Source organism: Chiloscyllium plagiosum, unplaced genomic scaffold (assembly GCF_037043375.1).
Source record: "Chiloscyllium plagiosum isolate Xiang-an unplaced genomic scaffold, Cpla_swu_hap1 HiC_scaffold_40, whole genome shotgun sequence".
NCBI classification, from domain to species: Eukaryota; Metazoa; Chordata; class Chondrichthyes; order Orectolobiformes; family Hemiscylliidae; genus Chiloscyllium; species Chiloscyllium plagiosum.
Genome location: NW_028270178.1, coordinates 12,204 through 156,382, shown reverse-complemented (window position 1 = coordinate 156,382; position 144,179 = coordinate 12,204). Strand labels below are relative to the sequence as shown.

Below are 144,179 nucleotides of genomic sequence, written 5' to 3'. Positions count from 1 at the left end.
CACACGTCCCTGAGAGGGTGTGTGTGCGAGTGTAAAGGGGCACACGTCCCTGAGAGGGTGTGTGTGCGAGTGTAAAGGGGTACACGTTTCTGAGAGGGTGTGTGTGCGAGTGTAAAGGGGTACACGTTTCTGAGAGGGTGTGTGTTTGAGTGTAAAGGGGCACACGTCCCTGAGAGGGTGTGTGTGTGAGATTGTAAAGGGGCACACGTCCCTGAGAGGGTGTGTGTGTGAGTGTAAAGGGGCACACGTCCCTGAGAGGGTGTGTGTGTGAGTGTAAAGGGGCACACGTCCCTGAGAGGGTGTGTGTGGGAGTGTAAAGGGGCACACGTCCCTGAGAGGGTGTGTGCGGGAGTGTAAAGGGGCACACGTCCCTGAGAGGGTGTGTGCGAGAGTGTAAAGGGGCACACGTCCCTGAGAGGGTGTGTGCGAGAGTGTAAAGGGGCACACGGCCCTGAGAGGGTGTGTGTGGGAGTGTAAAGGAGCACACGTCCCTGAGAGGGTGTGTGTGCGAGTGTAAAGGGGCACACATCCCTGAGAGGGTGTGCGTGGGAGTGTAAAGGGGCACACGTCCCTGAGAGGGTGTGTGTGGGAGTGTAAAGGGGCACACGTACCTGAGAGGGTGTGTGTGGGAGTGTAAAGGGGCACACGTCCCTGAGAGGGTGTGTGTGGGAGTGTAAAGGGGCACACGTCCCTGAGAGGGTGTGTGTGGGAGTGTAAAGGGGCACACGTCCCTGAGAGGGTGTGTGTGGGAGTGTAAAGGGGCACACGTCTGTGAGAGGGTGTGTGTGGGAGTGTAAAGGGGCACACGTCTGTGAGAGGGTGTGTGTGAGAGTGTAAAGGGGCACACGTCCCTGAGAGGGCGTGTGTGTGAGTGTAAAGGGGTACACTTCCCTGAGAGGGTGTGTGTGGGAGTGTAAAGGGGCACACGTCCCTGAGAGGGTGTGTGTGAGTGTAAAGGGGCACACGTCCCTGAGAGGGTGTGTGTGAGAGTGTAAAGGGGCACACGTCCCTGAGAGGGTGTGTGCGGGAGTGTAAAGGGGCACACGTCCCTGAGAGGGTGTGTGTGGGATGTAAAGGGGCACAATTCCCTGAGAGGGTATGTGTGCGAGTGTAAAGGGGCACACTTCCCTGAGAGGGTGTGTGTGGGAGTGTAAAGGGGCACACGTCCCTGAGAGGGTGTGTGTGGGAGTGTAAAGGGGCACACGTCCCTGAGAGGGTGCGTGTGTGAGTGTAAAGGGGCACACGTCCCTGAGAGGGTGTGTGTGTGAGTGTAAAGGGGCACACGTCCCTGAGAGGGTGTGTGTGGGAGTGTAAAGGGGCACACGTCCCTGAGAGGGTGTGTGTGGGAGTGTAAAGGGGCACACGTCCCTGAGAGGGTGTGTGTGTGAGTGTAAAGGGGCACACGTCCCTGAGAGGGTGTGTGTGGGAGTGTAAAGGGGCACACGTCCCTGAGAGGGTGTGTGTGCGAGTGTAAAGGGGCACACGTCCCTGAGAGGGTGTGTGTGGGAGTGTAAAGGGGCACACGTCCCTGAGAGGGTGTGTGTGTGAGTGTAAAGGGGCACACGTCCCTGAGAGGGTGTGTGTGCGAGTGTAAAGGGGCACACGTCCCTGAGAGGGTGTGTGTGCGAGTGTAAAGGGGCACACGTCTCTGAGAGGGTGTGTGTTTGAGTGTAAAGGGGCACACGTCCCTGAGAGGGTGTGTGTGGGAGTGTAAAGGGGCACACGTCCGTGAGAGGGTGTGTGTGTGAGTGTAAAGGGGCACACGCCCGTGAGAGGGTGTGTGTGTGAGTGTAAAGGGGCACACGCCCGTGAGAGGGTGTGTGTGTGAGTGTAAAGGGGCACACGTCCGTGAGAGGGTGTGTGTGTGAGTGTAAAGGGGCACACGTCCCTGAGAGGGTGCGTGTGTGAGTGTAAAGGGGCACACGTCCGTGAGAGGGTGTGTGTGTGAGTGTAAAGGGGCACACGACCGTGAGAGGGTGTGTGTGCGAGTGTAAAGGGGCACACGTCCGTGAGAGGGTGTGTGTGGGATGTAAAGGGGCACACGTCCCTGAGAGGGTGTGTGTGGGAGTGTAAAGGGGCACACGTCCCTGAGAGGGTGTGTGTGGGCTGTAAAGGGGCACACGTCTGTGAGAGGGTGTGTGTGCGAGTGTAAAGGGGCACACGTCCCTGAGAGGGTGTGTGTGCGAGGGTAAAGGGGCACACGTCCCTGAGAGGGTGTGTGTGGGAGTGTAGAGGGGCACACGTCCCTGAGAGGGTGTGTGTGTGAGTGTAAAGGGGCACACGTCCCTGAGAGGGTGTGTGTGTGAGTGTAAAGGGGCACACGTCCGTGAGAGGGTGTGTGTGTGAGTGTAAAGGGGCACACGTCCGTGAGAGGGTGTGTGTGTGAGTGTAAAGGGGCACACGTCCGTGAGAGGGTGTGTGTGCGAGTGTAAAGGGGCACACGTCTGTGAGAGGGTGTGTGTGGAAGTGTAAAGGGGCACACGTCCCTGAGAGGGTGTGTGTGGGAGTGTAAAGGGGCACACGTCCGTGAGAGGGTGTGTGTGTGAGTGTAAAGGGGCACACGTCCCTGAGAGGGTGTGTGTGTGAGTGTAAAGGGGCACACGTCCCTGAGAGGGTGTGTGTGGGAGTGTAAAGGGGCACACGTCCGTGAGAGGGTGTGTGTGGGATGTAAAGGGGCACACGTCCCTGAGAGGGTGTGTGTGGGAGTGTAAAGGGGCACACGTCCCTGAGAGGGTGTGTGTGGGCTGTAAAGGGGCACACGTCTGTGAGAGGGTGTGTGTGCGAGTGTAAAGGGGCACACGTCCCTGAGAGGGTGTGTGTGCGAGGGTAAAGGGGCACACGTCCCTGAGAGGGTGTGTGTGGGAGTGTAGAGGGGCACACGTCCCTGAGAGGGTGTGTGTGTGAGTGTAAAGGGGCACACGTCTCTGAGAGGGTGTGTGTGCGAGTGTAAAGGGGCACACGTCCGTGAGAGGGTGTGTGTGGGATGTAAAGGGGCACACGTCCCTGAGAGGGTGTGTGTGTGAGTGTAAAGGGGCACACGTCCCTGAGAGGGTGTGTGTGGGATGTAAAGGGGCACACGTCCCTGAGAGGGTGTGTGTGTGAGTGTAAAGGGGCACACGTCCGTGAGAGGGTGTGTGTGTGAGTGTAAAGGGGCACACGTCCCTGAGAGGGTGTGTGTGTGAGATTGTAAAGGGGCACACGTCCCTGAGAGGGTGTGTGTGTGAGTGTAAAGGGGCACACGTCCCTGAGAGGGTGTGTGTGTGAGTGTAAAGGGGCACACGTCCCTGAGAGGGTGTGTGTGGGAGTGTAAAGGGGCACACGTCCCTGAGAGGGTGTGTGCGGGAGTGTAAAGGGGCACACGTCCCTGAGAGGGTGTGTGCGAGAGTGTAAAGGGGCACACGTCCCTGAGAGGGTGTGTGCGAGAGTGTAAATGGGCACACGGCCCTGAGAGGGTGTGTGTGGGAGTGTAAAGGGGCACACGTCCCTGAGAGGGTGTGTGTGCGAGTGTAAAGGGGCACACATCCCTGAGAGGGTGTGCGTGGGAGTGTAAAGGGGCACACGTCCCTGAGAGGGTGTGTGTGGGAGTGTAAAGGGGCACACGTACCTGAGAGGGTGTGTGTGGGAGTGTAAAGGGGCACACGTCCCTGAGAGGGTGTGTGTGGGAGTGTAAAGGGGCACACGTCCCTGAGAGGGTGTGTGTGGGAGTGTAAAGGGGCACACGTCCCTGAGAGGGTGTGTGTGGGAGTGTAAAGGGGCACACGTCTGTGAGAGGGTGTGTGTGGGAGTGTAAAGGGGCACACGTCTGTGAGAGGGTGTGTGTGAGAGTGTAAAGGGGCACACGTCCCTGAGAGGGCGTGTGTGTGAGTGTAAAGGGGTACACTTCCCTGAGAGGGTGTGTGTGGGAGTGTAAAGGGGCACACGTCCCTGAGAGGGTGTGTGTGAGTGTAAAGGGGCACACGTCCCTGAGAGGGTGTGTGTGAGAGTGTAAAGGGGCACACGTCCCTGAGAGGGTGTGTGCGGGAGTGTAAAGGGGCACACGTCCCTGAGAGGGTGTGTGTGGGATGTAAAGGGGCACAATTCCCTGAGAGGGTATGTGTGCGAGTGTAAAGGGGCACACTTCCCTGAGAGGGTGTGTGTGGGAGTGTAAAGGGGCACACGTCCCTGAGAGGGTGTGTGTGGGAGTGTAAAGGGGCACACGTCCCTGAGAGGGTGCATGTGTGAGTGTAAAGGGGCACACGTCCCTGAGAGGGTGTGTGTGGGAGTGTAAAGGGGCACACGTCCCTGAGAGGGTGTGTGTGGGAGTGTAAAGGGGCACACGTCCCTGAGAGGGTGTGTGTGTGAGTGTAAAGGGGCACACGTCCCTGAGAGGGTGTGTGTGGGAGTGTAAAGGGGCACACGTCCCTGAGAGGGTGTGTGTGTGAGTGTAAAGGGGCACACGTCCCTGAGAGGGTGTGTGTGGGAGTGTAAAGGGGCACAATTCCCTGAGAGGGTATGTGTGCGAGTGTAAAGGGGCACACGTCCGTGAGAGGGTGTGTGTGTGAGTGTAAAGGGGCACACGTCCCTGAGAGGGTGCGTGTGTGAGTGTAAAGGGGCACACGTCCCTGAGAGGGTGTGTGTGTGGGATGTAAAGGGGCACAATTCCCTGAGAGGGTATGTGTGCGAGTGTAAAGGGGCACACTTCCCTGAGAGGGTGTGTGTGGGAGTGTAAAGGGGCACACGTCCCTGAGAGGGTGTGTGTGGGAGTGTAAAGGGGCACACGTCCCTGAGAGGGTGCATGTGTGAGTGTAAAGGGGCACACGTCCCTGAGAGGGTGTGTGTGGGAGTGTAAAGGGGCACACGTCCCTGAGAGGGTGTGTGTGGGAGTGTAAAGGGGCACACGTCCCTGAGAGGGTGTGTGTGTGAGTGTAAAGGGGCACACGTCCCTGAGAGGGTGTGTGTGGGAGTGTAAAGGGGCACACGTCCCTGAGAGGGTGTGTGTGTGAGTGTAAAGGGGCACACGTCCCTGAGAGGGTGTGTGTGGGAGTGTAAAGGGGCACACGTCCCTGAGAGGGTGTGTGTGTGAGTGTAAAGGGGCACACGCCCGTGAGAGGGTGTGTGTGTGAGTGTAAAGGGGCACACGTCCGTGAGAGGGTGTGTGTGTGAGTGTAAAGGGGCACACGTCCCTGAGAGGGTGCGTGTGTGAGTGTAAAGGGGCACACGTCCGTGAGAGGGTGTGTGTGTGAGTGTAAAGGGGCACACGACCGTGAGAGGGTGTGTGTGCGAGTGTGAAGGGGCACACGTCCGTGAGAGGGTGTGTGTGTGAGTGTAAAGGGGCACACGTCCGTGAGAGGGTGTGTGTGTGAGTGTAAAGGGGCACACGTCCGTGAGAGGGTGTGTGTGTGAGTGTAAAGGGGCACACGTCCGTGAGAGGGTGTGTGTGCGAGTGTAAAGGGGCACACGTCTGTGAGAGGGTGTGTGTGGAAGTGTAAAGGGGCACACGTCCCTGAGAGGGTGTGTGTGGGAGTGTAAAGGGGCACACGTCCGTGAGAGGGTGTGTGTGTGAGTGTAAAGGGGCACACGTCCCTGAGAGGGTGTGTGTGTGAGTGTAAAGGGGCACACGTCCCTGAGAGGGTGTGTGTGGGAGTGTAAAGGGGCACACGTCCGTGAGAGGGTGTGTGTGGGATGTAAAGGGGCACACGTCCCTGAGAGGGTGTGTGTGGGAGTGTAAAGGGGCACACGTCCCTGAGAGGGTGTGTGTGGGCTGTAAAGGGGCACACGTCTGTGAGAGGGTGTGTGTGCGAGTGTAAAGGGGCACACGTCTCTGAGAGGGTGTGTGTGCGAGGGTAAAGCGGCACACGTCCCTGAGAGGGTGTGTGTGGGAGTGTAGAGGGGCACACGTCCCTGAGAGGGTGTGTGTGTGAGTGTAAAGGGGCACACGTCCCTGAGAGGGTGTGTGTGCGAGTGTAAAGGGGCACACGTCCGTGAGAGGGTGTGTGTGGGATGTAAAGGGGCACACGTCCCTGAGAGGGTGTGTGTGTGAGTGTAAAGGGGCACACGTCCCTGAGAGGGTGTGTGTGGGATGTAAAGGGGCACACGTCCCTGAGAGGGTGTGTGTGTGAGTGTAAAGGGGCACACGTCCGTGAGAGGGTGTGTGTGTGAGTGTAAAGGGGCACACGTCCGTGAGAGGGTGTGTGTGTGAGTGTAAAGGGGCACACGTCCCTGAGAGGGTGTGTGTGGGAGTGTAAAGGGGCACACGTCCGTGAGAGGGTGTGTGTGGGATGTAAAGGGGCACACGTCCCTGAGAGGGTGTGTGTGTGAGTGTAAAGGGGCACACGTCCTTGAGAGGGTGTGTGTGTGAGTGTAAAGGGGCACACGTCCCTGAGAGGGTGTGTGTGTGAGTGTAAAGGGGCACACGTCCCTGAGAGGGTGTGTGTGGGAGTGTAAAGGGGCACACGTCCGTGAGAGGGTGTGTGTGGGATGTAAAGGGGCACACGTCCCTGAGAGGGTGTGTGTGGGAGTGTAAAGGGGCACACGTCCCTGAGAGGGTGTGTGTGCGAGTGTAAAGGGGCACACGTCTGTGAGAGGGTGTGTGTGGGATGTAAAGGGGCACACGTCCCTGAGAGGGTGTGTGTGTGAGTGTAAAGGGGCACACGTCCCTCAGAGGGTGTGTGTGTGAGTGTAAAGGTGCACATGTCCCTGAGAGGGTGTGCGTGTGAGTGTAAAGGGGCACACGTCCCTGAGAGGGTGTGTGTGCGAGTGTAAAGGGGCACACGTCCCTGAGAGGGTGTGTGTGGGAGTGTAAAGGGGCACACGTCCCTGAGAGGGTGTGTGTGGGAGTGTAAAGGGGCACACGTCCCTGAGAGGGTGTGTGTGGGAGTGTAAAGGGGCACACGTCCCTGAGAGGGTGTGTGTGGGAGTGTAAAGGGGCACACGTCCGTGAGAGGGTGTGTGTGCGAGTGTAAAGGGGCACATGTCTGTGAGAGGGTGTGTGTGGGAGTGTAAAGGGGCACACGTCCCTGAGAGGGTGTGTGTGTGAGTGTAAAGGGGCACACGTCCCTGAGAGGGTGTGTGTGGGAGTGTAAAGGGGCACACGTCCCTGAGAGGGTGCGTGTGTGAGTGTAAAGGGGCACACGTCCCTGAGAGGGTGTGTGTGCGAGTGTAAAGTGGCACACGTCCGTGAGAGGTTGCGTGTGTGAGTGTAAAGGGGCACACTTCCCTGAGAGGGTGTGTGTGGGATGTAAAGGGGCACACTTCCCTGAGAGGGTGTGTGTGTGAGTGTAAAGGGGCACACATCCCTGAGAGGGTGTGTGTGGGATGTAAAGGGGCACACTTCCCTGAGAGGGTATGTGTGCGAGTGTAAAGGGGCACACTTCCCTGAGAGGGTGTGTGTGGGAGTGTAAAGGGGCACACGTCCCTGAGAGGGTGTGTGTGGGAGTGTAACGGGGCACACTTCCCTGAGAGGGTGTGTGTGTGAGTGTAAAGGGGCACACGTCCGTGAGAGGGTGCGTGTGTGAGTGTAAAGGGGCACACTTCCCTGAGAGGGTGTGTGTGGGATGTAAAGGGGCACACTTCCCTGAGAGGGTGTGTGTGTGAGTGTAAAGGGGCACACATCCCTGAGAGGGTGTGTGTGGGATGTAAAGGGGCACACTTCCCTGAGAGGGTATGTGTGCGAGTGTAAAGGGGCACACTTCCCTGAGAGGGTGTGTGTGGGAGTGTAAAGGGGCACACGTCCCTGAGAGGGTGTGTGTGAGAGCGTAAAGGGGCACACGTCCCTGAGAGGGTGTGTGTGTGAGTGTAAAGGGGCACACGTCCCTGAGTGGGTGTGTGTGGGAGTGTAAAGGGGCACACGTCCCTGAGAGGGTGTGTGTGGGAGTGTAAAGGGGCACACGTCCCTGAGAGGGTGTGTGTGGGAGTGTAAAGGGGCACACATCCCTGAGAGGGTGCGTGTGTGAGTGTAAAGGGGCATACGTCCGTGAGAGGTTGTGCGTGGGAGTGTAAAGGGGCACACGTCTGTGAGAGGGTGTGTGTGCGAGTGTAAAGGGGCACACATCCCTGAGAGGGTGTGTGTGTGAGTGTAAAGGGGCACACGTCCGTGAGAGGGTGCGTGTGTGAGTGTAAAGGGGCACACTTCCCTGAGAGGGTGTGTGTGGGATGTAAAGGGGCACACTTCCCTGAGAGGGTGTGTGTGTGAGTGTAAAGGGGCACACATCCCTGAGAGGGTGTGTGTGGGATGTAAAGGGGCACACTTCCCTGAGAGGGTATGTGTGCGAGTGTAAAGGGGCACACTTCCCTGAGAGGGTGTGTGTGGGAGTGTAAAGGGGCACACGTCCCTGAGAGGGTGTGTGTGCGAGTGTAACGGGGCACACTTCCCTGAGAGGGTGTGTGTGGGAGTGTAAAGGGGCACACGTCCCTGAGAGGGTGTGTGTGTGAGTGTAAAGGGGCACATGTCCCTGAGAGGGTGTGTGTGGGAGTGTAAAGGGGCACACGTCCCTGAGAGGGTGTGTGTGCGAGTGTAAAGGGGCACACTTCCCTGAGAGGGTGTGTGTGGGAGTGTAAAGGGGCACACGTCCCTGAGAGGTTGTGCGTGGGAGTGTAAAGGGGCACACGTCTGTGAGAGGGTGTGTGTGCGAGTGTAAAGGGGTACACATCCCTGAGAGGGTGTGTGTGTGAGTGTAAAGGGGCACACGTCCGTGAGAGGGTGCGTGTGTGAGTGTAAAGGGGCACACTTCCCTGAGAGGGTGTGTGTGGGATGTAAAGGGGCACACTTCCCTGAGAGGGTGTGTGTGTGAGTGTAAAGGGGCACACATCCCTGAGAGGGTGTGTGTGGGATGTAAAGGGGCACACTTCCCTGAGAGGGTATGTGTGCGAGTGTAAAGGGGCACACTTCCCTGAGAGGGTGTGTGTGTGAGTGTAAAGGGGCACACGTCCCTGAGAGGGTGTGTGTGTGAGTGTAAAGGGGCACACGTCCCTGAGAGGGTGCGTGTGTGAGTGTAAAGGGGCACACGTCCCTGAGAGGGTGTGTGTGGGAGTGTAAAGGGGCACACGTCCCTGAGAGGGTGCGTGTGTGAGTGTAAAGGGGCACACGTCCCTGAGAGGGTGCGTGTGTGAGTGTAAAGGGGCACACGTCCCTGAGAGGGTGTGTGTGGGAGTGTAAAGGGGCACACGTCCCTGAGAGGGTATGTGTGCGAGTGTAAAGGGGCACACGTCCCTGAGAGGGTGCGTGTGTGAGTGTAAAGGGGCACACGTCCCTGAGAGGGTGCGTGTGTGAGTGTAAAGGGGCACACGTCCCTGAGAGGGTGTGTGTGTGAGTGTAAAGGGGCACACGTCCCTGAGAGGGTGTGTGTGGGAGTGTAAAGGGGCACACGTCCCTGAGAGGGTGTGTGTGCGAGTGTAAAAGGGCACACGTCCCTGAGAGGGTGTGTGTGCGTGTGTAAAGGGGCACACGTCCCTGAGAGGGTGTGTGTGTGAGTGTAAAGGGGCACACGTCCGTGAGAGGGTGTGTGTATGAGTGTAAAGGGGCACACGCCCCTGAGAGGGTGTGTGTGCGAGTGTAAAGGGGCACACGTCCGTGAGAGGGTGTGTGTGCGTGTGTAAAGGGGCACACGTCTGTGAGAGGGTGTGTGTGTGAGTGTAAAGGGGCACACGTCCCTGAGAGGGTGTGTGTATGAGTGTAAAGGGGCACACGTCCCTGAGAGGGTGTGTGTGGGAGTGTAAAGGGGCACACGTCCCTGAGAGGGTGTGTGTGGGAGTGTAAAGGGGCACACGTCCCTGAGAGGGTGTGTGTGTGAGTGTAAAGGGGCACACGTCCCTGAGAGGGTGTGTGTGCGAGTGTAAAGGGGCACACGTCTCTGAGAGGGTGTGTGTTTGAGTGTAAAGGGGCACACGTCCCTGAGAGGGTGTGTGTGTGATTGTAAAGGGGCACACGTCCCTGAGAGGGTGTGTGTGTGAGTGTAAAGGGGCACACGTCCCTGAGAGGGTGTGTGTGTGAGTGTAAAGGGGCACACGTCCCTGAGAGGGTGTGTGTGGGAGTGTAAAGGGGCACACGTCCCTGAGAGGGTGTGTGCGGGAGTGTAAAGGGGCACACGTCCCTGAGAGGGTGTGTGTGAGAGTGTAAAGGGGCACACGGCCCTGAGAGGGTGTGTGTGGGAGTGTAAAGGGGCACACGTCCCTGAGAGGGTGTGTGTGCGAGTGTAAAGGGGCACACATTCCTGAGAGGGTGTGCGTGGGAGTGTAAAGGGGCACACGTCCCTGAGAGGGTGTGTGTGGGAGTGTAAAGGGGCACACGTCCCTGAGACGGTGTGTGTGGGTGTGTAAAGGGGCACACGTCCCTGAGAGGGTGTGTGTGGGAGTGTAAAGGGGCACACGTCCCTGAGAGGGTGTGTGTGTGAGTGTAAAGGGGCACACGTCCCTGAGAGGGTGTGTGTGGGAGTGTAAAGGGGCACACGTCTGTGAGAGGGTGTGTGTGGGAGTGTAAAGGGGCACACGTCTGTGAGAGGGTGTGTGTGAGAGTGTAAAGTGGCACACGTCCCTGAGAGGGCGTGTGTGTGAGTGTAAAGGGGCACACGTCCCTGAGAGGGTGTGTGTGCGAGTGTAAAGGGGCACACGTCTGTGAGAGGGTGTGTGTGGGAGTGTAAAGGGGCACACGTCCCTGAGAGGGTGTGTGTGGGAGTGTAAAGGGGCACACGTCACTGAGAGGGTGTGTGTGGGAGTGTAAAGGGTCACACGTCCCTGAGAGGGTGTGTGTGGGAGTGTAAAGGGGCACACGTCCCTGAGAGGGTGTGTGTGCGAGTGTACAGGGGCACACGTCTGTGAGAGGGTGTGTGTGAGTGTAAAGGGGCACACGTCCCTGAGAGGGTGTGTGTGCGAGTGTAAAGGGGCACACGTCTGTGAGAGGGTGTGTGTGAGTGTAAAGGGGCACACGTCCCTGAGAGGGTGTGTGTGTGAGTGTAAAGGGGCACACGTCCCTGAGAGGGTGTGTGTGAGAGTGTAAAGGGGCACACGTCCCTGAGAGGGTGTGTGTGCGAGTGTAAAGGGGCACACGTCTGTGAGAGGGTGTGTGTGGGATGTAAAGGGGCACACGTCCCTGAGAGGGTGTGTGTGTGAGTGTAAAGGGGCACACGTCCCTCAGAGGGTGTGTGTGTGAGTGTAAAGGGGCACACGTCCCTGAGAGGGTGTGTGTGGGAGTGTAAAGGGGCACATGTCCCTGAGAGGGTGTATGTGGGAGTGTAAAGGGGCACACGTCTGTGAGAGGGTGTGTGTGGGAGTGTAACGGGGCACACGTCCCTGAGAGGGTGTGTGTGTGAGTGTAAAGGGGCACACGTCCCTGAGAGGGTGTGTGTGGGAGTGTAAAGGGGCACACGTCCCTGAGAGGGTGTGTGTGGGAGTGTAAAGGGGCACACGTCCCTGAGAGGGTGTGTGTGGGAGTGTAAAGGGGCACACGTCCCTGAGAGGGTGTGTGTGGGAGTGTAACGGGGCACACGTCCCTGAGAGGGTGTGTGTGTGAGTGTAAAGGGGCACACGTCCCTGAGAGGGTGTGTGTGGGATGTAAAGGGGCACACGTCCCTGAGAGGGTGTGTGTGGGAGTGTAAAGGGGCACACGTCCCTGAGAGGGTGTGTGTGGGAGTGTAAAGGGGCACACGTCTGTGAGAGGGTGTGTGTGGGAGTGTAAAGGGGCACACGTCTGTGAGAGGGTGTGTGTGAGAGTGTAAAGTGGCACACGTCCCTGAGAGGGCGTGTGTGTGAGTGTAAAGGGGCACACGTCCCTGAGAGGGTGTGTGTGCGAGTGTAAAGGGGCACACGTCTGTGAGAGGGTGTGTGTGGGAGTGTAAAGGGGCACACGTCCCTGAGAGGGTGTGTGTGGGAGTGTAAAGGGGCACACGTCACTGAGAGGGTGTGTGTGGGAGTGTAAAGGGTCACACGTCCCTGAGAGGGTGTGTGTGGGAGTGTAAAGGGGCACACGTCCCTGAGAGGGTGTGTGTGCGAGTGTACAGGGGCACACGTCTGTGAGAGGGTGTGTGTGAGTGTAAAGGGGCACACGTCCCTGAGAGGGTGTGTGTGCGAGTGTAAAGGGGCACACGTCTGTGAGAGGGTGTGTGTGAGTGTAAAGGGGCACACGTCCCTGAGAGGGTGTGTGTGTGAGTGTAAAGGGGCACACGTCCCTGAGAGGGTGTGTGTGAGAGTGTAAAGGGGCACACGTCCCTGAGAGGGTGTGTGTGCGAGTGTAAAGGGGCACACGTCTGTGAGAGGGTGTGTGTGGGATGTAAAGGGGCACACGTCCCTGAGAGAGTGTGTGTGTGAGTGTAAAGGGGCACACGTCCCTCAGAGGGTGTGTGTGTGAGTGTAAAGGGGCACACGTCCCTGAGAGGGTGTGTGTGGGAGTGTAAAGGGGCACATGTCCCTGAGAGGGTGTATGTGGGAGTGTAAAGGGGCACACGTCTGTGAGAGGGTGTGTGTGGGAGTGTAACGGGGCACACGTCCCTGAGAGGGTGTGTGTGTGAGTGTAAAGGGGCACACGTCCCTGAGAGGGTGTGTGTGGGAGTGTAAAGGGGCACACGTCCCTGAGAGGGTGTGTGTGGGAGTGTAAAGGGGCACACGTCCCTGAGAGGGTGTGTGTGGGAGTGTAAAGGGGCACACGTCCCTGAGAGGGTGTGTGTGGGAGTGTAACGGGGCACACGTCCCTGAGAGGGTGTGTGTGTGAGTGTAAAGGGGCACACGTCCCTGAGAGGGTGTGTGTGGGATGTAAAGGGGCACACGTCCCTGAGAGGGTGTGTGTGGGAGTGTAAAGGGGCACATGTCCCTGAGAGGGTGTATGTGGGAGTGTAAAGGGGCACACGTCTGTGAGAGGGTGTGTGTGGGAGTGTAACGGGGCACACGTCCCTGAGAGGGTGTGTGTGTGAGTGTAAAGGGGCACACGTCCCTGAGAGGGTGTGTGTGGGAGTGTAAAGGGGCACACGTCCCTGAGAGGGTGTGTGTGGGAGTGTAAAGGGGCACACGTCCCTGAGAGGGTGTGTGTGGGAGTGTAAAGGGGCACACGTCCCTGAGAGGGTGTGTGTGGGAGTGTAACGGGGCACACGTCCCTGAGAGGGTGTGTGTGTGAGTGTAAAGGGGCACACGTCCCTGAGAGGGTGTGTGTGGGAGTGTAAAGGGGCACACGTCCCTGAGAGGGTGTGTGTGGGAGTGTAAAGGGGCACACGTCCCTGAGAGGGTGTGTGTGGGAGTGTAAAGGGGCACACGTCCCTGAGAGGGTGTGTGTGGGAGTGTAAAGGGGCACACGTCCCTGAGAGGGTGTGTGTGCGAGTGTAAAGGGGCCCATGTCCCTGAGAGGGTGTGTGTGGGAGTGTAAAGGGGAACACGTCCCTGAGAGGGTGTGTGTGGGAGTGTAACGGGGCACACGTCCCTGAGAGGGTGTGTGTGCGAGTGTAAAGGGGCACACGGCCCTGAGAGGGTGTGTGTGTGAGTGTAAAGGGGCACACGTCCCTGAGAGGGTGCGTGTGTGAGTGTAAAGGGGCACACGTCCCTGAGAGGGTGTGTGTGGGAGTGTAAAGGGCCAACGTCCCTGAGAGGGTGTGTGTGAGAGTGTAAAGGGGCACACGTCCCTGAGAGGGTGTGTGTGGGAGTGTAAAGGGGCACACGTCCCTGAGAGGGTGTGTGTGTGAGTGTAAAGGGGCACACGTCCCTGAGAGGGTGTGTGTGGGAGTGTAAAGGGGCACATGTCCCTGAGAGGGTGTGTGTGGGAGTGTAAAGGGGCACATGTCCCTGAGAGGGTGTGTGTGTGAGTGTAAAGGGGCACACGTCCCTGAGAGGGTGTGTGTGGGAGTGTAAAGGGGCACACGTCCCTGAGAGGGTGTGTGTGGGAGTGTAAAGGGGCACATGTCCCTGAGAGGGTGTGTGTGGGAGTGTAAAGGGGCACACGTCCCTGAGAGGGTGTGTGTGGGAGTGTAAAGGGGCACACGTCCCTGAGAGGGTGTGTGTGCGAGTGTAAAGGGGCACACGTCCCTGAGAGGGTGTGTGTGCGAGTGTAAAGGGGCACAAGTCCCTGAGAGGGTGTGTCTGGGAGTGTAAAGGGGCACACATCCCTGAGAGGGTGTGTGTGCGAGTGTAAAGGGGCACACGTCCCTGAGAGGGTGTGTGTGGGAGTGTAAAGGGGCACACGTCCCTGAGAGGGTGTGTGTGTGAGTGTAAAGGGGCACACGTCCCTGAGAGGGTGTGTGTGGGAGTGTAAAGGGGCACACGTCCCTGAGAGGGTGTGTGTGGGAGTGTAAAGGGGCACACGTCCCTGAGAGGGTGTGTGTTTGAGTGTAAAGGGGCACACGTCCCTGAGAGGGTGTGTGGGAGTGTAAAAGGGGCACACGTCCCTGAGAGGGTGTGTGTGCGAGTGTAAAGGGGCACACGTCCCTGAGAGGGTGTGTGTGGGAGTGTGAAGGGGCACACGTCCCTGAGAGGGTGTGTGTGTGAGTGTAAAGGGGCACACGTCCCTGAGGGGGTGTGTGTGAGTGTAAAGGGGCACAAGTCCCTGAGAGGGTGTGTGTGGGAGTGTAAAGGGGCACACGTCACTGAGAGGGTGTGTGTGTGAGTGTAAAGGGGCACACGTCCCTGAGAGGGTGTGCGTGGGAGTGTAAAGGGGCACACGTCCCTGAGAGTGTGTGTGTGCGAGTGTAAAGGGGCACACGTCCCTGAGAGGGTGTGTGTGCGAGTGTAAAGGGGCACACGTCCCTGAGAGGGTGTGTGTGCGAGTGTAAAGGGGCACACGTCCCTGAGAGGGTGTGTGTGCGAGTGTAAAGGGGCACACGTCCCTGAGAGGGTGTGTGTGGGAGTGTAAAGGGGCACACGTCCTGAGAGGGTGTGTGTGCGAGTGTAAAGGGGCACACGTCCCTGAGAGGGTGTGTGTGGGATGTAAAGGGGCACACGTCCCTGAGAGGGTGTGTGTGAGAGCGTAAAGGGGCACACGTCCCTGAGAGGGTGTGTGTGGGAGTGTAAAGGGGCACACGTCCCTGAGAGGGTGTGTGTGTGAGTGTAAAGGGGCACACGTCCGTGAGAGGGTGTGTGTGGGAGTGTAAAGGGGCACACGTCCGTGAGAGGGGGCGTGTGTGAGTGTAAAGGGGCACACGTCCCTGAGAGGGTGTGTGTGGGAGTGTAAAGGGGCACACGTCCCTGAGAGGGTGTGTGTGGGAGTGTAAAGGGGCACATGTCTGTGAGAGGGTGTGTGTGTGAGTGTAAAGGGGCACACGTCTCTGAGAGGGTGTGTGTGCGAGTGTAAAGGGGCACATGTCTGTGAGAGGGTGTGTGTGCGAGTGTAAAGGGGCACACGTCCCTGAGAGGGTGTGTGTGTGAGTGTAAAGGGGCACACGTCCCTGAGAGGGTGTGTGTGCGAGTGTAAAGGGGCACACGTCCCTGAGAGGGTGTGTGTGTGAGTGTAAAGTGGCACACGTCCCTGAGAGGGTGTGTGTGAGTGTAAAGGGGCACACGTCCCTGAGAGGGTGTGTGTGCGAGTGTAAAGGGGCACACGTCCCTGAGAGGGTGTGTGTGCGAGTGTAAAGGGGCACACGTCTGTGAGAGGGTGTGTGTGGGAGTGTAAAGGGGCACACGTCCCTGAGAGGGTGCGTGTGTGTGTAAAGGGGCACACGTCCGTGAGAGGGTGTGTGTGTGAGTGTAAAGGGGCACACGTCCCTGAGTGGGTGTGTGTGAGTGTAAAGGGGCACACGTCCCTGAGAGGGTGTGTGTGCGAGTGTAAAGGGGCACACGTCCCTGAGAGGGTGTGTGTGGGAGTGTAAAGGGGCACACGTCCCTGAGAGGGTGTGTGTGCGAGTGTAAAGGGGCACACGTCCCTGAGAGGGTGTGTGTGGGAGTGTAAAGGGGCACACGTCCCTGAGAGGGTGTGTGTGAGTGTAAAGGGGCACACGTCCGTGAGAGGGTGTGTGTGGGAGTGTAAAGGGGCACACGTCCCTGAGAGGGTGTGTGTGGGAGTGTAAAGGGGCACACGTCCCTGAGAGGGTGTGTGTGCGAGTGTAAAGGGGCACACGTCCCTGAGAGGGTGTGTGTGTGAGTGTAAAGGGGCACACGTCCCTGAGAGGGTGTGTGTGGGTGTGTAAAGGGGCACACGTCCCTGAGAGGGTGTGTGTGAGAGTGTAACGGGGCACACGTCCCTGAGAGGGTGTGTGTGCGAGTGTAAAGGGGCACACGTCCCTGAGAGGGTGTGTGTGCGAGTGTAAAGGGGCACACGTCTGTGAGAGGGTGTGTGTGCGAGTGTAAAGGGGCACACGTCTGTGAGAGGGTGTGTGTGCGAGTGTAAAGGGGCACACGTCTGTGAGAGGGTGTGTGTGGGAGTGTAAAGGGGCACACGTCTGTGAGAGGGTGTGTGTGGGAGTGTAAAGGGGCACACGTCCCTGAGAGGGTGTGTGTGTGAGTGTAAAGGGGCACACGTCTGTGAGAGGGTGTGTGTGCGAGTGTAAAGGGGCACACGTCCCTGAGAGGGTGTGTGTGTGAGTGTAAAGGGGCACACGTCTGTGAGAGGGTGTGTGTGTGAGTGTAAAGGGGCACACGTCTGTGAGAGGGTGTGTGTGGGAGTGTAAAGGGGCACACGTCCCTGAGAGGGTGTGTGTGCGAGTGTAACGGGGCACACGTCCCTGAGAGGGTGCGTGTGCGAGTGTAAAGGGGCACACGTCCCTGAGAGGGTGTGTGTGGGAGTGTAAAGGGGCACACGTCTGTGAGAGGGTGTGTGTGGGAGTGTAAAGGGGCACACGTCTGTGAGAGGGTGTGTGTGGGAGTGTAAAGGGGCACACGTCCCTGAGAGGGTGTGTGTGTGAGTGTAAAGGGGCACACGTCTGTGAGAGGGTGTGTGTGCGAGTGTAAAGGGGCACACGTCCCTGAGAGGGTGTGTGTGTGAGTGTAAAGGGGCACACGTCTGTGAGAGGGTGTGTGTGCGAGTGTAAAGGGGCACACGTCTGTGAGAGGGTGTGTGTGGGAGTGTAAAGGGGCACACGTCCCTGAGAGGGTGTGTGTGCGAGTGTAAAGGGGCACACGTCTGTGAGAGGGTGTGTGTGCGAGTGTAACGGGGCACACGTCCCTGAGAGGGTGCGTGTGCGAGTGTAAAGGGGCACACGTCCCTGAGAGGGTGTGTGTGGGAGTGTAAAGGGGCACACGTCCCTGAGAGGGTGTGTGTGTGAGTGTAAAGGGGCACATGTCTGTGAGAGGGTGTGTGTGGGAGTGTAAAGGGGCACACGTCCCTGAGAGGGTGTGTGTGTGAGTGTAAAGGGGCACATGTCTGTGAGAGGGTGTGTGTGTGAGTGTAAAGGGGCACACGTCCCTGAGAGGGTGTGTGTGAGTGTAAAGGGGCACACGTCCCTGAGAGGGTGTGTGTGCGAGTGTAAAGGGGCACACGTCCCTGAGAGGGTGCGTGTGTGCGAGTGTAAAGGGGCACACGTCTCTGAGAGGGTGTGTGTGGGAGTGTAAAGGGGCACACGTCCCTCAGAGGGTGTGTGTGGGAGTGTAAAGGGGCACACGTCCCTGAGAGGGTGTGTGTGGGAGTGTAAAGGGGCACACGTCCCTGAGAGGGTGTGTGTGCGAGTGTAAAGGGGCACACGTCCCTGAGTAGGTGTGTGTGGGAGTGTAAAGGGGTATACGTCCCTGAGAGGGTGCGTGTGCGAGTGTAAAGGGGCACACGTCCCTGAGAGGGTGTGTGTGCGAGTGTAAACGGGCACACTTCCCTGAGAGGGTGTGTGTGCGAGTGTAAAGGGGCACATGTCTGTGAGAGGGTGTGTGTGTGTGTGTGTGTAAAGGGGCACACGTCCGTGAGATGGTGTATGTGCGAGTGTAAAGGGGCACACGTCCGTGAGAGTGTGTGTGTGCGAGTGGAAAGGGGCACACGTCCGTGAGAGGGTGTGTGTGCGAGTGTAAAGGGGCACATGTCCGTGAGAGGGTGTGTGTGCGAGTGTAAAGGGGCACACGTCCCTGAGAGGGTGCGTGTGTGCGAGTGTAAAGGGGCACACGTCTCTGAGAGGGTGTGTGTGCGAGTGTAACGGGGCACACGTCCCTGAGAGGGTGTGTGTGGGAGTGTAAAGGGGCACACGTCCCTGAGAGGGTGTGTGTGTGAGTGTAAAGGGGCACACGTCCCTGAGAGGGTGTGTGTGTGAGTGTAAAGGGGCACATGTCTGTGAGAGGGTGTGTGTGTGAGTGTAAAGGGGCACACGTCTCTGAGAGGGTGAGTGTGCGAGTGTAAAGGGGCACACGTCCCTGAGAGGGTGTGTGTGTGAGTGTAAAGGGGCACACGTCCCTGAGAGGGTGTGTGTGGGATGTAAAGGGACACACATCCCTGAGAGGGTGTGTGTGGGAGTGTAAAGGGGCACACGTCCCTGAGAGGGTGTGTGTGTGAGTGTAAAGGGGCACACGTCCCTGAGAGGGTGTGTGTGTGAGTGTAAAGGGGCACACGTCCCTGAGAGGGTGTGTGTGTGTGTAAAGGGGCACACGTCCCTGAGAGGGTGTGTGTGCGAGTGTAAAGGGGCACACGTCTGTGAGAGGGTGTGTGTGTGAGTGTAAAGGGGCACACGTCCCTGAGAGGGTGTGTGTGCGAGTGTAAAGGGGCACACGTCTGTGAGAGGGTGTGTGTGGGAGTGTAAAGGGGCACACGTCCCTGAGAGGGTGTGTGTGGGAGTGTAAAGGGGCACACGTCCCTGAGAGGGTGTGTGTGCGAGTGTAAAGGGGCACACGTCCCTGAGAGGGTGTGTGTGCGAGTGTAAAGGGGCACACATCCCTGAGAGGGTGTGTGTGGGAGTGTAAAGGGGCACACGTCACTGAGAGGGTGTGTGTGGGTGTGTAAAGGGGCACACGTCCCTGAGAGGGTGTGTGTGCGAGTGTAAGGGGGCACACGTCCCTGAGAGGATGCGTGTGCGAGCGTAAAGGGACACACGTCCCTGAGAGGGTGTGTGTGTGAGTGTAAAGGGGCACACGTCCCTGAGAGGGTGTGTGTGGGAGTGTAAAGGGGCACACGTCCCTGAGAGGGTGTGTGTGTGAGTGTAAAGGGGCACACATCCCTGAGAGGGTGTGTGTGGGAGTGTAAAGGGGCACACGTCCCTGAGAGGGTGTGTGTGTGAGTGTAAAGGGACACACGTCCCTGAGAGGGTGTGTGTGGGAGTGTAAAGGGGCACACGTCCCTGAGAGGGTGTGTGTGTGAGTGTAAAGGGGCACATGTCTGTGAGAGGGTGTGTGTGGGAGTGTAAAGGGGCACACGTCCCTGAGAGGGTGTGTGTGTGAGTGTAAAGGGGCACATGTCTGTGAGAGGGTGTGTGTGTGAGTGTAAAGGGGCACACGTCCCTGAGAGGGTGTGTGTGAGTGTAAAGGGGCACACGTCCCTGAGAGGGTGTGTGTGCGAGTGTAAAGGGGCACACGTCCCTGAGAGGGTGCGTGTGTGCGAGTGTAAAGGGGCACACGTCTCTGAGAGGGTGTGTGTGTGAGTGTAAAGGGGCACACGTCTGTGAGAGGGTGTGTGTGCGAGTGTAAAGGGGCACACGTCCCTGAGAGGGTGTGTGTGTGAGTGTAAAGGGGCACACGTCCCTGAGAGGGTGTGTGTGGGATGTAAAGGGACACACATCCCTGAGAGGGTGTGTGTGGGAGTGTAAAGGGGCACACGTCCCTGAGAGGGTGTGTGTGTGAGTGTAAAGGGGCACACGTCCCTGAGAGGGTGTGTGTGTGAGTGTAAAGGGGCACACGTCCCTGAGAGGGTGTGTGTGTGTGTAAAGGGGCACACGTCCCTGAGAGGGTGTGTGTGCGAGTGTAAAGGGGCACACGTCTGTGAGAGGGTGTGTGTGTGAGTGTAAAGGGGCACACGTCCCTGAGAGGGTGTGTGTGCGAGTGTAAAGGGGCACACGTCTGTGAGAGGGTGTGTGTGGGAGTGTAAAGGGGCACACGTCCCTGAGAGGGTGTGTGTGGGAGTGTAAAGGGGCACACGTCCCTGAGAGGGTGTGTGTGCGAGTGTAAAGGGGCACACGTCCCTGAGAGGGTGTGTGTGCGAGTGTAAAGGGGCACACATCCCTGAGAGGGTGTGTGTGGGAGTGTAAAGGGGCACACGTCACTGAGAGGGTGTGTGTGGGTGTGTAAAGGGGCACACGTCCCTGAGAGGGTGTGTGTGCGAGTGTAAGGGGGCACACGTCCCTGAGAGGATGCGTGTGCGAGCGTAAAGGGACACACGTCCCTGAGAGGGTGTGTGTGTGAGTGTAAAGGGGCACACGTCCCTGAGAGGGTGTGTGTGGGAGTGTAAAGGGGCACACGTCCCTGAGAGGGTGTGTGTGTGAGTGTAAAGGGGCACACATCCCTGAGAGGGTGTGTGTGGGAGTGTAAAGGGGCACACGTCCCTGAGAGGGTGTGTGTGTGAGTGTAAAGGGACACACGTCCCTGAGAGGGTGTGTGTGGGAGTGTAAAGGGGCACACGTCCCTGAGAGGGTGTGTGTGTGAGTGTAAAGGGGCACATGTCTGTGAGAGGGTGTGTGTGGGAGTGTAAAGGGGCACACGTCCCTGAGAGGGTGTGTGTGTGAGTGTAAAGGGGCACATGTCTGTGAGAGGGTGTGTGTGTGAGTGTAAAGGGGCACACGTCCCTGAGAGGGTGTGTGTGAGTGTAAAGGGGCACACGTCCCTGAGAGGGTGTGTGTGCGAGTGTAAAGGGGCACACGTCCCTGAGAGGGTGCGTGTGTGCGAGTGTAAAGGGGCACACGTCTCTGAGAGGGTGTGTGTGTGAGTGTAAAGGGGCACACGTCTGTGAGAGGGTGTGTGTGCGAGTGTAAAGGGGCACACGTCTGTGAGAGGGTGTGTGTGGGAGTGTAAAGGGGCACACGTCCCTGAGAGGGTGTGTGTGCGAGTGTAAAGGGGCACACGTCCCTGAGTAGGTGTGTGTGGGAGTGTAAAGGGGTATACGTCCCTGAGAGGGTGCGTGTGCGAGTGTAAAGGGGTATACGTCCCTGAGAGGGTGCGTGTGCGAGTGTAAAGGGGCACACGTCCCTGAGAGGGTGTGTGTGGGAGTGTAAAGGGGCACACGTCCCTGAGAGGGTGTGTGTGCGAGTGTAAAGGGGCACACGTCTGTGAGAGGGTGTGTGTGCGAGTGTAAACGGGCACACTTCCCTGAGAGGGTGTGTGTGCGAGTGTAAAGGGGCACATGTCTGTGAGAGGGTGTGTGTGTGTGTGTGTGTAAAGGGGCACACGTCCGTGAGATGGTGTATGTGCGAGTGTAAAGGGGCACACGTCCGTGAGAGTGTGTGTGTGCGAGTGGAAAGGGGCACACGTCCGTGAGAGGGTGTGTGTGCGAGTGTAAAGGGGCACATGTCCGTGAGAGGGTGTGTGTGTGAGTGTAAAGGGGCACACGTCTGTGAGAGGGTGTGTGTGCGAGTGTAACGGGGCACACGTCCCTGAGAGGGTGTGTGTGGGAGTGTAAAGGGGCACACGTCCCTGAGAGGGTGTGTGTGTGAGTGTAAAGGGGCACACGTCCCTGAGAGGATGTGTGTGTGAGTGTAAAGGGGCACATGTCTGTGAGAGGGTGTGTGTGTGAGTGTAAAGGGGCACACGTCTCTGAGAGGGTGAGTGTGCGAGTGTAAAGGGGCACACGTCCCTGAGAGGGTGTGTGTGTGAGTGTAAAGGGGCACACGTCCCTGAGAGGGTGTGTGTGGGATGTAAAGGGGCACACATCCCTGAGAGGGTGTGTGTGGGAGTGTAAAGGGGCACACGTCCCTGAGAGGGTGTGTGTGTGAGTGTAAAGGGGCACACGTCCCTGAGAGGGTGTGTGTGTGAGTGTAAAGGGGCACACGTCCCTGAGAGGGTGTGTGTGTGTGTAAAGGGGCACACGTCCCTGAGAGGGTGTGTGTGCGAGTGTAAAGGGGCACACGTCTGTGAGAGGGTGTGTGTGTGAGTGTAAAGGGGCACACGTCCCTGAGAGGGTGTGTGTGCGAGTGTAAAGGGGCACACGTCTGTGAGAGGGTGTGTGTGGGAGTGTAAAGGGGCACACGTCCCTGAGAGGGTGTGTGTGGGAGTGTAAAGGGGCACACGTCCCTGAGAGGGTGTGTGTGCGAGTGTAAAGGGGCACACGTCCCTGAGAGGGTGTGTGTGCGAGTGTAAAGGGGCACACATCCCTGAGAGGGTGTGTGTGGGAGTGTAAAGGGGCACACGTCACTGAGAGGGTGTGTGTGGGTGTGTAAAGGGGCACACGTCCCTGAGAGGGTGTGTGTGCGAGTGTAAGGGGGCACACGTCCCTGAGAGGATGCGTGTGCGAGCGTAAAGGGACACACGTCCCTGAGAGGGTGTGTGTGTGAGTGTAAAGGGGCACACGTCCCTGAGAGGGTGTGTGTGGGAGTGTAAAGGGGCACACGTCCCTGAGAGGGTGTGTGTGTGAGTGTAAAGGGGCACACATCCCTGAGAGGGTGTGTGTGGGAGTGTAAAGGGGCACACGTCCCTGAGAGGGTGTGTGTGTGAGTGTAAAGGGGCACACGTCCCTGAGAGGGTGTGTGTGGGAGTGTAAAGGGGCACACGTCCCTGAGAGGGTGTGTGTGGGAGTGTAAAGGGGCACACGTCCCTGAGAGGGTGTGTGTGGGAGTGTAAAGGGGCACACGTCTGTGAGAGGGTGTGTGTGAGTGTAAAGGGGCACACGTCCGTGAGAGGGTGTGTGTGCGAGTGTAAAGGGGCACACGTCCCTGAGAGAGTGTGTGTGGGAGTGTAAAGGGGCACACGTCCCTGAGAGGGTGTGTGATGGAGTGTAAAGGGGCACACGTCCCTGAGAGGGTGTGTGTGTGAGTGTAAAGGGGCACACGTCTGTGAGAGGGTGTGTGTGTGAGTGTAAAGGGGCACACGTCCCTGAGAGGGTGTGTGTGTGAGTGTAAAGGGGCACACGTCCCTGAGAGGGTGTGTGTGTGAGTGTAAAGGGGCACACGTCCCTGAGAGGGTGTGTGTGGGAGTGTAAAGGGGCACACGTCCCTGAGAGGGTGTGTGTGGGAGTGTAAAGGGGCACACGTCCCTGAGAGGGTGTGTGTGAGAGCGTAAAGGGGCACACGTCCCTGAAAGGGTGTGTGTGTGAGCGTAAAGGGGCACACGTGCCTGAGAGGGTGTGTGTGTGAGTGTAAAGGGGCACACGTCCGTGAGAGGGTGTGTGTGGGAGTGTAAAGGGGCACACGTCCCTGAGAGGGTGTGTGTGGGAGTGTAAAGGGGCACACGTCCCTGAGAGGGTGTGTGTGGGAGTGTAAAGGGGCACACGTCTGTGAGAGGGTGTGTGTGCGAGCGTAAAGGGGCACACGTCCCTGAGAGGGTGTGTGTGCGAGTGTAAAGGGGCACACGTCCCTGAGAGGGTGTGTGTGCGAGTGTAAAGGGGCACATCCCTGAGAGGGTGTGTGTGGGAGTGTAAAGGGACACACGTCACTGAGAGGGTGTGTGTGGGTGTGTAAAGGGGCACACGTCCCTGAGAGGGTGTGTGTGCGAGTGTAAGGGGGCACACGTCCCTGAGAGGATGCGTGTGCGAGTGTAAGGGGGCACACGTCCCTGAGAGGATGCGTGTGCGAGCGTAAAGGGACACACGTCCCTGAGAGGGTGTGTGTGTGAGTGTAAAGGGACACATGTCCCTGAGAGGGTGTGTGTGTGAGTGTAAAGGGGCACACGTCCCTGAGAGGGTGTGTGTGGGAGTGTAAAGGGGCACACGTCCCTGAGAGGGTGTGTGTGTGAGTGTAAAGGGGCACACGTCCCTGAGAGGGTGTGTGTGGGAGTGTAAAGGGGCACACGTCCCTGAGAGGGTGTGTGTGGGAGTGTAAAGGGGCACACGTCCGTGAGAGGGTGTGTGTGAGTGTAAAGGGGCACACGTCCGTGAGAGGGTGTGTGTGTGAGTGTAAAGGGGCACACGTCCGTGAGAGGGTGTGTGTGCGAGTGTAAAGGGGCACACGTCCGTGAGAGGGTGTGTGTGCGAGTGTAAAGGGGCACACGTCCCTGAGAGGGTGTGTGTGGGAGTGTAAAGGGGCACACGTCCCTGAGAGGGTGTGTGTGGGAGTGTAAAGGGGCACACGTCCCTGAGAGGGTGTGTGTGTGAGTGTAAAGGGGCACACGTCCCTGAGAGGGTGTGTGTGTGAGTGTAAAGGGGCACACGTCCCTGAGAGGGTGTGTGTGTGAGTGTAAAGGGGCACACGTCCCTGAGAGGGTGTGTGTGGGAGTGTAAAGGGGCACACGTCCCTGAGAGGGTGTGTGTGGGAGTGTAAAGGGGCACACGTCCCTGAGAGGGTGTGTGTGGGAGTGTAAAGGGGCACACGTCCCTGAGAGGGTGTGTGTGGGAGTGTAAAGGGGCACACGTCCCTGAGAGGGTGTGTGTGAGAGCGTAAAGGGGCACACGTCCCTGAGAGGGTGTGTGTGTGAGTGTAAAGGGGCACACGTCCCTGAGAGGGTGTGTGTGTGAGTGTAAAGGGGCACACGTCCGTGAGAGGGTGTGTGTGGGAGTGTAAAGGGGCACACGTCCCTGAGAGGGTGTGTGTGGGAGTGTAAAGGGGCACACGTCTGTGAGAGGGTGTGTGTGGGAGTGTAAAGGGGCACACGTCTGTGAGAGGGTGTGTGTGCGAGCGTAAAGGGGCACACGTCCCTGAGAGGGTGTGTGTGTGAGCGTAAAGGGGCACACGTCCCTGAGAGGGTGTGTGTGTGAGTGTAAAGGGGCACACGTCCCTGAGAGGGTGTGTGTGGGAGTGTAAAGGGGCACACGTCCCTGAGAGGGTGTGTGTGAGTGTAAAGGGGCACACGTCCCTGAGAGGGTGTGTGTGGGAGTGTAAAGGGGCACACGTCTGTGAGAGGGTGTAGGAGTGTCTGTGTGTGTGTGCGTGTGTGTGTGTGTGTAGTGCGATGGTGGTCACCTGTAATGTGACATGAACCCAAGGTCCCGGTTGAGGCCCTCCCTGTGGGTACCGAACTGAGCTATCAGCCTCTGCTCGGACACTTTGCGTTGTCACCTGTCCTGAGGTCCACCTTGGAGGGTGGTCACCCGAAGGTCTGAGGTCGAATGTCCCGGACCACTGAAGTGTTCCCCAACTGGGGGGGAACCCTCCTGTCTGGTGATTGTCGTGCGGAGCCCATTCATCTGTTGTCGTAACCTCTGCTCGGTCTCACCCATGTACCATGGCTCTCTGTCTCTGTCTCTCTCTCCCTCCCCCTCCCTCCCTCTCTGTGTGTCTCTCTCACTCTGTCTCCCACCCTCTCTCTCCCCCTCCCTCCCACTCTCCCTCTGTCACTCTCTCTCTCTCTCTGTCTCTGAACTGAATTCAACCTGGTCATTCTAAAAGACGGGCGCCTTAACAAACGAGCCAGGGTTTTTGGCAACGTCAGTTACATCGCTCTGTAAACCTTTGCTGTAAATCCTGTGTCCTCCGATCTTATTCCCCACAACCACCTGATTAAGGGGCAGCGCTCCGAAAGCTAGTGCTTCCAACTGAACCCGTCGGACTCTAACCTGGGGTGGTGGGATTCGTAACTTTTCAAGATCAGAGTGTGTTGCTGGAAAAGCACAGCAGGTCAGGCAGCATCCGAGGGGCGGGAGAATCGACATTTCGGGCATGAGCCCTTCTTCAGGAATAGAGGCAGGGAGTCTCCAGGCCGGAGAAATACATGGGATTGGGGGGGGGGAGGGGGAGAAGGGGGCTGAGAGTGAGATAGGTGAATGGGGGTGGGGACGGAGGTGACAGGTCAGAGGGGAGGGTGGGGGAAGGTAGCAAAGGGTACAATGGGTGAGTGGGGGAGGGGATGGAGGTGATAGGTCAGAGGGCAGGATGGGGGAGGGTAGCAGAGAGTACAATGGGGGTGGGGACGGAGGTGACAGGTCAGAGGGCAGGGTGGGGGAGTGTAGCAGAGAGTACAATGGGGGTGGGGACGGAGGTGAGAGGTCAGAGGGCAGGGTGGGGGAGGGTAGCAGAGAGTACAATGGGGGTGGGGACGGAGGTGACAGGTCAGAGGGCAGGGTGGGGGAGGGTAGCAGAGAGTACAATGGGGGTGGGGACGGAGGTGAGAGGTCAGAGGGGAGGGTGGGGTGGATGGGTGGGAAGGGGAGATAGGGTAGGACAGGTCATGGGGACAGTGCTGAGCTGGAAGGTTGGAGCTGGGGTGAGGTGGGGGAAGGAGAAATGAGGAAGCTGTTGAAATCCACATTGATGCCCTGGGGTTGAAGTGTTCCGAGGCGGAAGATGAGGCGTTCTTCCTCCAGGCGTCTGGTGGTGAGGGAGCGGCGGTGAAGGAGGCCCAGGACCTCCATGTCCTCGGCAGAGTGGGAGGGGGGAGTTGAAATGTTGGGCCACGGGGCGATTTGGTTGATTGGTGCGGGTGTCCCGGAGATGTTCCCTAAAGCGCTCTGCTAGGAGGCGCCCAGTCTCCCCAATGTAGAGGAGACCGCATCGGGAGCAATGGATACGATAAATGATATTAGTGGATGTGCAGGTAAAACTTTGATGGATGTGGAAGGCTCCTTTAGGGCCTTGGATGGAGGTGAGGGAGGAGGTGTGGGCGCAGGGTTTGCAGTTCCTGCGGTGGCAGGGGAAGGGAGGGTGGGTCGTAGGGGGGCGTGGACCTGACCAGGTAGTCACGGAGGGAACGGTCTTTCCTGAAAGTGTAGAGGCTTCCTCCACCTCAGTCCAACACCCGCACCTTCAAAGCTGAGAAGTGGCTGTGATGGACAGAGAGTGTGTGAGTGAGACAGAGAGAGCGAGCAAGGCAAGGAATGAGGGAGACAGGGAGGTAGATAGGAAGAGAGAGAGAGAGGGAGGGAGGGAGGGAGATAGAGAGAGAGACACACAGTGACAGAGAGAGACACAGACAGACAGCGAGAGGCAGAGAGAGAGAGAGAGAGAGGGAGACACACACACAGAGACAGATAGCGAGAGGGGGAGAGAGAGATAGAGACAGACAGAGAGAGAGAGAGAGGGAGGGAGACAGATAGAGAGACAGTGAGAGGGAGAGACAGACAGACAGAGAGAGATGGGGAGAGGGAGAGAGCCAATGGGCTGTGCCCCCCCACAGCCCCCCGGAGTGTCCCCAGGATGGTGCAGCTGATCCAGGGAAGATCGAACAGGAAGAAACGAGACAGGTCTCTGTTAATACGATCGCTCTGTACTAGAGACACAGATAACCTTTTACACCCAGAACATTCCTCAGCTCAATATCATACCATTATCACCACAGCATCTCATCCAGCACCCAGGGAGGGGGGGACGGGGGGGGGAGAGAGAGAGAGACAGAGCGAGAGAGGGACAGAGAGACAGAGAGAGAGAGAGACAGACAGAGAGAGAGACAGAGAGAGAGAGAGAGACAGAGAGAGAGACAGAGAGAGACAGAGAGAGAGAGAGAGAGACAGAGAGAGAAGGAGAGAGAGAGAGAGGGAGAGAGAGAGAGGGAGAGAGAGACAGGGAGAGACAGAGAGAGAGAGAGAGGGAGAGAGACAGAGAGAGAGACCGAGAGAGAGACAGAGAGAGAGACAGAGAGGGAGAGAGAGACAGAGCGAGAGAGGGACAGAGAGAGAGAGACAGACAGAGAGAGAGACAGAGAGAGAGACAGAGAGAGAGACAGAGAGAGAGACAGAGAGAGAGAGAGAGAGACAGACAGAGAGAGAGAGAGACAGAGAGAGAGAGAGAGAGACAGAGAGAGAGAGAGACAGAGAGAGAGAGAGACAGAGAGAGAGAGAGACAGAGAGAGAGAGAGAGAGACAGAGAGAGAGGGAGAGAGAGGGAGAGAGAGATAGGGAGAGAGAGGGAGAGGGAGAGAGAGGGAGAGAGAGATAGGGAGAGAGAGGGAGAGAGAGAGAGGGAGAGAGAGACAGAGAGAGAGACAGAGAGAGAGACAGAGAGAGGGACAGAGAGAGAGAGAGACAGAGAGAGAGACAGAGAGAGAGACAGAGAGAGAGAGACAGAGAGAGAGACAGAGAGAGAGACAGAGAGAGGGACAGAGAGAGAGAGAGAGAGAGAGACAGAGAGAGGGACAGAGAGACAGACAGAGAGAGAGAGAGAGAGAGACAGAGAGAGGGAGAGAGAATGTGTGAGGGAGGGAGGGAGGTGCTGTCCTTTTGAAGAGAAATCCCTGGGAAATCGAGAAGCGTTGCCCAGTCAGAATCCTGGAGGGTGACTGGAGAGATGGAGATGGTCAGACCCAGAGCGGGGGGAGCTGGGGAGCTCCGGGAGCAAGTCCTGTGGGCTGCACCGACAGCACAGAGCAGCACTCACTTCTCAAAGTACGGCAGGTAAAAAAACCGATAACCCGCCTTCCCCTTCACAGCACAGTAGATAAAAATCACATGGTACACTGCGGGAGAGAGAGAGAGGGCAGATTAATCAGGGTCAACAGACACGGTGGGGTACATGGGGGGGGGTACACTGTACATGGGGGGATACTGTACACAGGGGTATACTGTACACAGGGGTACACTGTACACGGAGTATACTGTACACGGGGAGTATACTGTACACGGAGTATACTGTACACAGGGAGTATACTGTACACGGGGGTACACTGTACACGGAGTATACTGTACACGGGGAGTATACTGTACACGGGGAGTATACTGTACACAGGGGTATACTGTACACGGGGAGTATACTGTACACGGGGAGTATACTGTACACAGGGGTATACTGTACACGGGGAGTATACTGTACACGGGGGTATACTGTACACGGGGGTACACTGTACACGGGGTATACTGTACACAGGGGTATACGGTACACGGGTACACTGTACACGGGTACACTGTACACGGAGTATACTGTACACGGGGAGTATACTGTACACGGAGTATACTGTACACAGGGACTATACTGTACACGGAGTATACTGTACACGGGGGTATACTGTACACGGGGAGTATACTGTACACGGAGTATACTGTACACTGGGAGTATACTGTACACGGAGTATACTGTACACGAGGGTACACTGTACACGGGGTATACTGTACACGGGGTACACTGTACATGGGGGTATACTGTACACAGGGGTACACTGTACACGGGTACACTGTACACGGAGTATACTGTACACGGGGAGTATACTGTACACGGAGTATACTGTACACGGGGGTACACTGTACACGGGGGTATACTGTACACGGAGTATACTGTACACGGGGGTACACTGTACACGGGGTACACTGTACACAGGGGTACACTGTACACGGGGTACACTATACACGGGGGTACACTGTACACGGAGTATACTGTACACGGGGGTACACGGTACACGGGGTATACTGTACACGGGGTACACTGTACACGGGGGTACACTGTACACGGGGTACACTGTACACGGGGGTACACTGTACACGGGGTATACTGTACACAGGGGTATACTGTACACAGGGGTACACTGTACACGGAGTATACTGTACACGGGGAGTATACTGTACACGGGGAGTATACTGTACACGGAGTATACTGTACACGGGGAGTATACTGTACACGGGGGTATACTGTACACGGGGGTACACTACACGGGGGTATACTGTACACGGAGTATACTGTACACGGGGGTATACTGTACACGGAGTATACTGTACACGGGGTACACTGTACACAGGGGTACACTGTACACGGGGGTATACTGTACACGGGGGTACACTGTACACGGAGTATACTGTACACAGGGGTACACTACACGGGGTACACTGTACACGGGGGTACACTGTACACGGAGTATACTGTACACGGGTATACTGTACACTGGGGTATACTGTACACGGGGGTATACTGTACACGTGGTACACTGTACACAGGGGTATACTGTACACGGGGTATACTGTACACGGGGGTATACTGTACACGGGGTACACTGTACACAGGGGTACACTGTACACGGAGTATACTGTACACAGGGGTACACTGTACATGGGGTACACTGTACACGGAGTACACTGTACACGGAGTATACTGTACACAGGGGTATACTGTACACGGGGGTACACTGTACACAGAGTATACTGTACATGGGGAGTACACTGTACATGGGGGGATACTGTACACGGGTACACTGTACACGGGGGTACACTGTACATGGAGTATACTGTACACTGGTTATACTGTACACAGGGGTATACTGTACACAGGGGTACACTGTACACGGGGTATACTGTACACAGGGGTATACTGTACACGGGGAGTATACTGTACAGGGGGTATACTGTACACAGGGGTATTCTGTACACAGGGGTACACTGTACACGGAGTACACTGTACACAGGGGTATACTGTACACGGGGTATACTGTACACGGAGTATACTGTACACGGGGGTATACTGTACACGGGGTACACTGTACACAGGGGTACACTGTACACGGAGTATACTGTACACAGGGGTACACTGTACATGGGGTACACTGTACACGGAGTACACTGTACACGGAGTATACTGTACACAGGGGTATACTGTACACGGGGGTACACTGTACACAGAGTATACTGTACACGGGGAGTACACTGTACATGGGGGGATACTGTACACAGGGGTACACTGTACACGGGGGTACACTGTACATGGAGTATACTGTACACTGGGTATACTGTACACAGGGGTATACTGTACACAGGGGTATACGGTACACGGGTACACTGTACACGGGTAAACTGTACACGGAGTATACTGTACACGGGGAGTATACTGTACACGGAGTATACTGTACACAGGGACTATACTGTACACGGAGTATACTGTACACGGGGGTATACTGTACACGGGGAGTATACTGTACACGGAGTATACTGTACACTGGGAGTATACTGTACACGGAGTATACTGTACACGAGGGTACACTGTACACGGGGTATACTGTACACGGGGTACACTGTACATGGGGGTATACTGTACACAGGGGTACACTGTACACGGGTACACTGTACACGGAGTATACTGTACACGGGGAGTATACTGTACACGGAGTATACTGTACACGGGGGTACACTGTACACGGGGGTATACTGTACACGGAGTATACTGTACACGGGGGTACACTGTACACGGGGTACACTGTACACAGGGGTACACTGTACACGGGGTACACTATACACGGGGGTACACTGTACACGGAGTATACTGTACACGGGGGTACACGGTACACGGGGTATACTGTACACGGGGTACACTGTACACGGGGGTACACTGTACACGGGGTACACTGTACACGGGGGTACACTGTACACGGGGTATACTGTACACAGGGGTATACTGTACACAGGGGTACACTGTACACGGAGTATACTGTACACGGGGAGTATACTGTACACGGGGAGTATACTGTACACGGAGTATACTGTACACGGGGAGTATACTGTACACGGGGGTATACTGTACACGGGGGTACACTACACGGGGGTATACTGTACACGGAGTATACTGTACACGGGGGTATACTGTACACGGAGTATACTGTACACGGGGTACACTGTACACAGGGGTACACTGTACACGGGGGTACACTGTACACGGAGTATACTGTACACAGGGGTACACTACACGGGGTACACTGTACACGGGGGTACACTGTACACGGAGTATACTGTACACGGGTATACTGTACACTGGGGTATACTGTACACGGGGGTATACTGTACACGTGGTACACTGTACACAGGGGTACACTGTACACGGGGGTACACTGTACACGGAGTACACTGTACACAGGGGTATACTGTACACGGGGTATACTGTACACGGGGGTATACTGTACACGGGGTACACTGTACACAGGGGTACACTGTACACGGAGTATACTGTACACAGGGGTACACTGTACATGGGGTACACTGTACACGGAGTACACTGTACACGGAGTATACTGTACACAGGGGTATACTGTACACGGGGGTACACTGTACACAGAGTATACTGTACATGGGGAGTACACTGTACATGGGGGGATACTGTACACGGGTACACTGTACACGGGGGTACACTGTACATGGAGTATACTGTACACTGGTTATACTGTACACAGGGGTATACTGTACACAGGGGTACACTGTACACGGGGTATACTGTACACAGGGGTATACTGTACACGGGGAGTATACTGTACAGGGGGTATACTGTACACAGGGGTATTCTGTACACAGGGGTACACTGTACACGGAGTACACTGTACACAGGGGTATACTGTACACGGGGTATACTGTACACGGAGTATACTGTACACGGGGGTATACTGTACACGGGGTACACTGTACACAGGGGTACACTGTACACGGAGTATACTGTACACAGGGGTACACTGTACATGGGGTACACTGTACACGGAGTACACTGTACACGGAGTATACTGTACACAGGGGTATACTGTACACGGGGGTACACTGTACACAGAGTATACTGTACACGGGGAGTACACTGTACATGGGGGGATACTGTACACAGGGGTACACTGTACACGGGGGTACACTGTACATGGAGTATACTGTACACTGGGTATACTGTACACAGGGGTATACTGTACACAGGGGTACACTGTACACGGGGTATACTGTACACAGGGGTATACTGTACACGGGGAGTATACTGTACAGGGGGTATACTGTACACAGGGTATACTGTACACGGGGGTATACTGTACACGGGGGTACACTGTACATGGGGGTTTACTGTACACAGGGTATACTGTACACGGGGAGTATACTGTACACAGGGGTATACTGTACAGGGGGTATACTGTACAGGGGGTATTCTGTACACGGTATACTGTACACGGGCATACTGTACACAGGGAGTATACTGTACAGGGGGTATACTGTACACAGGGGTATACTGTACACAGGGGTATTCTGTACACAGGGTATACTGTACACAGGGTATACTGTACACGGGGGTATACTGTACACGGGAGTACACTGTACACGGGGGTACACTGTACACAGGGTATACTGTACACGAGGAGTATACTGTACATGGGGAGTTACTGTACGTGGGGGTATACTGTACACGGGGTATACTGTACACGGGGAGTATACTGTACACGGGGGTATACTGTACACAGGGTATACTGTACACGAGGAGTATACTGTACACGGGTACATTGTACATGGGGGATACTGTACACAGGGTATACTGTACACGGGGAGAATACTGTACACGGGGTATACTGTACACGGGTTATACTGTACACTGGGTATACTGTACACAGGAGTATACTGTACATGGGGGGATACTGTACATGGGGGATACTGTACACAGGGTATACTGTACACGGGGAGTATACTGTACACGGGGGTATACTGTACACGGGGTATACTGTACAGGGGGTATACTGTACACTGGGTATACTGTACACAGGAGTATACTGTACATGGGATACTGTACATGGGGAGATACTGTATACAGGGGTATACTGTACACGGGTACACTGTACATGGGGGATACTGTACACGGGGTATACTGTACACGGGGGTATACTGTACACGGGGAGTATACTGTACACGGGGGTACACTGTACACGGGGGTATACTGTACACGGGGTATACTGTACACGGGGAGTATACTGTACACGGGAGTACACTGTACAGGGGGTATACTGTACACAGGGAGTATACTGTACACGGGTACACTGTACATGGGGGGATACTGTATACAGGGGTATACTGTACACGGGTACACTGTACATGGGGGGGTACTGTACACGGGGTATACTGTACACGGGGAGTATAGTGTACACGGGGGTATACTGTACACAGGGTATACTGTACACGGGGAGTATACTGTACATGGGGGTACACTGTACACGGGGGTTTACTGTACACAGGATATACTATACACGAGGAGTATACTGTACACGGGTACACTGTACATGGGGGATACTGTACACAGGGTATACTGTACACGGGGAGTATACTGTACATGGGGGTATACTGTACACGGGGTATACTGTACAGGGGGTATACTGTACAGTGGGTATACTGACCACAGGAGTATACTGTACATGGGGGGATACTGTACATGGGGGGATACTGTACACGGGGTATACTGTACACGGGGAGTATACTGTACACGGAGGTATACTGTACACAGGGTATACTGTGCACGGGGAGTATACTGTACATGGGGGTACACTGTACACGGGGGTTTACTGTACATAGGGTATACTATACACGAGGTGTATACTGTACACAGGTACACTGTACATGGGGGGATACTGTACACAGGGTATACTGTACACGGGGAGTATACTGTACAGGGGGTATACTGTACACTGGGTATACTGTACACAGGAGTATACTGTACATGGGGGGTTACTGTACATGGGGAGATACTGTACAGGGGGGTACACTGTACACGGGGGTATACTGTACATGGGGATACTGTACACGGGGAGTATACTGTACACGGGGGTACACTGTACACAGGGGTACACTGTACACGGGGAGTATACTGTACACGGGGGTACACTGTACACGGGGGTATACTGTACACGGGGGTACACTGTACACGGGGGGATACTGTACACGGGGTATACTGTACACGGGGAGTATACTGTACACGGGGCATACTGTACACGGGGTACACTGTACATGGGGGGATACTGTATACAGCGGTATACTGTACACGGGGTATACTGTACACGGGAGTATACTGTACACGGGGAGTATACTGCACACGGGGAGTATACTGTACACGGGTACACTGTACATGGGGGGATACTGTACACGGGGGTATACTGTACATGGGGGTATACTGTACACGGGGTACACTGTACACGGCGGTACACTGTACACTGGGTATACTGTACACGGGGTATACTGTACACCGGGAGTAAACTGTACACAGGGGTATACTGTACACAGGAGTACACTGTACACGGGGAGTATACTGTACATGGAGGTATACTGTACATGGGGTATACTGTACATGGGGTATACTGTACACAGGGTATACTGTACACAGGGGTATACTGTACACAGGGTGTATACTGTACACGGGGGTACACTGTACACTGGGGCATACTGTACACGGAGAGTATACTGTACAGGGGGTATACTGTACATGGGGTATACTGTACATGGGGTATACTGTACACAGGGTATACTGTACACAGGGGTATACTGTACACAGGGGGTATACTGTACACGTGGGTATACTGTACACAGGGGTCTACTGTACACGGAGAGTATACTGTACAGGGGGTATACTGTACATGGGGGTCTACTGTGCATGGGGGGTATACTGTACAGGGGGAGTATACTGTACACGGGGAATTTACTGTACACGGGAGTATACTGTACATGGAGAGTATACTGTACATGGGGGTACACTGTACACGGGGTATACTGTACACAGGGAGTATGCTGTACATGGGGAATATACTGTACATAAGAGTACATGGGGGGTATGCTGTAAACAGGGGTATACTATACATAGGGAGTATACTGTACATAGGGAGTATACTGTACATGGGGAGTATACTGTACACGCGATTATACTATACACAGGGGTATACTGTACACGGGGAGTATACTGTACATGGGGAGTATATTGTACACAGGGGTATATTGTACAGGGAGTATACCGTACATGGGTATACTGTACATGGGGGTACACTGTACACAGGGGCATACTGTACAGTATACTCCCTCACTGTACACGGGGGATACTGTACACTGTACATGGTATATACTGTGCACGGGGGTATACTGTACACGGGGAATATACTGTACACAGGGATATACTGTACATGGGGAGTATACTGTACACAGGAGAATACTGTACATGGGAAGTATACTGTACACGGACTATACTGTACACCGGGAGTATACTGTACACAGGGGTGTACTGTACACAGGGGTATACTGTACACGGGGGTATACTGTACATAGTGAGTATACTGTACACAGCGGGTATAATGTACAGGGGAGTATTCTGTACATGGGGAGTATACTGCATATGGGGGTATACTGTACATGGGGAGTATACTGTACATGGGAAGTATACTATACACAGGGGTATACTGTACACGGGAGTATACTGTACATGGGGAGAATACTGTACATGGGGTATACTGTACATGGGTGTATACTGCACATGGGGGTATGCTGTAAACAGGGGTATACTGTACATGGGGGTATACTGTACACAGAGAGTATACTGTACATGGGGTATACTATACACGGGTGTATGCTGTACACGGAGGGTATGCTGTAAACAGGAGTATACTGTACACGGGGGTATACTGTACACGGGGAGTATACTGTACACAGGGGTGTACTGTACACAGAGAGTATACTGTACATGGGGAGTATACTGTACATGGGGAGTATACTGTCCACAGGAGGTATATTGTACACGGGCATATACTCTACATGGGGAGTATACTGTACACGGAGAATATACAGTACACAGAGTTATACTGTACACGGGGTATACTGTACACAGGAAGTATACTGTACATGGGTATACTGTACACGGGGTATATTGTACACGGAGAGTATACTGTACACGGGGTATAATGTACACGGGGGTATAATGTACACGGGGGTATACTGTACACGGGGAGTATACTGTAAATGGGGTTATAGTCTGCCTGGGTATACTGTACACAGGCAATATAGACTATAAGATGTGTATACTGTCGGGGTCTGTAATAGTGTATAGAGTGTGTACACTGTGCTGGGTATACAATATACACTAAAAGGCATGTACAGTGGGAGAGGGGTGTACACTGGGAGTGGGGGGTGTACACTGAGGGAGGGGGTGTACTCTGGCAGAGGGGTGGATACTGGGAGAGGGAGGTGGACACTGGAAAAGGGGAGTGTACGCTGGGAGAGGGGAGTGTACGCTGGGAGAGGGGGGTGTACACTAGGAGAGTTGGTACGCTGGGAGAGGGGGTACACTGGGAGAGAGGGGTACACTGGGAGAGAGGGGTACACTGGGAGAGGGGTGTATACTGGGGAGGGGGTATACACTGGCAGAGAGGTGATAACTGGGAGAGGGAGGTGTACACTGGGAGAGGGGAGTGTACACTGGGAGAGGGTGGTGTACACTGGGAGAGGGGTGTGTACACGGGGAGAGGGGTGTGTACACTGGGAGGGGGTGTACACTGGGAGATATGAATGTACACTGGGAGAGGTGGGTGTACAGTGGGAGAGGGGGTGTACACTGGGAGAGGGGGTGTACACTGGGAGAGAGGGTGTACACTGGGAGTGGGGTGTACACTGGGAGTGAGGTGTACACTGGGAGTGAGGTGTACACTGGGAGAGGGGAGTGTACACTGGGAGAGGGGGGTATACACTGGGAGAGGGGGGTGTACACTGGGAGAGGAGTGTGTACACTGGGAGAGGGGGGTGTACACTGGGAGAGGGGGATGTACACTGGGAGAGGGGGTGTACACTGGGAGAGGGAGTGTACACTGGGAGAGAGGTGTACACTGGGAGTGGGGTGTACACTGGGAGAGGGGAGTGTACACTTTGAGTGGGGTGTACACTGGCAGAGGGGGTGTACACTGGGAGTGGGGTGCACACTGGGAGAGGGGGTGTACACTGGGAGAGAGGTGTACACTATGAGAGGGGGTGTCCACTGGGAGTGGGTTGTACACTGGGAGAGTGGGGTGTACACTGGGAGTGGAGGTGTACACTGGGAGTGGGGTGTACACTGGGAGAGGGGGTGTACACTGGGAGAGGGTGGTGTACACTGGGAGAGGGGTGTGTACACGGGGAGAGGGGTGTGTACACTGGGAGGGGGTGTACACTGGGAGATATGAATGTACACTGGGAGAGGTGGGTGTACAGTGGGAGAGGGGGTGTACACTGGGAGAGGGGGTGTATACTGGGTGAGGGGCATACACTGGGAGAGAGGGTGTACACTGGGAGTGGGGTGTACACTGGGAGTGAGGTGTACACTGGGAGTGAGGTGTACACTGGGAGAGGGGAGTGTACACTGGGAGAGGGGGGTATACACTGGGAGAGGGGGGTTTACACTGGGAGAGGAGTGTGTACATTGGGAGAGGGGTGTGTACACTGGGAGAGAGGGGTGTACACTGAGAGAGGAGTGGGTACACTGGGAGAGGGGGGTGTACACTGGGAGAGGAGTGTGTACACTGGGAGAGGGGCGTGTACACTGGGAGAGGGGGATGTACACTGGGAGAGGGGGTGTACACTGGGAGAGAGGTGGACACTGGGAGAGGGGGTGTACACTGGGAGAGGGTAGTGTACACTGGGAGAGGGGAGTGTACACTGGGAGAGGGGGGTGTACACTGGGAGAGGAGTGTCTACACTGGGAGAGGGGGTGTACACTGGGAGAGGGGGATGTACACTGGGAGAGGGGGTGTACACTGGGAGAGAGGTGGACACTGGGAGAGGGAGTGTACACTGGGACAGAGGTGTACACTGGGAGGGGGGTACACTGGGAGTGGGGTGTACACTGGGAGAGGGGTGTGTACACTGGGAGAGAGGTGTACATTGGGAGGGGGGTGTACACTGGAGTGGGGTGTACACTGGGAGAGGGGGTGTACACTGGGAGAGAGGTGTACACTGGGAGTGGGGTGTACACTGGGAGAGTGGGATGTACTCTGGGAGAGGGGGATGTACTCTGGGAGAGGGCGTGTACACTGGAATGGGGGTTGTATGCTAGGAGAGGAGGTGTACACTGGGAGAGGGGGGTGTATACTGGGTGAGGGGCGTACACTGGGAGAGAGGGGTGCACTGGAAGTGGGGTGTACACTGGGAGTGAGGTATACACTGGGAGAGGGGGGTGTACACTGGGAGAGAGGTGTACACTGGGAGTGGGGTGTACACTGGGAGAGGGGAGTGTACACTTTGAGTGGGGTGTACACTGGGAGAGGGGGTGTACGCTGGGAGTGGGGTGTACACTGGGAGAGGGGATGTACACTCGGAGGGGGGTGTACACTGGGAGAGGGGGTGTACACTGGGAGTGGGGTGTACACTGGGAGAGGGGATGTACACTCGGAGGGGGGTGTACACTGGGAGAGGGGGTGTACACTGGGAGTGGGGTGTACACTGGGAGAGGGGATGTACACTCGGAGGGGGGTGTACACTGGGAGAGGGGGTGTACACTGGGAGTGGGGTGTACACTGGGAGAGGGGATGTACACTCGGAGGGGGGGTGTACACTGGGAGAGGGGGTGTACGCTGGGAGTGGGGTGTACACTGGGAGAGGGGATGTACACTCGGAGGGGGGTGTACACTGGGAGAGGGGGTGTACACTGGGAGTGGGGTGTACACTGGGAGAGGGGGTGTACACTGGGAGAGTGGGATGTACTCTGGGAGAGGGTGATGTACTCTGGGAGAGGGAGTGTACACTGAGATAGGGGGTTGTATGCGGGGAGAGGGCGTGTACACTGAGATAGGGGGTTGTATGCTGGGAGAGGGGGTGTACACTGGGAGAGGGGGTGTACACTGGGAGGGGGTATACACTGGGAGAGGAGGGTGTATGCTGGGAGAGGGGATGTACACTGGGAGGGGGGTGTACGCTGGGAGAGGTGGGTGTACGCTGGTAGAGGGGGGTGTACACTGGGAGAGGGGGTGTACTCTGGGAGAGGGGGGTGTACACTGGGAGAGGGGGGTGTACACTGGGAGAGGGGGGTGTACACTGGGAGAGGGGGGTGTACACTGGGAGAGGGGGTGCAGACTGGGAGAGGGGGTGTACACTGGGAGAGGGGGGTGTACTCTGGGAGAGGGGGGTGTACACTGGGAGAGGTGGGTGTACTCATGGAGAGGGAGGTGTACACTGGGAGAGGGGGGTGTACTCTAGGAGAGGGGGTGTACACTGGGAGAGGGGGGTGGACTCTGGGAGAGGGGTGTGTACTCTGGGACGGGGGTGTACACTGGGAGAGGAGGGTGTACTCTGGGAGAGGGGGGTGTACGCTGGGAGAGGGGTGTACTCTGGGAGAGGGGGGTATACTCTGGGAGAGGAGGGTGTACTCGGGGAGAGGGGGTGTACTCGGGTAGAGGGGGGCGTACACTGTGAGAGGGGGATGTACACTGGGAGGGGGGTGTACGCTGGGAGAGGGGTGTGTACGCTGGGAGAGGGGGCTGTACTCTGGGAGAGGGGGGTGTAGACTGGGAGAGGGGGGTGTACTCTGGGACGGGGGTGTACTCTGGGAGGGGGGGTGTACTCTGGGACGGGGGTGTACTCTGGGAGAGGGGGGTGTACTCTGGGACGGGGTGTGTACTCTAGGAGAGGGGGGTGTACACTGGGAGAGGGGGGGTGTACTCTGGGAGAGGAGGGTGTACACTGGGAGAGGAGGGTATACTCTGGGAGAGCGGGGTGTACACTGGGAGAGGGGGTGTACACTGGGAGAGGGGTGTGTACTCTGGGAGAGGGGGGTGTACACTGGGAGAGGGGTGTGTACTCTGGGAGAGGGGGTGTACACTGGGAGGGGGGTGTACACTGGGAGAGGGGCGTGGACTCTGGGAGAGGGGTGTGTACTCTGGGAGAGGGGGGTGTACACTGGGAGAGGGGTGTGTACTCTGGGACGGGGCGTGTACACTGGGAGAGGGGGGTGTACTCTGGGAGAGGGGGGTGTACGGAGGGAGAGGGGGTGTACTCTGGGAGAGGAGGGTGTACCCGGGGAGAGGGGGGTGTACTCGGGGAGAGGGGGGCCTACTCTGGGAGAGGGGGGGCGTACTCTGGGAGAGGGGAGCGTACACTTGGAGAGGGGGGTGTACACTGGGAGAGGGGTGTGTACGCGGGAGAGGCGGGTGTACTCTGGGAGAGGGGGGTGTACACTGGGAGAGGGGGGTGTACACTGGGAGAGGGGGTGTACTCTGGGAGAGGGGTGTGTACTCTGGGCGAGGGGGGTGTACACTGGGAGAGGGGGGTGTACTCTGGGACGGGGGTGTACTCTGGGAGAGGGGGGTGTACTCTGGGACGGGGTGTGTACTCTAGGAGAGGGGGGTGTACTCTGGGAGAGGGGTGTGTACACTGGGAGAGGGGGGTGTACACTGGGAGAGGCTGTGTACACTGGGAGAGGACGGTGTACGCTGGGAGAGGAGGGTGTACGCTGGGATAGGGGGGTGTACTCTGGGAGAGGGGGATGTACTGTGGGAGAGGGGGGTGTACTCTGGGAGAGGTGGGTGTACGCTGGACAGGGGTGTGTACTCTGGGAGGGGGGTGTACACTGGGAGAGGGGGTGTACACTGGGAGGGTGTATACACTGGGAGAGGAGGGTGTACGCTGGGAGAGGGAGTGTACACTGGGAGGGGGGTGTACGCTGGGAGAGGAGGGTGTACGCTGGGAGAGGAGGGTGTACACTGGGAGATGTGGGTGTACTCTGGGATAGGAGGGTGTAAACTGGGAGAGGTGGGTGTACGCTGGGAAGAGGGGTGCAGACTGGGAGAAGGGGATATACACTGGGAGAGGGGGGTACTCTGGGAGAGGGGGGGTGTACTCTGGGAGAGGGGGGGTGTACACTGGGAGAGGGGGTGTACACTGGGAGGGGGTGGTGTACTCTGGGAGAGGGGCCTGTACACTGGGAGAGGGGTGTGTACTCTGGGAGAGGGGGTTGTAGACTGGGAGAGGGGGGTGGACTCTGGGAGAGGGGGGTGTACACTGGGAGAGGGGGGTGGACTCTGGGAGAGGGGTGTGTACTCTGGGACGGGGGAGTGTACACTGGGAGAGGGGGGTGAACTCTGGGAGAGGGGGGTGTATGCTGGGAGATGGGGTGTACTCTGGGAGAAAGGGGTGTACTCGGGGAGAGGGGGGTGTACCCGGGGAGAGGGGGGCGTACTCTGGGAGGGGGTGCGTACCCTGGGAGAGGGGGGCGTACACTTGCAGAGGGGGTGTACACTGGGAGGGGGGTGTACGCTGGGAGAGGGGTGTGTACGCTGGGAGAGGGGGGTGTACTCTGGGAGAGGGGGGTGTAGACTGGGAGAGGGGGGTGTACTCTGGGAGAGGGGGATGTACACTGGGAGAGGGGGGTGTACTCTGGGACGGGGGTGTACTCTGGGAGAGGGGGGTGTACTCTGGGACGGGGGGAGTACTCTAGGAGAGGGGGGTGTACACTGGGAGAGGGGGGTGTACACTGGGAGAGGCTGTGTATGCTGGGAGAGGGGGGTGTACACTGGGAGAGAGGGGTGTACTCTGGGAGAGGGGGGTGTACACTGGGAGAGGGGGGTGTACTCTGGGAGAGGGGGGTGTACTCTGGGAGGGGGGGTGTACACTGGGAGAGGGGGGGTGTACACTGGGAGAGGGGGGTGTACTCTGGGACGGGGGTGTACTCTGGGAGAGGGGGGTGTACTCTGGGACGGGGTGTGTACTCTGGGAGAGGGGGGTGTACTCTGGGAGAGGGGTGTGTACACTGGGAGAGGGGGGTGTACACTGGGAGAGGCTGTGTACACTGGGAGAGGAGGGTGTACGCTGGGAGAGGAGGGTGTACGCTGGGATAGGGGGGTGTACTCTGGGAGAGGGGGATGTACTGTAGGAGAGAGGGTGTACTCTGGGAGGGGGGGGTGTACTATGGGATAGGGGGGTGTACACTGGGAGAGGGGGTGTACACTGGGAGAGGGGGTTGTACTATGGGATGGGGGGTGTACACTGGGAGGGGGGTGTACGCTGGGAGAGGAGGGTGTACGCTGGGAGAGGGGGGTGTACTCTGGGACGGGGGGTGTACTCTGGGAGAGGGGGGTGTAAGCTTAGACAGGGGTGTGTACTCTGGGAGGGGGGTGTACACTGGGAGAGGGGGTGTACACTGGGAGGGTGTATACGCTGGGAGAGGAGGGTGTACTCTGGGAGAGGGGGTGTACACTGGGAGGGGGGTGAACGCTGGGAGAGGAGGGTGTACGCTGGGAGAGGAGGGTGTACACTGGGAGATGTGGGTGTACGCTGGGAGAGGGGGGTGCAGACTGGGAGAAGGGGATATACACTGGGAGAGGGGGGGTACTCTGGGAGAGGGGGGGTGTACTCTGCGAGAGGGGGGGTGTACACTGGGAGAGGGGGTGTACACTGGGAGGGGGGTGTACTCTGGGAGAGGGGGCTGGACACTGGGAGAGGGGTGTGTACTCTGGGAGAGGGGGTTGTAGACTGGGAGAGGGGTGTGTACTCTGGGAGAGGGGGTGTACACTGGGAGAGGGGGGTGTACACTGGGAGAGGGGGGTGGACTCTGGGAGAGGGGTGTGTACTCTGGGACGGGGGGGGGTGTATGCTGGGAGAGGGGGTGTACTCTGGGAGAAAGGGGTGTACTCGGGGAGAGGGGGGTGTACCCGGGGAGAGGGGGGCGTACTCTGGGAGGGGGGGCGTACCCTGGGAGAGGGGGGCGTACACTGGCAGAGGGGGTGTACACTGGGAGGGGGGTGTACGCTGGGAGAGGGGGGTGTACTCTGGGACGGGGGGTGTACTCTGGGAGGGGGGGTGTACTCTGGGACGGGGGGTGTACTCTAGGTGAGGGGGGTGTACACTGGGAGAGGGGGGTGTGCACTGGGAGAGGCTGTGTACGCTGGGAGAGGGGGGTGTACACTGGGAGAGAGGGGTGTACTCTGGGAGAGGGGGGTGTACACTGGGAGAGGGGGTGTACTCTGGGAGAGGGGGGGTGCACTCGGGGAGAAGGGGTGTATCCGGGGAGAGGGGGGCATACTCTGGGGGGGGGGGGGGGGCGTACCCTGGCAGAGGGGGGCGTACACTGGGACCGGGGGGGGGTGTACTCTGGGAGAGTTGGGTGTACACTGGGAGAGTGGGGTGTACACTGGGAGGGGGGGTGTACACTGGCAGAGGGTGGTGTACTCTGGGACCGGGGGGGGGTGTACTCTGGGACGGGGGGGTGTACACTGGGAGGGGGGGTGTACACTTGGAGAGGGGGGTGTACTCTGGGACGGGGGGGTGTACTCTGGGAGAGGGGGGTGTACTCTGGGACGGGGGGGTGTACTCTGGGACGGGGGTGTACTCTGGGAGATGGGGGTGTACTCTGGGAGAGGGGAGTGTACTCTGGGAGATGGGGGTGTACTCTGGGAGAGGGGAGTGTACTCTGGGAGGGTGGGTGTACGCTGGGAGAGGGGGGTGTACCCGGGGAGAGGGGGGTGTACGCTGGGAGAGGGGGGTGTACCCGGGGAGAGGGGGGTGTACTCTGGGAGAGGGGGGTGTACTCTGGGAGAGCGGAGTGTACTCTGGGAGAGGGGAGTGTACTCTGGGAGAGGGGGGTGTACGCTGGGAGAGGGGGGTGTACTCTGGGAGAGGGGAGTGTACTCTGGGAGAGGGGGGTGTACGCTGGGAGAGGGGGGTGTACCCGGGGAGAGGGGGGTGTACGCTGGGAGAGGGGGGTGTACCCGGGGAGAGGGGGGTGTACTCTGAGAGAGAGGGTGTACTCTGGGAGAGGGGGGTGTACTCTGGGAGAGAGGGTGTACTCTGGGAGAGGGGGGTGTACTCTGGGAGAGGGGGGTGTACGCTGGGAGAGGAGGGTGTACCCGGGGAGAGGTGGGTGTACTCTGGGAGAGGGGGGTGTACTCTGGGACGGGGCGTGTACTCTGGGAGATGGGGGTGTACTCTGGGAGAGGGGAGTGTACTCTGGGAGAGGGGGGTGTACGCTGGGAGAGGGGGGTGTACCCGGGGAGAGGTGGGTGTACTCTGGGATGGGGTGGTGTACTCTGGGAGATGGGAGTGTACTCTGGGAGATGGGGGTGTACTCTGGGACGGGGGGTGTACTCTGGGACGGGGGGTGTACTCTGGGACGGGGGGTGTACTCTGGGAGAGGGGGGTGTACTCTGGGACGGGGGGTGTACTCTGGGAGAGGTGGGTGTACTCTGGGACGGGGGGTGTACTCTGGGACGGGGGGTGTACTCTGGGAGAGGGGGGTGTACGCCGGGAGAGGGGGGTGTACTCTGGGACGGGAGGTGTACTCTGGGACGGGGGGTGTACTCTGGGACGGGGGGTGTACTCTGGGAGGGGGGGTGTACTCTGGGACGGGGGGTGTACTCTAGGTGAGGGGGGTGTACACTGGGAGAGGGGGGTGTGCACTGGGAGAGGCTGTGTACGCTGGGAGAGGGGGGTGTACACTGGGAGAGAGGGGTGTACTCTGGGAGAGGGGGGTGTACACTGGGAGAGGGGGTGTACTCTGGGAGAGGGGGGGTGCACTCGGGGAGAAGGGGTGTATCCGGGGAGAGGGGGGCATACTCTGGGAGGGGGGTGTACTCTGGGAGAGGGGGCTGGACACTGGGAGAGGGGTGTGTACTCTGGGAGAGGGGGTTGTAGACTGGGAGAGGGGTGTGTACTCTGGGAGAGGGGGTGTACACTGGGAGAGGGGGGTGTACACTGGGAGAGGGGGGTGGACTCTGGGAGAGGGGTGTGTACTCTGGGACGGGGGGGGGTGTATGCTGGGAGAGGGGGTGTACTCTGGGAGAAAGGGGTGTACTCGGGGAGAGGGGGGTGTACCCGGGGAGAGGGGGGCGTACTCTGGGAGGGGGGGCGTACCCTGGGAGAGGGGGGCGTACACTGGCAGAGGGGGTGTACACTGGGAGGGGGGTGTACGCTGGGAGAGGGGGGTGTACTCTGGGACGGGGGGTGTACTCTGGGAGGGGGGGTGTACTCTGGGACGGGGGGTGTACTCTAGGTGAGGGGGGTGTACACTGGGAGAGGGGGGTGTGCACTGGGAGAGGCTGTGTACGCTGGGAGAGGGGGGTGTACACTGGGAGAGAGGGGTGTACTCTGGGAGAGGGGGGTGTACACTGGGAGAGGGGGTGTACTCTGGGAGAGGGGGGGTGCACTCGGGGAGAAGGGGTGTATCCGGGGAGAGGGGGGCATACTCTGGGGGGGGGGGGGGGGCGTACCCTGGCAGAGGGGGGCGTACACTGGGACCGGGGGGGGGTGTACTCTGGGAGAGTTGGGTGTACACTGGGAGAGTGGGGTGTACACTGGGAGGGGGGGTGTACACTGGCAGAGGGTGGTGTACTCTGGGACCGGGGGGGGGTGTACTCTGGGACGGGGGGGTGTACACTGGGAGGGGGGGTGTACACTTGGAGAGGGGGGTGTACTCTGGGACGGGGGGGTGTACTCTGGGAGAGGGGGGTGTACTCTGGGACGGGGGGGTGTACTCTGGGACGGGGGTGTACTCTGGGAGATGGGGGTGTACTCTGGGAGAGGGGAGTGTACTCTGGGAGATGGGGGTGTACTCTGGGAGAGGGGAGTGTACTCTGGGAGGGTGGGTGTACGCTGGGAGAGGGGGGTGTACCCGGGGAGAGGGGGGTGTACGCTGGGAGAGGGGGGTGTACCCGGGGAGAGGGGGGTGTACTCTGGGAGAGGGGGGTGTACTCTGGGAGAGCGGAGTGTACTCTGGGAGAGGGGAGTGTACTCTGGGAGAGGGGGGTGTACGCTGGGAGAGGGGGGTGTACTCTGGGAGAGGGGAGTGTACTCTGGGAGAGGGGGGTGTACGCTGGGAGAGGGGGGTGTACCCGGGGAGAGGGGGGTGTACGCTGGGAGAGGGGGGTGTACCCGGGGAGAGGGGGGTGTACTCTGAGAGAGAGGGTGTACTCTGGGAGAGGGGGGTGTACTCTGGGAGAGAGGGTGTACTCTGGGAGAGGGGGGTGTACTCTGGGAGAGGGGGGTGTACGCTGGGAGAGGAGGGTGTACCCGGGGAGAGGTGGGTGTACTCTGGGAGAGGGGGGTGTACTCTGGGACGGGGCGTGTACTCTGGGAGATGGGGGTGTACTCTGGGAGAGGGGAGTGTACTCTGGGAGAGGGGGGTGTACGCTGGGAGAGGGGGGTGTACCCGGGGAGAGGTGGGTGTACTCTGGGATGGGGTGGTGTACTCTGGGAGATGGGAGTGTACTCTGGGAGATGGGGGTGTACTCTGGGACGGGGGGTGTACTCTGGGACGGGGGGTGTACTCTGGGACGGGGGGTGTACTCTGGGAGAGGGGGGTGTACTCTGGGACGGGGGGTGTACTCTGGGAGAGGTGGGTGTACTCTGGGACGGGGGGTGTACTCTGGGACGGGGGGTGTACTCTGGGAGAGGGGGGTGTACGCCGGGAGAGGGGGGTGTACTCTGGGACGGGAGGTGTACTCTGGGACGGGGGGTGTACTCTGGGACGGGGGGTGTACTCTGGGAGGGGGGGTGTACTCTGGGACGGGGGGTGTACTCTAGGTGAGGGGGGTGTACACTGGGAGAGGGGGGTGTGCACTGGGAGAGGCTGTGTACGCTGGGAGAGGGGGGTGTACACTGGGAGAGAGGGGTGTACTCTGGGAGAGGGGGGTGTACACTGGGAGAGGGGGTGTACTCTGGGAGAGGGGGGGTGCACTCGGGGAGAAGGGGTGTATCCGGGGAGAGGGGGGCATACTCTGGGGGGGGGGGGGGCGTACCCTGGCAGAGGGGGGCGTACACTGGGACCGGGGGGGGGGTGTACTCTGGGAGAGTTGGGTGTACACTGGGAGAGTGGGGTGTACACTGGGAGGGGGGGTGTACACTGGCAGAGGGTGGTGTACTCTGGGACCGGGGGGGGGTGTACTCTGGGACGGGGGGGTGTACACTGGGAGGGGGGGTGTACACTTGGAGAGGGGGGTGTACTCTGGGACGGGGGGGTGTACTCTGGGAGAGGGGGGTGTACTCTGGGACGGGGGGGTGTACTCTGGGACGGGGGTGTACTCTGGGAGATGGGGGTGTACTCTGGGAGAGGGGAGTGTACTCTGGGAGATGGGGGTGTACTCTGGGAGAGGGGAGTGTACTCTGGGAGGGTGGGTGTACGCTGGGAGAGGGGGGTGTACCCGGGGAGAGGGGGGTGTACGCTGGGAGAGGGGGGTGTACCCGGGGAGAGGGGGGTGTACTCTGGGAGAGGGGGGTGTACTCTGGGAGAGCGGAGTGTACTCTGGGAGAGGGGAGTGTACTCTGGGAGAGGGGGGTGTACGCTGGGAGAGGGGGGTGTACTCTGGGAGAGGGGAGTGTACTCTGGGAGAGGGGGGTGTACGCTGGGAGAGGGGGGTGTACCCGGGGAGAGGGGGGTGTACGCTGGGAGAGGGGGGTGTACCCGGGGAGAGGGGGGTGTACTCTGAGAGAGAGGGTGTACTCTGGGAGAGGGGGGTGTACTCTGGGAGAGAGGGTGTACTCTGGGAGAGGGGGGTGTACTCTGGGAGAGGGGGGTGTACGCTGGGAGAGGAGGGTGTACCCGGGGAGAGGTGGGTGTACTCTGGGAGAGGGGGGTGTACTCTGGGACGGGGCGTGTACTCTGGGAGATGGGGGTGTACTCTGGGAGAGGGGAGTGTACTCTGGGAGAGGGGGGTGTACGCTGGGAGAGGGGGGTGTACCCGGGGAGAGGTGGGTGTACTCTGGGATGGGGTGGTGTACTCTGGGAGATGGGAGTGTACTCTGGGAGATGGGGGTGTACTCTGGGACGGGGGGTGTACTCTGGGACGGGGGGTGTACTCTGGGACGGGGGGTGTACTCTGGGAGAGGGGGGTGTACTCTGGGACGGGGGGTGTACTCTGGGAGAGGTGGGTGTACTCTGGGACGGGGGGTGTACTCTGGGACGGGGGGTGTACTCTGGGAGAGGGGGGTGTACGCCGGGAGAGGGGGGTGTACTCTGGGACGGGAGGTGTACTCTGGGACGGGGGGTGTACTCTGGGAGAGGGGGGTGTACTCTGGGACGGGGGGTGTACACTGGGAGAGGGGGGTGTTTCTCTGGGACGGGGGGGGGTGTACTCTGGGAGAGGGGGGTGTACGCCGGGAGAGGGGGATGTACTCTGGGACGGGGGGTGTACTCTGGGAGAGGGGGGTGTACTCTGGGACGGGGGGTGTACTCTGGGACGGGGGGTGTACTCTGGGAGAGGGGGGTGTACTCTGGGACGGGGGGTGTACACTGGGAGAGGGGGGTGTACTCTGGGACGGGGGGTGTACTCTGGGAGAGGGGGGTGTACTCTGGGACGGGGGGTGTACTCTGGGACGGGGGGTGTACTCTGGGAGAGGTGGGTGTACTCTGGGACGGGGGGTGTACTCTGGGAGAGGGGGGTGTACGCTGGGAGAGGGGGGTGTACTCTGGGACGGGGGGTGTACTCTGGGACGGGGGGTGTACTCTGGGAGAGGGGGGTGTACTCTGGGACGGGGGGGTGTACTCTGGGACGGGGGGTGTACTCTGGGAGAGGGGGGTGTACTCTGGGACGGGGGGTGTACTCTGGGAGAGGGGGGTGTACTCTGGGACGGGGGGTGTACTCTGGGAGAGGGGGGTGTACTCTGGGACGGGGGGTGTACTCTGGGAGAGGGGGGTGTACTCTGGGACGGGGGGTGTACTCTGGGAGAGGGGGGTGTACTCTGGGAGAGGGGGGTGTACTCTGGGACGGGGGGGTGTACTCTGGGACGGGGGGGGTGTACTCTGGGACGGTGGGTGTACTCTGGGAGAGGGGGGCGTACACTGGCAGAGGGGGTGTACTCTGGGACGGGGGTGTACTCTGGGAGAGGGGGGTGTACTCTGAGAGAGAGGGTGTACTCTGGGAGAGGGGGGTGTACTCTGGGAGAGGGGGGTGTACTCTGGGATGGGGGGGGTGTACTCTGGGACGGGGGGTGTACTCTGGGACGGGGGGTGTACTCTGGGAGAGGTGGGTGTACCCGGGGAGAGGGGGGTGTACTCTGGGACGGGGGGTGTACTCTGGGAGAGGGGGGTGTACTCTGGGAGAGGGGGGTGTACTCTGGGACGGGGGGTGTACACTGGGACGGGGGGTGTACTCTGGGAGAGGTGGGTGTACTCTGGGACGGGGGGTGTACTCTGGGACGGGGGGGTGTACTCTGGGACGGGGGGGGTGTACGCTGGGACGGGGGGTGTACTCTGGGAGAGGTGGGTGTACTCTGGGACGGGTGGGTGTACTCTGGGAGAGGGGGGTGTACACGTCGGATCTGGTCTCAGCGTAGTCACTCACTCACCGCCGGGGATGAGCAACAGGACTCCTGGGATAATCACAATGGTACTGGAGAGGCCTGTAGGGAACGAGGGGGGGGGGAGAGAGAGAGAGAGAGAGAGCTCAGAGACTGGATTCCTCACCATGTCCCATACCCTGGGGGCCAGACGGAGGGAGAGGGAGAGAGACACGGTGGGCGTGAGGGATACAGTGAGGGCGAGGCTGAGGGAGAGTGTGAGAAGTGAGGGTGAGAGAGTGAGGGTGAGGGATTGAGGGTGAGGGGATGATGGTGAGGGCGAGGGGGTGAGGGTGAGGGAGTCAGGGTGAGGGGGTGAGGGTGAGGGGGTGATGGTGAGGGTGAGGGTGAGGGAGTCAGGGTGAGGGTATGAGGGTGAGGGGGTGAAGGTGACGGGGTGAGGCTGAGGGACTGAGGGTGAGGGTGTGAGGGTGAGGGAGTAAGGGGGTGAGGGTGAGGGAGTGAGGGTGAGGGCGTGAGGGTGAGGGGGTGAGGGTGAGGCGGTGACGGTGAGAGGGTGAGGGTGAGGGGTTGAGGGTGAAGGGGTGAGGGTGTGAGGGTGAGGGGGTGAGGGTGAGGGGATGAGGGGGGTGAGGGGGTGAAGGTGAGGGGGTGAGGGTGAGGGGTTGAGGGTGAAGGAGTGAGGATGTGAGGGTGAGGGCGTGAGGGTGAGGGGTTGAGGGTGGGGGGTGAGGGTGAGGGGGTGAGGGGGTGAGGGTGAGGGGGTGAGGGTGAGGGGGTGAGGGAGAAGGGGTGAGGGTGTGAGGGTGAGGGTGAGGGGGTGAGGGTGGGGGGTGAGGGTGAGGGGGTGAGGGGGTGAGGGTGAGGGGGTGAGGGTGAGGGGGTGAGGGGGTGAGGGAGAAGGGGTGAGGGTGTGAGGGTGAGGGTGAGGGGGTGAGGGTGGGGGGTGAGGGTGAGGGGGTGAGGGGGTGAGGGTGTGAGGGTGAGGGTGAGGGGGTGAGGGTGAGGGGGTGAGGGTGAGGGGTTGAGGGTGAAGGAGTGAGGATGTGAGGGTGAGGGCGTGAGGGTGAGGGGTTGAGGGTGGGGGATGAGGAGGTGAGGGTGAGGGGGTGAGGGTGAGGGGGTGAGGTGGTGTGGGTGAGGGTGAGGTGGTGAGGGTGAGGGTGAGGGGGTGAGGTGGTGTGGGTGAGGGTGAGGGGGTGAGGTGGTGTGGGTGAGGGTGAGGGGGTGAGGGTGAGGGGGTGAGGTGGTGAGGGTGAGGGTGAGGGGGTGAGGTGGTGTGGGTGAGGGTGAGGGGGTGAGGGTGAGGGTGAGGGGGTGGGGGTGAGGGGGTGAGGGTGAGGGGGTGAGGGGATGAGGGTGAGGGAGTGGGGGTGAGGGGGTGAGGGTGAGGGGGTGAGGGTGAGGTGGTGAGGGTGAGGGGGTGGGGGTGAGGGGGTGAGGGTGAGGGGGTGAGGGTGAGGGGGTGAGGGTGAGGGGGTGAGGGTGAGGGTGAGGGGGTGAGGGTGAAGGGGTGAGGGTGTGAGGGTGAGGGTGAGGGGGTGAGGGGGTGAGGGTGAGGGGGTGATGGTGAGGGTGAGGGAGTGAGGGTGAGGGAGTCAGGGTGAGGGTATGAGGGTGAGGGGGTGAAGGTGACGGGGTGAGGCTGAGGGACTAAGGGTGAGGGTGTGAGGGTGAGGGAGTAAGGGGGTGAGGGTGAGGGTGAGGCGGTGACGGTGAGAGGGTGAGGGTGAGGGGTTGAGGGTGAAGGGGTGAGGGTGTGAGGGTGAGGGGGTGAGGGTGAGGGGATGAGGGGGATGAGGGGGTGAGGGTGAGGGGGTGAGGGTGAGGGGGTGAGGGTGAGGGGGTGAGGGGGTGAGGGGATGAGGGAGAAGGGGTGAGGGTGTGAGGGTGAGGGTGAGGGGGTGAGGGTGAGGGTGAGGGGGTGAGGGTGAGGGGGTGAGGGTGAGGGGGTGAGGGGGTGAGGGTGAGGGGGTGAGGGAGAGGGGGTGAGGGGTTGAGGGTGGGAGATGAGGGGGTGAGGGTGAGGGGGTGAGGGTGAGGGGGTGAGGGTGAGGGTGAGGGGGTGAGGGTGAGGGTGAGGGGGTGAGGGGGTGAGGGTGAGGGGGTGAGGGTGAAGGAGATGGGGTGAGGGGTTGAGGGTGGGGGATGAGGGGGTGAGGGTGAGGGGGTGAGGGTGAGGGGGGTGAGGGGGTGAGGGTGAGGGGGTGAGGTGGTGAGGGTGAGGGGGTGAGGGTGAGGGTGAGGGGGTGGGGGTGAGGGTGTGAGGGTGAGGGGGTGAGGGGGTGAGGGTGAGGGGGTGGGGGTGACGGGGTGAGGGTGAGGGTGAGGGGGTGAGAGTGAAGGGGTGAGGGTGTGAGGGTGAGGGTGAGGGGGTGAGGGTGAGGGTGAGGGTGAGGGGGTGAGGGTGAAGGGGTGAGGGTGTGAGGGTGAGGGTGAGGGGGTGAGGGTGAGGGGGTGAGGGTGAGGGGGTGAGGGTGAAGGGGTGAGGGTGTGAGGGTGAGGGTGAGGGGGCGAGGGTGAGGGTGAGGGGGTGAGGGTGAGGGGGTGAGGGTGAGGGTGAGGGGGTGAGGGTGAGGGAGTGAGGGTGAGGGTGTGAGGGTGTGAGGGGTAGAGGATGAGGGTGAGGGGGTGAGGGTGAGGGTGAGGGGGTGAGGGGGTGAGGGTGAGGGGGTGAGGGTGAAGGGGTGAGGGTGTGAGGGTGAGGGTGAGGGGGCGAGGGTGAGGGGGTGAGGGTGAGGGGGTGAGGGTGAGGGTGAGGGGGTGAGGGTGAGGGAGTGAGGGTGAGGGTGTGAGGGTGTGAGGGGTAGAGGATGAGGGTGAGGGGGTGAGGGTGAGGGTGAGGGAGTGAGGGTGAGGGTGTGAGGGTGTGAGGGGTAGAGGATGAGGGTGAGGGGGTGAGGGTGAGCGGGTGTGGGGGTGAGGGTGAGGGGGTGAGGGGGTGAAGAGGTGAGGGTGTGAGGGTGAGGGGGTGAGGGGGTGAGGGTGAGGGGGTGAGGGTGAGTGTGAGGGGGTGAGGGGGTGAGGGTGAGGGGGTGAGGGTGAGGGGGTGAGGGTGAGGGGTTGAGGGTGAAGGAGTGAGGATGTGAGGGTGAGGGCGTGAGGGTGAGGGGGAGGGGGTGAGGGTGAGGGTGAGGGGGTGAGGGTGAGGGAGTGAGGGTGAGGGGGTGAGGGTGTGAGGGGGTGAGGATGAGGGTGAGGGGGTGAGGGTGAGGGGGTGAGGGTGAGGGGGTGAGGGTGAGGGGGTGAGGGTGAGGGTGAGGGGGTGAGGGTGAGGGTGAGGGGGTGAGGGTGTGAGGGGGTGAGGATGAGGGTGAGGGGGTGAGGGTGAGGGGGAGGGGGTGAGGGGGTGAGGGGGTGAGGGTGAGGGTGAGGGGGTGAGGGTGAGGGTGAGGGGGGTGACCAGCGGTGAATTGGGGGCTTTGACCCCGCAGGAGCCACCCTCTGGAGGTGCCTGGCGCCAGGGGAGTGGTGGCCGTGCGGCCAGAGGCTGGCTGGAAGGGACAGCAGGGTGAGAAGGGCCGAAGGGGCTCTCCCAGCACCGACATTGGACCGCAGCGTCCCAACGTCTCACCGCGAGGTGGATCACAGGACGGGCCAGGGTCGGGGGGGGGTCGGGGAGTGGTCAGAGAGAGGGGGGGGTCAGGGAACGGGGGGAGGGTCAGGGAGCGGGGGGGGGGGGGTCAGGGAGTGGTCGGGGAGGGGGGGGGTCAGGGAGGGGGGGGGTCAGGGAGCGGGGGGGGGTGGGGAGGGGAGAGGGGGGGGAGGGAAGCGAGTGGGGGGGGGGCGGGGTTCAATGTCTCTGGATCTGCGCGAGGGTCAGCACGGCCAGACCACTCCAGACCCAAACACACCTGAATTCGGGTGGACTTCCAGACCGATTCCAATCACAACGAGAACTGAAACAGAGAGAGAACAATATCAGACACCAGTCAGTGTACAGATATCTCCCTGAGAGAGAGAGAGAGGACTGAGAGACACCAGTCAGTGTACAGATATCTCCCTGAGAGAGAGAGAGAGGGGACTGAGAGACACCAGTCAGTGTACAGATATCTCCCTGAGAGAGAGAGAGAGGGGACTGAGAGACACCAGTCAGTGTACAGATATCTCCCTGAGAGTGAGAGGGGACTGAGAGACACCAGTCAGTGTACAGATATCTCCCTGAGAGAGAGAGGGGGGACTGAGAGACACCAGTCAGTGTACAGATATCTCCCTGAGAGAGAGAGAGAGGACTGAGAGACACCAGTCAGTGTACAGATATCTCCCTGAGAGAGAGAGAGAGGGGACTGAGAGACACCAGTCAGTGTACAGATATCTCCCTGAGAGAGAGAGAGAGGGGACTGAGAGACACCAGTCAGTGTACAGATATCTCCCTGAGAGTGAGAGGGGACTGAGAGACACCAGTCAGTGTACAGATATCTCCCTGAGAGAGAGAGGGGGGACTGAGAGACACCAGTCAGTGTACAGATATCTCCCTGAGAGAGAGAGGGGGGACTGAGAGACACCAGTCAGTGTACAGATATCTCCCTGAGAGTGAGAGGGGACTGAGAGACACCAGTCAGTGTACAGATATCTCCCTGAGAGTGAGAGGGGACTGAGAGACACCAGTCAGTGTACAGATATCTCCCTGAGAGAGAGAGGGGGGACTGAGAGACACCAGTCAGTGTACAGATATCTCCCTGAGAGAGAGAGGGGCCAGTGAGAGACACCAGTCAGTGTACAGATATCTCCCTGAGAGAGAGAGGGGACTGAGAGACACCAGTCAGTGCACAGATATCTCCCTGAGAGAGAGGGGACTGAGAGACACCAGTCAGTGTACAGATATCTCCCTGAGAGAGAGAGGGGACTGAGAGACACCAGTCAGTGTACAGATATCTCCCTGAGAGAGAGAGGGGACTGAGAGACACCAGTCAGTGTACAGATATCTCCCTGAGAGAGAGGGGACTGAGAGACACCAGTCAGTGTACAGATATCTCCCTGAGAGAGAGGGGGGACTGAGAGACACCAGTCAGTGTACAGATATCTCCCTGAGAGAGAGAGAGGGGGGACTGAGAGACACCAGTCAGTGTACAGATATCTCCCTGAGTGAGAGAGAGGGGACTGAGAGACACCAGTCAGTGTCCAGGTACCTCCCTGAGAGAGAGAGAGGGGACTGAGAGACACCAGTCAGTGTACAGATATCTCCCTGAGAGAGAGAGAGGGGACTGAGAGACACCAGACAGTGTACAGATATCTCCCTGAGAGAGAGAGAGGGGACTGAGAGACACCAGTCAGTGTACAGATATCTCCCTGAGAGAGAGGGGACTGAGAGACACCAGTCAGTGTACAGATATCTCCCTGAGAGAGAGAGAGGGGACTGAGAGACACCAGACAGTGTACAGATATCTCCCTGAGAGAGAGGGGACTGAGAGACACCAGTCAGTGTACAGATATCTCCCTGAGAGAGAGAGAGGGCACTGAGAGACACCAGTCAGTGTACAGATATCTCCCTGAGAGAGAGGGGACTGAGAGACACCAGTCAGTGTACAGATATCTCCCTGAGAGAGAGAGGGGACTGAGAAACACCAGTCAGTGAACAGATATCTCCCTGAGAGAGAGAGAGGGGACTGAGAGACACCAGTCAGTGTACAGATATCTCCCTGAGAGAGAGAGGGGACTGAGAGACACCAGTCAGTGTACAGATATCTCCCTGAGAGAGAGAGAGAGAGAGGGGACTGAGAGACACCAGTCAGTGTACAGATATCTCCCTGAGAGAGAGAGAGGGGACTGAGAGACACCAGTCAGTGTACAGATATCTCCCTGAGAGAGAGAAAGGGGGGACTGAGAGACACCAGTCAGTGTACAGATATCTCCCTGAGAGAGAGAGAGAGAGGGGACTGAGAGACACCAGTCAGTGTACAGATATCTCCCTGAGAGAGAGAGAGGGGACTGAGAGACACCAGTCAGTGTACAGATATCTCCCTGAGAGAGAGAGAGGGGACTGAGAGACACCAGTCAGTGTACAGATATCTCCCTGAGAGAGAGAGAGGACTGAGAGACACCAGTCAGTGTACAGATATCTCCCTGAGAGAGGGGGGACTGAGAGACACCAGTCAGTGTACAGATATCTCCCTGAGAGGGAGAGGGGACTGAGACACCAGTCAGTGTACAGATATCTCCCTGAGAGAGAGAGGGGACTGAGAGACACCAGTCAGTGTACAGATATCTCCCTGAGAGAGAGAGAGAGGGGACTGAGAGACACCAGTCAGTGTACAGATATCTCCCTGAGAGAGAGGGGACTGAGAGACACCAGTCAGTGTACAGATATCTCCCTGAGAGGGAGAGGGGACTGAGACACCAGTCAGTGTACAGATATCTCACTGAGAGAGAGAGAGGGGACTGAGAGACACCAGTCAGTGTACAGATATCTCCCTGAGAGAGAGAGAGGGGGGACTGAGAGACACCAGTCAGTGTACAGATATCTCCCTGAGAGAGAGAGAGAGGGGACAGAGAGAGACACCAGTCAGTGTACAGATATCTCCCTGAGAGAGTGAGAGAGGGGGGACTGAGAGACACCAGTCAGTGTACAGATATCTCCCTGACAGAGAGAGAGGGGACTGAGAGACACCAGTCAGTGTCCAAATACCTCCCTGAGAGAGAGAGAGAGGGGACTGAGAGACACCAGTCAGTGTACAGATATCTCCCTGAGAGAGAGAGGGGACTGAGAGACACCAGTCAGTGTACAGATATCTCCCTGAGAGAGAGAGAGGGGACTGAGAGACACCAGTCAGTGTCCAAATACCTCCCTGAGAGAGAGAGAGAGGGGACTGAGAGACACCAGTCAGTGTACAGATATCTCCCTGAGAGAGAGAGGGGACTGAGAGACACCAGTCAGTGTACAGATACCTCCCTGAGAGAGAGAGGGGACTGAGAGACACCAGTCAGTGTCCAGATACCTCCCTGAGTGAGAGAGAGAGGGGACTAGGAGACACCGGTCAGTGTACAGATATCTCCCTGAGAGAGAGAGAGAGGGGGGACTGAGAGACACCAGTCAGTGTACAGATATCTCCCTGAGAGAGAGAGGGGACTGAGAGACACCAGTCAGTGTCCAGATACCTCCCTGAGTGAGAGAGGGGGGACTGAGAGACACCAGTCAGTGTACAGATATCTCCCTGAGAGAGAGAGAGGGGACTGAGAGACACCAGTCAGTGTCCAAATACCTCCCTGAGAGAGAGAGAGGGGACTGAGAGACACCAGTCAGTGTACAGATATCTCCCTGAGAGAGAGAGGGGACTGAGAGACACCAGTCAGTGTCCAGATACATCCCTGAGAGAGAGAGAGAGGGGACTGAGAGACACCAGTCAGTGTACAGATATCTCCCTGAGAGAGAGAGGGGACTGAGAGACACCAGTCAGTGTCCAGATACCTCCCTGAGAGAGAGAGGGGACTGAGAGACACCAGTCAGTGTACAGATATCTCCCTGAGAGAGAGAGAGAGGGGACTGAGAGACACCAGTCAGTGTACAGATATCTCCCTGAGAGAGAGAGAGAGGGGACTGAGAGACTCCAGTCAGTGTACAGATATCTCCCTGAGAGAGAGAGAGAGGGGACTGACAGACACCAGTCAGTGTACAGATATCTCCTTGAGAGAGAGAAAGTGGACTGAGAGACACCAGTCAGTGTACAGATATCTCCTCGAGAGAGAGAGAGTGGACTGAGAGACCCCAGTCAGTGTACAGATATCACCCTGAGTGAGAGAGAGGGGACTGAGAGACACCAGTCAGTGTACAGATATCTCCCTGAGAGAGGTGGGGGGAGACTGAGACACCAGTCAGTGTACAGATATCTCACTGAGAGAGAGAGGGGGGACTGAGAGACACCAGTCAGTGTACAGATATCTCACTGAGAGAGAGAGAGGGGACTGAGAGACACCAGTCAGTGTACAGATATCTCCCTGAGAGAGAGAGAGAGAGAGGGGACTGAGAGACACCAGTCAGTGTACAGATATCTCCCTGAGAGAGAAAGGAGACTGAGAGACACCAGTCAGTGTACTGATAGCTCCCTGAGAGCGAGAGAGAGGGGACAGAGAGACACCAGTCAGTGTACAGATATCTCCCTGAGAGAGAGAGGGGACTGAGAGACACCAGTCAGTGTACTGATATCTCCCTAAGAGAGGGGTGGGACTGAGAGACACCAGTCAGTGTACAGATATATCCCTGAAAGAGAGAGAGGGGGGACTGAGAGACACCAGTCAGTGTACAGATATCTCAATGAGACAGAGAGGGGACTGAGATACACCAGTCAGTGTACAGATATCTCCCTGAGAGAGAAAGGAGACTGAGAGACACCAGTCAGTGTACTGATAGCTCCCTGAGAGCGAGAGAGAGTGGACAGAGAGACACCAGTCAGTGTACAGATATCTCCCTGAGAGAGAGAGGGGACTGAGAGACACCAGTCAGTGTACTGATATCTCCCTGAGAGAGAGGGGGGACTGAGAGACACCAGTCAGTGTACAGATATCTCCCTGAAAGAGAGAGAGGCGGGACTGAGAGACACCAGTCAGTGTACAGATATCTCCCTGAAAGAGAGAGAGGGGGGACTGAGAGACACCAGTCAGTGTACAGATATCTCCCTGAGAGAGAGAGGAGGGACTGAGAGACACCAGTCAGTGTACAGATATCTCCCTGAAAGAGAGAGAGGGGTCTGAGAGACACTAGTCAGTGTACAGATATCTCCCTGAGAGAGAGGGGGGACTGAGAGACACCAGTCAGTGTACAGATATCTCCCTGAGAGAGAGAGGAGGGACTGAGAGACACCAGTCAGTGTACAGATATCTCCCTGAGAGAGAGGGGGGTCTGAGAGACACTAGTCAGTGTACAGATATCTCCTTGAGAGAGAGAAGGGACTGAGAGACACCAGTCAGTGTACAGATATCTCCCTGAGAGAGAGGGGGGACTGAGAGACACCAGTCAGTGTACAGATATCTCCCTGAGAGAGAGAGGAGGGACTGAGAGACACCAGTCAGTGTACAGATATCCCCCTAAGAGAGAGATGGGGGACTGAGAGACACTAGTCAGTGTACAGATATCTCCTTGAGAGAGAGAGAGTGGACTGAGAGACACCAGTCAGTGTACAGATATCTCCCTGAGAGAAAGAGAGGGGACTGAGACACCAGTCAGTGTACAGATATCTCACTGAGAGAGAGAGGGGGGACTGAGAGACCCCAGTCAATGTACAGATATCTCCCTGAGTGAGAGAGAGGGGACTGAGAGACACCAGTCAGTGTACAGATATCTCACTGAGAGAGAGAGAGGGGACTGAGAGACACCAGTCAGTGTACAGATATCTCCCTGAGAGAGAGAGAGAGAGAGGGGTCTGAGAGACACTAGTCAGTGTACAGATATCTCCCTGAGAGAGAGGGGGGACTGAGAGACACCAGTCAGTGTACAGATATCTCAATGAGAGAGAGAGAGGGGACTGAGAGACACCAGTCAGTGTACTGATAGCTCCCTGAGACAGAGAGAGAGAGAGGGGACTGAGAGACACCAGTCAGTGTACAGATATCTCCCTGAGAGAGAAAGGAGACTGAGAGACACCAGTCAGTGTACTGATAGCTCCCTGAGAGTGAGAGAGAGGGGACAGAGAGACACCAGTCAGTGTACTGATATCTCCCTGAGAGAGAAAGGAGACTGAGAGACACCAGTCAGTGTACAGATATCTCCCTGAGAGAGAGAGGGGACTGAGAGACACTAGTCAGTGTACTGATATCTCCCTGAGAGAGAGAGGGGACTGAGAGACACCAGTCAGTGTACAGATATCTCCCTGAGAGAGAAAGGAGACTGAGAGACACCAGTCAGTGTACTGATAGCTCCCTGAGAGCGAGAGAGAGGGGACAGAGAGACACCAGTCAGTGTACAGATATCTCCCTGAGAGAGAAAGGAGACTGAGAGACACCAGTCAGTGTACTGATAGCTCCCTGAGAGCGAGAGAGAGGGGACAGAGAGACACCAGTCAGTTTACAGATATCTCCCTGAGAGAGAAAGGAGACTGAGAGACACCAGTCAGTGTACTGATAGCTCCCTGAGAGCGAGAGAGAGGGGACAGAGAGACACCAGTCAGTGTACAGATATCTCCCTGAGAGAGAAAGGAGACTGAGAGACACCAGTCAGTGTACAGATATCTCCCTGATAGAGAGAGGGGACTGAGAGACATCAGTCAGTGTACTGATATCTCCCTGAGAGATGGAGAGAACTGAGAGACACCAGTCAGTGTACAGATATCTCCCTGAGAGAGAGGGGGGACTGAGAGACACCAGTCAGTGTACAGATATCTCACTGAGAGAGAGAAAGGGGACTGAGAGACACCAGTCAGTGTACAGATATCTCCCTGAGAGAGAGAGGGGACAGAGAGACACCAGTCAGTGTACAGATATCTCCCTGAGAGAGAAAGGAGACTGAGAGACACCAGTCAGTGTACAGATATCTCCCTGAGAGAGAGAGGGGAGAGACAGACACCAGTCAGTGTACTGATATCTCCCTGAGAGAGAGAGGGGACTGAGAGACACCAGTCAGTGTACAGATATCTCCCTGAGAGAGAGAGGGGGGACTGAGAGACACCAGTCAGTGTACAGATATCTCCCTGAGAGAGAGAGGAGGGACTGAGAGACACCAGTCAGTGCACAGATATCTCAATGAGAGAGAGAGAGGGGACTGAGATACACCAGTCAGTGTACAGATATCTCCCTGAAAGAGAGAGAGGGGTCTGAGAGACACTAGTCAGTGTACAGATATCTCCCTGAGAGAGACGGGGGACTGAGAGACACCAGTCAGTGTACAGATACCTCCCTGAGAGAGAGAGGAGGGACTGAGAGACACCAGTCAGTGTACAGATATCTCCCTGAGAGAGAGGGGGGTCTGAGAGACACTAGTCAGTGTACAGATATCTCCTTGAGAGAGAGAGGGGACTGAGAGATACCAGTCAGTGTACAGATATCTCCCTGATAGAGAGAGGGGACTGAGAGACACCAGTCAGTGTACTGATATCTCCCTGAGAGAGAGAGGGGACTGAGAGACACCAGTCAGTGTACAGATATCTCCCTGAGAGAGGGGGGGGGGGGACAGAGAGACACCAGTCAGTGTACAGATATCTCCCTGAGAGAGGGGACTGAGAGACACCAGTTGGTGTACTGATATCTCCCTGAGAGAGAGAGGGGACTGAGAGACACCAGTCAGTGTACAGATATCTCCCTAAGAGAGAGGAGGGACTGAGAGACACCAGTCAGTGTACAGATATCTCAATGAGAGAGAGAGAGGGGTCTGAGAGACACTAGTCAGTGTACAGATATCTCCCTGAGAGAGAGGGGGGACTGAGAGACACCAGTCAGTGTACAGATATCTCCCTGAGAGAGAGAGGAGGGACTGAGAGACACCAGTCAGTGTACAGATATCTCCCTGAGAGAGAGGGGGGTCTGAGAGACACTAGTCAGTGTACAGATATCTCTTTGAGAGAGAGAAGGGACTGAGAGACACCAGTCAGTGTACAGATATCTCCCTGAGAGAGAGAGGGGGGACTGAGAGACACCAGTCAGTATATAGATATCTCCCTGTGAGAGTGAGGGGGGACTGAGAGACACCAGTCAGTGTACAGATATCTCCGTGAGAGAGAGAGGGGACTGAGAGACACCAGTCAGTGTACAGATATCTCCCTGAGAGAGAGGGGGCTGAGAGACCCCAGTCAGTGTACAGATATCTCCCTGAGAGAGAGAGAGAGAGAGAGGGGACTGAGAGACCCCAGTCAGTGTACAGATATCTCCCTGAGAGCGAGGTGACTGAGAGACACCAGTCAGTGCACAGATATCTCCCTGAGAGAGAGAGGGGACTGAGAGACACCAGTCAGTGTACAGATATCTCACTGAGAGAGAGAGGGGGGACTGAGAGACACCAGTCAATGTACAGATATCTCTCTGAGAGAGAGAGAGGGGACTGAGAGACACCAGTCAGTGTACAGATATCTCCCTGAGAGAGAGAGAGGGGACTGAGAGACACCAGTCAGTGTACAGATATCTCCCTGAGAGAGAGAGAGGGGACTGAGAGACACCAGTCAGTGTACAGATATCTCCCTGAGAGAGAGAGAGGGGACTGAGAGACACCAGTCAGTGTACAGATATCTCCCTGAGAGAGAGAGAGAGAGAGGGGACTGAGAGACACCAGTCAGTGTACAGATATCTCCCTGAGAGAGAGAGAGGGGTCTGAGAGACACCAGTCAGTGTACAGATATCTCCTGAGAGAGAGAGAGAGAGAGAGGGGGGACTGAGAGACACCAGTCATTGTACAGATATCTCCCTGAGAGAGAGAGAGAGAGGGGGGACTGATCGACACCAGTCAGTGTACAGATATCTCCCTGAGAGAGAGAGGGGACTGAGAGATACCAGTCAGTGTACAGATATCTCCCTGATAGAGAGAGGGGACTGAGAGACACCAGTCAGTGTACTGATATCTCCCTGAGAGAGAGAGGGGACTGAGAGACACCAGTCAGTGTACAGATATCTCCCTGAGAGAGAGGGGGGACTGAGAGACACCAGTCAGTGTACAGATATCTCCCTGAGAGAGGTGGGGGGAGACTGAGACACCAGTCAGTGTACAGATATCTCACTGAGAGAGAGAGGGGGGACTGAGAGACACCAGTCAGTGTACAGATATCTCACTGAGAGAGAGAGAGGGGACTGAGAGACACCAGTCAGTGTACAGATATCTCCCTGAGAGAGAGAGAGAGAGAGGGGACTGAGAGACACCAGTCAGTGTACAGATATCTCCCTGAGAGAGAAAGGAGACTGAGAGACACCAGTCAGTGTACTGATAGCTCCCTGAGAGCGAGAGAGAGGGGACAGAGAGACACCAGTCAGTGTACAGATATCTCCCTGAGAGAGAGAGGGGACTGAGAGACACCAGTCAGTGTACTGATATCTCCCTAAGAGAGGGGGGGGACTGAGAGACACCAGTCAGTGTACAGATATATCCCTGAAAGAGAGAGAGGGGGGACTGAGAGACACCAGGCAGTGTACAGATATCTCAATGAGACAGAGAGGGGACTGAGATACACCAGTCAGTGTACAGATATCTCCCTGAGAGAGAAAGGAGACTGAGAGACACCAGTCAGTGTACTGATAGCTCCCTGAGAGCGAGAGAGAGTGGACAAAGAGACACCAGTCAGTGTACAGATATCTCCCTGAGAGAGAGAGGGGACTGAGAGACACCAGTCAGTGTACTGATATCTCCCTGAGAGAGAGGGGGGACTGAGAGACACCAGTCAGTGTACAGATATCTCCCTGAAAGAGAGAGAGGCGGGACTGAGAGACACCAGTCAGTGTACAGATATCTCCCTGAAAGAGAGAGAGGGGGGACTGAGAGACACCAGTCAGTGTACAGATATCTCCCTGAGAGAGAGAGGAGGGACTGAGAGACACCAGTCAGTGTACAGATATCTCCCTGAAAGAGAGAGAGGGGTCTGAGAGACACTAGTCAGTGTACAGATATCTCCCTGAGAGAGAGGGGGGACTGAGAGACACCAGTCAGTGTACAGATATCTCCCTGAGAGAGAGAGGAGGGACTGAGAGACACCAGTCAGTGTACAGATATCTCCCTGAGAGAGAGGGGGGTCTGAGAGACACTAGTCAGTGTACAGATATCTCTTTGAGAGAGAGAAGGGACTGAGAGACACCAGTCAGTGTACAGATATCTCCCTGAGAGAGAGGGGGGACTGAGAGACACCAGTCAGTGTACAGATATCTCCCTGAGAGAGAGAGGAGGGACTGAGAGACACCAGTCAGTGTACAGATATCCCCCTAAGAGAGAGATGGGAGACTGAGAGACACCAGTCAGTGTACAGATATCTCCTTGAGAGAGAGAGAGTGGACTGAGAGACACCAGTCAGTGTACAGATATCTCCCTGAGAGAAAGAGAGGGGACTGAGACACCAGTCAGTGTACAGATATCTCACTGAGAGAGAGAGGGGGGACTGAGAGACCCCAGTCAATGTACAGATATCTCCCTGAGTGAGAGAGAGGGGACTGAGAGACACCAGTCAGTGTACAGATATCTCACTGAGAGAGAGAGAGGGGACTGAGAGACACCAGTCAGTGTACAGATATCTCCCTGAGAGAGAGAGGGGACTGAGAGACACCAGTCAGTGTACAGATATCTCCCTGAGAGAGAGAGAGAGAGAGGGGTCTGAGAGACACTAGTCAGTGTACAGATATCTCCCTGAGAGAGAGGGGGGACTGAGAGACACCAATCAGTGTACAGATATCTCAATGAGAGAGAGAGAGGGGACTGAGAGACACCAGTCAGTGTACAGATATCTCCCTGAGAGAGAAAGGAGACTGAGAGACACCAGTCAGTGTACTGATAGCTCACTGAGAGCGAGAGAGAGGGGACAGAGAGACACCAGTCAGTGTACTGATATCTCCCTGAGAGAGAAAGGAGACTGAGAGACACCAGTCAGTGTACAGATATCTCCCTGAGAGAGAGAGGGGACTGAGAGACACTAGTCAGTGTACTGATATCTCCCTGAGAGAGAGAGGGGACTGAGAGACACCAGTCAGTGTACAGATATCTCCCTGAGAGAGAAAGGAGACTGAGAGACACCAGTCAGTGTACTGATAGCTCCCTGAGAGCGAGAGAGAGGGGACCGAGAGACACCAGTCAGTGTACAGATATCTCCCTGAGAGAGAAAGGAGACTGAGAGACACCAGTCAGTGTACTGATAGCTCCCTGAGAGCGAGAGAGAGGGGACAGAGAGACACCAGTCAGTTTACAGATATCTCCCTGAGAGAGAAAGGAGACTGAGAGACACCAGTCAGTGTACTGATAGCTCCCTGAGAGAGAGGGGACTGAGAGACACCAGTCAGTGTACAGATATCTCCCTGAGAGAGAAAGGAGACTGAGAGACACCAGTCAGTGTACAGATATCTCCCTGAGAGAGAGAGGGGACTGAGAGACACCAGTCAGTGTACTGATATCTCCCTGAGAGATGGAGAGAACTGAGAGACACCAGTCAGTGTACAGATATCTCCCTGAGAGAGTGGGGGGACTGAGAGACACCAGTCAGTGTACAGATATCTCACTGAGAGAGAGAAAGGGGACTGAGAGACACCAGTCAGTGTACAGATATCTCCCTGAGAGAGAGAGGGGACAGAGAGACACCAGTCAGTGTACAGATATCTCCCTGAGAGAGAATGGAGACTGAGAGACACCAGTCAGTGTACTGATAGCTCCCTGAGAGCGAGAGAGAGGGGACAGAGAGACACCAGTCAGTGTACAGATATCTCCCTGAGAGAGAAAGGAGACTGAGAAACACCAGTCAGTGTACAGATATCTCCCTGAGAGAGAGAGGGGAGAGACAGACACCAGTCAGTGTACTGATATCTCCCTGAGAGAGAGAGGGGACTGAGAGACACCAGTCAGTGTACAGATATCTCCCTGAGAGAGAGAGGGGTGACTGAGAGACACCAGTCAGTGTACAGATATCTCCCTGAGAGAGAGGGGGGACTGAGAGACACCAGTCAGTGTACAGATATCTCACTGAGAGAGAGAAAGGGGACTGAGAGACACCAGTCAGTGTACAGATATCTCCCTGAGAGAGAGAGGGGACAGAGAGACACCAGTCAGTGTACAGATATCTCCCTGAGAGAGAAAGGAGACTGAGAGACACCAGTCAGTGTACTGATAGCTCCCTGAGAGCGAGAGAGAGGGGACAGAGAGACACCAGTCAGTGTACAGATATCTCCCTGAGAGAGAAAGGAGACTGAGAAACACCAGTCAGTGTACAGATATCTCCCTGAGAGAGAGAGGGGAGAGACAGACACCAGTCAGTGTACTGATATCTCCCTGAGAGAGAGAGGGGACTGAGAGACACCAGTCAGTGTACAGATATCTCCCTGAGAGAGAGAGGGGGGACTGAGAGACACCAGTCAGTGTACAGATATCTCCCTGAGAGAGAGAGGGGGGACTGAGAGACACCAGTCAGTGTACAGATATCTCCCTGAGAGAGAGAGGAGGGACTGAGAGACACCAGTCAGTGCACAGATATCTCAATGAGAGAGAGAGAGGGGACTGAGATAACACCAGTCAGTGTACAGATATCTCCCTGAAAGAGAGAGAGGGGTATGAGAGACACTAGTCAGTGTACAGATATCTCCCTGAGAGAGACGGGGGACTGAGAGACACCAGTCAGTGTACAGATATCTCCCTGAGAGAGAGAGGAGGGACTGAGAGACACCAGTCAGTGTACAGATATCTCCCTGAGAGAGAGGGGGGTCTGAGAGACACTAGTCAGTGTACAGATATCTCCTTGAGAGAGAGAAGGGACTGAGAGACACCAGTCAGTGTACAGATATCTCCCTGAGAGAGAGAGAGGGGACTGAGAGATACCAGTCAGTGTACAGATATCTCCCTGATAGAGAGAGGGGACTGAGAGACACCAGTCAGTGTACTGATATCTCCCTGAGAGAGAGAGGGGACTGAGAGACACCAGTCAGTGTACAGATATCTCCCTGAGAGAGGGGCGGGGGACAGAGAGACACCAGTCAGTGTACAGATATCTCCCTGAGAGAGGGGACTGAGAGACACCAGTTGGTGTACTGATATCTCCCTGAGAGAGAGAGGGGACTGAGAGACACCAGTCAGTTTACAGATATCTCCCTAAGAGAGAGGAGGGACTGAGAGACACCAGTCAGTGCACAGATATCTCCCTGAAAGAGAGAGAGGGGGGACTGAGAGACACCAGTCAGTGTACAGATATCTCAATGAGAGAGAGAGAAGGGACTGAGATACACCTGTCAGTGTACAGATATCTCCCTGAGAGAGAGAGGAGGGACTGAGAGACACCAGTCAGTGTACAGATATCTCCCTGAGAGAGAGAGAGGGGACTGAGACACCAGTCAGTGTACAGATATCTCACTGAGAGAGAGAGGGGGGACTGAGAGACCCCAGTCAGTGTACAGATATCTCCCTGAGTGAGAGAGAGGGGACTGAGAGACACCAGTCAGTGTACAGATATCTCCCTGAGAGAGAGAGAGACGGGACTGAGAGATACCAGTCAGTGTACAGATATCTCCCTAAGAGAGAGGAGGGACTGAGAGACACCAGTCAGTGCACAGATATCTCCCTGAAAGAGAGAGAGGGGGGACTGAGAGACACCAGTCAGTGTACAGATATCTCAATGAGAGAGAGAGAAGGGACTGAGATACACCTGTCAGTGTACAGATATCTCCCTGAGAGAGAGAGGAGGGACTGAGAGACACCAGTCAGTGTACAGATATCTCCCTGAGAGAGAGAGAGGGGACTGAGACACCAGTCAGTGTACAGATATCTCCCTGAGAGAGAGAGGGGACTGAGAGACACCAGTCAGTGTACAGATATCTCCCTGAGAGAGAGGGGGGACTGAGAGACACCAGTCAGTGTACAGATATCTCCCTGAGAGAGGTGAGGGGAGACTGAGACACCAGTCAGTGTACAGATATCTCACTGAGAGAGAGGGGGGACTGAGAGACACCAGTCAGTGTACAGATATCTCACTGAGAGAGAGAGAGGGGACTGAGAGACACCAGTCAGTGTACAGATATCTCCCTGAGAGAGAAAGAGAGAGAGGGGACTGAGAGACACCAGTCAGTGTACAGATATCTCCCTGAGAGAGAAAGGAGACTGAGAGACACCAGTCAGTGTACTGATAGCTCCCTGAGAGCGAGAGAGAGGGGACAGAGAGACACCAGTCAGTGTACAGATATATCCCTGAAAGAGAGAGAGGGGGGACTGAGAGACACCAGTCAGTGTACAGATATCTCAATGAGACAGAGAGGGGACTGAGATACACCAGTCAGTGTACAGATATCTCCCTGAGAGGGAAAGGAGACTGAGAGACACCAGTCAGTGTACTGATAGCTCCCTGAGAGCGAGAGAGAGTGGACAGAGAGACACCAGTCAGTGTACAGATATCTCCCTGAGAGAGAGAGGGGACTGAGAGACACCAGTCAGTGTACAGATATCTCCCTGAGAGAGAGGGGACTGAGAGACACCAGTCAGTGTACAGATATCTCCCTGAGAGAGAGGGGGGACTGAGAGACACCAGTCAGTGTACAGATATCTCCCTGAAAGAGAGAGAGGCGGGACTGAGAGACACCAGTCAGTGTACAGATATCTCCCTGAAAGAGAGAGAGGGGGGACTGAGAGACACCAGTCAGTGTACAGATATCTCCCTGAGAGTGAGAGGAGGGACTGAGAGACACCAGTCAGTGTACAGATATCTCCCTGAAAGAGAGAGAGGGGTCTGAGAGACACTAGTCAGTGTACAGATATCTCCCTGAGAGAGAGGGGGGACTGAGAGACACCAGTCAGTGTACAGATATCTCCCTGAGAGAGAGAGGAGGGACTGAGAGACACCAGTCAGTGTACAGATATCTCCCTGAGAGAGAGGGGGGTCTGAGAGACACTAGTCAGTGTACAGATATCTCCTTGAGAGAGAGAAGGGACTGAGAGACACCAGTCAGTGTACAGATATCTCCCTGAGAGAGAGGGGGGACTGAGAGACACCAGTCAGTGTACAGATATCTCCCTGAGAGAGAGAGGAGGGACTGAGAGACACCAGTCAGTGTACAGATATCCCCCTAAGAGAGAGATGGGGGACTGAGAGACACTAGTCAGTGTACAGATATCTCCTTGAGAGAGAGAGAGTGGACTGAGAGACACCAGTCAGTGTACAGATATCTCCCTGAGAGAAAGAGAGGGGACTGAGACACCAGTCAGTGTACAGATATCTCACTGAGAGAGAGACGGGGGACTGAGAGACCCCAGTCAATGTACAGATATCTCCCTGAGTGAGAGAGAGGGGACTGAGAGACACCAGTCAGTGTACAGATATCTCACTGAGAGAGAGAGAGGGGACTGAGAGACACCAGTCAGTGTACAGATATCTCCCTGAGAGAGAGAGAGAGAGAGGGGTCTGAGAGACACTAGTCAGTGTACAGATATCTCCCTGAGAGAGAGAGGGGGGACTGAGAGACACCAGTCAGTGTACAGATATCTCAATGAGAGAGAGAGAGGGGACTGAGAGACACCAGCAAGTGTACTGATAGCTCCCTGAGACAGAGAGAGAGAGGGGGGACTGAGAGACACCAATCAGTGTACAGATATCTCCCTGAGAGAGAAAGGAGACTGAGAGACACCAGTCAGTGTACTGATAGCTCCCTGAGAGCGAGAGAGAGGGGACAGAGAGACACCAGTCAGTGTACTGATATCTCCCTGAGAGAGAAAGGAGACTGAGAGACACCAGTCAGTGAACAGATATCTCCCTGAGAGAGAGGGGGGTCTGAGAGACACTAGTCAGTGTACTGATATCTCCCTGAGAGAGAGAGGGGACTGAGAGACACCAGTCAGTGTACAGATATCTCCCTGAGAGAGAGAGGGGACTGAGAGACACTAGTCAGTGTACTGATATCTCCCTGAGAGAGAGAGGGGACTGAGAGACACCAGTCAGTGTACAGATATCTCCCTGAGAGAGAAAGGAGACTGAGAGACACCAGTCAGTGTACTGATAGCTCCCTGAGAGCGAGAGAGAGGGGACAGAGAGACACCAGTCAGTGTACAGATATCTCCCTGAGAGAGAAAGGAGACTGAGAGACACCAGTCAGTGTACTGATAGCTCCCTGAGAGCGAGAGAGAGGGGACAGAGAGACACCAGTCAGTTTACAGATATCTCCCTGAGAGAGAAAGGAGACTGAGAGACACCAGTCAGTGTACTGATAGCTCCCTGAGAGCGAGAGAGAGGGGACAGAGAGACACCAGTCAGTGTACAGATATCTCCCTGAGAGAGAAAGGAGACTGAGAGACACCAGTCAGTGTACAGATATCTCCCTGATAGAGAGAGGGGACTGAGAGACACCAGTCAGTGTACTGATATCTCCCTGAGAGATGGAGAGAACTGAGAGACACCAGTCAGTGTACAGATATCTCCCTGAGAGAGAGGGGGGACTGAGAGACACCAGTCAGTGTACAGATATCTCACTGAGAGAGAGAAAGGGGACTGAGAGACACCAGTCAGTGTACAGATATCTCCCTGTGAGAGAGAGGGGACAGAGAGACACCAGTCAGTGTACAGATATCTCCCTGAGAGAGAAAGGAGACTGAGAGACACCAGTCAGTGTACTGATAGCTCCCTGAGAGCGAGAGAGAGGGGACAGAGAGACACCAGTCAGTGTACAGATATCTCCCTGAGAGAGAAAGGAGACTGAGAGACACCAGTCAGTGTACAGATATCTCCCTGAGAGAGAGAGGGGAGAGACAGACACCAGTCAGTGTACTGATATCTCCCTGAGAGAGAGAGGGGACTGAGAGACACTAGTCAGTGTACAGATATCTCCCTGAGAGAGAGAGGGGGGACTGAGAGACACTAGTCAGTGTACAGATATCTCCCTGAGAGAGAGAGAGGGGACTGAGAGACACCAGTCAGTGTACAGATATCTCAATGAGACAGAGAGGGGACTGAGATACACCAGTCAGTGTACAGATATCTCCCTGAGAGGGAAAGGAGACTGAGAGACACCAGTCAGTGTACTGATAGCTCCCTGAGAGCGAGAGAGAGTGGACAGAGAGACACCAGTCAGTGTACAGATATCTCCCTGAGAGAGAGAGGGGACTGAGAGACACCAGTCAGTGTACAGATATCTCCCTGAGAGAGAGGGAACTGAGAGACACCAGTCAGTGTACAGATATCTCCCTGAGAGAGAGGGGGGACTGAGAGACACCAGTCAGTGTACAGATATCTCCCTGAAAGAGAGAGAGGCGGGACTGAGAGACACCAGTCAGTGTACAGATATCTCCCTGAAAGAGAGAGAGGGGGGACTGAGAGACACCAGTCAGTGTACAGATATCTCCCTGAGAGAGAGAGGAGGGACTGAGAGACACCAGTCAGTGTACAGATATCTCCCTGAAAGAGAGAGAGGGGTCTGAGAGACACTAGTCAGTGTACAGATATCTCCCTGAGAGAGAGGGGGGACTGAGAGACACCAGTCAGTGTACAGATATCTCCCTGAGAGAGAGAGGAGGGACTGAGAGACACCAGTCAGTGTACAGATATCTCCCTGAGAGAGAGGGGGGTCTGAGAGACACTAGTCAGTGTACAGATATCTCCTTGAGAGAGAGAAGGGACTGAGAGACACCAGTCAGTGTACAGATATCTCCCTGAGAGAGAGGGGGGACTGAGAGACACCAGTCAGTGTACAGATATCTCCCTGAGAGAGAGAGGAGGGACTGAGAGACACCAGTCAGTGTACAGATATCCCCCTAAGAGAGAGATGGGGGACTGAGAGACACTAGTCAGTGTACAGATATCTCCTTGAGAGAGAGAGAGTGGACTGAGAGACACCAGTCAGTGTACAGATATCTCCCTGAGAGAAAGAGAGGGGACTGAGACACCAGTCAGTGTACAGATATCTCACTGAGAGAGAGACGGGGGACTGAGAGACCCCAGTCAATGTACAGATATCTCCCTGAGTGAGAGAGAGGGGACTGAGAGACACCAGTCAGTGTACAGATATCTCACTGAGAGAGAGAGAGGGGACTGAGAGACACCAGTCAGTGTACAGATATCTCCCTGAGAGAGAGGGGGGACTGAGAGACACCAGTCAGTGTACAGATATCTCAATGAGAGAGAGAGAGGGGACTGAGAGACACCAGCAAGTGTACTGATAGCTCCCTGAGACAGAGAGAGAGAGGGGGGACTGAGAGACACCAATCAGTGTACAGATATCTCCCTGAGAGAGAAAGGAGACTGAGAGACACCAGTCAGTGTACTGATAGCTCCCTGAGAGCGAGAGAGAGGGGACAGAGAGACACCAGTCAGTGTACTGATATCTCCCTGAGAGAGAAAGGAGACTGAGAGACACCAGTCAGTGAACAGATATCTCCCTGAGAGAGAGGGGGGTCTGAGAGACACTAGTCAGTGTACTGATATCTCCCTGAGAGAGAGAGGGGACTGAGAGACACCAGTCAGTGTACAGATATCTCCCTGAGAGAGAGAGGGGACTGAGAGACACTAGTCAGTATACTGATATCTCCCTGAGAGAGAGAGGGGACTGAGAGACACCAGTCAGTGTACAGATATCTCCCTGAGAGAGAAAGGAGACTGAGAGACACCAGTCAGTGTACTGATAGCTCCCTGAGAGCGAGAGAGAGGGGACAGAGAGACACCAGTCAGTGTACAGATATCTCCCTGAGAGAGAAAGGAGACTGAGAGACACCAGTCAGTGTACTGATAGCTCCCTGAGAGCGAGAGAGAGGGGACAGAGAGACACCAGTCAGTTTACAGATATCTCCCTGAGAGAGAAAGGAGACTGAGAGACACCAGTCAGTGTACTGATAGCTCCCTGAGAGCGAGAGAGAGGGGACAGAGAGACACCAGTCAGTGTACAGATATCTCCCTGAGAGAGAAAGGAGACTGAGAGACACCAGTCAGTGTACAGATATCTCCCTGATAGAGAGAGGGGACTGAGAGACACCAGTCAGTGTACTGATATCTCCCTGAGAGATGGAGAGAACTGAGAGACACCAGTCAGTGTACAGATATCTCCCTGAGAGAGAGGGGGGACTGAGAGACACCAGTCAGTGTACAGATATCTCACTGAGAGAGAGAAAGGGGACTGAGAGACACCAGTCAGTGTACAGATATCTCCCTGTGAGAGAGAGGGGACAGAGAGACACCAGTCAGTGTACAGATATCTCCCTGAGAGAGAAAGGAGACTGAGAGACACCAGTCAGTGTACTGATAGCTCCCTGAGAGCGAGAGAGAGGGGACAGAGAGACACCAGTCAGTGTACAGATATCTCCCTGAGAGAGAAAGGAGACTGAGAGACACCAGTCAGTGTACAGATATCTCCCTGAGAGAGAGAGGGGAGAGACAGACACCAGTCAGTGTACTGATATCTCCCTGAGAGAGAGAGGGGACTGAGAGACACTAGTCAGTGTACAGATATCTCCCTGAGAGAGAGAGGGGGGACTGAGAGACACCAGTCAGTGTACAGATATCTCCCTGAGAGAGAGAGGAGGGACTGAGAGACACCAGTCAGTGCACAGATATCTCAATGAGAGAGAGAGAGGGGACTGAGATACACCAGTCAGTGTACAGATATCTCCCTGAAAGAGAGAGAGGGGTCTGAGAGACACTAGTCAGTGTACAGATATCTCCTTGAGAGAGACGGGGGACTGAGAGACACCAGTCAGTGTACAGATATCTCCCTGAGAGAGAGAGGAGGGACTGAGAGACACCAGTCAGTGTACAGATATCTCCCTGAGAGAGAGGGGGGTCTGAGAGACACTAGTCAGTGTACAGATATCTCCTTGAGAGAGAGAAGGGACTGAGAGACACCAGTCAGTGTACAGATATCTCCCTGAGAGAGAGAGAGAGAGGGGACTGAGAGATACCAGTCAGTGTACAGATATCTCCCTGATAGAGAGAGGGGACTGAGAGACACCAGTCAGTGTACTGATATCTCCCTGAGAGAGAGAGGGGACTGAGAGACACCAGTCAGTGGACAGATATCTCCCTGAGAGAGGGGGGGGGGACAGAGAGACACCAGTCAGTGTACAGATATCTCCCTGAGAGAGGGGACTGAGAGACACCAGTTGGTGTACTGATATCTCCCTGAGAGAGAGAGGGGACTGAGAGACACCAGTCAGTGTACAGATATCTCCCTAAGAGAGAGGAGGGACTGAGAGACACCAGTCAGTGCACAGATATCTCCCTGAAAGAGAGAGAGGGGGGACTGAGAGACACCAGTCAGTGTACAGATATCTCAATGAGAGAGAGAGAAGGGACTGAGATACACCTGTCAGTGTACAGATATCTCCCTGAGAGAGAGAGGAGGGACTGAGAGACACCAGTCAGTGTACAGATATCTCCCTGAGAGAGAGAGAGGGGACTGAGACACCAGTCAGTGTACAGATATCTCACTGAGAGAGAGAGGGGGGACTGAGAGACCCCAGTCAGTGTACAGATATCTCCCTGAGTGAGAGAGAGGGGACTGAGAGACACCAGTCAGTGTACAGATATCTCCCTGAGAGAGAGAGAGACAGGACTGAGAGATACCAGTCAGTGTCCAGATATCTCCCTGAGAGAGAGAGAGAGAGAGAGTGAGAGAGAGAGAGAGAGAGGACTGAGAGACACCAGTCAGTGTACAGATATCTCCCTGAGAGAGAGGACTGAGAGACACCAGTCAGTGTACAGATATCTCCCTGAGAGAGAGGGGGACTGAGAGACACCAGTCAGTGTACAGATATCTCCCTGAGAGAGAGAGGGGGGACTGAGAGACACCAGTCAGTATATAGATATCTCCCTGTGAGAGTGAGGGGGGACTGAGAGACACCAGTCAGTGTACAGATATCTCCCTGAGAGAGAGAGGGGACTGAGAGACACCAGTCAGTGTACAGATATCTCCCTGAGAGAGAGGGGACTGAGAGACCCCAGTCAGTGTACAGATATCTCCCTGAGAGAGAGAGAGAGAGAGAGGGGACTGAGAGACCCCAGTCAGTGTACAGATATCTCCCTGAGAGCGAGGTGACTGAGAGACACCAGTCAGTGCACAGATATCTCCCTGAGAGAGAGAGGGGACTGAGAGACACCAGTCAGTGTACAGATATCTCACTGAGAGAGAGAGGGGGGACTGAGAGACACCAGTCAGTGTACAGATATCTCTCTGAGAGAGAGAGAGGGGACTGAGAGACACCAGTCAGTGTACAGATATCTCCCTGAGAGAGAGAGAGGGGACTGAGAGACACCAGTCAGTGTACAGATATCTCCCTGAGAGAGAGAGAGAGGGGACTGAGAGACACCAGTCAGTGTACAGATATCTCCCTGAGAGAGAGAGAGGGGACTGAGAGACACCAGTCAGTGTACAGATATCTCCCTGAGAGAGAGAGAGAGAGAGGGGACTGAGAGACACCAGTCAGTGTACAGATATCTCCCTGAGAGAGAGAGAGGGGACTGAGAGACACCAGTCAGTGTACAGATATCTCCCTGAGAGAGAGAGAGAGAGAGAGAGGGGGGACTGAGAGACACCAGTCATTGTACAGATATCTCCCTGAGAGAGAGAGAGAGAGAGAGGGGACTGATAGACACCAGTCAGTGTACAGATATCTCCCTGAGAGAGAGAGGGGACTGAGAGATACCAGTCAGTGTACAGATATCTCCCTGATAGAGAGAGGGGACTGAGAGACACCAGTCAGTGTACTGATATCTCCCTGAGAGAGAGAGGGGACTGAGAGACACCAGTCAGTGTACAGATATCTCCCTGAGAGAGAGGGGGGACTGAGAGACACCAGTCAGTGTACAGATATCTCACTGAGAGAGAGAGTGGACTGAGAGACACCAGTCAGTGTACAGATATCTCCCTGAGAGAGAGGAGGGACTGAGAGACACCAGTCAGTGTACAGATATCTCCCTGAGAGAGAGAGAGAGGGGACTGAGAGATACTAGTCAGTGTACAGATATCTCCCTGAGAGAGAGAGGGGTCTGAGACACACCAGTCAGTGTACTGATAGCTCCCTGAGAGACAGGGGGGACTGAGAGACACCAGTCAGTGTACAGATATCTCACTGAGAGAGAGAGGGGACTGAGAGACACCAGTCAGTGTACAGATATCTCCCTGAGAGAGAAAGGAGACTGAGAGACACCAGTCAGTGTACTGATAGCTCCCTGAGAGCGAGAGAGAGGGGACAGAGAGACACCAGTCAGTGTACAGATATCTCCCTGAGAGAGAAAGGAGACTGAGAGACACCAGTCAGTGTACAGATATCTCCCTGATAGAGAGAGGGGACTGAGAGACACCAATCAGTGTACTGATAACTCCCTGAGAGAGAGGGGGGACTGAGAGACACCTGTCAGTGTACAGATATCTCCCTGAGAGACAGGGGGGACTGAGAGACACCAGTCAGTGTACAGATATCTCCCTGAGAGAGAGAGAGAGGGGACTGAGAGACACCAGTCAGTACATAGATATCTGCCTGATAGAGTGAGGGGGGTCTGAGAGACACCAGTCAGTGTACAGATATCTCCCTGAGAGAGAGAGAGAGGGGACTGAGAGACACCAGTCAGTACATAGATATCTGCCTGATAGAGTGAGGGGGGACTGAGAGACACCAGTCAGTGTACAGATATCTCCCTGAGAGAGAAAGGAGACTGAGAGACACCAGTCAGTGTACTGATAGCTCCCTGAGAGCGAGAGAGAGGGGACAGAGAGACACCAGTCAGTGGACAGATATCTCCCTGAGAGAGAAAGGAGACTGAGAGACACCAGTCACTGTACAGATATCTCCCTGAGAGAGAAAGGGGAGAGAGAGACACTAGTCAGTGTACTGATATCTCCCTGAGAGAGAGAGGGGACTGAGAGACACCAGTCAGTGTACAGATATCTCCCTGAGAGAGAAAGGAGACTGAGAGACACCAGTCAGTGTACTGATAGCTCCCTGAGAGCGAGAGAGAGGGGACAGACAGACACCAGTCAGTGTACAGATATCTCCCTGAGAGAGAAAGGAGACTGAGAGACAACAGTCAGTGTACTGATAGCTCCCTGAGAGCGAGAGAGAGGGGACAGAGAGACACCAGTCAGTGTACAGATATCTCCCTGAGAGAGAAAGGAGACTGAGAGACACCAGTCAGTGTACAGATATCTCCCTGAGAGAGAGAGGGGACCGAGAGACACCAGTCAGTGTACTGATATCTCCCTGAGAGAGAGAGGGGACTGAGAGACCCCAGTCAGTGTACAGATATCTCCCTGAGAGAGAGGGGGTACTGAGAGACACCAGTCAGTATACAGATATCTCACTGAGAGAGAGAGAGGGGACTGAGAGACACCAGTCAGTGTACAGATATCTCCCTGAGAGAGAGAGGGGACAGAGAGACACCAGTCAGTGTACAGATATCTCCCTGAGAGAGAAAGGAGACTGAGAGACACCAGTCAGTGTACAGATATCTCCCTGAGAGAGAGAGAGGGGACTGACAGACACCAGTCAGTGCACCGATATCTCCCTGAGAGAGAGAGGGGACTGAGAGACACCAGTCAGTGTACAGATGTCTCCCTGAGAGAGAGAGTGGGGACTGAGAGACACCAGTCAGTGCACAGATATCTCCCTGAAAGAGAGAGAGGGGGGACTGAGAGACACCAGTCAGTGTACAGATATCTCAATGAGAGAGAGAGAGGGGACTGAGATACACCTGTCAGTGTACAGATATCTCCCTGAGAGAGAGAGGAGGGACTGAGAGACACCAGTCAGTGTACAGATATCTCCCTGAAAGAGAGAGAGGGGTCTGAGAGACACTAGTCAGTGTACAGATATCTCCCTGAGAGAGAGGGGGGACTGAGAGACACCAGTCAGTGTACAGATATCTCTCTGAGAGAGAGAGAGGGGACTGAGAGACACCAGTCAGTGCACAGATATCTCCCTGAGAGAGAGAGAGGGGACTGAGAGACACCAGTCAGTGTACAGATATCTCCCTGAGAGAGAAAGGAGACTGAGAGACACCAGTCAGTGTACTGATAGCTCCCTGAGAGCGAGAGAGAGGGGACAGAGAGACACCAGTCAGTGGACAGATATCTCCCTGAGAGAGAAAGGAGACTGAGAGACACCAGTCAGTGTACTGATATCTCCCTGAGAGAGAGAGAGGGGACAGAGAGACACCAGTCAGTGTACAGATATCTCCCTGAGAGAGAGGGGGGACTGAGAGACACCAGTCAGTGTACAGATATCTCTCTGAGAGAGAGAGGGGGGACTGAGAGACACCAGTCAGTGTACAGATATCTCCCTGAGAGAGAGGGGACAGAGAGACACCAGTCAGTGTACAGATATCTCCCTGAGAGAGAGAGGGGGGACTGAGAGACACCAGTCAGTGTACAGATATCTCCCTGAGAGAGAGAGAGGGGACTGAGAGACACCAGTCAGTGTACAGATATCTCCCTGAGAGAGAGAGAGGGGACTGAGAGACACCAGTCAGTGTACTGATATCTCCCTGAGAGAGAGAGGGGACTGAGAGACACCAGTCAGTGTACAGATATCTCCCTGAGAGAGAGGGGGTACTGAGAGACACCAGTCAGTGTACAGATATCTCACTGAGTGAGAGAGAGGGGACTGAGAGACCGCAATTTCCCTTCCCACGTGGTTAAAGATGCCCTCCAACGCATCTCATCCACATCCCGCACCTCCGCCCTCAGACCCAACCCCTCCAACCGCAACAAGGACAGAACGCCCCTGGTGCTCACCTTCCACCCTACCAACCTTCGCATAAACCAAATCATCCGCCGACATTTCCGCCACCTCCAAACAGACCCCACCACCAAGGATATATTTCCCTCCCCACCCCTCTCCGCCTTCCGCAAAGACCGTTCCCTCCGTGACTACCTGGTCAGGTCCACGCCCCCCTACGACCCACCCTCCCATCCTGGCACTTTCCCCTGCCACCGCAGGAACTGTAAAACCTGCGCCCACACCTCCTCCCTCACCTCCATCCAAGGCCCCAAAGGAGCTTTCCACATCCATCAAAGTTTTACCTGCACATCCACTAATATCATCTATTGTATCCGTTGCTCCCGATGCGGTCTCCTCTACATTGGGGAGACTGGACGCCTCCTAGCAGAGCGCTTTAGGGAACATCTCCGAGACACCCGCACCAATCAACCACATCGCCCAGTGGCTCAACATTTCAACTCCCCCTCCCACTCTGCCGAGGATATGGAGGTCCTGGGCCTCCTTCACCGCCGCTCCCTCACTACCAGACGCCTGGAGGAAGAACGCCTCATCTTCCGCCTCGGAACACTTCAACCCCAGGGCATCAATGTGGATTTTAACAGTTTCCTCATTTCCCCTTCCCCCACCTCATCCTAGCTTCTAACCTCCAGAAACTCGATCCCCTGACCTGTCCGGACTTGTCCGACCTGCCCAGCTCCTTTTCCACCTATCCACTCCACCCTCTCCTCCCTGACCTATCACCTTCATCTCCTTCCCCACTGACCTATTGTACTCTATGCCACTCTCTCCCACCCCCACCCTCCTCTAGCTTATCTCTCCATGCTTCAGGCTCTCTGCCTTTATTCCTGATGAAGGGCTTTTGCCCGAAACGTCGATTTTGCCTGTCCTCGGATGCTGCCTGAATTGCTGTGCTCTTCCAGCACCACTGATCCAGACTGAGAGACACCAGTCAGTGTACAGATATCTCCCTGAGAGAGAGAGGGGACAGAGAGACACCAGTCAGTGTACAGATATCTCCCTGAGAGAGAAAGGAGACTGAGACACACCAGTCAGTATACTGATAGCTCCCTGAGAGCGAGAGAGAGGGGACAGAGAGACACCAGTCAGTGTACTGATATCTCCCTGAGAGAGAGAGTGGGGACTGAGAGACACCAGTCAGTGTACAGATATCTCCCTGAGAGAGAGAGGGGACTGAGAGACACCAGTCAGTGTACAGATATCTCCCTGAGAGAGAGAGGAGGGACTGAGAGACACCAGTCAGTGTACAGATATCTCCCTGAAAGAGAGAGAGGGGACTGAGAGACACCAGTCAGTGTACAGATATCTCAATGAGAGAGAGTGAGGGGACTGAGATACACCAGTCAGTGTACAGATATCTCCCTGAAAGAGAGAGAGGGATCTGAGAGACACTAGTCAGTGTACAGATATCTCCCTGAGAGAGAGAGGAGGGACTGAGAGACACCAGTCAGTGTACAGATATCTCCCTGAGAGAGAGGGGGGTCTGAGAGACACTAGTCAGTGTACAGATATCTCCTTGAGAGAGAGAAGGGACTGAGAGACACCAGTCAGTGTACAGATATCTCCCTGAGAGAGAGAGAGAGAGGGGACTGAGAGATACCAGTCAGTGTACAGATATCTCCCTGATAGAGAGAGGGGACTGAGAGACACCAGTCAGTGTACTGATATCTCCCTGAGAGAGAGAGGGGACTGAGAGACACCAGTCAGTGTACAGATATCTCCCTGAGAGAGGGGGGGGAGACAGAGAGATACCAGTCAGTGTACAGATATCTCCCTGAGAGAGAGGGGACTGAGAGACACCAGTTAGTGTACTGATATCTCCCTGAGAGAGAGAGGGGACTGAGAGACACCAGTCAGTGTACAGATATCTCCCTAAGAGAGAGGAGGGACTGAGAGACACCAGTCAGTGCACAGATATCTCCCTGAAAGAGAGAGAGGGGGGACTGAGAGACACCAGTCAGTGTACAGATATCTCAATGAGAGAGAGAGAGGGGACTGAGATACACCTGTCAGTGTACAGATATCTCCCTGAGAGAGAGAGGAGGGACTGTGAGACACCAGTCAGTGTACAGATATCTCCCTGAGAGAGAGAGAGGGGACTGAGACACCAGTCAGTGTACAGATATCTCACTGAGAGAGAGAGGGGGGACTGAGAGACCCCAGTCAGTGTACAGATATCTCCCTGAGAGAGAGAGGGGGGACTGAGAGACACCAGTCAGTGTACAGATATCTCCCTGAGAGAGAGAGAGAGAGTGGGAGAGAGAGAGAGAGAGAGGACTGAGAGACACCAGTCAGTGTACAGATATCTCCCTGAGAGAGAGAGGACTGAGAGACACCAGTCAGTGTACAGATATCTCCCAGAGAGAGAGAGAGGGGGGACTGAGAGACACCAGTCAGTGTACAGATATCTCCCTGAAAGAGAGAGAGGGGGCTGAGAGACACTAGTCAGTGTACTGATATCTCCCTGAGAGAGAGGGGGGACTGAGAGACACCAGTCAGTGTACAGATATCTCCCTGAGAGAGAGGGGGGACTGAGAGACACCAGTCAGTGTACAGATATCTCAATGAGAGAGAGAGAGAGAGGGGACTGAGAGACACCAGTCAGTGCACAGATATCTCCCTGAAAGAGAGAGAGGGGTCTGAGAGACACTAGTCAGTGTACAGATATCTCCCTGAGAGAGAAAGGAGACTGAGACACACCAGTCAGTGCACTGATAGCTCCCTGAGAGCGAGAGAGAGGGGACAGAGAGACACCAGTCAGTGTACAGATATCTCCCTGAGAGAGAGAGTGGGGACTGAGAGACACCAGTCAGTGTACAGATATCTCCCTGAGAGAGAGAGGAGGGACTGAGAGACACCAGTCAGTGTACAGATATCTCAATGAGAGAGAGTGAGGGGACTGAGATACACCAGTCAGTGTACAGATATCTCCCTGAAAGAGAGAGAGGGATCTGAGAGACACTAGTCAGTGTACAGATATCTCCCTGAGAGAGAGAGGAGGGACTGAGAGACACCAGTCAGTGTACAGATATCTCCCTGAGAGGGAGGGGGGTCTGAGAGACACTAGTCAGTGTACAGATATCTCCTTGAGAGAGAGAAGGGACTGAGAGACACCAGTCAGTGTACAGATATCTCCCTGAGAGAGAGAGAGAGAGGGGACTGAGAGATACCAGTCAGTGTACAGATATCTCCCTGATAGAGAGAGGGGACTGAGAGACACCAGTCAGTGTACTGATATCTCCCTGAGAGAGAGAGGGGACTGAGAGACACCAGTCAGTGTACAGATATCTCCCTGAGAGAGGGGGGGGAGACAGAGAGATACCAGTCAGTGTACAGATATCTCCCTGAGAGAGAGGGGACTGAGAGACACCAGTTAGTGTACTGATATCTCCCTGAGAGAGAGAGGGGACTGAGAGACACCAGTCAGTGCACAGATATCTCCCTAAGAGAGAGGAGGGACTGAGAGACACCAGTCAGTGCACAGATATCCCCCTGAAAGAGGGAGAGGGGGGACTGAGAGACACCAGTCAGTGTACAGATATCTCAATGAGAGAGAGAGAGGGGACTGAGATACACCTGTCAGTGTACAGATATCTCCCTGAGAGAGAGAGGAGGGACTGTGAGACACCAGTCAGTGTACAGATATCTCACTGAGAGAGAGAGGGGGGACTGAGAGACCCCAGTCAGTGTACAGATATCTCCCTGAGAGAGAGAGAGGGGACTGAGAGACACCAGTCAGTGTACAGATATCTCCCTGAGAGAGAGAGAGAGAGAGAGAGTGTGAGAGAGAGAGAGAGAGAGGACTGAGAGACACCAGTCAGTGTACAGATATCTCCCTGAGAGAGAGAGGACTGAGAGACACCAGTCAGTGTACAGATATCTCCCAGAGAGAGAGAGAGAGGGGGGACTGAGAGACACCAGTCAGTGTACAGATATCTCCCTGAAAGAGAGAGAGGGGGCTGAGAGACACTAGTCAGTGTACAGATATCTCCCTGAGAGAGAGGGGGGACTGAGAGACACCAGTCAGTGTACAGATATCTCTCTGAGAGACAGAGGGGACTGAGAGACACCAGTCAGTGTACAGATATCTCCCTGAAAGAGAGAGAGGGGTCTGAGAGACACTAGTCAGTGTACAGATATCTCCCTGAGAGAGAGGGGGGACTGAGAGACATCAGTTAGTGTACAGATATCTCCCTGAGAGAGAGGAGGGACTGAGAGACACCAGTCAGTGTACAGATATCTCCCTGAGAGAGAGGGGGGTCTGAGAGACACTAGTCAGTGTACAAATATCGCCTTGAGAGAGAGAGTGGACTGAGAGACACCAGTCAGTGTACAGATATCTCCCTGAGAGAGAGAGAGGGGACTGAGACACCAGTCAGTGTACAGATATCTCACTGAGAGAGAGAGGGGGGACTGAGAGACCCCAGTCAGTGTACAGATATCTCCCTGAGAGGGGTGGGGGGGAGACTGAGACACACCCGTCAGTGTACAGATATCTCCCTGAGAGAGAGAGAGAGGGGACTGAGAGATACCAGTCAGTGTACAGATATCTCCCTGAGAGAGAGAGGACTGAGAGACACCAGTCAGTGTACAGATATCTCCCTGAGAGAGAGAGGACTGAGAGACACCAGTCAGTGTACAGATATCTCCCTGAGAGAGAGAGAGGGGGGACTGAGAGACATCAGTCAGTGTACAGATATCTCCCTGAGAGAGAGGGGGACTGAGAGACACCAGTCAGTGTACAGATATCTCCCTGAGAGAGAGAGAGAGGGGACTGAGAGACACCAGTCAGTATATAGATATCTCCCTGTGAGAGTGAGGGGGGACTGAGAGACACCAGTCAGTGTACAGATATCTCCCTGAGAGAGAGAGGGGACTGAGAGACACCAGTCAGTGTACAGATATCTCCCTCAGAGAGAGAGGACTGAGAGACACCAGTCAGTGTACAGATATCTCCCTGAGAGAGAGAGAGGGAGGACTGAGAGACATCAGTCAGTGTACAGATATCTCCCTGAGAGAGAGGGGGACTGAGAGACACCAGTCAGTATATAGATATCTGCCTGAGAGAGAGGGGACTGAGAGACCCCAGTCAGTGTACAGATATCTCCCTGAGAGAGAGAGAGAGAGAGAGAGGGGACTGAGAGACACCAGTCAGTGTACAGATATCTCCCTGAGAGAGAGTGGGGACTGAGAGACACCAGTCAGTGTACAGATATCTCCCTGAGAGAGAGTGGGGACTGAGAGACACCAGTCAGTGTACAGATATCTCCCTGAGAGAGAGAGGGGACTGAGAGACACCAGTCAGTGTACAGATATCTCCCTGAGAGAGAGGGGACTGAGAGACCCCAGTCAGTGTACAGATATCTCCCTGAGAGAGAGAGAGAGAGAGAGAGAGGGGACTGAGAGACACCAGTCAGTGTACAGATATCTCCCTGGGAGCGAGGGGACTGAGAGACACCAGTCAGTGCACAGATATCTCCCTGAGAGAGAGAGGGGGGACTGAGAGACACCAGTCAGTGTACAGATATCTCTCTGAGAGAGAGAGGGAGGGGACTGAGAGACACCAGTCAGTGTACAGATATCTCCCTGAGAGAGAGAGAGACGGGACTAAGAGACACCAGTCAGTGTACAGATATCTCCCTGAGAGAGAGAGAGGGGACTGAGAGACACCAGTCAGTGTACAGATATCTCCCTGAGAGAGAGAGAGAGAGAGAGAGGGGGGACTGAGAGACACCAGTCAGTGTACAGATATCTCCCTGAGAGAGAGAGGGGACTGAGAGATACCAGTCAGTGTACAGATATCTCCCTGATAGAGAGAGAGGGGACTGAGAGACACCAGTCAGTGTACAGATATCTCCCTGAGAGAGAGAGGGGATTGAGAGATACCAGTCAGTGTACAGATATCTCCCTGAGAGAGAGGGGACTGAGAGACCCCAGTCAGTGTACAGATATCTCCCTGAGAGAGAGAGAGAGAGAGAGGGGGGACTGAGAGACACCAGTCAGTGTACAGATATCTCCCTGAGAGAGAGTGGGGACTGAGAGACACCAGTCAGTGTACAGATATCTCCCTGAGAGAGAGTGGGGACTGAGAGACACCAGTCAGTGTACAGATATCTCCCTGAGAGAGAGAGGGGACTGAGAGACACCAGTCAGTGTACAGATATCTCCCTGAGAGAGAGGGGACTGAGAGACCCCAGTCAGTGTACAGATATCTCCCTGAGAGAGAGAGAGAGAGAGAGAGAGAGAGGGGACTGAGAGACACCAGTCAGTGTACAGATATCTCCCTGAGAGCGAGGGGACTGAGAGACACCAGTCAGTGCACAGATATCTCCCTGAGAGAGAGAGGGGGGACTGAGAGACACCAGTCAGTGTACAGATATCTCTCTGAGAGAGAGAGGGAGGGGACTGAGAGACACCAGTCAGTGTACAGATATCTCCCTGAGAGAGAGAGACGGGACTGAGAGACACCAGTCAGTGTACAGATATCTCCCTGAGAGAGAGAGGGGGGACTGAGAGACACCAGTCAGTGTACAGATATCTCCCTGAGAGAGAGAGAGAGAGAGAGGGGGGACTGAGAGACACCAGTCAGTGTACAGATATCTCCCTGAGAGAGAGAGGGGACTGAGAGATACCAGTCAGTGTACAGATATCTCCCTGATAGAGAGAGAGGGGACTGAGAGACACCAGTCAGTATATAGATATCTGCCTGAGAGAGAGAGAGGGACTGAGAGACACCAGTCAGTGTACAGATATCTCCCTCAGAGAGAGAGGACTGAGAGACACCAGTCAGTGTACAGATATCTCCCTGAGAGAGAGAGAGGGAGGACTGAGAGACATCAGTCAGTGTACAGATATCTCCCTGAGAGAGAGGGGGACTGAGAGACACCAGTCAGTGTACAGATATCTCCCTCAGAGAGAGAGGACTGAGAGACACCAGTCAGTGTACAGATATCTCCCTGAGAGAGAGAGGGGACTGAGAGACACCAGTCAGTGTACAGATATCTCCCTCAGAGAGAGAGGACTGAGAGACACCAGTCAGTGTACAGATATCTCCCTGAGAGAGAGAGAGGGAGGACTGAGAGACATCAGTCAGTGTACAGATATCTCCCTGAGAGAGAGGGGGACTGAGAGACACCAGTCAGTATATAGATATCTGCCTGAGAGAGAGGGGACTGAGAGACCCCAGTCAGTGTACAGATATCTCCCTGAGAGAGAGAGAGAGAGAGAGAGGGGACTGAGAGACACCAGTCAGTGTACAGATATCTCCCTGAGAGAGAGTGGGGACTGAGAGACACCAGTCAGTGTACAGATATCTCCCTGAGAGAGAGTGGGGACTGAGAGACACCAGTCAGTGTACAGATATCTCCCTGAGAGAGAGAGGGGACTGAGAGACACCAGTCAGTGTACAGATATCTCCCTGAGAGAGAGGGGACTGAGAGACCCCAGTCAGTGTACAGATATCTCCCTGAGAGAGAGAGAGAGAGAGAGAGAGAGGGGACTGAGAGACACCAGTCAGTGTACAGATATCTCCCTGAGAGCGAGGGGACTGAGAGACACCAGTCAGTGCACAGATATCTCCCTGAGAGAGAGAGGGGGGACTGAGAGACACCAGTCAGTGTACAGATATCTCTCTGAGAGAGAGAGGGAGGGGACTGAGAGACACCAGTCAGTGTACAGATATCTCCCTGAGAGAGAGAGAGACGGGACTAAGAGACACCAGTCAGTGTACAGATATCTCCCTGAGAGAGAGAGAGGGGACTGAGAGACACCAGTCAGTGTACAGATATCTCCCTGAGAGAGAGAGAGAGAGAGAGGGGGGGGACTGAGAGACACCAGTCAGTGTACAGATATCTCCCTGAGAGAGAGAGGGGACTGAGAGATACCAGTCAGTGTACAGATATCTCCCTGATAGAGAGAGAGGGGACTGAGAGACACCAGTCAGTGTACAGATATCTCCCTGAGAGAGAGAGGGGATTGAGAGATACCAGTCAGTGTACAGATATCTCCCTGAGAGAGAGGGGACTGAGAGACCCCAGTCAGTGTACAGATATCTCCCTGAGAGAGAGAGAGAGAGAGAGGGGGGACTGAGAGACACCAGTCAGTGTACAGATATCTCCCTGAGAGAGAGTGGGGACTGAGAGACACCAGTCAGTGTACAGATATCTCCCTGAGAGAGAGTGGGGACTGAGAGACACCAGTCAGTGTACAGATATCTCCCTGAGAGAGAGAGGGGACTGAGAGACACCAGTCAGTGTACAGATATCTCCCTGAGAGAGAGGGGACTGAGAGACCCCAGTCAGTGTACAGATATCTCCCTGAGAGAGAGAGAGAGAGAGAGAGAGAGGGGACTGAGAGACACCAGTCAGTGTACAGATATCTCCCTGAGAGCGAGGGGACTGAGAGACACCAGTCAGTGCACAGATATCTCCCTGAGAGAGAGAGGGGGGACTGAGAGACACCAGTCAGTGTACAGATATCTCTCTGAGAGAGAGAGGGAGGGGACTGAGAGACACCAGTCAGTGTACAGATATCTCCCTGAGAGAGAGAGACGGGACTGAGAGACACCAGTCAGTGTACAGATATCTCCCTGAGAGAGAGAGGGGGGACTGAGAGACACCAGTCAGTGTACAGATATCTCCCTGAGAGAGAGAGAGAGAGAGAGGGGGGACTGAGAGACACCAGTCAGTGTACAGATATCTCCCTGAGAGAGAGAGGGGACTGAGAGATACCAGTCAGTGTACAGATATCTCCCTGATAGAGAGAGAGGGGACTGAGAGACACCAGTCAGTGTACAGATATCTCCCTGAGAGAGAGAGGGGATTGAGAGATACCAGTCAGTGTACAGATATCTCCCTGATAGAGAGAGGGGACTGAGAGATACCAGTCATGGAACTGATATGTCCCTGAGAGAGAGAGGGGACTGAGAGACACCAGTCAGTGTACAGATATCTCCCTGAGAGAGAGAGGGGGGACTGAGAGACCCCAGTCAGTGTACAGATATCTCAATGAGAGAGAGAGGGGACTGAGAGACACCAGTCAGTGTACAGATATCTCCCTGATAGAGAGAGAGGGGACTGAGAGACACCAGTCAGTGTACAGATATCTCCCTGAGAGAGAGAGATGACTGAGAGATACCAGTCAGTGTACAGATATCTCCCTGTGAGAGAGAGAGAGGGGACTGAGAGACACCAGTCAGTGTACAGATATCTCCCTGAGAGAGAGGGGACAGAGAGACACCAGTCAGTGTACAGATATCTCCCTGAGAGAGAGAGAGGGGACTGAGAGACACCAGTCAGTGTACTGATATCTCCCTGAGAGAGAGAGGGGACTGAGAGACACCAGTCAGTGTACAGATATCTCCCTGAGAGAGAGGGGGTACTGAGAGACACCAGTCAGTGTACAGATATCTCACTGAGTGAGAGAGAGGGGACTGAGAGACACCAGTCAGTGTACAGATATCTCACTGAGAGAGAGAGGGGACAGAGAGACACCAGTCAGTGTACAGATATCTCCCTGAGAGAGAAAGGAGACTGAGACACACCAGTCAGTGTACTGATAGCTCCCTGAGAGCGAGAGAGAGGGGACAGAGAGACACCAGTCAGTGTACTGATATCTCCCTGAGAGAGAGAGTGGGGACTGAGAGACACCAGTCAGTGTACAGATATCTCCCTGAGAGAGAGAGGGGACTGAGAGACACCAGTCAGTGTACAGATATCTCCCTGAGAGAGAGAGGAGGGACTGAGATACACCAGTCAGTGTACAGATATCTCCCTGAAAGAGAGAGAGGGATCTGAGAGACACTAGTCAGTGTACAGATATCTCCCTGAGAGAGAGAGGAGGGACTGAGAGACACCAGTCAGTGTACAGATATCTCCCTGAGAGAGAGGGGGGTCTGAGAGACACTAGTCAGTGTACAGATATCTCCTTGAGAGAGAGAAGGGACTGAGAGACACCAGTCAGTGTACAGATATCTCCCTGAGAGAGAGAGAGAGGGGACTGAGAGATACCAGTCAGTGTACAGATATCTCCCTGATAGAGAGAGGGGACTGAGAGACACCAGTCAGTGTACTGATATCTCCCTGAGAGAGAGAGGGGACTGAGAGACACCAGTCAGTGTACAGATATCTCCCTGAGAGAGGGGGGGGAGACAGAGAGATACCAGTCAGTGTACAGATATCTCCCTGAGAGAGAGGGGACTGAGAGACACCAGTTAGTGTACTGATATCTCCCTGAGAGAGAGAGGGGACTGAGAGACACCAGTCAGTGTACAGATATCTCCCTAAGAGAGAGGAGGGACTGAGAGACACCAGTCAGTGCACAGATATCTCCCTGAAAGAGAGAGAGGGGGGACTGAGAGACACCAGTCAGTGTACAGATATCTCAATGAGAGAGAGAGAGGGGACTGAGATACACCTGTCAGTGTACAGATATCTCCCTGAGAGAGAGAGGAGGGACTGTGAGACACCAGTCAGTGTACAGATATCTCCCTGAGAGAGAGAGAGGGGACTGAGACACCAGTCAGTGTACAGATATCTCACTGAGAGAGAGAGGGGGGACTGAGAGACCCCAGTCAGTGTACAGATATCTCCCTGAGAGAGAGAGAGGGGACTGAGAGACACCAGTCAGTGTACAGATATCTCCCTGAGAGAGAGAGAGAGTGGGAGAGAGAGAGAGAGAGAGGACTGAGAGACACCAGTCAGTGTACAGATATCTCCCTGAGAGAGAGAGGACTGAGAGACACCAGTCAGTGTACAGATATCTCCCAGAGAGAGAGAGAGGGGGGACTGAGAGACACCAGTCAGTGTACAGATATCTCCCTGAAAGAGAGAGAGGGGGCTGAGAGACACTAGTCAGTGTACAGATATCTCCCTGAGAGAGAGGGGGGACTGAGAGACACCAGTCAGTGTACAGATATCTCCCTGAGAGAGAGGGGGGACTGAGAGACACCAGTCAGTGTACAGATATCTCAATGAGAGAGAGAGAGAGAGGGGACTGAGAGACACCAGTCAGTGCACAGATATCTCCCTGAAAGAGAGAGAGGGGTCTGAGAGACACTATTCAGTGTACAGATATCTCCCTGAGAGAGAAAGGAGACTGAGACACACCAGTCAGTGCACTGATAGCTCCCTGAGAGCGAGAGAGAGGGGACAGAGAGACACCAGTCAGTGTACAGATATCTCCCTGAGAGAGAGAGTGGGGACTGAGAGACACCAGTCAGTGTACAGATATCTCCCTGAGAGAGAGAGGAGGGACTGAGAGACACCAGTCAGTGTACAGATATCTCAATGAGAGAGAGTGAGGGGACTGAGATACACCAGTCAGTGTACAGATATCTCCCTGAAAGAGAGAGAGGGATCTGAGAGACACTAGTCAGTGTACAGATATCTCCCTGAGAGAGAGAGGAGGGACTGAGAGACACCAGTCAGTGTACAGATATCTCCCTGAGAGAGAGGGGGGTCTGAGAGACACTAGTCAGTGTACAGATATCTCCTTGAGAGAGAGAAGGGACTGAGAGACACCAGTCAGTGTACAGATATCTCCCTGAGAGAGAGAGAGAGAGGGGACTGAGAGATACCAGTCAGTGTACAGATATCTCCCTGATAGAGAGAGGGGACTGAGAGACACCAGTCAGTGTACTGATATCTCCCTGAGAGAGAGAGGGGACTGAGAGACACCAGTCAGTGTACAGATATCTCCCTGAGAGAGGGGGGGGGAGACAGAGAGATACCAGTCAGTGTACAGATATCTCCCTGAGAGAGAGGGGACTGAGAGACACCAGTTAGTGTACTGATATCTCCCTGAGAGAGAGAGGGGACTGAGAGACACCAGTCAGTGCACAGATATCTCCCTGAAAGAGAGAGAGGGGGGACTGAGAGACACCAGTCAGTGCACAGATATCTCCCTAAGAGAGAGGAGGGACTGAGAGACACCAGTCAGTGCACAGATATCTCCCTGAAAGAGAGAGAGGGGGGACTGAGAGACACCAGTCAGTGTACAGATATCTCAATGAGAGAGAGAGAGGGGACTGAGATACACCTGTCAGTGTACAGATATCTCCCTGAGAGAGAGAGGAGGGACTGTGAGACACCAGTCAGTGTACAGATATCTCACTGAGAGAGAGAGGGGGGACTGAGAGACCCCAGTCAGTGTACAGATATCTCCCTGAGAGAGAGAGAGGGGACTGAGAGACACCAGTCAGTGTACAGATATCTCCCTGAGAGAGAGAGAGAGAGAGAGAGAGTGTGAGAGAGAGAGAGAGAGAGGACTGAGAGACACCAGTCAGTGTACAGATATCTCCCTGAGAGAGAGAGGACTGAGAGACACCAGTTAGTGTACAGATATCTCCCAGAGAGAGAGAGAGGGGGGACTGAGAGACACCAGTCAGTGTACAGATATCTCCCTGAAAGAGAGAGAGGGGGCTGAGAGACACTAGTCAGTGTACAGATATCTCCCTGAGAGAGAGGGGGGACTGAGAGACACCAGTCAGTGTACAGATATCTCCCTGAGAGAGAGGGGGGACTGAGAGACACCAGTCAGTGTACAGATATCTCAATGAGAGAGAGAGAGAGAGAGGGGACTGAGAGACACCAGTCAGTGTACAGATATCTCCCTGAAAGAGAGAGAGGGATCTGAGAGACACTAGTCAGTGTACAGATATCTCCCTGAGAGAGAGGGGGGACTGAGAGACATCAGTTAGTGTACAGATATCTCCCTGAGAGAGAGAGGAGGGACGGAGAGACACCAGTCAGTGTACAGATATCTACCTGAGAGAGAGTGGGGTCTGAGAGACACTAGTCAGTGTACAAATATCGCCTTGAGAGAGAGAGTGGACTGAGAGACACCAGTCAGTGTACAGATATCTCCCTGAGAGAGAGAGAGGGGACTGAGACACCAGTCAGTGTACAGATATCTCACTGAGAGAGAGAGGGGGGACTGAGAGACCCCAGTCAGTGTACAGATATCTCCCTGAGAGGCGGGGGGGGAGACTGAGACACACCCGTCAGTGTACAGATATCTCCCTGAGAGAGAGAGAGAGGGGACTGAGAGATACCAGTCAGTGTACAGATATCTCCCTGAGAGAGAGAGGACTGAGAGACACCAGTCAGTGTACAGATATCTCCCTGAGAGAGAGAGGACTGAGAGACACCAGTCAGTGTACAGATATCTCCCTGAGAGAGAGGGGACTGAGAGACACCAGTCAGTGTACAGATATCTCCCTGAGAGAGAGAGAGGGGGGACTGAGAGACATCAGTCAGTGTACAGATATCTCCCTGAGAGAGAGGGGGACTGAGAGACACCAGTCAGTGTACAGATATCTCCCTGAGAGAGAGAGAGAGGGGACAGGGAGACACCAGTCAGTATATAGATATCTCCCTGTGAGAGTGAGGGGGGACTGAGAGACACCAGTCAGTGTACAGATATCTCCCTGAGAGAGAGAGGGGACTGAGAGACACCAGTCAGTGTACAGATATCTCCCTCAGAGAGAGAGGACTGAGAGACACCAGTCAGTGTACAGATATCTCCCTGAGAGAGAGAGAGGGAGGACTGAGAGACATCAGTCAGTGTACAGATATCTCCCTGAGAGAGAGGGGGACTGAGAGACACCAGTCAGTATATAGATATCTGCCTGAGAGAGAGGGGACTGAGAGACCCCAGTCAGTGTACAGATATCTCCCTGAGAGAGAGAGAGAGAGAGAGAGGGGACTGAGAGACACCAGTCAGTGTACAGATATCTCCCTGAGAGAGAGTGGGGACTGAGAGACACCAGTCAGTGTACAGATATCTCCCTGAGAGAGAGAGGGGACTGAGAGACACCAGTCAGTGTACAGATATCTCCCTGAGAGAGAGGGGACTGAGAGACACCAGTCAGTGTACAGATATCTCCCTGAGAGAGAGAGAGAGAGAGAGAGTGTGAGAGAGAGAGAGAGAGAGGACTGAGAGACACCAGTCAGTGTACAGATATCTCCCTGAGAGCGAGGGGACTGAGAGACACCAGTCAGTGCACAGATATCTCCCTGAGAGAGAGGGGGGACTGAGAGACACCAGTCAGTGTACAGATATCTCTCTGAGAGAGAGAGGGAGGGGACTGAGAGACACCAGTCAGTGTACAGATATCTCCCTGAGAGAGAGAGACGGGACTAAGAGACACCAGTCAGTGTACAGGTATCTCCCTGAGAGAGAGAGAGGGGACTGAGAGACACCAGTCAGTGTACAGATATCTCCCTGAGAGAGAGAGAGAGAGAGAGGGGGGACTGAGAGACACCAGTCAGTGTACAGATATCTCCCTGAGAGAGAGAGGGGACTGAGAGATACCAGTCAGTGTACAGATATCTCCCTGATAGAGAGAGAGGGGACTGAGAGACACCAGTCAGTGTACAGATATCTCCCTGAGAGAGAGAGGGGATTGAGAGATACCAGTCAGTGTACAGATATCTCCCTGAGAGAGAGGGGACTGAGAGACCCCAGTCAGTGCACAGATATCTCCCTGAGAGAGAGAGAGAGGGGACTGAGGGACACCAGTCAGTGTACAGATATCTCCCTGAGAGAGAGAGAGGGGACTGAGATACACCTGTCAGTGTACAGATATCTCCCTGAGAGAGAGAGGAGGGACTGTGAGACACCAGTCAGTGTACAGATATCTCCCTGAGAGAGAGAGAGGGGACTGAGACACCAGTCAGTGTACAGATATCTCACTGAGAGAGAGAGGGGGGACTGAGAGACCCCAGTCAGTGTACAGATATCTCCCTGAGAGAGAGAGAGGGGACTGAGAGACACCAGTCAGTGTACAGATATCTCCCTGAGAGAGAGAGAGAGTGGGAGAGAGAGAGAGAGAGAGGACTGAGAGACACCAGTCAGTGTACAGATATCTCCCTGAGAGAGAGAGGACTGAGAGACACCAGTCAGTGTACAGATATCTCCCAGAGAGAGAGAGAGGGGGGACTGAGAGACACCAGTCAGTGTACAGATATCTCCCTGAAAGAGAGAGAGGGGGCTGAGAGACACTAGTCAGTGTACAGATATCTCCCTGAGAGAGAGGGGGGACTGAGAGACACCAGTCAGTGTACAGATATCTCCCTGAGAGAGAGGGGGGACTGAGAGACACCAGTCAGTGTACAGATATCTCAATGAGAGAGAGAGAGAGAGGGGACTGAGAGACACCAGTCAGTGCACAGATATCTCCCTGAAAGAGAGAGAGGGGTCTGAGAGACACTATTCAGTGTACAGATATCTCCCTGAGAGAGAAAGGAGACTGAGACACACCAGTCAGTGCACTGATAGCTCCCTGAGAGCGAGAGAGAGGGGACAGAGAGACACCAGTCAGTGTACAGATATCTCCCTGAGAGAGAGAGTGGGGACTGAGAGACACCAGTCAGTGTACAGATATCTCCCTGAGAGAGAGAGGAGGGACTGAGAGACACCAGTCAGTGTACAGATATCTCAATGAGAGAGAGTGAGGGGACTGAGATACACCAGTCAGTGTACAGATATCTCCCTGAAAGAGAGAGAGGGATCTGAGAGACACTAGTCAGTGTACAGATATCTCCCTGAGAGAGAGAGGAGGGACTGAGAGACACCAGTCAGTGTACAGATATCTCCCTGAGAGAGAGGGGGGTCTGAGAGACACTAGTCAGTGTACAGATATCTCCTTGAGAGAGAGAAGGGACTGAGAGACACCAGTCAGTGTACAGATATCTCCCTGAGAGAGAGAGAGAGAGGGGACTGAGAGATACCAGTCAGTGTACAGATATCTCCCTGATAGAGAGAGGGGACTGAGAGACACCAGTCAGTGTACTGATATCTCCCTGAGAGAGAGAGGGGACTGAGAGACACCAGTCAGTGTACAGATATCTCCCTGAGAGAGGGGGGGGGAGACAGAGAGATACCAGTCAGTGTACAGATATCTCCCTGAGAGAGAGGGGACTGAGAGACACCAGTTAGTGTACTGATATCTCCCTGAGAGAGAGAGGGGACTGAGAGACACCAGTCAGTGCACAGATATCTCCCTGAAAGAGAGAGAGGGGGGACTGAGAGACACCAGTCAGTGCACAGATATCTCCCTAAGAGAGAGGAGGGACTGAGAGACACCAGTCAGTGCACAGATATCTCCCTGAAAGAGAGAGAGGGGGGACTGAGAGACACCAGTCAGTGTACAGATATCTCAATGAGAGAGAGAGAGGGGACTGAGATACACCTGTCAGTGTACAGATATCTCCCTGAGAGAGAGAGGAGGGACTGTGAGACACCAGTCAGTGTACAGATATCTCACTGAGAGAGAGAGGGGGGACTGAGAGACCCCAGTCAGTGTACAGATATCTCCCTGAGAGAGAGAGAGGGGACTGAGAGACACCAGTCAGTGTACAGATATCTCCCTGAGAGAGAGAGAGAGAGAGAGAGAGTGTGAGAGAGAGAGAGAGAGAGGACTGAGAGACACCAGTCAGTGTACAGATATCTCCCTGAGAGAGAGAGGACTGAGAGACACCAGTTAGTGTACAGATATCTCCCAGAGAGAGAGAGAGGGGGGACTGAGAGACACCAGTCAGTGTACAGATATCTCCCTGAAAGAGAGAGAGGGGGCTGAGAGACACTAGTCAGTGTACAGATATCTCCCTGAGAGAGAGGGGGGACTGAGAGACACCAGTCAGTGTACAGATATCTCCCTGAGAGAGAGGGGGGACTGAGAGACACCAGTCAGTGTACAGATATCTCAATGAGAGAGAGAGAGAGAGAGGGGACTGAGAGACACCAGTCAGTGTACAGATATCTCCCTGAAAGAGAGAGAGGGATCTGAGAGACACTAGTCAGTGTACAGATATCTCCCTGAGAGAGAGGGGGGACTGAGAGACATCAGTTAGTGTACAGATATCTCCCTGAGAGAGAGAGGAGGGACGGAGAGACACCAGTCAGTGTACAGATATCTACCTGAGAGAGAGTGGGGTCTGAGAGACACTAGTCAGTGTACAAATATCGCCTTGAGAGAGAGAGTGGACTGAGAGACACCAGTCAGTGTACAGATATCTCCCTGAGAGAGAGAGAGGGGACTGAGACACCAGTCAGTGTACAGATATCTCACTGAGAGAGAGAGGGGGGACTGAGAGACCCCAGTCAGTGTACAGATATCTCCCTGAGAGGCGGGGGGGGAGACTGAGACACACCCGTCAGTGTACAGATATCTCCCTGAGAGAGAGAGAGAGGGGACTGAGAGATACCAGTCAGTGTACAGATATCTCCCTGAGAGAGAGAGGACTGAGAGACACCAGTCAGTGTACAGATATCTCCCTGAGAGAGAGAGGACTGAGAGACACCAGTCAGTGTACAGATATCTCCCTGAGAGAGAGAGAGGGGGGACTGAGAGACATCAGTCAGTGTACAGATATCTCCCTGAGAGAGAGGGGGACTGAGAGACACCAGTCAGTGTACAGATATCTCCCTGAGAGAGAGAGAGAGGGGACAGGGAGACACCAGTCAGTATATAGATATCTCCCTGTGAGAGTGAGGGGGGACTGAGAGACACCAGTCAGTGTACAGATATCTCCCTGAGAGAGAGAGGGGACTGAGAGACACCAGTCAGTGTACAGATATCTCCCTCAGAGAGAGAGGACTGAGAGACACCAGTCAGTGTACAGATATCTCCCTGAGAGAGAGAGAGGGAGGACTGAGAGACATCAGTCAGTGTACAGATATCTCCCTGAGAGAGAGGGGGACTGAGAGACACCAGTCAGTATATAGATATCTGCCTGAGAGAGAGGGGACTGAGAGACCCCAGTCAGTGTACAGATATCTCCCTGAGAGAGAGAGAGAGAGAGAGAGGGGACTGAGAGACACCAGTCAGTGTACAGATATCTCCCTGAGAGAGAGTGGGGACTGAGAGACACCAGTCAGTGTACAGATATCTCCCTGAGAGAGAGAGGGGACTGAGAGACACCAGTCAGTGTACAGATATCTCCCTGAGAGAGAGGGGACTGAGAGACACCAGTCAGTGTACAGATATCTCCCTGAGAGAGAGAGAGAGAGAGAGAGTGTGAGAGAGAGAGAGAGAGAGGACTGAGAGACACCAGTCAGTGTACAGATATCTCCCTGAGAGCGAGGGGACTGAGAGACACCAGTCAGTGCACAGATATCTCCCTGAGAGAGAGGGGGGACTGAGAGACACCAGTCAGTGTACAGATATCTCTCTGAGAGAGAGAGGGAGGGGACTGAGAGACACCAGTCAGTGTACAGATATCTCCCTGAGAGAGAGAGACGGGACTAAGAGACACCAGTCAGTGTACAGGTATCTCCCTGAGAGAGAGAGAGGGGACTGAGAGACACCAGTCAGTGTACAGATATCTCCCTGAGAGAGAGAGAGAGAGAGAGGGGGGACTGAGAGACACCAGTCAGCGTACAGATATCTCCCTGAGAGAGAGAGGGGACTGAGAGATACCAGTCAGTGTACAGATATCTCCCTGATAGAGAGAGAGGGGACTGAGAGACACCAGTCAGTGTACAGATATCTCCCTGAGAGAGAGAGGGGATTGAGAGATACCAGTCAGTGTACAGATATCTCCCTGAGAGAGAGGGGACTGAGAGACCCCAGTCAGTGTACAGATATCTCCCTGAGAGAGAGAGAGAGAGAGAGAGGGGACTGAGAGACACCAGTCAGTGTACAGATATCTCCCTGAGAGAGAGTGGGGACTGAGAGACACCAGTCAGTGTACAGATATCTCCCTGAGAGAGAGTGGGGACTGAGAGACACCAGTCAGTGTACAGATATCTCCCTGAGAGAGAGAGGGGACTGAGAGACACCAGTCAGTGTACAGATATCTCCCTGAGAGAGAGGGGACTGAGAGACCCCAGTCAGTGTACAGATATCTCCCTGAGAGAGAGAGAGAGAGAGAGAGGGGACTGAGAGACACCAGTCAGTGTACAGATATCTCCCTGAGAGCGAGGGGACTGAGAGACACCAGTCAGTGCACAGATATCTCCCTGAGAGAGAGAGGGGGGACTGAGAGACACCAGTCAGTGTACAGATATCTCTCTGAGAGAGAGAGGGAGGGGACTGAGAGACACCAGTCAGTGTACAGATATCTCCCTGAGAGAGAGAGACGGGACTGAGAGACACCAGTCAGTGTACAGATATCTCCCTGAGAGAGAGAGGGGGGACTGAGAGACACCAGTCAGTGTACAGATATCTCCCTGAGAGAGAGAGAGAGAGAGAGGGGGGACTGAGAGACACCAGTCAGTGTACAGATATCTCCCTGAGAGAGAGAGGGGACTGAGAGATACCAGTCAGTGTACAGATATCTCCCTGATAGAGAGAGAGGGGACTGAGAGACACCAGTCAGTGTACAGATATCTCCCTGAGAGAGAGAGGGGATTGAGAGATACCAGTCAGTGTACAGATATCTCCCTGATAGAGAGAGGGGACTGAGAGATACCAGTCATGGAACTGATATGTCCCTGAGAGAGAGAGGGGACTGAGAGACACCAGTCAGTGTACAGATATCTCCCTGAGAGAGAGAGGGGGGACTGAGAGACCCCAGTCAGTGTACAGATATCTCAATGAGAGAGAGAGGGGACTGAGAGACACCAGTCAGTGTACAGATATCTCCCTGATAGAGAGAGAGGGGACTGAGAGACACCAGTCAGTGTACAGATATCTCCCTGAGAGAGAGAGATGACTGAGAGATACCAGTCAGTGTACAGATATCTCCCTGTGAGAGAGAGAGAGGGGACTGAGAGACACCAGTCAGTGTACAGATATCTCCCTGAGAGAGGGGACTGAGAGACACCAGTCAGTGTACAGATATCTCCCTGAGAGAGAGAGGGGACTGAGAGATACCAGTCAGTGCACAGATATCTCCCTGAGAGAGAGGGGGGGGGACTGAGAGACACCAGTCAGTGTACAGATATCTCCTTGAGAGAGAGAGAGGGGACTGAGAGACACCAGTCAGTGTACAGATATCTCCCTGAGAGCGAGGGGACTGAGAGACACCAGTCAGTGCACAGATATCTCCCTGAGAGAGAGAGAGGGGACTGAGAGACACCAGTCAGTGTACAGATCTCTCCCTGAGAGAGAGAGAGGGGACTGAGAGACAGCAGTCAGTGTACAGATATCTCCGTGAGAGAGAGAGAGAGAGAGAGGGGGGACTGAGAGACACCAGTCAGTGTACAGATATCTCCCTGAGAGAGAGAGAGAGAGAGGGGACTGAGAGACACCAGTCAGTGTACAGATATCTCCCTGAGAGAGAGAGGGGACTGAGAGATACCAGTCAGTGTACAGATATCTCCCTGATAGAGAGAGGGGACTGAGAGACACCAGTCATGGAACTGATATCTCCCTGAGAGAGAGAGGGGACTGAGAGACACCAGTCAGTGTACAGATATCTCCCTGAGAGAGAGGGGGGACTGAGAGACACCAGTCAGTGTACAGATATCTCACTGAGAGAGAGAGAGAGAGGGGACTGAGAGACACCAGTCAGTGTACAGATATCTCCCTGAGAGAGAGAGAAAGGAGACTGAGAGACACCAGTCAGTGTACAGATATCTCCCTGAGAGAGAGAGGGGACTGAGAGACACCAGTCAGTGTACAGATATCTCCCTGAGAGAGAGGGGACTGATAGACACCAGTCAGTGTACAGATATCTCAATGAGAGAGAGAGAGAGGGGTCTGAGAGACACTAGTCAGTGTACAGATATCTCCCTGAGAGAGAGGGGGGACTGAGAGACACCAGTCAGTGTACAGATATCTCCCTGAGAGAGAGAGGAGGGACTGAGAGACACCAGTCAGTGAACATATATCTCCCTGAGAGAGAGGGGGGTCTGAGAGACACTAGTCAGTGTACAGATATCTCCCTGAGAGAGAGGGGGTACTGAGAGATACCAGTCAGTGTACAGATATCTCCCTGAGAGAGAGAGAGGAGGGACTGAGAGACACCAGTCAGTGTCCAGATATTTCCCTGAGAGAGAGGGGACTGAGAGACACCAGTCAGTGTACAGATATCTCCCTGAGAGAGAGAGAGGGAACTGAGAGACACCAGTCAGTGTACAGATATCTCCCTGAGAGAGTGAGAGAGGGGACTGAGAGACACCAGTCAGTGTACAGATATCTCCCTGAGAGAGAGAGAGAGGGGACTGAGAGACACTAGTCAGTGTACAGATATCTCCCTGAGAGAGAGGGGGGACTGAGAGACACCAGTCAGTGTACAGATATCTCCCTGAGAGAGAGAGGAGGGACTGAGAGACACCAGTCAATGAACATATATCTCCCTGAGAGAGAGGGGGGTCTGAGAGACACTAGTCAGTGTACAGATATCTCCTTGAGAGAGAGAAGGGACTGAGAGACACCAGTCAGTGTACAGATATCTCCCTGAGAGAGAGGGGGTACTGAGAGATACCAGTCAGTGTACAGATATCTCCCTGAGAGAGAGAGAGGAGGGACTGAGAGACACCAGTCAGTGTCCAGATATTTCCCTGAGAGAGAGGGGACTGAGAGACACCAGTCAGTGTACAGATATCTCCCTGAGAGAGAGAGAGGGAACTGAGAGACACCAGTCAGTGTACAGATATCTCCCTGAGAGAGTGAGAGAGGGGACTGAGAGACACCAGTCAGTGTACAGATATCTCCCTGAGAGAGAGAGAGAGGGGACTGAGAGACACCAGTCAGTGTACAGATATCTCCCTGAAAGAGAGAGAGGGATCTGAGAGACACTAGTCAGTGTACAGATATCTCCCTGAGAGAGAGGGGGGACTGAGAGACATCAGTTAGTGTACAGATATCTCCCTGAGAGAGAGAGGAGGGACGGAGAGACACCAGTCAGTGTACAGATATCTACCTGAGAGAGAGTGGGGTCTGAGAGACACTAGTCAGTGTACAAATATCGCCTTGAGAGAGAGAGTGGACTGAGAGACACCAGTCAGTGTACAGATATCTCCCTGAGAGAGAGAGAGGGGACTGAGACACCAGTCAGTGTACAGATATCTCACTGAGAGAGAGAGGGGGGACTGAGAGACCCCAGTCAGTGTACAGATATCTCCCTGAGAGGCGGGGGGGGAGACTGAGACACACCCGTCAGTGTACAGATATCTCCCTGAGAGAGAGAGAGAGGGGACTGAGAGATACCAGTCAGTGTACAGATATCTCCCTGAGAGAGAGAGGACTGAGAGACACCAGTCAGTGTACAGATATCTCCCTGAGAGAGAGAGGACTGAGAGACACCAGTCAGTGTACAGATATCTCCCTGAGAGAGAGAGAGGGGGGACTGAGAGACATCAGTCAGTGTACAGATATCTCCCTGAGAGAGAGGGGGACTGAGAGACACCAGTCAGTGTACAGATATCTCCCTGAGAGAGAGAGAGAGGGGACAGGGAGACACCAGTCAGTATATAGATATCTCCCTGTGAGAGTGAGGGGGGACTGAGAGACACCAGTCAGTGTACAGATATCTCCCTGAGAGAGAGAGGGGACTGAGAGACACCAGTCAGTGTACAGATATCTCCCGCAGAGAGAGAGGACTGAGAGACACCAGTCAGTGTACAGATATCTCCCTGAGAGAGAGAGAGGGAGGACTGAGAGACATCAGTCAGTGTACAGATATCTCCCTGAGAGAGAGGGGGACTGAGAGACACCAGTCAGTATATAGATATCTGCCTGAGAGAGAGGGGACTGAGAGACCCCAGTCAGTGTACAGATATCTCCCTGAGAGAGAGAGAGAGAGAGAGAGGGGACTGAGAGACACCAGTCAGTGTACAGATATCTCCCTGAGAGAGAGTGGGGACTGAGAGACACCAGTCAGTGTACAGATATCTCCCTGAGAGAGAGTGGGGACTGAGAGACACCAGTCAGTGTACAGATATCTCCCTGAGAGAGAGAGGGGACTGAGAGACACCAGTCAGTGTACAGATATCTCCCTGAGAGAGAGGGGACTGAGAGACCCCAGTCAGTGTACAGATATCTCCCTGAGAGAGAGAGAGAGAGAGAGAGGGGACTGAGAGACACCAGTCAGTGTACAGATATCTCCCTGAGAGCGAGGGGACTGAGAGACACCAGTCAGTGCACAGATATCTCCCTGAGAGAGAGGGGGGACTGAGAGACACCAGTCAGTGTACAGATATCTCTCTGAGAGAGAGAGGGAGGGGACTGAGAGACACCAGTCAGTGTACAGATATCTCCCTGAGAGAGAGAGACGGGACTAAGAGACACCAGTCAGTGTACAGGTATCTCCCTGAGAGAGAGAGAGGGGACTGAGAGACACCAGTCAGTGTACAGATATCTCCCTGAGAGAGAGAGAGAGAGAGAGGGGGGACTGAGAGACACCAGTCAGTGTACAGATATCTCCCTGAGAGAGAGAGGGGACTGAGAGATACCAGTCAGTGTACAGATATCTCCCTGATAGAGAGAGAGGGGACTGAGAGACACCAGTCAGTGTACAGATATCTCCCTGAGAGAGAGAGGGGATTGAGAGATACCAGTCAGTGTACAGATATCTCCCTGAGAGAGAGGGGACTGAGAGACCCCAGTCAGTGTACAGATATCTCCCTGAGAGAGAGAGAGAGAGAGAGAGGGGACTGAGAGACACCAGTCAGTGTACAGATATCTCCCTGAGAGAGAGTGGGGACTGAGAGACACCAGTCAGTGTACAGATATCTCCCTGAGAGAGAGTGGGGACTGAGAGACACCAGTCAGTGTACAGATATCTCCCTGAGAGAGAGAGGGGACTGAGAGACACCAGTCAGTGTACAGATATCTCCCTGAGAGAGAGGGGACTGAGAGACCCCAGTCAGTGTACAGATATCTCCCTGAGAGAGAGAGAGAGAGAGAGAGGGGACTGAGAGACACCAGTCAGTGTACAGATATCTCCCTGAGAGCGAGGGGACTGAGAGACACCAGTCAGTGCACAGATATCTCCCTGAGAGAGAGAGGGGGGACTGAGAGACACCAGTCAGTGTACAGATATCTCTCTGAGAGAGAGAGGGAGGGGACTGAGAGACACCAGTCAGTGTACAGATATCTCCCTGAGAGAGAGAGACGGGACTGAGAGACACCAGTCAGTGTACAGATATCTCCCTGAGAGAGAGAGGGGGGACTGAGAGACACCAGTCAGTGTACAGATATCTCCCTGAGAGAGAGAGAGAGAGAGAGGGGGGACTGAGAGACACCAGTCAGTGTACAGATATCTCCCTGAGAGAGAGAGGGGACTGAGAGATACCAGTCAGTGTACAGATATCTCCCTGATAGAGAGAGAGGGGACTGAGAGACACCAGTCAGTGTACAGATATCTCCCTGAGAGAGAGAGGGGATTGAGAGATACCAGTCAGTGTACAGATATCTCCCTGATAGAGAGAGGGGACTGAGAGATACCAGTCATGGAACTGATATGTCCCTGAGAGAGAGAGGGGACTGAGAGACACCAGTCAGTGTACAGATATCTCCCTGAGAGAGAGAGGGGGGACTGAGAGACCCCAGTCAGTGTACAGATATCTCAATGAGAGAGAGAGGGGACTGAGAGACACCAGTCAGTGTACAGATATCTCCCTGATAGAGAGAGAGGGGACTGAGAGACACCAGTCAGTGTACAGATATCTCCCTGAGAGAGAGAGATGACTGAGAGATACCAGTCAGTGTACAGATATCTCCCTGTGAGAGAGAGAGAGGGGACTGAGAGACACCAGTCAGTGTACAGATATCTCCCTGAGAGAGGGGACTGAGAGACACCAGTCAGTGTACAGATATCTCCCTGAGAGAGAGAGGGGACTGAGAGATACCAGTCAGTGCACAGATATCTCCCTGAGAGAGAGAGAGGGGGGACTGAGAGACACCAGTCAGTGTACAGATATCTCAATGAGAGAGAGAGAAGGGACTGAGAGACACCAGTCAGTGTACAGATATCTCCTTGAGAGAGAGAGAGGGGACTGAGAGACACCAGTCAGTGTACAGATATCTCCCTGAGAGCGAGGGGACTGAGAGACACCAGTCAGTGCACAGATATCTCCCTGAGAGAGAGAGAGGGGACTGAGAGACACCAGTCAGTGTACAGATCTCTCCCTGAGAGAGAGAGAGGGGACTGAGAGACAGCAGTCAGTGTACAGATATCTCCGTGAGAGAGAGAGAGAGAGAGAGGGGGGACTGAGAGACACCAGTCAGTGTACAGATATCTCCCTGAGAGAGAGAGAGAGAGAGGGGACTGAGAGACACCAGTCAGTGTACAGATATCTCCCTGAGAGAGAGAGGGGACTGAGAGATACCAGTCAGTGTACAGATATCTCCCTGATAGAGAGAGGGGACTGAGAGACACCAGTCATGGAACTGATATCTCCCTGAGAGAGAGAGGGGACTGAGAGACACCAGTCAGTGTACAGATATCTCCCTGAGAGAGAGGGGGGACTGAGAGACACCAGTCAGTGTACAGATATCTCACTGAGAGAGAGAGAGAGAGGGGACTGAGAGACACCAGTCAGTGTACAGATATCTCCCTGAGAGAGAGAGAAAGGAGACTGAGAGACACCAGTCAGTGTACAGATATCTCCCTGAGAGAGAGAGGGGACTGAGAGACACCAGTCAGTGTACAGATATCTCCCTGAGAGAGAGGGGACTGATAGACACCAGTCAGTGTACAGATATCTCAATGAGAGAGAGAGAGAGGGGTCTGAGAGACACTAGTCAGTGTACAGATATCTCCCTGAGAGAGAGGGGGGACTGAGAGACACCAGTCAGTGTACAGATATCTCCCTGAGAGAGAGAGGAGGGACTGAGAGACACCAGTCAGTGAACATATATCTCCCTGAGAGAGAGGGGGGTCTGAGAGACACTAGTCAGTGTACAGATATCTCCTTGAGAGAGAGAAGGGACTGAGAGACACCAGTCAGTGTACAGATATCTCCCTGAGAGAGAGGGGGTACTGAGAGATACCAGTCAGTGTACAGATATCTCCCTGAGAGAGAGAGAGGAGGGACTGAGAGACACCAGTCAGTGTCCAGATATTTCCCTGAGAGAGAGGGGACTGAGAGACACCAGTCAGTGTACAGATATCTCCCTGAGAGAGAGAGAGGGAACTGAGAGACACCAGTCAGTGTACAGATATCTCCCTGAGAGAGTGAGAGAGGGGACTGAGAGACACCAGTCAGTGTACAGATATCTCCCTGAGAGAGAGAGAGAGGGGACTGAGAGACACCAGTCAGTGTACAGATATCTCCCTGAGAGAGAGGGGACTGAGAGACACCAGTCAGTGTACAGATATCTCCCTGAGAGAGAGAGAGAGGGGACTGAGAGATACCATTCAGTGTACAGATATCTCCCTGAGAGAGAGAGAGAGAGAGTGAGAGAGAGAGAGAGAGAGGACTGAGAGACACCAGTCAGTGTACAGATATCTCCCTGAGAGAGAGAGAGAGGGGGGACTGAGAGACCCCAGTCAGTGTACAGATATCTCCCTGAGAGAGATAGAGAGAGAGGGGACTGAGAGACCCCAGTCAGTGTACAGATATCTCCCTGAGAGCGAGAGGACTGAGAGACACCAGTCAGTGTACAGATATCTCCCTGAGAGAGAGAGAGAGGGGGGACTGAGAGACACCAGTCAGTGTCCAGATATCTCTCAGGGAGAGAGAGAGGGGACTGAGAGACACCAGTCAGTGTACAGATATCTCCCTGAGAGAGAGAGAGAGGACTGAGAGACACCAGTCAGTATACAGATATCTCCCTGAGAGAGAGAAGGGACTGAGAGATACCAGTCAGTGTACAGATATCTCCCTGAGAGAGAGAGAGAGAGAGAGAGAGGGGACTGAGAGACACCAGTCAGTGTACAGATATCTCCCTGAGAGAGAGAGTGAGAGAGAGGGGGGACTGAGAGACACCAGTCAGTGTACAGATATCTCCCTGAGAGAGAGAGAGAGAGAGAGGGGACTGAGAGACACCAGTCAGTGTACAGATATCTCCCTGAGAGAGAGAGAGGGGACTGAGAGATACCAGTCAGTGTACAGATATCTCCCTGATAGAGAGAGGGGACTGAGAGACACCAGTCAGTGTACTGATATCTCCCTGAGAGAGAGAGGGGACTGAGAGACACCAGTCAGTGTAGAGATATCTCCCTGAGAGAGAGGGGGGACTGAGAGACACCAGTCAGTGTACAGATATCTCACTGAGAGAGAGAGAGAGGGGACTGAGAGACACCAGTCAGTGTACAGATATCTCCCTGAGAGAGAAAGGAGACTGAGAGACACCAGTCAGTGTACAGATATCTCCCTGAGAGAGAGAGGGGACTGAGAGACACCAGTCAGTGTACTGATATCTCCCGGAGAGAGAGAGGGGACTGAGAGACACCAGTCAGTGTACAGATATCTCCCTGAGAGAGAGGAGGGACTGAGAGACACCAGTCAGTGTACAGATATCTCCCTGAAAGAGAGAGAGGGGGGACTGAGAGACACCAGTCAGTGTACAGATATATCAATGAGAGAGAGAGAGGGGACTGAGATACACCAGTCAGTGTTCAGATATCTCCCTGAGAGAGAGAGGAGGGACTGAGAGACACCAGTCAGTGTACAGATATCTCCCTGAAAGAGAGAGAGGGGTCTGAGAGACACTAGTCAGTGTACAGATATCTCCGAGAGAGAGGGGGGACTGAGAGACACCAGTCAGTGTACAGATATCTCCCTGAGAGAGAGAGGGGACTGAGAGACACCAGTCAGTGTACAGATATCTCCCTGAGAGAGAGGGGACTGAGAGACCCCAGTCAGTGTACAGATATCTCCCTGAGAGAGAGAGAGAGAGAGAGAGGGGACTGAGAGACACCAGTCAGTGTACAGATATCTCCCTGAGAGCGAGGGGACTGAGAGACACCAGTCAGTGCACAGATATCTCCCTGAGAGAGAGGGGGGACTGAGAGACACCAGTCAGTGTACAGATATCTCTCTGAGAGAGAGAGGGAGGGGACTGAGAGACACCAGTCAGTGTACAGATATCTCCCTGAGAGAGAGAGACGGGACTAAGAGACACCAGTCAGTGTACAGGTATCTCCCTGAGAGAGAGAGAGGGGACTGAGAGACACCAGTCAGTGTACAGATATCTCCCTGAGAGAGAGAGAGAGAGAGAGGGGGGACTGAGAGACACCAGTCAGTGTACAGATATCTCCCTGAGAGAGAGAGGGGACTGAGAGATACCAGTCAGTGTACAGATATCTCCCTGATAGAGAGAGAGGGGACTGAGAGACACCAGTCAGTGTACAGATATCTCCCTGAGAGAGAGAGGGGATTGAGAGATACCAGTCAGTGTACAGATATCTCCCTGAGAGAGAGGGGACTGAGAGACCCCAGTCAGTGTACAGATATCTCCCTGAGAGAGAGAGAGAGAGAGAGAGGGGACTGAGAGACACCAGTCAGTGTACAGATATCTCCCTGAGAGAGAGTGGGGACTGAGAGACACCAGTCAGTGTACAGATATCTCCCTGAGAGAGAGTGGGGACTGAGAGACACCAGTCAGTGTACAGATATCTCCCTGAGAGAGAGAGGGGACTGAGAGACACCAGTCAGTGTACAGATATCTCCCTGAGAGAGAGGGGACTGAGAGACCCCAGTCAGTGTACAGATATCTCCCTGAGAGAGAGAGAGAGAGAGAGAGGGGACTGAGAGACACCAGTCAGTGTACAGATATCTCCCTGAGAGCGAGGGGACTGAGAGACACCAGTCAGTGCACAGATATCTCCCTGAGAGAGAGAGGGGGGACTGAGAGACACCAGTCAGTGTACAGATATCTCTCTGAGAGAGAGAGGGAGGGGACTGAGAGACACCAGTCAGTGTACAGATATCTCCCTGAGAGAGAGAGACGGGACTGAGAGACACCAGTCAGTGTACAGATATCTCCCTGAGAGAGAGAGGGGGGACTGAGAGACACCAGTCAGTGTACAGATATCTCCCTGAGAGAGAGAGAGAGAGAGAGGGGGGACTGAGAGACACCAGTCAGTGTACAGATATCTCCCTGAGAGAGAGAGGGGACTGAGAGATACCAGTCAGTGTACAGATATCTCCCTGATAGAGAGAGAGGGGACTGAGAGACACCAGTCAGTGTACAGATATCTCCCTGAGAGAGAGAGGGGATTGAGAGATACCAGTCAGTGTACAGATATCTCCCTGATAGAGAGAGGGGACTGAGAGATACCAGTCATGGAACTGATATGTCCCTGAGAGAGAGAGGGGACTGAGAGACACCAGTCAGTGTACAGATATCTCCCTGAGAGAGAGAGGGGGGACTGAGAGACCCCAGTCAGTGTACAGATATCTCAATGAGAGAGAGAGGGGACTGAGAGACACCAGTCAGTGTACAGATATCTCCCTGATAGAGAGAGAGGGGACTGAGAGACACCAGTCAGTGTACAGATATCTCCCTGAGAGAGAGAGATGACTGAGAGATACCAGTCAGTGTACAGATATCTCCCTGTGAGAGAGAGAGAGGGGACTGAGAGACACCAGTCAGTGTACAGATATCTCCCTGAGAGAGGGGACTGAGAGACACCAGTCAGTGTACTGATATCTCCCTGAGAGAGAGGGGACTGAGAGACACCAGTCAGTGTACAGATATCTCCCTGAGAGAGAGGAGGGACTGAGAGACACCAGTCAGTGTACAGATATCTCCCTGAAAGAGAGAGAGGGAGGACTGAGAGACACCAGTCAGTGTACAGATATATCAATGAGAGAGAGAGAGGGGACTGAGATACACCAGTCAGTGTACAGATATCTCACTGAGAGAGAGAGGAGGGACTGAGAGACACCAGTCAGTGTACAGATATCTCCCTGAAAGAGAGAGAGGGGTCTGAGAGACACTAGTCAGTGTACAGATATCTCCGAGAGAGAGGGGGGACTGAGAGACACCAGTCAGTGTACAGATATCTCCTTGAGAGAGAGAAGGGACTGAGAGACACCAGTCAGTGTACAGATATCTCCCTGAGAGAGAGGGGGGTCTGAGAGACACCAGTCAGTGTACAGATATCTCCCTGAGAGAGAGAGGAGGGACTGAGAGACACCAGTCAGTGTACAGATATTTCCCTGAGAGAGAGGGGACTGAGAGACACCAGTCAGTGTACAGATATCTCCCTGAGAGAGAGAGAGGGGACTGAGAGACACCAGTCAGTGTACAGATATCTCCCTGAGAGAGAGAGAGAGAGAGAGGGGACTGAGAGACACCAGTCAGTGTACAGATATCTCCCAGAGAGAGAGAGAGAGAGGGGGGACTGAGAGACACCAGTTAGTGTACAGATATCTCCCTGAGAGAGAGATAGGGGACTGAGAGACACCAGTCAGTGAACAGATATCGCCCTGAGAGACAGAGTGAGGGGACTGAGAGACACCAGTCAGTGTGCAGATATCTCCCTGAGAGAGAGGGGACTGAGAGACACCAGTCAGTGTACAGATATCTCCCTGAGAGAGAGAGAGGTGACTGAGAGACACCAGTCAGTGTACAGATATCTCCCTGAGAGAGAGAGAGAGAGGGGACTGAGAGACACCAGTCAGTGTACAGATATCTCCCTGAGAGAGAGAGGGGACTGAGAGACATCAGTCAGTGTACAGATATCTCCCTGAGAGAGAGAGAGAGGGGACTGAGAGGCACCAGTCAGTGTAGAGATATCTCCCTGAGAGAGAGAGAGGGGACTGAGAGACACCAGTCAGTGTACAGATATCTCCCTGAGAGAGAGAGAGAGGGGACTGAGAGACACCAGTCAGTGTACAGATATCTCCCTGAGAGAGAGGGGACTGAGAGACACCAGTCAGTGTACAGATATCTCCCTGAGAGAGAGAGGGGACTGAGAGACACCAGTCAGTGGACAGATATCTCCCTGAGAGAGAGAGGACTGAGAGACACCAGTCAGTGCACAGATATCTCCCTGAGAGAGAGAGAGGGGGGACTGAGAGACACCAGTCAGTGTACAGATATCTCCCTGAGAGAGAGAGAGAGGGGACTGAGAGACACCAGTCAGTGTACAGATATCCCTCTGACAGAGAGAGAGAGGGGACTGAGAGTCACCAGTCAGTGTACAGATATCTCCCTGAGAGAGAGAGAGGTGACTGAGAGACACCAGTCAGTGTACAGATATCTCCCTGAGAGAGAGAGAGAGAGGGGACTGAGAGACACCAGTCAGTGTACAGATATCTCCCTGAGAGAGAGAGAGGTGACTGAGAGACACCAGTCAGTGTACAGATATCTCCCTGAGAGAGAGAGAGAGAGGGGACTGAGAGACACCAGTCAGTGTACAGATATCTCCCTGAGAGAGAGAGGGGACTGAGAGACACCAGTCAGTGTACAGATATCTCCCTGAGAGAGAGAGAGAGGGGACTGAGAGGCACCGGTCAGTGTACAGATATCTCCCTGAGAGAGAGAGAGGGGACTGAGAGACACCAGTCAGTGTACAGATATCTCCCTGAGAGAGAGAGAGAGGGGACTGAGAGACACCAGTCAGTGTACAGATATCTCCCTGAGAGAGAGGGGACTGAGAGACACCAGTCAGTGTACAGATATCTCCCTGAGAGAGAGAGAGAGGGGACTGAGAGACACCAGTCAGTGTACAGATATCCCTCTGACAGAGAGAGAGAGGGGACTGAGAGTCACCAGTCAGTGTACAGATATCTCCCTGAGAGAGAGAGAGGGGACTGAGAGACACCAGTCAGTGTACAGATATCTCCCTGAGAGAGAGGGGACTGAGAGACACCAGTCAGTGTACAGATATCTCCCTGAGAGAGAGAGAGGGGACTGAGAGACACCAGTCAGTGTACAGATATCTCCCAGAGAGAGAGAGAGAGAGAGAGAGGGGGGACTGAGAGACACCAGTCAGTGTACAGATATCTCCCTGAGAGAGAGGGGACTGAGAGACCCCAGTCAGTGTACAGATATCTCCCTGAGAGAGAGAGAGAGAGAGGGGACTGAGAGACACCAGTCAGTGTACAGATATCTCCCTGAGAGAGAGAGAGAAGGGGACTGAGAGACACCAGTCAGTGTACAGATATCCCCCTGACAGAGAGAGAGAGAGGGGACTGAGAGTCACCAGTCAGTGTACAGATATCTCCCTGAGAGAGAGAGAGGGGACTGAGAGACACCAGTCAGTGTACAGATATCTCCCTGAGAGAGAGAGAGGGGACTGAGAGACACCAGTCAGTGTACAGATATCTCCCTGAGAGAGAGAGAGAGGGGACTGAGAGACACCAGTCAGTGTACAGATATCTCCCTGAGAGAGAGAGAGAGGGGACTGAGAGACACCAGTCAGTGTACAGATATCTCCCTGAGAGAGAGAGAGGGGACTGAGAGACACCAGTCAGTGTACAGATATCTCCCTGAGAGAGAGAGAGAGGGGACTGAGAGACACCAGTCAGTGTACAGATATCTCACTGAGAGAGAGAGGGGGGACTGAGAGACCCCAGTCATTGTACAGATATCTCCCTGAGAGAGAGAGAGGGGGGGGACTGAGAGACACCAGTCAGTGTACAGATATCTCCCTGAGAGAGAGAGAGAGGGGGGACTGAGAGACACCAGTCAGTGTACAGATATCTCCCTGAGTGAGAGAGAGAGGGGGGACTGAGAGACACCAGTCAGTGTACAGATATCTCCCTGAGAGAGAGGGGACTGAGAGACACCAGTCAGTGTACAGATATCTCACTGAGAGAGAGAGGGGGGACTGAGAGACCCCAGTCAGTGCACAGATATCTCCCTGAGTGAGAGAGAGAGGGGGGACTGAGAGACACCAGTCAGTGTACAGATATCTCCCTGAGAGAGAGGGGACTGAGAGACACCAGTCAGTGTACAGATATCTCCCTGAGAGAGAGAGAGAGGGGACTGAGAGATACCATTCAGTGTACAGATATCTCCCTGAGAGAGAGAGAGAGAGAGTGAGAGAGAGAGAGAGAGAGGACTGAGAGACACCAGTCAGTGTACAGATATCTCCCTGAGAGAGAGAGAGAGGGGGGACTGAGAGACCCCAGTCAGTGTACAGATATCTCCCTGAGAGAGATAGAGAGAGAGGGGACTGAGAGACTCCAGTCAGTGTACAGATATCTCCCTGAGAGCGAGAGGACTGAGAGACACCAGTCAGTGTACAGATATCTCCCTGAGAGAGAGAGAGGGGGGACTGAGAGACACCAGTCAGTGTCCAGATATCTCTCAGGGAGAGAGAGAGGGGACTGAGAGACACCAGTCAGTGTACAGATATCTCCCTGAGAGAGAGAGAGAGGACTGAGAGACACCAGTCAGTATACAGATATCTCCCTGAGAGAGAGAAGGGACTGAGAGATACCAGTCAGTGTACAGATATCTCCCTGAGAGAGAGAGAGAGAGAGGGGACTGAGAGACACCAGTCAGTGTACAGATATCTCCCTGAGAGAGAGAGTGAGAGAGAGGGGGGACTGAGAGACACCAGTCAGTGTACAGATATCTCCCTGAGAGAGAGAGAGAGAGAGAGGGGACTGAGAGACACCAGTCAGTGTACAGATATCTCCCTGAGAGAGAGAGGGGACTGAGAGATACCAGTCAGTGTACAGATATCTCCCTGATAGAGAGAGGGGACTGAGAGACACCAGTCAGTGTACTGATATCTCCCTGAGAGAGAGAGGGGACTGAGAGACACCAGTCAGTGTAGAGATATCTCCCTGAGAGAGAGGGGGGACTGAGAGACACCAGTCAGTGTACAGATATCTCACTGAGAGAGAGAGAGAGGGGACTGAGAGACACCAGTCAGTGTACAGATATCTCCCTGAGAGAGAAAGGAGACTGAGAGACACCAGTCAGTGTACAGATATCTCCCTGAGAGAGAGAGGGGACTGAGAGACACCAGTCAGTGTACTGATATCTCCCTGAGAGAGAGAGGGGACTGAGAGACACCAGTCAGTGTACAGATATCTCCCTGAGAGAGAGGAGGGACTGAGAGACACCAGTCAGTGTACAGATATCTCCCTGAAAGAGAGAGAGGGGGGACTGAGAGACACCAGTCAGTGTACAGATATATCAATGAGAGAGAGAGAGGGGACTGAGATACACCAGTCAGTGTACAGATATCTCCCTGAGAGAGAGAGGAGGGACTGAGAGACACCAGTCAGTGTACAGATATCTCCCTGAAAGAGAGAGAGGGGTCTGAGAGACACTAGTCAGTGTACAGATATCTCCGAGAGAGAGGGGGGACTGAGAGACACCAGTCAGTGTACAGATATCTCCTTGAGAGAGAGAAGGGACTGAGAGACACCAGTCAGTGTACAGATATCTCCCTGAGAGAGAGGGGGGTCTGAGAGACACCAGTCAGTGTACAGATATCTCCCTGAGAGAGAGAGGAGGGACTGAGAGACACCAGTCAGTGTACAGATATTTCCCTGAGAGAGAGGGGACTGAGAGACACCAGTCAGTGTACAGATATCTCCCTGAGAGAGAGAGAGGGGACTGAGAGACACCAGTCAGTGTACAGATATCTCCCTGAGAGAGAGAGAGAGAGAGAGGGGACTGAGAGACACCAGTCAGTGTACAGATATCTCCCAGAGAGAGAGAGAGAGAGGGGGGACTGAGAGACACCAGTTAGTGTACAGATATCTCCCTGAGAGAGAGATAGGGGACTGAGAGACACCAGTCAGTGTACAGATATCGCCCTGAGAGACAGAGTGAGGGGACTGAGAGACACCAGTCAGTGTGCAGATATCTCCCTGAGAGAGAGGGGACTGAGAGACACCAGTCAGTGTACAGATATCTCCCTGAGAGAGAGAGAGGTGACTGAGAGACACCAGTCAGTGTACAGATATCTCCCTGAGAGAGAGAGAGAGAGGGGACTGAGAGACACCAGTCAGTGTACAGATATCTCCCTGAGAGAGAGAGGGGACTGAGAGACATCAGTCAGTGTACAGATATCTCCCTGAGAGAGAGAGAGAGGGGACTGAGAGGCACCAGTCAGTGTACAGATATCTCCCTGAGAGAGAGAGAGGGGACTGAGAGACACCAGTCAGTGTACAGATATCTCCCTGAGAGAGAGAGAGAGGGGACTGAGAGACACCAGTCAGTGTACAGATATCTCCCTGAGAGAGAGGGGACTGAGAGACACCAGTCAGTGTACAGATATCTCCCTGAGAGAGAGAGAGAGGGGACTGAGAGACACCAGTCAGTGTACAGATATCCCTCTGACAGAGAGAGAGAGGGGACTGAGAGTCACCAGTCAGTGTACAGATATCTCCCTGAGAGAGAGAGAGGTGACTGAGAGACACCAGTCAGTGTACAGATATCTCCCTGAGAGAGAGAGAGAGAGGGGACTGAGAGACACCAGTCAGTGTACAGATATCTCCCTGAGAGAGAGAGAGGTGACTGAGAGACACCAGTCAGTGTACAGATATCTCCCTGAGAGAGAGAGAGAGAGGGGACTGAGAGACACCAGTCAGTGTACAGATATCTCCCTGAGAGAGAGAGGGGACTGAGAGACATCAGTCAGTGTACAGATATCTCCCTGAGAGAGAGAGAGAGGGGACTGAGAGGCACCGGTCAGTGTACAGATATCTCCCTGAGAGAGAGAGAGGGGACTGAGAGACACCAGTCAGTGTACAGATATCTCCCTGAGAGAGAGAGAGAGGGGACTGAGAGACACCAGTCAGTGTACAGATATCTCCCTGAGAGAGAGGGGACTGAGAGACACCAGTCAGTGTACAGATATCTCCCTGAGAGAGAGAGAGAGGGGACTGAGAGACACCAGTCAGTGTACAGATATCCCTCTGACAGAGAGAGAGAGGGGACTGAGAGTCACCAGTCAGTGTACAGATATCTCCCTGAGAGAGAGAGAGAGGGGACTGAGAGACACCAGTCAGTGTACAGATATCTCCCTGAGAGAGAGGGGACTGAGAGACACCAGTCAGTGTACAGATATCTCCCTGAGAGAGAGAGAGGGGACTGAGAGTCACCAGTCAGTGTACAGATATCTCCCTGAGAGAGAGAGAGAGAGAGAGGGGACTGAGAGACACCAGTCAGTGTACAGATATCTCCCAGAGAGAGAGAGAGAGAGAGAGAGGGGGGACTGAGAGACACCAGTCAGTGTACAGATATCTCCCTGAGAGAGAGGGGACTGAGAGACCCCAGTCAGTGTACAGATATCTCCCTGAGAGAGAGAGAGAGAGAGGGGACTGAGAGACACCAGTCAGTGTACAGATATCTCCCTGAGAGAGAGGGGACTGAGAGACACCAGTCAGTGTACAGATATCTCCCTGAGAGAGAGAGAGAAGGGGACTGAGAGACACCAGTCAGTGTACAGATATCCCCCTGACAGAGAGAGAGAGAGGGGACTGAGAGTCACCAGTCAGTGTACAGATATCTCCCTGAGAGAGAGAGAGGGGACTGAGAGACACCAGTCAGTGTACAGATATCTCCCTGAGAGAGAGAGAGGGGACTGAGAGACACCAGTCAGTGTACAGATATCTCACTGAGAGAGAGAGGGGGGACTGAGAGACCCCAGTCAGTGTACAGATATCTCCCTGAGAGAGAGAGGGGACTGAGAGACACCAGTCAGTGTACAGATATCTCCCTGAGAGAGAGAGGGGACTGAGAGACACCAGTCAGTGTACAGATATCTCCCTGAGAGAGAGAGGGGACTGAGAGACACCAGTCAGTGTACAGATATCTCCCTGAGAGAGAGAGGGGACTGAGAGACACCAGTCAGTGTACAGATATCTCCCTGAGTGAGAGAGAGGGGACTGAGAGACGCCAGTCAGTGTACAGATATCTCACTGAGAGAGAGAGAGGGGACTGAGAGACACCAGTCAGTGTCCAGATATCTCCCTGAGAGAGAGGGGGGGGGACTGAGAGACACCAGTCAGTGTACAGATATCTCCCTGAGAGAGAGGGGACTGAGAGACACCAGTCAGTGTACTGATATCTCCCTGAGAGATGGAGAGAACTGAGAGACACCAGTCAGTGTACAGATATCTCCCTGAGAGAGAGAGAGGGGACTGAGAGACACCAGTCAGTGTACAGATATCTCCCTGAGAGAGAGGGGACTGAGAGACACCAGTCAGTGTACAGATATCTCCCTGAGAGAGAGGGGACTGAGAGACACCAGTCAGTGTACAGATATCTCACTGAGAGAGAGAGAGGGGACTGAGAGACACCAGTCAGTGTACAGATATCTCTCTGAGAGAGAGAGAGGGGACTGAGAGACCCCAGTCAGTGTACAGATATCTCCCTGAGAGAGAGGGGACTGAGAGACACCAGTCAGTGTACAGATATCTCACTGAGAGAGAGAGAGGGGACTGAGAGACACCAGTCAGTGTACAGATATCTCCCTGAGAGAGAGAGGGGGGACTGAGAGACCCCAGTCAGTGTCGAGATATCTCCCCCTCCTCTCTCCTCCTCTCCTGTCGAAGGCCTGATCCTTACCCAAGCCAATACCGAGGAGCAGGAAACAGGCGATGACCATCTTCCTGTTCTTCTGTATGACGGGGTGTCTGGTCCAGCTGTGAGGCCGAGAGCCGGAGTTAGCAACATTTCCCTCAGTGTCTGCCCCCCTCAGCGAGATGTTTCTGTCCAGGGACTAGCCCAGCCTTCCAGCCCCTCCAAGCCCAACCCCACACCCCACCCAAACCCACCCCCAACCCCACACTCCACACAAACCCACCCCACCCAAACCCACCCCCAACCCCACACCCCACACAATCCCACCCCCAACCCCACACCCCGCACAAACCCACCCCCAACCCCACACTCCACACAAACCCACCCACAACCCCACACCCCACACAAACCCACCCCCAACCCCACACCCCACCCAAACCCACCCCAAACCCCACACCCCACACAATCCCACACCCCACACAAACCCACCCCCAACCCCACACAATCCCACCCCCAACCCCACACAAACCCTCCCCCAACCCCACACCCCACACAATCCCTCCCCCAACCCCACACCCCACACAAACCCACACCCAACCCCACACCCCGCGCAAACTCACCCTTAACCCCACACCCCACACAAACCCACCCCCAACCCCACACAAACCCACCCACAACCCCACACAAACCCACCCCCAACCCCACACCCCACACAAACCCACCCCCAACCCCACACCCCATACAAACCCTCCCCCAACCCCACACCCCACACAATCCCACCCCCAAACCCACACCCCACACAAACCCACCCCCAACCCCACACAAACCCACCCCCAACCCCACATCCCATACAAACCCTCCCCCAACCCCACACCCCACACAATCCCACCCCCAAACCCACACCCCACACAAACCCACCCCCAACCCCACACAAACCCACCCTCAACCCCACATCCCACACAAACCCACCCCCAACCCCACACAAACCCACCCCCAACCCCACACCCCACACAAACCCACCCCCAACCCCACACCCCACACAAACCCACCCCCAACCCCACACTCCACACAAGCCCACCCCCAACCCCACACAAACCCACCCCCAACCCCACACCCCACACAAACCCACCCCCAACCCCACACTCCACACAAACCCACCCCCAACCCCACACAAACCCACCCCCAACCGCACACCCCACACCAACTCACCCCCAACCCCACACCCCACACAAACCCACCCCCAACCCCACACCCCACACAGTCCCACCCTCAACCCCACACCCCACACAGTCCCACCCTCAACCCCACACCCCACACAATCCCACCCCCAACCCCAACCCCACACAAACCGACCCCCAACCCCACACCCCAACGCAAACCCACCCCCAACCCCACACCCCACGCAAACCCACCCCCAACCCCACACCCCACGCAAACCCACCCCCAACCCCACACCCAGCGCAATCCCACCCCCAACCCCACACGCCACGCAATCCCACCCTCAACCCCACACGCCACGCAAACCCACCCTCAACCCCACACCCCGCGCAATCCCACCCCCAACCCCACACCCCACGCAAACCCACCCCCAACCCCACACCCAGCGCAATCCCACCCCCAACCCCACACCCCGCGCAATCCCACCCTCAACCCCACACCCCGCGCAATCCCACCCCCAACCCCACAACCCACACAAACCCACCCCCAACGCCACACCCCACACAAACCCACCCCCAACCCCACACCCCACACAATCCCACCCCCAACCCCACACCCCACGCAAACCCACCCCCAACCCCACACCCCACACAAACCCACCCTCAACCCCACACCCCACACAAACACACCCTCAACCCCACACCCCACACAAACCCATCCCCAACCCCACACCCCACACAAACCCACCCCCAACCCCACACCCCACACAAACCCATCCCCAACCCCACACCCCGCGCAATCCCACACCCAACCCCACACCCCACGCAATCCCACCCTCAACCCCACACCCCACACAAACCCACCCTCAACCCCACACCCCGCGCAATCCCACCCACAGCCCCACACCCCGCGCAATCCCACACCCAACCCCACACCCCACACAAACCCACCCTCAACCCCACACCCCACACAAACCCACCCTCAACCCCACACCCCGCGCAATCCCACCCCCAACCCCACACCCCGCGCAATCCCACCGCCAACCCCACACCCCGCGCAATCCCACCCCCAACCCCACACAAACCCACCCCCAACCCCACACCCCACGCAAACCCACCCCCAACCTCACACCCCACACAAGCCCACCGCCAACCCCACACCCCGCGCAATCCCACCCTCAACCCCACACCCCACACAAGCCCACCGCCAACCCCACACCCCGCGCAATCCCACCCTCAACCACAAACCCCGCGCAATCCCACCCCCAACCCCACACCCCGCGCAATCCCACCCTCAACCCCACACCCCGCGCAATCCCACCGCCAACCCCACACCACGCGCAATACCACCCCCAACCCCACACCCCACACAAACCCACCCCCAACCCCACACAAACCCACCCCCAACCCCACACCCCACGCAAACCCACCCCCAACCTCACACCCCACACAATCCCATCCCTAACCCGACACCCCACGCAAACCCACCCCCAACCCCACACCCCACTCAAACCCACCCCCAACCCCACACCCCACACAAGCCCACCCCCAACCCCACACCCACTCAAATCCACCCCCAACCCCACACCCCGCACAATCCCACCGCCAAACCCACACCCCACACAAACCCACCCCCAACCCCACACCCCACACAAACCCACCCCCAACCCCACACCGCACACAAACCCACCCCCAACCTCACACCCCACACTAACCCACCCCCAACCCCACACCCCACACAAACCCACCCTCAACCCCACACCCCATACAAACCCACCCCCAACCCCACTCCCCGCACAATCCCACCCCCAACCCCACACCCCGCACAATCCCACCCTCAACCCCACACCCCACACAAACCCACCCCCAACCCCACACCCTGCGCAAACCCACCCCCAACCCCACACTCCACGCAATCCCACCCTCAACCCCACACCCTGCACAATCCCACCCCCAACCCCACACCCCACAGAATCCCACCCCCAACCCCACACCCTGCGCAAACCCACCCCCAACCCCACACTCCACGCAATCCCACCCCCAACCCCACACCCCGCGCAATCCCAGCCCCAACCCCACACCCCACACAAACCCACCCCCAACCCCACACCCCGCGCAAACCCACCCTCAACCCCACACCCCACACAAACCCACCCCCAACCCCACACCCCACACAAACCCACCCCCAACCCCACACCCCGCACAATCCCACCCCCAACCCCACACAAACCCACCCCCAACCCCACACCCCACACAATCCCACCCCCAACCCCACACCCCACACAAACCCACCCCCAACCCCACACAAACCCACCCCCAACCCCACACCCCGCACAATCCCACCCCCAACCCCACACCCCACACAATCCCACCCCCAACCCCACACCCCGCACAATCCCACCCCCAACCCCACACCGCACACAAACCCACCCTCAACCCCAAACCCCCCGCAATCCCATCCCCAACCCCACATCCCGCGCAATCCCACCCCCAACCCCATACGCCGCGCAATCCCACCCTCAACCCCACACCCCGCACAAACCCACCCCGAACCCCACACCCCGCACAATCCCACCCCCAACCCCACACCCCCCGCAAACCCACCCTCAATCCCACACCCCGCACAATCCCACCCTCAACCCCACACCCCGCACAATCCCACCCTCAACCCCACACCCCGCACAAACCCACCCCGAACCCCACACCCCGCACAATCCCACCCCCAAGCCCACACCCCCCGCAAACCCACCCACAACCCCACACCCCCCGCAAACCCACCCCCAACCCCACACCCCGCACAAACGCACCCCCAACCCCACACCCCACACAAACCCACCCCCAACCCCACACAAACCCACCCCCAACCCCACACCCCGTGCAATCCCACCCTCAAACCCACACCCCGCACAAACCCACCCCCAACCCCACACCCCGCGCAATCGCACCCTCAACCCCACACCCCGCGCAATCCCACCCTCAACCCCACACCCCGCGCAATCCCACCCCCAACCCCACACCCCACACAAACCCACCCCCAACCCCACACCCCACACAAACCCACCCCCAACCCCACACCCCACAAAAAACCCACCCCCAACCCCACACCCCACACAATCTCACCCTCAACCCCACACCCCACACAAACCCACCGCCAACCCCACACCCCACACAAACCCACCCTCAACCCCACACCCCACACAAACACACTCCCAACCCCACACCCCGCGCAATCGCACCCTCAACCCCACACCCCGCGCAATCCCACCCCCAACCCCACACCCCACACAAACCCACCCCCAACCCCACACCCCACACAAACCCACCCCCAACCCCACACCCCACACAAACCCACCCCCAACCCCACACCCCGCGCAATCCCACCCCCAACCCCACACCCCACACAAACCCACCCCCAACCCCACACCCCACACAAACCCACCCCCAACCCCACACCCCACACAAACCCACCCCCAACCCCACACCCCACACAATCCCACCCCCAACCCCACACCCCACACAAACACACCCTCAACCCCACACCCCACACAAACCCATCCCCAACCCCACACCCCACACAATCCCACCCTCAACCCCACACCCCACGCAAACCCACCCCCAACCCCACACCCCACACAAACCCACCCTCAACCCCACACCCCACACAAACCCACCCCCAACCCCACACCCCGCACAAACCCACCCCCAACCCCACACCCCACACAATCCCACCCTCAACCCCACACCCCACGCAAACCCACCCCCAACCCCACACCCCACACAAACCCACCCTCAACCCCACACCCCACACAAACCCATCCCCAACCCCACAACCCACGCAATCCCACCCCCAACCCCACACCCCGCGCAATCCCACCCCCAACCCCACACCCCGCGCAATCCCACCGCCAACCCCACACCCCGCGCAATCCCACCCCCAACCCCACGCAAACCCACCTCCAACCCCACACCCCACACAATCCCACCCTCAACCCCACACCCCGCGCAATCCCACCCCCAACCCCACACCCCGCGCAATCCCACCCTCAACCCCACACCCCGCGCAATCCCATCCCCAACCCCACACCCCGCGCAATCCCACACCCAACCCCACACCCCACGCAATCCCACCCTCAACCCCACACCCCACACAAACCCACCCTCAACCCCACACCCCGCGCAATCCCACCGCCAACCCCACACCCCACACAAACCCACCCCCAACCCCACACAAACCCACCCCCAACCCCACACCCCACGCAAACCCACCCCCAACCCCACACCCCACACAAACCCACCCCCAACCTCACACCCCACACTAACCCACCCTCAACCCCACACCCCATACTAACCCACCCCCAACCCCACTCCCCGCACAATCCCACCCCCAACCCCACACCCCGCACAATCCCACCCTCAACCCCACACCCCATACTAACCCACCCCCAACCCCACTCCCCGCACAATCCCACCCCCAACCCCACACCCCGCACAATCCCACCCTCAACCCCACACCCCACACAAACCCACCCTCAACCCCACACCCTGCGCAATCCCACCCCCAACCCCACACACCACACAATCCCACCCCCAACCCCACACCCTGCGCAAACCCACCCCCAACCCCACACTCCACGCAATCCCACCCTCAACCCCACACCCTGCACAATCCCACCCCCAACCCCACACCCCACAGAATCCCACCCCCAACCCCACACCCTGCGCAAACCCACCCCCAACCCCACACCCCGCGCAAACCCACCCTCAACCCCACACCCCACACAAACCCACCCCCAACCCCACACCCCACACAAACCCACCCCCAACCCCACACCCCACACAATCCCACCCCCAACCCCACACCCCGCACAATCCCACCCCCAACCCCACACCCCACACAAACCCACCCCCAACCCCACACAAACCCACCCCCAACCCCACACCCCGCACAATCCCACCCCCAACCCCACACCCCACACAATCCCACCCCCAACCCCACACCCCGCACAATCCCACCCCCAACCCCACACCCCACACAAACCCACCCTCAACCCCAAACCCCCCGCAATCCCATCCCCAACCCCACACCCCACGCAAACCCACCCCCAACCCCACATCCCGCGCAATCCCACCCCCAACCCCACACGCCGTGCAATCCCACCCCCAACCCCACACCCCGCACAAACACACCCTCAACCCCACACCCCCCGCAAACCCACCCCGAACCCCACACCCCGCACAATCCCACCCCCAAGCCCACACCCCCCGCAAACCCACCCACAACCCCACACCCCCCGCAAACGCACCCTCAACCCCACACCCCCCGCAAACCCACCCCCAACCCCACACCCCGCACAAACCCACCCCCAACCCCACACAAACCCACCCCCAACCCCACACCCCGTGCAATCCCACCCTCAACCCCACACCCCGCACAAACCCACCCCCAACCCCACACAAACCCACCCCCAACCCCACACCCCGTGCAATCCCACCCTCAACCCCACACCCCGTGCAATCCCACCCTCAACCCCACACCCCACTCAAACCCACCCCCAACCCCACACCCCGCGCAATCCCACCCCCAACCCCACACCCCGTGCAAACCCACCCCCAACCCCACACCCCGCGCAAACCACCCCCAACCCCACACCCCACACAAACCCACCCCCAACCCCACACCCCGTGCAAACCCACCCCGAACCCCACACCCCACACAATCCCACCCTCAACCCCACACCCCGCACAAACCCACCCCCAACCCCACACCCCACACAATCCCACCCCCAACCCCACACCCCGCACAAACCCACCCCCAACCCCACACCCCACACAAACCCACCCCCAACCCCACACCCCGCGCAAATGCACCCTCAACCCCACACCCCACGCAATCCCACCCCCAACCCCACACACCACGCAATCCAAACCCCCAACCCCACACCCCGTGCAAACCCACCCCGAACCCCACACCCCGTGCAATCCCACCCCCAACCCACACCCCGCGCAATCCCACCCCCAACCCCACACCTCACGCAATCCCACCCCCAACCCACACCCCACGCAATCCCACCCCCAACCCCACACCCCGCGCAATCCCACCCCCAACCCACACCCCACGCAATCCCACCCCCAACCCCACACCCCACGCAATCCAAACCCCCAACCCCACACCCCGTGCAATCCCACCCCCAACCCCACACCCCTCGCAATCCCAACCCCCACGCAAACCCACCCTGCGCAAACCCACTCCGTGCAAACGCACCCGGCGCACTGGGGTCAGGAGCGGGGAGGAGTGAGGCAGAGGGAGGGGCAAGGGGGGGGTCGCGGATCAGGGTGCAGCAACACCAGATCGGTACGGCAACGGGAGCAATGGTGGGGTGCGGAATGTTTGGGGGGGGGTGCGCGTGGGGGAGGGTGGTGGACTGGGCTGGTAGGGGCTGCAGTCCCAGGACTCACAGACACGAGGTGGGTGGGGAGGGTGTTCAGGGTCGGGTTGAAGGGTCACTGAAATGGGGGTCAGGGGTCACTGAGCCATGGTTGGGAGGTCACTGTGCTGGGGGTCAGAGGTCACTGTGCTGTGAGTCTGGGTCACTGAGCCATGGGTGAGGGGTCACTGCGTCGTGGGTAAGGGGTCGCTGTGCTGAAGGTCAAGGGTCACTGCGCTGTGGGTTGGGGGTCACTGAGCCATAGGTGAGGGGTCACTGCGTCATGGGTAAGGGGTCACTGCGCTGTGGGTCAGGGTTCACTGAGTCATGGGTAAGGGGTCACTACACTGGGTGGTCAGGGGTCACTGAGCCATGGGTCGGGGTCACTGCGCTATGGGTCAAGGGTCACTGAGCTATGGGTAAAGGGGTCACTGTGCTGGGGTCAGGGGTCACTGCGCTGGGGGTCAGGGGTCACTGATCATGGGTAAGGGGTCACTGCGCTGTGGGTTAGGGGTCACTGTGCTGTGGGTCAGAGGTCACTGTGCTGGGGGGTCAGGGTTCACTGATCATGGGCAAGGGGTCATTGCGCTGTGGGTCAGGGGTCACTGAGATGGCTGTTGGGGGTCACAGAGCCAGCAAACAGGGTGACTGAGGCAGGGTCATTGGGTCGCAGAGCCTGGGGTTAGGGGTGTGGTGTAGGGGTGTCCTGGAGCCTATGGGTGGGGATGGGGCTGAGGGGTGCCGGGTGGGGGTGTCCCATCCCCGAGGGTGGGGATGGAGGGATGAGGTTAGGGAGGGTGGGGTGCGGGATGGGGGTTGTGAGGGCGCTCCGCCCTCTGCCCTCTGACCTGAGGCAGTGCCGGTATGATTGCTGGGTGGTGTTACTGATGTTACTGAAGGACCATCGCGACGTCTCCGTGGATACACGGCCAAGGTCCGACCTGCAGGGGGCGCAAGTGGGGGAGGTCATTAACATTCAACACCACCCCCACACCCCTCACTGACCCTCCCTCACCCCTCTGACCCCCTCACGACCCTCCCTCACCCCTCTGACCCCCTCACCGACCCTCCCTCACCCCTCTGACCCCCTCACCGACCCTCCCTCACCCCCCTGACCCCCTCACCGACCCTCCCTCACCCCTCTGACCCCCCCACCGACCCTCCCTCACCCCTCTGACCCCCACACCGACCCTCCCTCAACCCTCTGACCCCCTCACTGACCCTCCCTCACCCCTCTGACCCCCTCACCGACCCTCCCTCACCCCTCTGACCCCCTCACCGACCCTCCCTCACCCCTCTGACCCCCTCACCGACCCTCCCTCACCCCCCTGACCCCCTCACCGACCCTCCCTCACCCCTCTGACCCCCTCACCGACCCTCCCTCACCCCTCTGACCCCCACACCGACCCTCCCTCACACCTCTGACCCCCTCACCGACCCTCCCTCACACCTCTGACCCCCTCACTGACCCTCCCTCACCCCTCTGACCCCCTCACGACCGTCCCTCACCCCTCTGACCCCCTCACCGACCCTCCCTCACCCCTCTGACCCCCTCACCGACCCTCCCTCACCCCTCTGACCCCCTCACCGACCCTCCCTCACCCCTCTGACCCCCTCACCGACCCTCCCTCACCCCTCTGACCCCCTCACTGACCCTCCCTCACCCCTCTGACCCCCTCACCGACCCTCCCTCACCCCTCTGACCCCCTCACCGACCCTCCCTCACCCCTCTGACCCCCTCACCGACCCTCCCTCACCCCTCTGACCCCCTCACTGACCCTCCCTCTCCCCACTGACCCCCTCACTGACTCTCCCTCACTGACCCCCTCACTGACCCTCCCTCTCTCCTCTGACCCCCTCACTGACCCTCCCTCTCCCCACTGACCCCCTCACTGACTCTCCCTCACCCCTCTGATCCCCTCACTGACCCTCCCGCACCCCTCTGACCCCCTCACTGACCCTCCTCACCCCTCTGACCCCCTCACTGACCCTCCCTCACCCCTCTGACCCCCTCACTGACCCTCCCACACCCCTCTGACCCCCTCACTGACCCTCCCTCACCCCTCTGACCCCCTCACTGACCCTCCCTCTCCCCCCGACCCCCTCACTGACCCTCCCTCTCCCCTCTGATCCCCTCACTGACCCTCCCGCACCCCTCTGACCCCCTCACTGACCCTCCTCACCCCTCTGACCCCCTCACTGACCCTCCCTCACCCCTCTGACCCCCTCACTGACCCTCCCTCTCCCCCCGACCCCCTCACTGACCCTCCCTCTCTCCTCTGACCCCCTCACTGACCCTCCCTCTCCCCCCGACCCCCTCACTGACCCTCCCTCTCCCCCCTGACCCCCTCACTGACCCTCCCTCTCCCCTCCCACCCTCTCACTGGCCGTCCCTCACCCCTGACCCCCTCACTGACCCTCCCTCTCCCCCCTGACCCCCTCACTGACCCTCCCTCTCCCCCCTGACCCCCTCACTGACCCTCCCTCTCGCCTCTGACCCCCTCACTGACCCTCCCTCTCCCCTCTGACCCCCTCACTGACCCTCCCACACCCCTCTGACCCCCTCACTGACCCTCCCTCACCCCTCTGACCCCCTCACTGACCCTCCCTCTCCCCCCGACCCCCTCACTGACCCTCCCTCTCCCCTCTGATCCCCTCACTGACCCTCCCGCACCCCTCTGACCCCCTCACTGACCCTCCTCACCCCTCTGACCCCCTCACTGACCCTCCCTCACCCCTCTGACCCCCTCACCGACCCTCCCTCACCCCTCTGACCCCCTCACTGACCCTCCCTCACCCCTCTGACCCCCTCACTGACCCTCCCTCTCCCCCCGACCCCCTCACTGACCCTCCCTCTCTCCTCTGACCCCCTCACTGACCCTCCCTCTCCCCCCAGACCCCCTCACTGACCCTCCCTCTCCCCCCTGACCCCCTCACTGACCCTCCCTCTCCCCTCCCACCCTCTCACTGGCCGTCCCTCTCCCCTGACCCCCTCACTGACCCTCCCTCTCCCCCCTGACCCCCTCACTGACCCTCCCTCTCCCCCCTGACCCCCTCACTGACCCTCCCTCTCTCCTCTGACCCCCTCACTGACCCTCCCTCTCCCCTCTGACCCCCTCACTGACCCTCCCTCTCCCCCCTGACCCCCTCACTGACCCTCCCTCTCCTCTCTGACCCCCTCACTGACCCTCCCTCTCCCCCCTGACCCCCTCACTGACCCTGCCTCTCCCCCCTGACCCCCTCACTGACCCTCCCTCTCCCCTCCCACCCTCTCACTGGCCGTCCCTCTCCCCTGCCCCCCTCACTGACCCCCCTCTCCCCCCTGACCCCCTCACTGACCCTCCCTCTCCCCTCCCACCCCCTCACTGACCCTCCCTCTCCCCCCTGACCCCATCACTGACCCTCCCTCTCCCCCCTGACTCCCTCACTGACCCTCCCTCTCCCCTCCCACCCTCTCACTGGCCGTCCATCTCCCCTGACCCCCTCACTGACCCTCCCTCTCCCCCTGACCCCCTCACTGAGCGTCCCTCTCCCCTGACCCCCTCACTGACCCACCCTCTCCCCTCCGACCCCCTCACTGACCCTCCCTCTCCCCCCTGACCCCCTCACTGACCCTCCCTCTCCCCTCCCACCCTCTCACTGGCCGTCCCTCTCCCCTGACCCCCTCACTGACCATCCCTCTCCTCCCTGACCCCCTCACTGACCCTCCCTCTCCCCCCTGACCCCCTCACTGACCCCCTCACTGACCCTCCCTCTCTCCTCTGACCCTCTCACTGACCCTCCCTCTCCCCTCTGACCCCCTCACTGACCCTCCCTCTCCCCCCAGACCCCCTCACTGACCCTCCCTCTCCCCTCTGACCCCCTCACTGACCCTCCCTCTCCCCCCTGACCCCCTCACTGACCCTCCCTCTCCCCCCTGACCCCCTCACTGACCCTCCCTCTCTCCTCTGACCCCCTCACTGACCCTCCCTCTCCCCTCTGACCCCCTCACGGACCCTCCCTCTCCCCCCGACTCCCTCACTGACCCTCCCTCTCCCCTCTGACCCCCTCACTGACCCTCCCTCTCCCCCCTGACCCCCTCACTGACCCTCCCTCTCCCCCCTGACCCCCTCACTGACCCTCCCTCTCCCCTCCCACCCTCTCACTGGCCGTCCCTCTCCCCTGACCCCCTCACTGAACCTCCCTCTCCCCCTGACCCCCTCACTGACCCTCCCTCTCCCCTCCGACCCCCTCACTGACCCTCCTTCTCCCCTTCCACCCCCTCACTGACCCTCCCTCTCCCCCCTGACCCCATCACTGACCCTCCCTCTCCCCCCTGACCCCCTCACTGACCCTCCCTCTCCCCTCCCACCCTCTCACTGGCCGTCCCTCTCCCCTGACCCCCTCACTGACCCTCCCTCTCCCCCTGACCCCCTCACTGAGCGTCCCTCTCCCCTGACCCCCTCACTGACCCTCCCTCTCCCCCCTGACCCCCTCACTGACCCTCCCTCTCCCCCCTGACCCCCTCACTGACCCTCCCTTTCTCCTCTGACCCCCTCACTGACCCTCCCTCTCCCCTTCGACCCCCTCACTGACCCTCCCTGTAGGGGTCGGGGGTCAGATACTGACCCGAGTTTGAATGCTGAGCCAATGGGAGTCTGCCTTTCGTCCACAACATCTTCATTGTCCAAATTCTGGAAGAGGCCACATCGGAGAGAGTGGGAGGGTGGACCGAGCTGGGGGGGTGGGGGAGACCGGGGGGTGTTGGGGGGGGGAGATCCGAGGGGGGGGTGGGGGAGACCGGGGGGGTGTGGGGGTGGGGGAGACCTTGGGGTGTGGTGGTGGGGGGGGGGGGGGTTAAGGACACAGAGACCGACAGACCCTGCCCAACCCCACAGCCTCTCCCCTGGGAGCCCTCCCTGTGTCTCCCTCACACAGAGTTCAGGGGGAACAGCACGAGGCCATTCAGCCCCTTCCCCAGCCTGTCCCACAGGGGGGACAGCACGAGGCCATTCAGCCCCTTCCCCAGCCTGTCCCACAGGGGAACAGCAGGAGGCCATTCAGCCCCTTCCCCAGCCTGTCCCACAGGGGAACAGCAGGAGGCCATTCAGCCCCTTCCCCAGCCTGTCCCACAGGGGGAACAGCACGAGGCCATTCAGCCCCTTCCCCAGCCTGGTGTTTACCTCTCTCTCCAGCACTATCCATATTATACTCTCTCCCTCACAGACTTTCCCTGTTCATCTCTCTCTGCATCTTTACAAGTCACTCCCACTCTCCCTCTCTCTGTCTCTCTCTCAACTCCCCCCCACCCAAGTTTCTCTGTCTCTCTCCTGTCACTATCTCCCACACTCTCTCCCTCTGTCACACTCTCCCTGTTAATCTTTTTGTTTGTCTATCCCCCGTCACTGTCTCTCTATCCCAGTCAAGGTCTCTCCCTCTCTCTGATTGTCAATATCTCTGACCCTCCCTGTTAACATCTCTCTTGCTCTCTGTCACTCTATCCCATCTCTCTCTCTCTCTCTTTCTCCCCCTCATGTCCATGTCTCTCTCTCTCTCTCTCCCCGTCCATCTCTCTCTCTCTCCCCCCGTCCATCTCTCTCTCTCTCTCCCCGTCCATCTCTCTCTCTCTCTCTCTCCGTCCATCTCTCTCTCTCTCTCTCTCTCCGTCCATCTCTCTCTCTCTCTCTCTCTCTCCCCGTCCATCTCTCTCTCTCTCTCTGCCCCTCATGTCCATCTCTCTCTCTCTCTCTCTCTCCGTCCATCTCTCTCTCTCTCCCTCCCCGTCCATGTGTCTCTCTCTCTCTCCCTGTCCATCTCTCTCTCTCTCTCTCTCCGTCCATCTCTCTCTCTCTCTCTCTCTCTCTCTCCCCGTCCATCTCTCTCTCTCTCTCTCTCCCCGTCCATCTCTCTCTCTCTCTCTCTCTCTCTGTCCATCTCTCTCTCTCTCTCTCTCTCCCCGTCCATCTCTCTCTCTCTCTCTCTCCCCGTCCATCTCTCTCTCTCTCTCCCCGTCCATCTCTCTCTCTCTCTCTCCGTCCATCTCTCTCTCTCTCTCCCCGTCCATCTCTCTCTCTCTCTCCCCGTCCATCTCTCTCTCTCTCTCCCCGTCCATCTCTCTCTCTCTCTCTCCCCGTCCATCTCTCTCTCTCTCTCTCCCCGTCCATCTCTCTCTCTCTCTCTCCCCGTCCATCTCTCTCTCTCTCTCCCCGTCCATCTCTCTCTCTCTCTCCCCGTCCATCTCTCTCTCTCTCTCTCTCCCCGTCCATCTCTCTCTCTCTCTCTCCCCGTCCATCTCTCTCTCTCCCCGTCCATCTCTCTCTCTCTCTCTCTCTCCCCGTCCATCTCTCTCTCTCTCTCTCTCCCCGTCCATCTCTCTCTCTCTCTCTCTCCCCATCCATCTCTCTCTCTCCCCGTCCATCTCTCTCTCTCTCTCTCTCTCTCCCCGTCCATCTCTCTCTCTCTCTCTCCCCGTCCATCTCTCTCTCTCTCTCTCTCCCCGTCCATCTCTCTCTCTCTCTCTCTCTCTCCCCGTCCATCTCTCTCTCTCTCTCTCTCTCCCCGTCCATCTCTCTCTCTCTCTCTCCCCGTCCATCTCTCTCTCTCTGTCCATCTCTCTCTCTCTCTCTCTCTCCCCGTCCATGTCTCTCTCTCTCTCTCCGTCCATCTCTCTCTCTCTCTCTCTCCCCGTCCATCTCTCTCTCTCTCTCTCTCTCCCCGTCCATCTCTCTCTCTCTCTCTCTCTCTCCCCGTCCATCTCTCTCTCTCTCTCTCTCCCCGTCCATCTCTCTCTCTCTCTCTCTCCCCGTCCATCTCTCTCTCTCTCTCTCTCCCCGTCCATCTCTCTCTCTCTGTCCATCTCTCTCTCTCTCTCTCTCTCCCCGTCCATCTCTCTCTCTCTCTCCCCGTCCATCTCTCTCTCTCTCTCTGCCCCTCATGTCCATCTCTCTCTCTCTCTCTCTCTCCCCGTCCATCTCTCTCTCTCTCTCCCCGTCCATCTCTCTCTCTCTCTCTGCCCCTCATGTCCATCTCTCTCTCTCTCTCTCCCCGTCCATCTCTCTCTCTCTCTCTCCCCGTCCATTTCTCTCTCTCTCTCTCTCCGTCCATCTCTCTCTCTCTCTCTCTCTCTCCGTCCATCTCTCTCTCTCTCTCTCTCCCCGTCCATCTCTCTCTCTCTCTCTCCCCGTCCATCTCTCTCTCTCTCTCTCTGCCCCTCATGTCCATCTCTCTCTCTCTCTCTCTCTCTCTCTCTCCGTCCATCTCTCTCTCTCTCTCTCCCCGTCCATGTGTCTCTCTCTCTCTCTCTCTGCCCCTCATGTCCATCTCTCTCTCTCTCTCTGCCCCTCATGTCCATCTCTCTCTCTCTCTCCGTCCATCTCTCTCTCTCTCTCTCCCCGTCCATCTCTCTCTCTCTCTCTCTGCCCCTCATGTCCATCTCTCTCTCTCTCTCCCCGTCCATCTCTCTCTCTCTCTCTGCCCCTCATGTCCATCTCTCTCTCTCTCTCTGCCCCTCATGTCCATCTCTCTCTCTCTCTCCCCGTCCATCTCTCTCTCTCTCTCCCCGTCCATCTCTCTCTCTCCCTCTCCCCGTCCATGTCTCTCTCTCTCTCTCCCCGTCCATCTCTCTCTCTCTCTCTCTCTCCCCGTCCATCTCTCTCTCTCTCTCTCTCCCCGTCCATCTCTCTCTCTCTCTCCCCGTCCATCTCTCTCTCTCTCTCTCTCTCCCCGTCCATCTCTCTCTCTCCCCGTCCATGTCTCTCTCTCTCTCCCTGTCCATCTCTCTCTCTCTCTCTCTCTCCCCCCGTCCATCTCTCTCTCTCTCTCTCTCCCCGTCCATCTCTCTCTCTCTGTCCATCTCTCTCTCTCTCTCTCCCCGTCCATCTCTCTCTCTCTCTCCCCGTCCATCTCTCTCTCTCTGCCCCTCATGTCCATCTCTCTCTCTCTCTCTCCCCGTCCATCTCTCTCTCTCTCTCTGCCCCTCATGTCCATCTCTCTCTCTCTCTCTCTCTGCCCCTCATGTCCATCTCTCTCTCTCTCTCCCCGTCCATCTCTCTCTCTCTCCCCGTCCATCTCTCTCTCTCTCTGCCCCTCATGTCCATCTCTCTCTCTCTCTCCCCGTCCATCTCTCTCTCTCTCCCCGTCCATCTCTCTCTCTCTCTGCCCCTCATGTCCATCTCTCTCTCTCTCTCCCCGTCCATCTCTCTCTCTCTCTCTCTGCCCCTCATGTCCATCTCTCTCTCTCTCTCTCCGTCCATGTCTCTCTCTCTCTCTCTCCTTCTTCCTCACTCCCCCTGTCTGCCTCCCTCCCCCTCCCTCTCTTCCCCTTCCGAATGTGTTGGGAATCCCACCTTCCCCCTGTCCCTGATGACTTTCCACGTTCTCCCTGACTGAAAGTGAACGTCCCCCTCAGTCGTCCACCCCCCACTGAGACAGAGCCCCAACGCTCACACCATCTCCAGGAGGAACAGTACCTCCTCCCCCTCTCTCCCTCCCACTCTCTCTCCCTCTCTCTCTCTCTCCCTCCCTCCCACTCTCTCTCCCTCTCTCTCTCTCCCTCCCTCCCACTCTCTCTCCCTCTCTCTCTCTCCCTCTCTCTCTCCCTCCCTCCCACTCTCTCTCCCTCCCACTCTCTCTCTCCCTCTCTCTCCCTCTCTCTACCTCTCCCTCTCTCCCACTCTCTCTCTCCCCCTCTCTCTCTCCCTCTCTCTCTCTCCCTCTCTCCCTCCCACTCTCTCCCTCCCACTCTCTCTCTCCCTCTCTCTCCCTCTCTCTACCTCTCCCTCTCTCCCACTCTCTCTCTCCCCCACTCTCTCTCCCTCTCTCTCTCTCCCTCCCTCTCTCTCTCCCTCCCTCCCACTCTCTCTCCCTCCCACTCTCTCTCTCTCTCCCTCTCTCTGCCTCTCTCTCTCTGCCTCTCTCTCTCTCCCTCTCTCCCACTCTCTCTCCCTCCCACTCTCACTCTCTCCCTCCCACGCTCTCTCCCCCTCTCTCCCCTGTCCCTCTCCCCCGTCCCTCCCTAACACCCGTCCCTCCCTCTCCCTCCGTCCCTCCCCCTCCCCCTCTCTCCCCCTGTCCCTCTCTCCCCTGTCCCTCTCCCCCTATCCCCCTGTCCCTCTCCCCCGTCCCCCTCTCCCCCTGTCCCTCTCCCCCTGTCCCCTTGTCCCTCTCTCCCCCTGTCCCTCTCCCCCTGTCCCCCTGTCCCTCTCCCCCTGTCCCTCTCCCTCTCTCCCCCTGTCCCCCTGTCTCTCTCTCCCCCGTCCCTCTCCCCCTGTCCCCCTCTCCCCCATCCCTCTCCCCCTGTCCCTCTCTCCCCGTCCCTCTCTCCCCCTGTCCCTCTATCCCCCTATCCCTCTCTCCCCCTGTCCCTCTCTCCCCCTGTCCCTCTCCCCCTGTCCCGTGTCCCTCTCCCCGTCCCCCTCTCCCCCTGTCCCCCTCTCCCCCCTCCCCCGTCCCTCTCCCCCGTCCCTCTCCCCCGTGTCCCTCTCCCCCTGTCCCCCTCTCCCGCTGTCCCTCTCTCTCCCTGTCCCCCTCTCCCCCTGTCCCCCTCTCCCCCCCTCCCCCTGTCCCACTCTCTCCCCCTCCCCCTGTCCGCCTCTCCCCCGTCCCTCTCCCCCCATCCCCCTGTCCCACTCTCCCCCGTCCCCCTCTCCCCCCCGTCCCCCTCTCCCCCGTCCCCCTCTCCCCCTGTCCCTCTCCCCCTGTCCCCTTGTCCCTCTCTCCCCCTGTCCCTCTCCCCCTGTCCCCCTGTCCCTCTCCCCCTGTCCCTCTCCCTCTCTCCCCCTGTCCCCCTGTCTCTCTCTCCCCCGTCCCTCTCCCCCTGTCCCCCTCTCCCCCATCCCTCTCCCCCTGTCCCTCTCTCCCCGTCCCTCTCTCCCCCTGTCCCTCTATCCCCCTATCCCTCTCTCCCCCTGTCCCTCTCTCCCCTGTCCCTCTCCCCCTGTCCCGTGTCCCTCTCCCCGTCCCCCTCTCCCCCTGTCCCCCTCTCCCCCCTCCCCCGTCCCTCTCCCCCGTCCCTCTCCCCCGTGTCCCTCTCCCCCTGTCCCCCTCTCCCGCTGTCCCTCTCTCTCCCTGTCCCCCTCTCCCCCTGTCCCCCTCTCCCCCCCTCCCCCTGTCCCACTCTCTCCCCCTCCCCCTGTCCGCCTCTCCCCCGTCCCTCTCCCCCCATCCCCCTGTCCCACTCTCCCCCGTCCCCCTCTCCCCCCCGTCCCCCTCTCCCCCTGTCCCTCTCCCCCATCCCCCTCTCCCCCATCCCCCTCTCCCCCCCCGTCCACCTCTCCCCCTGTCCCTCGCCCCCTGTCCCCCTCTCCCCCTGTCCCTCTACCCCTGTCCTCCTTTCCCCTGTCCCTCTCCCCCTGTCCCCCTCTCTCCCCCTCCCCCTGTCCCCCTCTCCCCCTGTCCCTCTCCCCCATCCCCCTCTCCCCCCCTCCCCCTCTCCCCCATTCCCCTCTCCCCCCCTCCCCCTGTCCGCCTCTCCCCCTGTCCCTCTCCCCCTGTCCCCCTCTCTCCCCCGTTCCTCTCCCCCTGTCCCTCTCCCCCTGTCCCCCTTTCTCCTGTCCCTCTCTCCTGTCCCCCTCTCTCCCCCTCCCCCTGTCCCCCTGTCCCTCTCCCCCTGTCCCCCTCCCCCATCCCTCTCCCCCTGTCCCCCTCCCCCTGTCCCTCTCCACCTGTCCCTCTCTCCCCCTGTCCCCCTTTTACCCCCTCCCCCTGTCCCCCTCTCCCCCTGTCCCCCTCCCTCTGTCCCTCCCCCCTGTCCCCCTCCCGTCCCTCTCCCCCTGTCCCTCTCCCCCTGTCCCCCTCCCCTGTCCCTCTCCCCCTGTCCCTCTCCCCCTGTCCCCCCCTCCCCCTGTCCCTCTATCCCCTTGTCCCTCTCCCCCTGTCCCCCTCCCCCGTGTCCCTCTCCCCCTGTCCCCTGTCCCCCCTCCCCCGTCCCTCTCCCCCGTGTCCCTCTCCCCCTGTCTCCCTCTCCCCCGTCCCTCTCTCTCCCTGTCCCCCTCTCCCCCTGTCCCCCTCTCCCCCCTCCCCCTGTCCCTCTCCCCCTGTCCCCCTCTCCCCCTGTCCCCCTCTCCCCCCTCTCCCGTCCCTCTCCCCCGTGTCCCTCTCCCCCTGTCCCCCTCTCCCCCTGTCCCTCTCTCTCCCTGTCCCCCTCTCCCCCTCTCCCCCGTCCCCCTCTCCCCCTGTCCCTCTCCCCCTGTCCCCCTTTCCCCTGTCCCTCTCCCCCTGTCCCCCTCTCTCCCCCTCCCCCTGTCCCACTCTGCCTCTGTCCCTCTCCCCCTGTCCCCCTCTCCCACCCTCCCCTTCTCCCCCTCTCCCCCCTCCCCCTGTCCCCCTCCCCCTGTCCCTCTCTCCCTGTCCCCCTCCCCCTCCCCCTCCCCCTCCCCCTGTCCCTCTCCACCTATCCCTCTCTCCCCCTGTCCCCCTTTTACCCCCTCCCCCTGTCCGCCTTTTACCCCTGTCCCCCTCCCTCTGTCCCTCTCCCCCTCCCCTGTCCCTCTCCCCCTGTCCCTCTCCCCCTGGCCCCCTGTCCCCCTCCCCTGTCCCTCTCCCCTGTCCCTCTCCCCCTGTCCCTCTCCCCCCTGTCCCCCTCTCCCCCTAACCCCCTGTCCCTCCCCCCTGTCCCCCTCCCCTGTCCCTCTCCCCCTGTCCCCCTGTCCCCCTCCCCTGTCCCTCTCCCCCTGTCCCTCTCCCCCCTGTCCCCTCTCCCCCTGTCCCCCTCTCCCCCTGTCCCCCTCCCCTGTCCCTCTCCCCCCTGTCCCCCCCTCCCCCTGTCCCTCTCTCCCTGTCCCTCTCCCCCTGTCCCTCTCCCCCCCTGTCCCTCTCCCCCTGTCCCTCTCCCCCTGTCCCTCTCCCCCCTGTCCCTCTCCCCCTGTCCCCCTGTCCCCCTAACCCCCTGTCCCCCTAACCCCCTGTCCCTCCCCCCTGTCCCTCTCCCCCTGTCCCTCCCCCCTGTCCCTCTCCCCCTGTCCCCCTGTCCCCCTAACCCCCTGTCCCTCCCCCCGTCCCTCTCCCCTGTCCCTCCCCCCTATCCCTCTCCCCTGTCCCTCCCCCCTGTCCCTCTCCCCTGTCCCTCTCCCCTGTCCCCCTCCCCCTGTCCCTCTCCCCCTGTCCCCCTCCCCCTGTCCCTCTCCCCCTGTCCACCTGTCCCCCTGTCCCCGTCTCCCCCTCCCCCTCTCCCCCTGTCCCCCTCTCCCCCTCCCCCTCTCCCAGCCGGTACCTGGTATCTGAGGGAGCTCTCTCTCCCACTGTGCTCTCTGGAGTCACACAGCCCCAGGGGGCCCTTCCTCTCGAACGACAGCCTGCCCACGTGGGAGCAGACGCTCTCCTTGTCCTCAGGACCCAGCTCGAAGGCATCGTCGATGCTGAAGGCCTGACCCACTCCCGCCATGCCTCGGACTGGCCCCCAAATCTGCCCGGACACTCGCAAACTGGAGGGCCTGTGCCTGAGAGACGGCCACTACCCTTTCATTGCTGTGGACCCCCCCTGGCGTTGGGTGGGGCTGGAGGGGGAGCCTGACTCTCTCCTGTGACAGAGACCCCTCCAGTTCAATGGGACGTCACCTCCCTCGCAGCGTCAGGGGGCTAGGTCCGATTGAGTGGGCCGAAGGGTCTGTCTCTGTCCTGTGTGACTCCAATTGGGTAACTCAGACTGCCAGGTCCTCTCTCTCTCTCTCTCCCTCTCACTCTTTTCGGTTAGTAGCAAAACAAAGATCTTAAGAGTGGGATAAAGGTCTGGCATGACATTGTGGGCTGAATGGCCTGGCCTGTTCCCTGTGTGGGACACCACCTCCCGCTGTGGTTGGCTGCTGGTCTGCGTTCACTAAGTGGGAACCAAACCCTGTCAGTGGCTGCTGTGGGTTGGAGTGACCGTTCCTCACCCCCCCCCCCCCCCCCCACACCCCCTGACAGTGTTCACCCCCACCCCCTCCCTCGCCCCACCCCTGTCTCTCGCCTGGAGCCCCCACTGGGAAACGCTGCTGACACCTTCTCCTGCAGGCTCCCAGCTCCCTCCAGCTCAGATCGGACCCCCCCCCCAAGCCTGGGCTCCAAACTTTGATCTAAAACACTCCTCAACTTTGACCCGGAGGCTGAGTCAGCGAATGCAGGCACCAGCCACCCACAGCTCAACAGGACGTCCCCACGGCCAGGGGGGACGGGACAGCACCGGTCTTAAAGGGAGACACACTCACACTCACTCACACTCACACACACACACTCACACACTCACACACATACTCTCACATTCACACACACACACTCTCACACACACTCTCACACTCACACACACACACTCACACACACAGACTCACACACACAGACTCACACACACTCTCACACACACTCTCACACACACTCACATGCAAAGACTCACACACACACTCACACGCACTCACTCACTCACACACTCACTCACACGCACTCACTCACTCACTCACACACACTCACTCACACACACATACTCTCACACTCACACACACAGACTCACACACACACACTCACACACTCACACACATACTCTCACACTCACACACACACACTCACACACTCACACACATACTCTCACACTCACACACACACACTCACACACTCACACACATACTCTCACACTCACACACACAGACTCGCACACACAGACTCACACACACACACTCACACACATACTCTCACACTCACACACACAGACTCACACACACAGACTCACACACACTCTCACACACACTCTCACACACACTCACATGCAAAGACTCACACACACACTCACACGCACTCACTCACTCACACACTCACTCACACAGACTCACACACACATTCACACACACACTCACACACACACAGACTCACACACACTCACACACATACTCTCACACTCACACGCACAGACTCACACACACACTCACACGCACAGACTCACACACACATTCACACACACACTCACAGACTCACACACACTCACACACATACTCTCTCACACACTCACACACAGACTCACACACACAGACTCACACACACACTCACACACACTCTCACACACACTCACACGCACAGACTCACACACACACTCACACGCACTCACTCACTCACACACACAGACTCACACACACTCACACACACACAGACTCACACACACTCACACACATACTCTCTCACACACTCACACACAGACTCACACACACAGACTCACACACACACTCACACACACACTCTCACACGCACAGACTCACACACACACTCACACGCACTCACTCACTCACACACACACTCACACACACACAGACTCACACACTCACACACATACTCTCTCACACACTCACACACAGACTCACACACACACACTCACACACACTCTCGCACACACTCACACACACAGACTCACACACACACTCACACACACTCTCACACACACTCACACGCACAGACTCACACACACACTCACACGCACTCACTCACTCACACACTCACTCACACACACAGACTCACACACACTCACACACACACAGACTCACACACACTCACACACATACTCTCTCACACACTCACACACAGACTCACACACACACTCACACACACACTCACACACATACTCTCTCACACACTCTCACACACTCACGCACAGACTCACACACACACTCACACGCACTCACTCACTCACACACACACACAGACTCACACACTCACACACATACTCTCTCACACACTCACACACAGACTCACACACACACACTCACACACACTCTCGCACACACTCACACACACAGACTCACACACTCACACACATACTCTCTCACACACTCACACGCACAGACTCACACACACACTCACACGCACTCACTCACTCACACTCACTCACTCACACTCACACACACAGACTCACACACACACACTCACACACACTCACTCACACACACACACTCACTCACAGACACACTCACATACACACACTCACTCACACACACTCACACACACACACACTCACACACACTCACTCACACACACTCACTCACACACACACACACACTCACTCACTCACGCACACACACACACACAGACTCTCACACACACACTCACTCACACACACTCACAGACACACACATTCACACAAACACTCACTCACACACACACTCACTCTCACACACACACACTCACTCACACACACACTCACACACATTCATATGCGCGCACACACACATACACATTCACTCACACACACACTCACTCACACACACATTCACTCACACACTCACACTCACTCTCACACACACACTCACACACACATAGTCTCACACACAGACACACACACACTCTTACACAGACATACACACACACTCTCACACAGACATACACACACACTCAATCTATCACACACAGACACATACACAGACACACACACTCTCACACAGACATATACACCCTCAATCTCTCTCACACACACAGACATACACACACTCTCACACATGCAGACATACACACTGTCTCACACACACAGACACACACACACAAACACACTCTCACACAGACATACACACACTCACTCTCTCACACACAGATATACACACACTCTCACACACACAGGCACATACACTGTCTCACACACAGACACACACACAGACATACACACACTCACTCTCTCACATACTCATACACACACACACTCACTCTCTCTCATACACACTCACTCACACACACTCACTGACACACACTGTCTCACACACAGTCACACACACACAGACACACACACTCACTCTCTCACATGCACACATACACAGACACACTCTCTCACACAGATATAAACACACTCACACACACACGGACACACACTCACTTTCTCACACACAGATACACAAGCACACTCACTCACCCTTACACAGACACACACTCACTCACTCTCATTCACAAACAAACACAGAAACACAGTCAGACACACACTCAATCACACACATCCACACAACAACATTCTACTAATCCAGATCCCTCCTGATCCAGATCCCTCCTGATCCAAATTCCCTCCTGATCCAGATCCCTCCTGATCCAGATCCCTCCTGATCCAGATTCTCTCCTGATCCAGATCCCCTCCTGATCCAGATTCCCTCCTGATCCAGATCCCTCCTGATCCAGATTCCCTCCTGATCCAGATTCCCTCCTGATCCAGATCCCTCCTGATCCAGATCCCTCCTGATCCAGCTCCCTCCTGATCCAGATCCCCTCCTGGTCCAGATCCCTCCTGATCCAGATCCCCTCCTGATCCAGATTCCCTCCTGATCCAGATTCGCTCCTGATCCAGCTCCCTCCTGATCCAGATTCCCTCCTGATCCAGATTCCCTCCTGATCCAGCTCCCTCCTGATCCAGATTCCCTCCTGATCCAGATCACTCCTGATCCAGATTCCCTCCTGATCCAGCTCCATTCTGATCCAGATTCCCTCCTGATCCAGCTTCCCTCCTGATCCAGATCCCTCCTGATCCAGATTCCATCCTGGTCCAGATCCCTCCTGATCCAGATTCCCTCCTGATCCAGCTCCCTCCTGATCCAGATTCCCTCCTGGTCCAGCTCCGTCCTGATCCAGATTCCCTCCTGATCCAGATTCCCTCCTGATCCAGATCCCTCCTAATCCAGATTCCCTCCTAATCCAACTCCCTCCTGATCCAGATCCCTCCTGATCCAGATTCACTCCTGGTCCAGCTCCCTCCTGATCCAGGTCCCTCCTGATCCAGATCCCTCCTAATCCAGATTCCCTCCTGATCCAGATCCCTCCTGATCCAGATCCCTCCTGAACCAGATTCCCTCCTGATCCAGATCCCTCCTAATCCAGATTCCCTCCTGGTCCAACTCCCTCCTGATCCTGCTCCCTCCTGATCCAGATCCCTCCTGATCCAGATCCCTCCTAATCCAGATCCCCTCCTGATCCAGATCCCCTCCTGATCCAGATCCCTCCTGATCCAGCTCCCTCCTGATCCAGATCCCTCCTGATCCAGATTCCCTCCTGATCCAGATCCCCTCCTGATCCAGATCCCCTCCTGATCCAGATTCCCTCATGATCCAGATCCCTCCTGATCCAGCTCCCTCCTGATCCAGATCCCCTCCTGATCCAGATCCCTCCTGATCCAGATTCCCTCCTGATCCAGATCCCTCCTAATCCAGATTCCCTCCTGGTCCAGCTCCCTCCTAATCCAGCTCCCTCCTGATCCAGATCCCTCCTGATCCAGATCCCTCCTAATCCAGATCCCCTCCTGATCCAGATCCCTCCTGATCCAGATTCCCTCCTGATCCAGATCCCTCCTGCTCCAGATCCCCTCCTGATCCAGCTCCCTCCTGATCCAGATCCCTCCTGATCCAGATCCCTCCTGATCCAGATTCCCTCCTGATCCAGATCCCTCCTGATCCAGATTCCCTCCTGATCCAGCTCCCTCCTGATCCAGATCCCCTCCTGATCCAGATCCCTCCTGATCCAGCTCCCTCCTGATCCAGATCCCCTCCTGATCCAGATCCCTGCTGATCCAGCTCCCTCCTGATCCAGATTCCCTCCTGATCCAGATTCCCTCCTGATCCAGATTCCCTCCTGATCCAGATCCCTCCTGATCCAGATTCCTCCTGATCCAGATTCCCTCCTGATCCAGCTCCCTCCTGATCCAGATCCCCTTCTGATCCAGATCCCTCCTGATCCAGCTCCCTCCTGATCCAGATCCCCTCCTGATCCAGATCCCTCCTGATCCAGCTCTCTCCTGATCCAGATTCCCTCCTCCTGATCCAGATCCCTCCTGATCCAGCTCTCTCCTGATCCAGATTCCCTCCTGATCCAGCTCCCTCCTGATCCAGATCCCTCCTGATCCAGATTCCCTCCTGATCCAGATTCCCTCCTGATCCAGATCCCTCCTGATCCAGATTCCCTCCTGATCCAGATTCCCTCCTGATCCAGATCCCTCCTGATCCAGATTCCCTCCTGATCCAGATTCCCTCCTGATCCAGATCCCTCCTGATCCAGATTCCCTCCTGATCCAGATTCCCTCCTGATCCAGATTCCCTCCTGATCCAGATCCCTCCTGATCCAGATTCCCTCCTGATCCAGATTCCCTCCTGATCCAGTGCCAGGTCTTGCTTTGTCTTGGGTCCTGGCGCAGGCGCAGTGGCCTTGCTTCGCTGAGGTGGGTTGCCGGCTCTGCGCAGGCCCAGTCCCCACTCCCCTCCCCCCGGGAGTTGTGCCGTAGCTACGCGTGCGCACCGCCGACACGGGTCCCCGGCCGCAGAAGGGCGCATGCGCGGTCCCGGTACCGTGCGCGGCGCAGGCGCAGTCGGTTCGGGGAAAGAGTTGGAGTTTGGCGGGATGGAGGTGGAGTGGAGAAAGTGTGTGCCCCTATAGATAATGTATATCACACTGAGCCTATAGAAAACCGTGCATAACCCCGTGAGATGTATAGAACCTGCATCTGGTGCATTGAAAACCATGTACAATCTATAGATTCTGTAGCATGTGCTATACCATGCATAGGCATTTATAGTGTAGCATGTAATGTATATAAATCAAATATAGGATTTGTATATGATTGATAATAATCTGTAGCTGTGAAATATTTAATATTCAACTTATGTAACATATAGAAATTGTACTTAAAAGGTATAGGATTAGCACAGCCATTTAGGAATTGGAAATCCTATATATTAATGAGATCTATAGGGTGTTTGGCATTTATGTGCAAAAACAGAACCAGCGTTTGATATATTGGCTCAATCTATGCTATGTAGATTATTGTATAACATCATTGTCTGTTATATAGAAGGGTTTGGATTATATATATATATATATATAAAATAACTTTTTGTTGCATACAGGAATCCTAAATGTTTACCATGAATTGCATACGGTCAGTGGCAGTGATAGGTAATGTACACAGGGCGCATATAAATGTACAGCAGTCACGGTAACCTAGGAAACGGGAGCTGGAGTGGGCCATTCAGCCCTTCCAGCCTGCCCCACGATTCAATACGATCAGGGCTGATCATCCAACTCAGTTCCCCCCTTCCTGCCCCCGCCCCCCCCCCCCAATGCCCTTGGATTCCTTTAGCCCCAAGAACTGGTTCCAACTCCTTCTTGGAAACGTCAAATGCTTTGACCCCAAGGCGGTCTGCGGGAGGGAGTCCCACAGGTCCCGTTCCCCCCCCCACCCCCCCGCTCTCTTGGATGAAGACCTTTTTACTCCTCAGCTCCGTCCAAAATGGCTTTACCCGCGTGCCGCGGGGGGGCTGTGAGCTCCCGGTGATGAATGTCGGGAGCAGTGTGCAGCCAGACGCCAGCGGGGTGAAGGAGACCGGGAGCGCGGTGAGAACATCGGTTCAGAAACGCAGCCGATGTCCCGGGGGACCCAGCACGAGAGTCGGAACGCAGCGGAAGCTAAAGTCTGAAATTTAAGGATCTACTGATGACCCCCGACACCTTTGCCCTGACGCGCAGGCGGTGCGGATGGTTCTCCGTTGCCCCCTGAACTGGCCCAGCAAGCTGCTCAGTTTTGTCAGCCGCTACAAAGACTGAACAAAGAAATGGCCAACAGGAATCGACCGGACTAAACAATGGCGGAAACAGCCCTGTTGACCCGACAGAGTTCTCCTTCCTAACAGACGTGTGTGAGCTCGTCGAAAAGTGTGGTGCTGGAAAAGCACAGCCGCTCAGGCAGCATCCGAGGAGAGTCGACGTTTCGAGTATTAGCTCTTCATCAGGAATGAGGGGGGGGGGTGGGTGGGGGAAGCCTGAAGGGGCTGAGAGATAAATGTAGTGGGGGAAGGTGGCTGGGAATGCAATAGGCAGATGAAGGTCGGGGGGGGGGGGAAGGTGGGATGGGGTAGATGGAGGTGGGGAGTGATGGCTCGTGCCAAAGTTGGGAGAGCTGTCTCAGAGACGCGTCAAGTAAGAGTCTGATGTGGTCGTCCTCATGATAGACAATGTCCCAGACACCATCGTTACCGTCCCTGGGTAAGTCCTGTCCCACCGGCAGGACAGACCCAGCAGAGGGGTGGGGGCAGCACAGTGGGATACAGTCGGGAGGGATGTGCTCTGCGAGTCCCCAACATTGATTTCGGACCCCATGAAGTCTCATGGCTTCAGGTTAAACACGGGCAAGGAAACCTTCTGCTGACTGGGTGGCTCAGTGGTTAGCACTGCTGCCTCACAGCGCCAGGGACCCGGGTTCAATTCCCGCCTCAGGCGACTGTCTATGCGGAGTTTGTACATTCTCCGTGGGTTTCCTCCCATAGTCACAAAGATGTGCAGCAGCACAGTAAGCAAATCTTAGCAGGACTTATACACTTAATGGTAAGGTCCTGGGGAGTGTTGCTGAACAGAGAGACCTTGGAGTGCAGGTTCATAGCACCTTGAAAGTGGAGTCACAGGTAGATAGGATAGTGAAGGCGGCGTTTGGTATGCTTTCCTTTATTGGTCAGAGTATTGAGTACAGGAGTTGGGAGGGCATGTTGCGGCTGGACAGGACATTGGTTAGGCCACTGTTGGAATATTGCGTGCAATTCTGGTCTCCTTCCTATCGGAAAGATGTTGTGAAACTTGAAAGGGTTCAGAAAAGATTTACAAGGATGTTGCCAGGGTTGGAGGGTTTGAGCTACAGGGAGAGGCTGAACAGGCTGGGGCTGTTTTCCCTGGAGTGTCGGGGGCTGAGGGGTGACCTTATAGAGGTTTATAAAATCATGTGGGGCATGGATAGGATAAATAGACAAAGTCTTTTCCCTGGGGTGGGGGAGTCCAGAACTAGAGGGGCATAGGTTTAGGGTGAGAGGGGAAAGGGAGCTAAGGGGTAACGTTTTCACCCAGAGGGTGGTACGTGTATGGAATGAGCTGCCAGAGGAAGTGGTGGGGGCTGGTACAATGACAGCATTGAAAAGGTGGGTGGGGACATGAATAGGAAGGGGTTAGAGGGAGATGGGCCAAGTGCTGGCAAATGGGACTAGGTTAGGTTAGGGTATCTGGGACAGCATGGACGGGTTGGACCGAAGGGCCTGTTTCCGTGCGGTACATCTCTAAATGGGACTAGATTAGGTTAGGATATCTGGTCGGCAAGGACGGGTTGGACCGAAGGGTCTGTTTCCGCGCTGTACATCTCTATGACTCTCTGACATTAAAACGCAGGAACAAAATCCAACCCAGCCAGTTATCGCCCCATCAGTCTACCCTCGGTCATCAGTAAAGTGATGGAAGGGGTCAGTAACAGAGGCATCAGGCAGCACTGACCTGCTCAGTGATACCCAGTTTGGGTTCCCCCAGGGTCACTGACCCCCATTCCAGCCTCGGGTCAAAGACAGACAAAGGAGCTGGATCCCAGAGGGGAGGGGAGAGGGACAGCCCGTGCCATCAAGGGCTGCATTCGACT

At 56.3% G+C, this 144,179-nt stretch overlaps 1 protein-coding gene across 5 annotated transcripts; it reads right to left on the bottom strand.

The window, feature by feature from the left end:
• Nucleotides 1–27,040: 27,040 nt before the first annotated feature.
• tmem134 (transmembrane protein 134) lies at nucleotides 27,041–135,713 on the bottom strand. 5 transcript variants are annotated; one of them, XM_087981545.1, is made up of 7 exons: nucleotides 135,036–135,709; nucleotides 127,457–127,521; nucleotides 123,697–123,789; nucleotides 115,312–115,388; nucleotides 53,557–53,601; nucleotides 49,751–49,804; nucleotides 27,041–28,245 (listed from the first exon to the last, which is right to left on the bottom strand). In XM_087981545.1, the coding sequence occupies exons 1-7, from the start codon at nucleotides 135,204–135,206 to the stop codon at nucleotides 28,163–28,165; spliced, it is 588 nt and encodes a 195-aa protein (XP_087837671.1). In that variant the 5' UTR covers nucleotides 135,207–135,709; the 3' UTR covers nucleotides 27,041–28,162. The 5 variants fall into 5 exon arrangements, with proteins under 5 accessions (XP_087837671.1, XP_087837675.1, XP_087837673.1 ...); XM_087981549.1 differs by lacking the exon at nucleotides 115,312–115,388 and having other exon boundaries at nucleotides 135,036–135,713; XM_087981547.1 differs by lacking the exon at nucleotides 127,457–127,521 and having other exon boundaries at nucleotides 135,036–135,711.
• Between the last annotated feature and the right edge of the window lie 8,466 nt (nucleotides 135,714–144,179).

Excerpts from the sequence above, each read along its gene's own strand:
- tmem134 (XM_087981545.1), bottom strand. The coding sequence starts at position 135,206 with ATGGCGGGAGTGGGTCAGGCCTTCAGCATCGACGATGCCTTCGAGCTG. Across the intron at positions 127,522-135,035 it reads AGAGCTCCCTCAGATACCAG|AATTTGGACAATGAAGATGT; the intron begins GTACCGGCTGGG and ends GGCCTCTTCCAG. Across the intron at positions 123,790-127,456 it reads GGCTCAGCATTCAAACTCGG|GTCGGACCTTGGCCGTGTAT; the intron begins GTCAGTATCTGA and ends CGCCCCCTGCAG.